Source organism: Desmodus rotundus, chromosome 8 (assembly GCF_022682495.2).
Source record: "Desmodus rotundus isolate HL8 chromosome 8, HLdesRot8A.1, whole genome shotgun sequence".
NCBI classification, from domain to species: domain Eukaryota; kingdom Metazoa; phylum Chordata; class Mammalia; order Chiroptera; family Phyllostomidae; genus Desmodus; species Desmodus rotundus.
The window spans coordinates 99,537,286-99,681,464 of NC_071394.1; the positions used below are offsets into that span (position 1 = coordinate 99,537,286).

The 144,179-nt window shown below is 46.1% G+C and overlaps 1 protein-coding gene across 1 annotated transcript; it reads right to left on the reverse strand.

Moving 5' to 3' along the window:
- Positions 1-1,237: 1,237 nt before the first annotated feature.
- SPSB4 (splA/ryanodine receptor domain and SOCS box containing 4) lies at positions 1,238-72,502 on the reverse strand. Its single transcript, XM_024556368.3, has 3 exons — positions 71,940-72,502; positions 57,716-58,564; positions 1,238-2,621 (listed from the first exon to the last, which is right to left on the reverse strand). The coding sequence occupies exons 2-3, from the start codon at positions 58,407-58,409 to the stop codon at positions 2,494-2,496; spliced, it is 822 nt and encodes a 273-aa protein (XP_024412136.2). The 5' UTR covers positions 58,410-58,564; positions 71,940-72,502; the 3' UTR covers positions 1,238-2,493.
- Between the last annotated feature and the right edge of the window lie 71,677 nt (positions 72,503-144,179).

Consider the following 144,179-nt stretch of genomic DNA (forward strand, 5'->3'; position numbering starts at 1 on the left):
GGGAGAGGGTCCTGGGTGCCAGGAGTAGCATCCTCAGGCTGCGAGGTGAGGAGCTTACTCTCGGAGCAGGCAGAAGTTGGTAGGTGGTTAAGGAAGGCTCCCTGGAGGAGGGTTGATGTAAGCCGATCTTGGAGAGGGTGAAGTGAGGGTGAGATGGGCATTGCCAGGGTGAAAGAAATTGTATTTGTGAGGCATGGAAGCCGAGCTGAGGATGTATCCAATGTGGAGAGCTGATAATGAACCTGGGACCCTATGAGCTGGGAGGGGAAGGGTCCTCAGTCACTGGCCTCCTGGTCAGTCCCCACAGTGTGCACAGGAGGAATTGACTTACCCAAAGTCACAGCGTGTAAGTGATAAAGCTGGGACTCAGACCCAGGGCTCTGCCCCCTAAGTCTGAGGCCATGCCTCTGCAGGAAGCTGCTTCCCACAACCTAAGTGAGGGAAACCTGCCAGAGGCTGAGCCCAGCCTCCTGCCCCAAGTCAGAGGGTGGAAGAACACTGCCCCTGGTGGCCCACAGCATGGCTGCTTCTATGGGTCTGCCCTCACCAAGGTGGTCTTCCCTAAAGCAGGTATGGAGAGAACCTCTTCCTCCAGGAAGCCTCCCCTTCAGGCCCTTGGTGAGCTGTACTGTGCCACCCCTGGGGATGGGCTATATCTGCATGAGCGCTGGGTCCTCGGAGGTTGGCACAGTACATGCTGGTGGCCCGTATGGCTGAGTGAATGTTGTGCCAGTCCTCACCTGTCCCCCAGCCCGATTGGCTCCTAGCCTGCTTCCAGCCCTGAGCATGGCCAAGCCACACACTAACCCTTCAGCAATTTGCACAGCTCCTTGGTGATGACGTGCACTTCCTAAGTCATGTCCAGCCCCACCATTTGGTCTACTTTGAAATGGCTGGCCTACAGGGTTCACCCTGCTTGACCCTGTGTCCCCTGCAGAATGGCCCTTTGGACATCAGAGCCCTGGCAACAGGAGTTTGACCTGTTCTTCCACCGTCCCAGACAGCTCGGCACGGGCCCAGGCCCCAGGCCCATTCGCCCTTCCACAGCAGGCCTTTGTAAAGTGGCTAGAATTTGGGCTCAGTGGGGACAAGGAGATGGAAGAGATGCGGAGTGTTTGAAGAGGGAATCACATTCCTGCCTTCTGAGAGTCTGGGGACACACCAGCCAGGCTGATGGAAAAAGGCCTCCTGGTCCCTCCCCAAAGAGCATTTAATAAGCAGCTGAAGGACTGAACGACAAACTTTATTAGAAACGCTCCTCATTCATCAGTCAAGTTCACATTAAAGTAGGGGGAGGCAGTGCTGTCTGGGGCTCTGGGATTCCACTGCTGTGACAATTTCCAGTTAAAAATGAGTCTGGGCAGAGAGCGTTGGAAACACACGGGAGATGCCCAGCGGTGGTGGCAGCGGCAGCAGCAGCATTCCCGGGAAAGGACCAGGCTCGGAGCAGAGAAGGTGCCTCCCACAACCACCCTCCGGTGACAAGGCTGCCCCCCCACCCCCGGGGCTCCCAAGCTGATAAATAAACAGCACATCACACACACATTTCAAACAGAAACAAACTAGTAGAAGTCTCCTAAAGTGAAAAAATAATTCGCTCAAATAAAGCTTTGTGGCAACCAGGCTGCACCCGGTATGAATGGATGCCTAGAGACCCTCAGCACCCAGGAAGGCTCCTCAGGCATCAGCCACTAGGGTGTCCCAAGGCCCCCAATCCCCCCATTAGCACCTTTGGACTAAGTACTGCCCTCACTCACCACACTCCTCTTTTAAAATGCAACTGCTACTTAAAATAATAATAAAAGAAACACTCTGTCCCTGGGATGAATTAGTGAGACTCAGCTTCCCTGAATAGAGGTGCCTGGGGCTAACAGTGGGTCAGGGTGGGGAAGGAGGACGTGTGACAAGGGTAAGTAAACGACTTTCAAAGAGGTAAGCTGGATGGCATCTAAACACTGCTCTGTCCACTTGCCAGTTCAAAGGGCACAGTCTTAAAGCATCACGACAATTGGGCTGCCCCGGCGAGGGCTGGGGTACCAGAGGGGATGCAGCAAGCTGCTTTCACCATTCATTATTCAGAAGCAGCTTTCTCCCCCCGCTGGCCCATGTCCCCCTGGCCCTGTCTGCAGCAGGCACACACCAGAAAGTCTCCTGCCCCAATGTTTTATTCATTCTCTTGAATATGGAAACAGGATCTCTGATCGATACCGGTGGCTGCTGAGTCTTGGTCGGCAGGCAGAGGCCCTGGGGTTCTTCGTGGCTTCCAAGGAGGTGTGGAGACTTGGGAGAGCTGCTGCTAAGGCAGCAAATACTGTTGGCAACAGACATTCATTTTTGAAGTCGGGAACACGTCCTGGCCTTTCAAAGAACTGAAAGTTCTGGGGAACCAGGTTGAGGAGGAAGACGCCTTCCTGAAAGTTCTCTGTGACTTTGAAATGACAGGCCGGGCCGGCGGCGTGCCCACTGCTGCCCATCGGCACCCCCCAACTCGGGTCACTGGTACTGCAGATAGTTTTTGAGAGACTGAGGCAGGGGCAGGGAGCCGATGTCCCGTAGTCGCTGGCGGCCCAGGGCCAAGCGGATGGATCTCCGACACAGGTCCATCAGCGGCAGGGGCTCGGCTGCAACAAAAGGGAAGTGGGTTAGAGTCTCGCCAGTGCCTTCCTCACACCTCCCCACCCCTCCACCCACAGAGCGCACGGCTGGCCCACCTGCTCCTCTGAGCTGACTTTCAGGGCCCAGGGCCCCTCCTCTGGGAAGCCTCCTTGGGTTATATTAGCTGAAGGCTTAGTTTTCTTTATTTTCAAACTGTGGGATGCAACTGATTAGATTTAAAAATGGTGAAATGAATGCAGTGGGTAACCAGCAATTGAAAGAAAGAAGAGAAGAGAAAAGAAAAAAGGAAAAGAAGAGAAGAGAAGAAGAAAGAGAAAATGGAGAACAATGCCCACAGCATGGGTAAATATTGTCCCATGAAAGTTCTATCTCTGGTATAGGGGTCTAGTGTGTCTCCATGTAAAAATACTGCTGTCTCACTATAGGTCTTGATAGAAATGAGTGGCTGACCCCTGCAGGGGGCTTCCTCTTAGGAACAGGTTAGGTTGGGGAGACTCTTTTAAATGTCTTAGAACCCTCTACAGCTTCCTTTGATAGTCAGCAGAGGGACGCATTTTCTTCCAATTGTCCTGGAAACATCCATAACTTAAAATTCATGGAACACCAACAACGACACTGCAGAAACAGAAATCAGGAAAAAAATCCCATTTGATATAGCAACAAGAAAAATAAAGTACCTAGGAATAAATCTAACTAAGGAGGTAAAAAACCTGTACTCAGAAAACTACACAACACTGAAGAAAGAAATTAAGGAAGACACAAACAAATGGAAGCATGTACCATGCTCATGGATTGGAAGAATTAACATCATCAAAATGGCCATATTACCCAAAGCAATTTATAGATTCAATGCAATCCCTATTAGAGTACCCATGACATATTTCACAGATATAGAACAAACATTTCAGAAATTCATATAGAACCATAAACGACCCCGAATAGCTGCAGCAATTTTGAGAAAGAAGAACAAAGCAGGAGGGATCACAATTCCTGATATCAAACTGTATTCCAAGGCCACTGTAATCAAAACAGCCTGGTACTGGCATAAAAACAGGCACATAGGCCAATGGAACAGAACAGAGAGCCCAGAAATAAACTCAAGTCTTTACGGTCAATTAATATTTGACAAAGGAGGCAGGAACATAAAATGGAGCAAAAATAGCCTCTTCAATAGATGGTGTTGGGAGATCTGGACAGCTACGTGCAAAAAAATGAAACTCGATCACCAACTTACGCCATACACAAAAATAAACTCAAGATGGATAAAAGACTTAAATATAAGTTGTAACACCATAAAAGTCCTCGAGGAAAACATTGGCAGGAAAATCTCAGACATTCCACGCAGCAACATCCTCACAGACATGTCCCCTAAAGCAAGGGACATAAAGGAAAGAATAAACAAATGGGACCTCATCAAAATAAAAAGCTTCTGCATGGCTAAGGAAAACAGCACCAAATTACAAAGAGAACCAACAGTATGGGAAAACATATTTGCTAATGATACCTCAGACAAGGGCCTGATCTCCAAAATATATAAAGAACTCACACGACTGCACTCCAGGAAGACAAACAACCCAATTAAAAAATGGGCAAAGGACTTGAACAGACACTTCTTCAAGGAAGACATACAGAGGTCCCAGAGACATATGAAAAGATGCTCAGCATCACTAGCCATCAGGGAGATGCAAATTAAAACCACAATGAGGTAACATCTCACACCAGTCAGAGTGGGCAACATAAACAAATCCACAAACAAATGTTGGAGAGGATGCGGAGAAAAGGGAACCCTAGTGCACTGTTGGTGGGAATGCAGACTGGTGAGGCCACTGTGGAAAACAGTATGGACTTTCCTCAGAAAACTAAAAATGGAACTGCCCTTTGACCCAGCAATTCCGCTGCTGGGATTATACCCTAAGAACCCTGAAACACCAATCCAAAAGAACCTGTGCAGCCCAATGTTCATAGCAGCACAATTTACAATAGCCAAGTACTGGAAGCAAGCTAAGTGCCCATCGGCAAATGAGTGGATCCAAAAACTATGGTACATTTACACAATGGAATTCTACGCAGCAGAGAGAAAGAAGGAGCTTCTACCCTTTGCAACAGCATGGATGGAACTGGAGAGCATTATGCTAAGTGAAATAAGCCAGACGGTGAGGGACAAATACCATATGATATCACCTTTAACTGGAACCTAATCAACAAAAGAAAAAAGCAAACAAAATATAACCAGAGACATTGAAATTAAGAACAATCTAACAATGACCAGAGGGGAGTGGGGAGGGGACAGTGGGGAGAGGGGATTACAGGAACTACTATAAAGGACACATGGACAAAATCAAGGGGGAGGGTGGAGGTGGGGGAGGGAGGTGGGTTCAGCTGGGGTGGGGTGGAGGGATGGGGAGAAAATGCATACAACTGTAATTGAATAACAATAAAAATTTTAAAAAAATTATTGAAACCACATTAAAAATAATAATAATAACAATAAAAAATACTATAAAAAGAGAAAAAAAATTCATGGAACCTACAGACGCAGGGCAAAGTTCACTGCAGACACAATTTTTAAGCTCTTATTCTCTTCCAGACCCTGACTGGACCCAGGGATACAGAGATAACTAAGCCAAGGCCAGAGGCATCCCTGGAAGTGGAGAAAGACAAATGATCTGGGATTTTAAATAGGTGAATAATTGGAATAGAGAATAATAGATGTATGCAATAAATACGTATGCAATAATTCTTAAAGCAGAGGGACAGATACCAGCAGTTCCTGTATGGAAGGGCCATTGAAAACTTCAAAGAGAGGGTACATGAATGGGGTTTTGAAGGGTGAATAGGAGTTTTATGTGATATGAGTTGGGAAAGTGTTCTAGGAACAGAGAGCAGGCATAGGCACAGAGGCATAAAACAGGACAGACTGCGAGGTCTGTAGGGAGAGGAGTGGCACCGGTCGGTGGGTTCGGGAGTGAAGATGCCAGGATCACATGTGGTCTCACACAGTGCCCACAGGCCTGGCTTCCTCAAGCCTGCGGGAACATTCTGGAGGCCTAAAACTGCATCTCAACACTTTGCTTGGTAACAGAACAAGTGATATTTTAAAAGCTGTCTATAATGTGCTAAGATACAATAAAACTGTAAGTGGTAAGTAAGTACTAACCCAGAGCTGTAATAGGAATAATATCACAAGGGATGGGAAGGTGGTCAAGAATGTGTTTTACAGGAACTTTCATTAACCAGAGCTGCGAAGGTAAATAAGAGACATTGAAGTGAAAGCGGGACTTGGCTGGTGCAAGGGAGGGTCTCCAGCTCTCCTTCACGTGAGGCCAGACCGCGTGGTGTTGTATCTGCACGGAGTGCTAGCGGTTTTAAACACTTTCACCTCTGTATCCGCTTTTGATCCTCATACAAACCCTTGCAGTTGGCCAGGGAATCCCAGGCAACCCCTCTTTTCAGGCCCAGAAGGCAGATCACTCACCTGCAGTCACACAGTCACATGGTCACTGTGCCTAAGCCAGTACTTGACACCCTCCTCAAGGCACTATCTGTGCCCTAGCAACCCTCCTGCACCCAGCTCCCCTGCTCCCTGTCCTCCATGTGCCTCTGATCTGACCTTTGCACTCCCTCCCCCACCCAACCCAAATCCTCCTATCTTTGACATCTTGCTGGACACTGGCCTCCTCACTGCAAGTTTCCATGACCTCCTCTTAGTTCCTATAGCACTGGTGCTTGCCACAGTACCACCGGATGTTGGGGAGAAAGAAAACCAATAGTACTTATTTAATGAACAAATGTTACTTACCTACCAGGCAACATGAAGGATAAAATGTAATTGCAGCTACTGTTTATTGAAAGTTTGTTATGTGGCCAGGCACTGGGTAAGCTCTTTATTTATATCAACTCATGTGAATGCATGTATCAGATTCATATCACAACAACCTCTTGGGTTAAGAACTATTATAATTATCTGCATTTTAAGGAGAAGGAAACTGAAACACAGAGAGGGTAAATCACTTGCCCAAGGACACACAGCTGGTAAGTGGCAAAGTCAGGAGTTGAACCCAGGCAGCTGTCTCATGTCTTAACCATGTTTACTGAGCATCTGTTCTGTCCCCTTTATTCTGTGAGGCTTACCTCATTTAGATGTGACTGTGGCTACTGTAGAGAAAAGGAAATTGAAACTCAGAGAAGTGAGATGCTTGTTCAGAATCACACAGCCTCAAAGCCTGTATTTGGAGCTGCGTGCTGCCTGCCTTGAACACCATGCAAGCATAGAAAGTTGCTTTAAGGTGAGAAATGAAGGAGAGGGTGACCTGTCTTCCAGGCTCACAGTGCACACACAGGCTCTTACTCTCTGGCTCCAACCACTTCCCAGCCCACCGCTGCCGCCTCTTCTGCCGTGAGGTCTGCACCCACCTAATGGGCTGCCCTGAGACCAAGAAGCCCACTCATCCCAAAGTGGATGCCTACCAGCCACAATCCCATCCTCATGTTCCTTGGGGCCGTGTCAGACCTCCCTCCTCGGGCCCAGATGGTTGGGATCTCCAGGACTTTGGAGCCCCTGATTTTCAGCTCCAGCTCTGCCACTTGTAAGTTTGTGCCCTTGTGAAGGTTACACTGAGCCTTCATTTCTCCATCTGTAAAGTGGAACAAAGATTTGCACGTTTGCAGAGAGGATTAAAGGAAATGACAGGTGCACAGTGCCTGGGGCCCAGCGTGCAGTGGGAGCTCGGGAAATGCTGGTCCCTGCTGATGGCAAGCTGGCGGACACCTGGGCACAATGCAGCCTGAGCACACAGCACGGGGCCCCACCCGACCCGGAGTGCCCTCTTTCTCCATTCAGACAGACACAGTGTGGATTTTCAGCTTCACTCATTTAGCAGTGAATTAGTTACAAGGAGACTGTGAACTTCCTAAAGGACAGGACCCTGACTCATTTGACTTAGGACCTATGGCCTCCAGCCAGAGCCTATTACTGGGGGGTGACCTAGTGATCCTCTGTTCAACGAGCTGACTTGCTGCTTTGGGGCATCTCTTTTACAGCTGTTGGAAGCTACTGTAGTGAATTGCTCTTATGGAGTAGCATTTCTGTCCTAGCTCCCCACTTTCCTCTCCTGTAAACTCCCTGAGAACAGGGCATGAGTTAGAAGGTGTGGAGTGCAGTGCCCGGGATAGTGTAGCTAGCTCGCTCCTTCATATCCAGGCGTTTGTTTGGTTGCCCCTGGTGAAGAAGAGCTTGGGAGGACTGTTAAAAAGATAGGCTGTGGCTGGGAGACAAGCAGGTCCTTCTCTGATGGGAGATGGGTTGCATTTTATATTAGGAAAATTTTGAGCTGTTAAAGTTTGATAACCATTGTCAAAGCTTAAGAGCTTTCTTAATCTCTTTGATGCCCTAGGCACATACCAGGTCCTCAGTGCCCCAAATGCAGAGCTTATCAGAAACCCAGCTGCCTGTGTGTTCCCTGCCTAACTAGGAGTGGAACACAAGGAAAGAGTGTCGTTTATCTTCATCCCTCTGCAGTCACTGAAATCAACCCAGAGCCCAAACTCCAAAGGAAGAGAGAAAGGAGGGGCTGGAGTTCAGAGCACGTCTTTACATCTCAATGAGAAATATCAATCATCTCTCCCAATTTCTGATGACTTCAGGGCAATCACGCAGGGCACAGAGAAAGCCTTTGGTGCAGCTGTGGAATCTTTAGAGCTCTGAGGCTGCCCAATGTTGGCTGGGGCCATCCCTCCAACTCCTCATTCTCACCTCCCTTGGCTTTGGAACATCTTAGAACTCTCAGATGTCAAGGTTTAGAAATGATCACCCAGGTGGGAAAAGAAACAATTTTCCAGCACGAAAACATTTCTCAGAAATGTTTTCTGATTAAAGATAAAATTAAAAAGGAATCATTGTTTGCCAAAGTGAACATACAAAAGGCCAATAAGAATATGAAAATGTGCTCAACTTCCTGAGTCATCAGGGATGTATGAATTAACACTATAATGTGACTCTATGAGATGCCAGCCAGTACGGCTAAAATGAAAATGAGACAATAGCAAGTGTTGGTGAGGATGTGGAACAACTGGAACTCTCATAATGCCGCACGTGGGTGGGTAAACTGGCACGCCCACTTGGGAAAACAGGAGGCACCTCCTAAAGCTGAACCTGTGGCCAGCAGTTTTACTCCTGGGTGCACACAACGTTCACCAAAATGCTCACACACGAAGGCGCGTGGAGGCACGCAGCTGCAAACAACAAGTTACTGCCCACCAACAGTGGGATGTCTAGTAAGTTGTGTACCTTCACCAAGTCAAATACTAATCTGCCATGAAAATGAAGGAACCGCAATTATATGCAAAAAACATGGGCAAATCATTCAGACACAATTTTGAATGAAAGAAAAGCACATTTTGTGTGGCTTCATCTGTATGGAGAAGAAACACACAGGGGGATGAAGCTGGGCAGTGGTGATGCTGGGGGAGCGGTGATTGGGAGGGGCATGGGGGGAGTTCTGGGGGACTGGCCTTGTCTCGCTCCCTGATTTGATTTCTGCCTATACCAGTGTGTTTGGTTTGTAAAACTCATCAGGCTTACTCACCTGAGATTTGTATACTTCCTGCATATACATCAAAAACAAATTTACATTAAAACAATTAGCCAGTGGGAGCAAAGTGTGTGTGGGGCTGGCATGGAGTCGCAGCTCCTGCGCCCACCACCTGTGGGCAGGAGAGCTGGCTCACCTTCCTGGAGCCGCTCTTCTTATCTGTGCAGTGGGAACAGCAACACCTCCACCATGCATCGTGGTGGTGGTATGACAGAACACACCCCTTTCCTTTCCTTAAAGGTGTTCTCTTATTTCAGGCCATCAGCCCAAGGGGCACCTTTAAAAATAGTAATAGTTTACTTATTGTCTTTCTAAAAAATGCCTCAGTGCCTCACTGCAGTTATCAGCAATGCCACGCTCTGGATGAAGATTTACTGGAGCCGGGGTGGGATGTCTGGTTCTGTGCTAAGAATATCACGAGGCAATCATTTCCAAAGTCCTCCAGTGATCTATATTTTCCATGGTTCTCCATTGCTGACCCCTCGCACGACCCTGGACAAGCCACAGAACTTCCCAGGACTCTGTTTTGCTGTCAGTAAAATGGGGGAGTTAGCTATCTGGTTGTGACGGTCCATGTCTGCGATGGAACAGGGCAGAGATCTTGGCACGGGGAGCGGGAGCTTCAGCCGCTTCCCGGGCCCCTTGGAGTCTCCTCTGCCTGCAGTGGGGAGATGCTAAGACATGAGTCACCACCCTACCTCCATCCCTGCATTTATATTTTGAAAAAAAGATCAACATTTTAAGGTCAGGAAGTGAAATTCTTCTGCAACAGTTTTAGACAATGGTCAAAACCATTGCCATAGAGGATGGCAGAAGGTTTGAGTGACACTCCTGAAATCTGAACTTAAGGAGACCTGGGCACCATTGGTTTGCATTGAGGAAAAGGGACGAGAAGACACACATATGGGCAAGGACACATGCTATGTGTGAGACACAGCGCTCATCACTTATCCACAGCCTGTGACTTTGGTGTCTGAAGACAGAACTGCCAGCCTGCCTCTGGGCCTCTCCTCATGTGTCTCCCTCAGCCAGAACCCCCTTCCTTGAACTGCCTGCCAGGAGCCTCCCTCCTCTTTCCGGGCCCAAATCAAGCGTTACCTCTGCCCTCTGGGTCTGCACCTGCATGCGTCAATCCATTTAGTTAATTATGCAAATGGATAAATGTATCTAAAATACAGCATCCCTATACCCGTTGGCCCTGTCATGGCCAACAGAGACCTTGGCTCACATCCAGAAAGAATTTGGAATCTGGAGTTTTCTCTCAGCAAGCTTCACCATTTCCCCAGCAAAAAGGGTGGTGACAACAGCTGGGACACAAGCAACACCTTCATATGAACCCTGTGCCAACAAGCGTCACTGGTGCAGATGGTCCCCACAGCCCAGCAGGGACCCTCATGTTTCCCTGGGATGGTGAGTGATCGAGTCCCTTCCCGTGCCCAGGAGAGCTGCACAGCAAGACGGCCCTGAATAATGCATGGGCTTCCCTAGCAACGCTGCGGGTGAGGGCAGGAGAGCTGGAGCATGCCGCCTGAACTGTGGGCTGTGCCCTCCCGCCTAGCGTCACCCCGAAACAACAGAAGACACATGCGTGTGCACATGTGTGCATGTGTGTTTGAAGGACCTGAGAACAGTGCTCTGCAAAGCAAGAAAAGCAGTCAACAGGCTAGACATGAGGGTAAATTCCAGACAGACTAAAAGCAGGTGGGATAGGAGGGTGGAGATATCAAAAACAGAGAAGAGGTAGCCCTATACACCAGGGGGGAACACAGCTCTCACCAAAGGGGCCCTGAAGAAGCCCCAGGCTCCAGCACCAGAGGGCAGACTGGGCATGGAGCAAACATCAGTGGAATCCCTGAGAGAACCGTGATGCCAACACCTGGGGCGATTGTGTTGCCCTCTGAATGAGATGGGCAGCCTTGGGAGGCCCCTGGTCAGTGCTGAGGTCCAATGGAGAAGCTGAATGCAGCATGAATGAGCCCTCCACCCCCACAGAGGTGGCCACAGAGGATACCAGGAAAGGGAAGACACTGAAGTGCCAGAGGGTCAGGCTGCCTGCCAACTCCTTGACCTAGAAAAGTGTGTCCAGCAAAATATTCTCACCCAGAGACTTCATGGTGCTCCCAGAAAAAGGGGAGTTACCCTGCTGCAGATCAAAGAGCAGCTACAGTTTCAGATGTGTGCAGTGGCTCTGAAAGAAGAGCTTCTACCCACGCCATCTGAAAGCTACTCAAGGAGGTACTGCAGCAAAATGAAAAGGGAATTCAGAAAAAGGGGAGAGTAAACGGAACTCAGTAGTGAAGAAGGCAGAATGAATGATAGGAAGATCCATTAGGTCTCAACGGCTGGAAGGGCCTCCTTGCGGTGCTTTGTTTCTCTAAAGTACCACCCCTCCCCCACAATGCTCTGTGCCTCTCCCTCCGACCCCAGCCCTCAGCTTCCCCACCACTAGTAGATCTCCCGTTGTGCCTGCTGGAATGGCTGCTCCACACACAGAAAACTGCACCTCAGCTTCTCTGAGAGCTCCCTCCACCTCCCGCCTCGACTGCACTGCACATTCTCTCCCAGGACACCACTGCCCTTTGACCTTCTCTGGGCTGTTCACTCTCCCAGGGCTGTGGCTCCCAAGCTTGTGGCACATGCCAGGCGGGCTTCATGGGGGAGCTGGGGCAGGACTCCTTGCTCCCTTCTGCCACATATAAAGCACCTCCATCTGCTTGTGAGAAATGCCAGCTCCTCCATGGCTCATGGCACTTGGCCTAGTCCTTGCCCTCTCCTGGCTGCTGTTGTCTACTGACCTCTGGCCCCTGGTTTGTCAGGGCTCTGGCCTGGCTTCCTAGGTCCCCTCTCCATCCACAACTGCCCCACCCTCATCCCCATGACAGAAACCTCCACAGGATGACAGAACCCTGTCATCACTCAGGCTCCTGGGTTTAGACTGCCTCATTGTCAGGGACACTCTCCTCCACCAGGGACCCATTCCCTGGGCCACACCATGGACACAAATAATATCACCTCCAAAACGCCTGTTCTAGTACCTTAGTCTCTGACCACTGCATTGGCTACCCCACTGTGGCCATATTTCCCCTTATAGAAACCTCCAGACTTCAGAGCCCTCTCTTTTTGCTCAATCCGTCAGCACTCCTTTTCTTTACCTTCCCTCTTTATCCAGCTGAACAATTCACTGTTTCCAGAGACAAAGGGTATGGGGGCAGGTAGATAGGCATGACTGAGCGGCAAGTGAGTGGGTGGGGACGCAGGGTTAGGGCCTGGGCAGTGAAGTGGAAACAGTAGCATCTTGAGCTCAGGTTACTTCTGTTCAGTTCCATTTCAGGGCCTCCTCTTCCTGAGCCTGCCACACAGCTGAGTGGAGCGTGGCTGAGAAGAGCCCTGGGTTCTGGCCAGCCTCATCACCAGCTGGAGAGGGGTCTGCCTTCCTTCTTAGGGCCTCAGAGTCTATAAGTGTGGCAAGTGGCTTGGCAAGAGGGCCCAGGGTCCTTTCCACCAGCTGATGCTTGGCAGGACACAAGTCACATTTAATCTTGGCAGGAGAAGGACATTGATTAGAGCCAATCAGATTGGGTTAAAATGCCCATGAAAAAGTAAATGGTAAGGCCAGTGATGCCTGTGAGATAAAGGTTAGGTGAGCCTTGGAGACCCAGGGCTATGGATTCTGAGTTTGTGGCACAGGCCCGATGGGCTTCCTGGGGGAGGTGATACTGAGTCAGGCCCAGGGGACTGGCTGGCTATAACCTGGCAGCTCAGAAGCCATACTCAACTTCACCAAGTGAGGCTAATTTTAGCCACAGGCTCACATTAGCCTTGTCAAGGAACAAGGGACCTGAATCCCTTATCAGAGGGACTTCTGTCCATGGGCATTCTCTGCCCCAGTGGCCAAGATCTCAACAGGGCAAGAGCTGCCTGTTGGCCCACTTTGTGGCTGCACCCTGGTGCTGCCAAAGCCAGGGGGCTGTTAGCAACTGCCCTCTCCCGGCTGTGAGGAAGAATGAATGGTTCCGGGCAGGCACTGGGGACTCGGGCCTTCCTGGAGATTTGTGGCCTCAGCCCCGGTGGGCCTTCTGGACCTCTAAGCAGATGCAGTGTGGTGAAACCTCCATGTGTTTGGGTTGGGGATGAGTGGAGAGATAGGAAGATCCTGTCACTTGCCAGCCCTGAGAGTCGGTGCTGGGATGTGCGGAGCTGTACTGGTGAAGAAACCTAGCTCAGCTTCCACCAAGGCCAAGGCCGGTCTCTTTCAGCAACAAGCTTGAGATCTCTTTCATTGGTCCATTGTGCAGATGAAGAAATCAAAGCGTGACGAACACCCCTATTTTAATTAAAGGCTTCTCAAGGAGGGTTTGGAGGCACACCAGAATCCAATATCATTTTGTAGACTTTGAGGATCATGTCTTGCTTCCCTGGTGCTCCTTACACATGGGTGTATTCATCAAACTTCTGCTTACAAACTTGGTTTGCAGGACCTGAACAGGGAGCTGGGGACACAGAGCCCCCTGCGGCTACAGACAAGACAGGGAGACTCAACTAAACGGGGGAGCTCTGAGGGATCTGCGCTTAGGAGGAGTTGTAAGGGGGTGTGCAGAGTGGAGTCCTGGAGGAGGCGGCAGCTAAGAGAAGTTTTAGAGGATGAATAAGACTTAGTTCTGCAGGATGAGAAGGATGTTTATTGGCCCCAAAGACAGATCGCTAAGATGTGTTCAAAGAAATCTCTTTTGTGTAACATTGGGGAAAGTTCATTGTTTTCTCTGACGACACTTTGAGGAAACAGTCATCAATTGTTGGGGAAACCTAGTCTGCTTAAAAAAAAGTCCACGTCCTCATCTCACTGGGAACCGAGGCTGTGCCAACGGTGTCTTAGCCGAATGCCGGTGGGTGCCCAGGAGTGTCTGGGCTGAGTCCATACCACTGGACACCCTGCTTTCCTTGACGTCATGGGCACACTCTTCAATGAAAACATTTCTAAAGAGGCACTTCTCCCTTTCCATGTGCATATCCCTGAATTCTGACCAGCATAATCAATATGGGTATTCCTAAAGCCTGAGACACTTTTATTCTGGAGGGGAAACTCAAATGACTCTACGAGGTCTGTCCAGAAAAGTCCAGCCATTGTTAATATAACGAGAATGGTTTGCACCACATCGATGTAACCTGGCAGCCAAGGAGAGTGGACCGGAATGCACATGTGTGAACAATGATGACTTCACTGTACTAGTCAGTGGGGGCAGTAGATGCCATTGAATGAGCATGTGGACTCTGTGGCTGTCACGTTCAAAATGACTGAGTGACTTAAGGCATCAAATTTTGCATTAAGCTTGAACATTCCTCTGCAGAAACTATTTGGATGATTCAGAAGCCTGCAGCTATGGGCAACTAGTGATTGGCAGATTCATCACAACAATGTGCCCACTCATGCATCACATCTTGTGCAGAGTTTTTTTGGCAAAACATCAAATCACCTGGTGACTCACCACCCCTATAGCCCAGATTTGGCACCCTGTGACTTCTGGTTTTCCCCAAAACTAAAATCACCTTTGAAAAGGAAGAGATTTCAGACCATTGATGAGATACTGGAAAATACGACAGGGCAGCTGATGGTGACTGGGGGAACTGTGAGGTCCCAAGGTGCCTACTTTGCAGGGGACTAAGGCGTCATTGTCCTATGTATAATGTTTCTTGTATCTTCTTCAATAAACATCTTTACTTTTCATAGTACGTGGCTGGATACTTTCTGGCCTGAATTCAGTGTGCACTTACTGTTACCCAAGTTAGGGATGCTGTCGCACCAGCCTACACTCTGGCTCCAGTCTGAGGCCCTGGTGAGCTAGTTACCAAAGTGAGGTCTGAGGACCAACAGGTTCGGCTTGGCCTGGGAGCCAGTTGGAGATGCAGGAGTTTGGGCCTCATCTGGACCTACTGCGTCAGAACCAGATATGAGATCCCCAGTGACTCCAATACACAGTCTGCAAACCTGTTCTATGGGGTTGCTCACACACCCCGACACTCTGCAGTGACACCAGGTACCTCCAGTTCCTCTTCAGCACTGAGCTTCTCCAATGGGGTCCCTGTTCTGGGGCCATGTCCCAGGTTTCTAAGCCCGGACCTTCTGATATACTCATCATACCCCTCCTGTGCCCCCCAAACTTGCCCCGCCCTCCAGTCCCTCCACGTCCACCTCCTAAACATCTGTTCTTCCTGGGCTGTGTATTTTCACGATCAGCTGTCTGATCACCTCCTGACTCCACCAGGAAAAGCAGCCTCATGCAAGTCTCCCTGCCTTCACCCCTCCCCTGTGCCCGCATCCTGCACAGCTCACACCCTCTGCCAGGGGAGAGTCCCCACCCTTGCCCTCTCGGGCCTCCCAGTGGTTCTCATCATGGTGATGGAGGAGGCTGTGGAACAACCCCAACTGGAAATATCCCCTTGTGTTGTGAGACATCATCGTGCAATTTTCCATTCAGGAAATGGGGTCTCCCTGCCCCGGACCTGCAACAAATTCCTGACTGCCGTGGGGTGCCATGCCATCCTTTCTAGTTGTTGGTGCCCTCGCCCCCGTAGACTTCAGGCTCCCACAGGCAGGGTCTGGCTTTTGTCCTTGCTGGCCAGCCCTCACGGCTCCACTTTGGACATCACGGACACTCGGTGGGTAGGGATGAGCAGGCCAGGGTCAGGGAGAGGGGCGGTGGCCTCGGTGTGCCTTCATCTCTACAGAGGGAACTGCAGCTAAGGAACCCTCCAGCACGGTCCTGGCAGCCGGACAGAATTAGAAACACACTGTGCCAGTTCCTTGGTCTGGTGGAAGGATGCTCCTGACTCAGCTGAAAAATATCCCAGAAAATCTGACTGTGTTCAGTTTGGAGCCCAGCCTGGTGAGATGCATGGGGGCTGAGTAGCCTGGCCTGGACGAGGGCCCCTGGTCACACGGGGAGAACCTCGGGGAGGGGGCCTCTGGCTGCCACACACCCTGCACCCCAGGCCTTTCCGATGTCCCTATTAGTGGACTTTGCCATGGTGGCCGTGGGAACAACCTGTATCTCTACCCATACAATACTGAAGGGAGCACATCAGATATGGGTAGACAGGGTTCGGGAGAGGCACAGTCCTTCAAAGACAGTGGATACTGGTCCCACCCAGGGCAGGGGCAGGGCCTCAGGGACGGGACCCCCATTCCTCATGATGTGCCCCTTTCTAAAGAAGAAGAAGAAGAAGAGGTGAGGGCAGACAGCAAGACCTACTTAAAACCGCAGCAATGAGCGCAGTGTGACGCTGGCGCAGGGACGGGCAATCCAGAAAATCCCAGAACCACTAGGATTAAACAAGGCATTGTTTAGACACACTTCTGTTGTGGAAAATCTATAAGGAAAAAGCAGAGGAAAAGTAAACATAACATTCAGAGGAGTGGTGGTCTTGAGGCAGAGGGGGCGGTTGGCAGGGGTGAACCAGGGAGGGGCCTGGAGGTGCCTGATTGTCTCTGTCTGGTCCTTGCGTTGGGTGGCGGGGTCGTGGTGGCATTAAATTGTAAAAAGGAAGTATACAAATAAGCAAATAGAATGAAAGGGGCTATGCATGGGGCCAACAGTGACAGTGTATTACAACTAAGGGTTACCTTTAATCCAATTCTGTATATCAGAGTTTCAGTTAAGAAAAAGAGAGATAGAGAGCAAAAGTGAAGAAGAGAAGCTATGAGTTGGTCTCAATCTGGCTTAAACAAGAGCTTGGTCAGAAGATGAATTAGAGTTAAATTCTCATTAATACGTAGTAATGAAGTCACTCTTGCCTGACAGCAGACTGCTGCTCAGGGCAAAGCATCTTGGGGCAGGAGAAGCAGCGAACCTGAAGTGAGGAGACCTGGAGTCGGGTTCTGGTCTTACCTGGCAGCTGCGTGAGTGGGACAATGCCTGTCTCACGGGGAATGAGTGAGGATGAGGTGAGGGGCAGTAAGTAGGCCAGGTGACCGGCTGGGGCCTGGGCACAGGCGGGCGGTCAATACATGACAAGTGTTACGTTTCAGAGCACTTAGTCCTTTAGAACAAAGTGAAGGCAGAGGCAGCTGATGTGGAGCCGAGGACAGGACGCCCCACGTCTGGTTATCTCTGTGTCGACAAGCACAGGTAACTCCGACCGGGGGTCTCAGCAGGGCAGAGCAGGTGGTGTGTAAGGAAGCCGGGGCCCGAATCCAGTTCTGTCCAGCCCTGTCCATCAGCCTCTGCTACTTTTCAGAATGTTCCCCCCCATCTTTTCTCAGAAGCAGGAGAATGAGGAAACCCGTATGTGTTGACATGTTTTCAAAGTCCACCGTGCTGTTCTCACTGGGCTCTCTGGCTGGCTTTGTGGCAACAGTAACAAGTTATAACATTAATAGTCACAGTGAGGACTTACGTGGCACATCCTATATCATGAGATGCTGCAAGCACTTCATAGGTCTTCCTGTACTTCTTACTACGACCCAGTGAGGTAGCTGCTAATATAAATGCCCATTTACAGACTGAGGAAACTGGGGCACAGAGAAGTAATTCAGTCACGGCCAAAGTGAAGAGGTAAAAATGAAACTGGAACTCGGGCAGTATGGTTTAGGACGCGCTCTCCGTTGCCAAACTTTCCTGGGCAGGTGAGGTGACAGTCACTGCCAAGGAAACCTTTTCTGGCCCTGCTGATCCTGCCACTCAGTCCCAGTGTCCCCATCCCTCGGTGCACTGCAGGTCCCTGAGCGGACTGGAGGTGGGCCCCTGACTTAACAAAGCCCAGCCTGGGCTCGAAGGACAGCTGTGAGGTGGCCCAGATGAAGGGCCCGGCCTGGTGGGGGACAGTTACCACCTGGTCCTGTTGGGGACTTGGCCTGAAGAATTTGGAGAGGAGGAGGCCACTGCAGACTGTGTGAGGGTTCTTCTCCCCTCCAGGCCCAACCAGCAGAACCACCAGCGTCAGGCCCCGCTGCTGAAGCAGCCCTGGGCGGTGCTCTTCGCACCCATCAGGGCTGACTGGCACGGCTGACTCCTGTTTTCTAGCAAATAGCCAAGGTCAAGCCCACTTCCTTCCACTTGGGAAACTTCGCCACTTTAGCTTCTTGCTAAACAGCGAAAGCTCCTGGGGTTTATTATGAAGGCTTTCTAATGGATTTATTGTGTTTATTTGACCTTTCCAAGTGTGAGCTCAGAAACAGGCCCAGAGGACGATGGTGGAAGCTTGTTTTTCTTCAGTTAAGCAAAACTGATGAGTAAACTGAATTCTTGGATGGAGTCTGCCTGGTTTTCTCACCAAAGTAGCTTTAGTCAAAAAGATCCACTTTTTTTAGTCAAAAAGTCGAAAGGCTCCAGAGGAGGCCCGTGTTTACGGAATAGCCCTGGAAGAGGAAAGCAAACCTGCTAACAAGTGGTACGTGATGAGGTCTGCAAATTCTTATTTTCAGTGTGGAAAGCGCCACGATACAGAAAAATAGCTAGCAAATTTGTAAACTACTGCTCTATTTCCACTTTTAGTTTCAAGGCAAATGATTTCTTACTTTAGGAAGCTTTTTAAAAAGTTAATGATCAGTGCATGAATGAAAATCACTTTTAGTAATCACAAGTCTGTGTGGATTTTAGACCAAAGGGTGCAAACTCCAATGCCCGGGGGCCCGGCAGGTAATCTCAGCGACTAGCGAGGCGCAGGTGTACGCAAGGGGCCCGGGGAGAGGGCGGGGCCTGTAGACGCACAGGACACGCAGAAGGGGCCGCCTGTCAGCTCCAGCCTCGGCTCCGAGCAGCGATGTGGGCCCAGTGCTACAGATTTCCTGCTCTTTCAAAAAAAAAAGACCAGGAATCAAGATGTTTATGTGATGTTTGTATTATCTTAATTTAGTATGGCCAAACAAAATATTTCTAGGTCTAGACACAGCCTCGGGCTAACCCTGTCTCTTCTATTGAGGAGTGAAGCTTACCCACCACCTTTATGGCAAATTGGCACCTGCCACCCAGTCCGGGGCCAGTCCATCCTCAGAAACTGCCAGCAGCTCGGATCCAACCTCAGAGACACAAGCGCGCTGGCTCCAGGCACCTGCTCACCATTCTTCCACGCCGTAGCCGACTCTACTGTAATACACGTAGCTATGTGTGCAAAACAGGACTTCACGGAAACCCACTTTGTGTCTCCGAGGTCTCTCAGTGTGGATTCTGAGCATTCAGATCGGGAAGACCTCACACTGTCTTGCTTTTAAACTTGATGTGAGAACAACAACTTATATTTACAAAGCCTGTTGTTTTTCTCGAGGACCTTCACGAACATCCCATTTGCAGTGAAAGAATCATTCCAAAAACACACTCGAGAAGGGAAGAGGCCCCAAAGGACCTCTAATACTAGGACAGAGTAGTCAGAAAGCACAGAGAGCCTTTCACTCTGGTGTGGCCTGGTGCACTCCACTTTTTCAGGCACCGGATTCAGCTCTTGTGGCAACTCTCACAAGCTCAGGCCTCTTTCCGGCCTCGTCAGTCCAATCTAGGGACCTCAAATGACCACTTACTGCATCCTGGGCCCTGTGCTCAGAATTTTTGACAGGTCATCTCCCTTAATCCTCATTACAACCCCATAAAAGAGGTGCTACTGGGCCACAGTCCCTGATCCAAAGCCCTGGGGCCAGACCGTTTTGGAATTCAGAGACTTCTGGAGCTTAGTAATTTGATTGCATGTGCCATATATATTGCATAACATCCCAGTGGTCCGGGGCTGCACCTGCAATCAAACACATGAATATTTCTACAGGGAAACCTATGAATATTCACACTGAGTGAAAGAAGGAATGACTATAAATAGCCTCCAACCTGTTCAGGTGGAGTCTGGCTGCCAGATGAGTTTGGTTCAAACTTAGGAATAAAGTTTTGGTTTTCAGAACACAGTCCTACCCTAGAGTCTTCATTTTATACCTCAGCAAGGCTCTGACAGGTAAGTGAATGCCTGGCGAGGGTAACACTGAAGACGGGATTCCAGCCAGAATTCTGTCGGAGCCCATGTGTATAACCACTTTGTTACATGGGGAAAGGGTACCAATTTCTGGGGGAAACAGCTGGATGTTCTAATCCCTGCTCTGCCACTTAGGTGCTGTGGGATCTAGGCAAATCCTCACGCCCTCCCCACAAGACCCTCAGCTCCTGTGGAGGTTGTTAGAACTCATCGAATATCCCAGGTGTCACCTCCCTGGCATAGGATCAGCGTACCCTTTCCCACTCATTTCAAGTTAGGTGAGGCCATGAGACTTGCTTTGACCAATAAAATGTCAGTGGAAGAGCCATGTGTCACTTCCACTGGGAGTTTCAGAAGCCAGCATGCGCCTTTTCTTTTCCATTAGAGACTGTTAGGGACTGCCCCTTCTGCCCTGGGCCTGAAATGAGGAGACAAACCTTGCACAATAGAGTCTTTAGCTGTTGGGCAATAGACATGCAGCAAGGACAAAACCAAATCTCGGCTCTTTTGAAGTTAGTGCCATTGGGGCTGTTACTGCAGCAAAACCTGGCCTATCCTAACTGGTGCAGGCTCTTTCTCTGTAAAAACAAGCCTCATGAAGACTGAATGAGATGGCACATGTAAAGCTCAAAGACAGTGCCTGGCAACAGACATTAGCTAATTCCCTCTCCCATTCTTAGCCAGAATTCCCTGGCTGTAAGGAATGGGGGTCAAAGTTGTTCTGTTTCAATGAATAAAACTGCTCGTTGACCCACGTAGTACCAGTGGAAAGGGCTTTCCAAACACCCACAACAACGTGGATGTTTACTCGTGTATTCAGTTATTCGTGTTTCTCCTCTTGCCCTGGTTTGATGGAGAGGCTGGGGGAGGGGGGAGGAGGTTGGGGACAGAATCCCAAACCTGAGGACTCCAGGTCCCTGGTGGAAGTGACAGTGTGGACCAAATGTCCCCACAGGCAGGAGTGCAGAGGGAAGGAAGAGATCAGGAGAGCCAGGCAGCCTGCCGACAGCCACTGAGCACAGAGGAGGCACCGTTTTCCCGGAGGGGCTGCCAGGCGGGGGCTGCTCAGGCGGGCGCTGCTCAGGCGGGCAGGTGGAGGGAGTGAGGCTTTGGGGAGGAGATTCTCTAAGATGAAAATGTTCAGTTGCCTCAGAACTTGCATTAAGACCCCATTTAGCAGCACAGATTAGGGAGCTATAAATAGCACCTGGGCTCTCACAGGCCATAAAACACACTTTCCTGCACTGCTGCTCCCAGCCTGTACCTTGCCCTGCTTAATTGGGGCTCCAAATAAAATACCTTGAAGGCCACTTTGTGACAGAAGGCCCTCGTTGTCATAGTGACCAGTTGCTGGGCTAGGGATGGGGCTGTGGCTGGACATGGGGCAAGGGTGGGTTGGAGGAAGCGGAGGAGGAGGAGAGAGGGGAAAAGGAGGGACCATTGATGAAGGTTACCATGGAAGTCTGGAACCACATCAAGAGGCTGGTGGACAGATTAGCAGACTGCGGCTTGTAATTGCTGCAAAAAACGGCAACCTCAAGAGGCAGAAGACTTGAGTTTGAGTCCTGGCTCACTGAACAGTTAGAAGACCTTGGCGGGCTCCCCACCTTCTCTGGGCCTGTGGTCTTTTCCACTGTAAAAAGAGGGCCGAGTGGGAAGGTCTCTCAGCTCTGGATGCACAACTGGGGCCCTGCAACTGAACTCCCCCACTGTCAAGAAGAAGGGAGAAGCCTCCACGTGCTGAGTCACCTCCAGGACACAGTAAGAGGGGAGAGCCAGGTGCACATCAGGGCATGAGGGGAATGCTGCTGGTGGTGTTTGTGGAAAATATCTTAGGAAATACAAGAATCTGACAGCATCTGTTGTCTCTGGGGAGGGTGGCTGGGAGCAGGGGTGGGCAGGAGGCTTGTCACTGTCCTGTTTTAATGAAGCCTTAAGAATGTATTTATTGTCCATGAAATCTAAATTTAAAAAATACTGTACTTCAAAAGGCCCAGGTTTTAATGCATGAATAAACGACCCGTTAGACCAGTGGGGTCACCCTCCATGAATTGGTCTCTTTGTTGGGACTCCCTGCCTGATGTGCTCCCTGAAATCCTCCAGTCTCCTGGGCTTGCCTATGCATTTGAAAGCCTCAGTGCCTTTGCACATGCTGCACCCACCCCTGAAATGCCATTCTCAGCCTTCCCCATCTAATGGCATCTTTAAATCTCAGCTCCAATATCTCTCCTGCTGGGATGAGGCTCTACAAGCACACTGGCTCCCGCTGGGTAGGGAGGGAAGGGGTAGCCCAGGTTCTTCATAGTCACTTTGGGACCTGAGAAAGAAGACCCCAGGGGTCCCCATGCAGAATGTGCGTGTCAGAGGGCCATATGTGTAACGCTCTGTGGGATGGGAGATCTAGGGATCGTTGTAGAATCAGTCTTTACTTGGATTTGTCACTTCATGTAGGTTCAGAGTATGGGAAGCTAAAGCCCAATAAGAGACCCCTTAGGCATACACAAAGGAAGAAAAAGCTGAGAAATCTAAAGAGAGAAACCAGATCCTGGCAATAGTACTTGGATATAGTACCAGATATAGGTGAAGCTGAAGCAAGATTTACCCCGTGACTAGTTAGTGATAAAAGCCCACACATTCTCTTTAATAACTTAGGCAGTTTGGGTAAGATTTCCTGTTTCTTACAAGAATACAACTAATAAAGCACCTCGCTGTTCTAGGACGTCTCTAGACCCTGAATTTGAGTGCTTAAAGTATGGTCAGAAACTATTCCTGATGGAGACACCCTAGTGTGCGGGAGTTCAATGCAGGGAGTGTTCAGGGTAGAAGGGATCTCCAGAAATACCGGTTTATGCAGGCACTGCACAGGGAAGCATGTGCCACTCAGAGAACTGAAATGCCTAACTCAATGGCAACATGGCCAGTCCAAGGCAGGGAATAGACTAGTGCCCCTGGATTCTCACTTCCAACGTGGAGTCCCTTCAAGGGGCCCACAGCTGTTGTCTGGTTAAGTGCGTTTCCCTTTTAGACTTCTCTCCCTTGCTAAGCAGAAGTTCTGCCACCAGGTGGCGATGTGGAGTCACCACGTGTGGCGTGAGATTGAGGTTAAGTGGCCATGGTGGATTTGCTTTTAAGAAAACGTATCCTATTCAAAGTCGTGAAAAGCAGGAATTTACAGCCAAGTTTGCTCTACCCAGCAAAGATGTCATTTAAAATTGAAGGGCAGATAAAGAGCTTCCCAGACAAGAAAAAAACTAAAAGAGTTCACTATTACTAAACCATTATTATATGAAATGTTAAAGGGACTTATTTAAGAAAAAGATCAAAATCATGAACAATAAAGGGGCAATAAATACATATCTATCAAAAATTGAATCTAAAAAACAAACTAAGCAAATAAGAAGAACAGAGACAGAACCATGGATACGGAGAGCGTTTTGATGGTTGCCAGATGGGAGTGGGGTGTGGGGGAATGGGTGAAGAGGTGAGGGGATTAAGAAGTACAAATAGGTAGTTACAGAATAGCCATGGGGATGTAAACCACAGTACAGGAAATGGAGTAGCCAAAGACTTATATACAAGACCCATGGACATGAACAATGGTGGGGGGATGGCCTGAGGGATTGGGGGTGCTGGGTGGAGGGAAGCAATGAGGGAAAAATTGGGACTGTAATAGCATAATCAATAAAATATAATTAAAAGAAAACCACAATGAGATACCACCTCACACCCATTAGAATAGCTACTATCAAAAAAGCAGTACATAAGGTCTCGGCAAGGATGTGAAGAGATTGGAACCCTTATGCATTGTCAGTGGGATGTCAAATAGTGCGCCTTCTCTGGAAATCGGCACAGAGACTCCTCAAAAATTTAACATTGGATTACCACGTGATCCAGTAATTCTACCTGTGAACACATGCCCGAAAGGATTGAAAGCAGGTTTGGGAGACATATTTGTACTCTTCATGTTCGTAGCGATATTATTTACAAAGCCAAAAGGTGGAAACAACCAAGTGTCCACTGACAGACGAGTAGATAAATAAACACTGGTACATACATATGTTGGAATATTATTCAACCTTAAAAAGAAAAAAAAATTGACAATTGCTACAACATATGTGAACCTTAAGGATATTACGTTAAATAAAATAAGGCAGTCACAAAAAGACAAATACTATATGATTCCATTATATGAAGACCCTAGAAGAGCCAAATCTATAGGCACAGAAAATAGAACAATGGTTCCCAGATGCTGCAGGGGTGAGGGGAGAATGGGGAGTTAATAGTTATGAAGTTTCAGTTTTGCAAGACACAGCGTTCTGGAGATGAATGTTGGTGATGGTTATACAACAATGTGAATGTACTTAACGCCACTTAACTGTACACTTATAAAGGTTAAGATGGCAAAGTTTACATTATGTGTATTTTCAATAGTTAATTTAAAATGAGTTAAAAATCTGTGTGTTCTTGTGTATTCTAAAAATGGAAAGATTGGTTTTATCTACTTTGGTCCCTGGAATAATATGTTATCAATAAATAGTTGTGAGTGTAAATGCAAAAAAAAAAGTATCTTTATTCATCTCAGAAGATAATTAACATATAAATCTATGACTAATTTAAATGTAACTTCAAAGATAAACCAAAGAATTATAACTGGGGTAATATACACTGTCTCCTAATTATTTGCTTCTTTCTAACCTTGCCTGTGAGGGAGTGGAGAGAAACCGGGCTTGAAAGTCAGCCCGGCTGGCCTGCCCTTGGAATGCGGCCCTGCCATGATTAGCCGTGTGTCTTTGGCAAGTCATGTCTCTATGAGCTCAACGTACCCACCTGTACCAATGAGTCACCGTTACTCTGCATGGGGCTGTTGTGAAGGAGAATGTCATGGGTGCATCCTCAGGTGGTCAGTGAATCTTAGAAGAAATGAATGTGGTACCTAATGAAACGCTTGGCATCGTACAGCAAGAACTCAATAAATGACACCTATTACTAGAGGCAAGAGGGGAGCAGGTCTGCCGCTGAAACGACAGGCCATGGGCGGTGAGGAAGGGGGTTTTGTGGGGATATGCGGACTCACTGGGAGGCAGAAATCACAGTGTGTGTGGCTGCCCACTTGCTGACTGCATAAGGTTGACGCTTTTCAACCTCAGTGTCCAACATCCCCCTCCCTCCCCCACCATGCACGTGGGCTCTGAAACCCTTCTAGAATCCTCTGCCTTGTGAGTCCTGCAGGAGAGGCCCTCTTCCCCTTTCTCTGTGAGCTCCCTGGCCCCCCCTGGGATCAGGGGGCTGAACAGCACCTGAAAGCACGGTGCTGAAGAAATCTCAGGGAACTAGGTCTCATGTCAGCTGTTTCATGGGCTGACTTTCCGGGCTCAGGGCCTCATTCTCTACAACTGTAAAACTTGCCCCTGGCTTGAATGGTGCCCGCATCCCCTCCAGAGGTGGGATCCTGGGAATACCCCTCCCCCTCAGGCTGACAGGCCTTCCCAGGGGCACAGAATTCCCTTAACTTCAAACCTCATCAACTCTAACGGAACAAATTATGTGACGCTTTATTTTCCCCAGCTTGAATGGGCAGAGCTAGCACCTCATAAAGTGACAGGGAAAATATTTGGCTGGTTTCATACACTGGGGCCACAAAGGCTCACTTGTGATGGGCGGCCCTGCCCAGATCTGGGCGGCGAGGTCTGCAGACACCAATGCCCGCCTGACACGGGCAGCTGTGCGCAGCTCACGAGGCCTGGAAGCCTCTCAGCCCCACCAGGCCATCTCCTCCCATGCACCTCCAGCACCCGAGCTGCCAAAAACAACCCTGATCATCGGCCCTGCAGAGGGGATCTCGAGGGCATGCCTGGGAGGCCCCCAAAGAAGCCTCTGTGGACTGGTCAGTGGCAGTGACCCAGGAGATGTTTGCAGCGTATCTGGGTCACAGTCTGGCCCCAGCAGGCTCCCCTCAAGGAATCCACCCACAAACTTCCTCCCTGCCAGACTCCAGAGCTTTCCAGCCTCTCTGCCTTTGCTCCTGCTGTTCCCCTGCCTGGAACACCGCTCCCCATCTTCTCCATCAAGCCCCTTCCTCCCCCTTCCCAGCCCTGCACAAGGTCCTCCTCAGCCCAATCCCTCCATAATTATGCACCCACAGGTACCACACCGTTCCAGGAGCTGATAGCACACACTGCCTGTGCCCCTCCTTAGAGAATTAATTACACCCTTCTTAGGGTGCCTTTTTAATTTAATGCTGGGATTATTTATTTCACTTGACACCTCATTTATTTGAAACTTCGGGAAAGAGTTTTTTCGACACCAGTGAATTTGTCTGATAAATTATCCTTTTAAGTATCAATTTACTTTTAGCTTGATCTCTTTGGGTAGGAATTTTTCTAAAATTCATTATGCCCTCATCTTTTTTTAAAATTTAATTTTTCCAGTTTTATTGATATATAATTGACATATAATGCAGTGTACGTTTAAGGTGTACCACAGTGATTGGATATACGCAGGTATTGTGAAATGAGGTGCCCTCATCTTAAACCAGTCAACCTAAACATAATGGAATCTACTTCTGAGGATCTGGAATTAGAAAAGAAAATGCCACTGGCCTCAAGCACCCCCCCCCCTCATTTGAAGTTTCTATTGGGGGGGGAAGCAGTAGGAGGAAGATGACCAAGTGCACTAAACTCAAGTAGGTGTCGATGAACAGCAAATAGTATCTGAGATCTTTTCTAAATTTCAAAACAGAATTTGGGGTCCTTTCAAGGCCCTAGGTGCATCTTCTCATTCGCTCTCGGGGATGAGGTTGTGAGCTGAGCCTGCCCTTCCGTGCGCGGCTCCTCTGTTGCTGTGCCTGCGGAGCGGTGAGCAGGCGCTGTTGTGCCCGCTCTGTGTCTGACCAAGCCTGGCTCGGTAATCAGATCCAGATGACTTGCTTTGGGCAACCGCATGACCGGGACGTGGCTCACCCTAGAGCACCGTTATCAGCTCTCGACTTAGAATTAATTGTGTCCTGAAAGAAGGGCCTCCTGGGCCTGCAAACCAAGCTGGCTCAGCCTCATCACCTCTGGGAGGGGCTGTGGCTCCAGGATGCCGGAGGCTGCCGTCTCCAGAGGACAGGCCTTCGAGAGGGGTGGGGATTTTTCTCAAGCCCCATTGCAGAGAGTTTGATCTCCGGTTCTTGGGAAGTAAGAGATGTTGAACAACTTTATGATGTTCAGGCCCGTCTACTTAGGCCTGGCTACTTAGGGCTCACTTTTTTTTCCTGTAAGTTACCATAGCTGGTCTGGGCTGCAGTAAGTCCTCTTTTAAAGCCTGGGGGTAGAGGAGCTGAACAAAGGCTGGCCTGGGCCTGGTGATTGCACAGCCAGACAGGATCTGGGAGCAATGGGAAGAGAGCTGGGACCCAGCTCAAGCTCAAGATGAAATGCTGCCATGGGAACAAGCTTCCAGCCTCTGGTCCTGTCAGGCCTACCCAGCCTCCCAGCCTGGGTGTCCACAGTGTCGAGGGAGGAAGGGAAGGGTGGGCTCTCAGGCCACTCAGGCCAGGCTTGTAGAGCAGGCAGCTTGCTGAGGGTATGGCCATCTCCCAGGGACAGCTGTTGGGACCTCCCCCACTGCCAGCTTTGGAAGGTCCGGATGGCGTGTTTTTGGGCCAGTGCCATTCACCTATGACAATTCACTCCTGCCCTTCTGCACTTGCAGAGTTGCAGGTGTCACGAGAAGACAGTCTCCTGCCTCCCTGAAGTGACATTTCCTGCGTGGTCACTATGGATCTCCACCACTAGAGGAGCAGATACCTGGGGTTGAGTGCTGGAAAGGAGGCCTCTGGCTGCTTCCCAGGTCTCCTTGATGGGTTCATGCAACAAGCTACCATGTGGTTAGCTCTCTAGGTACACAGGGTATCCTCGCCTTCTCTCTCAGGACTCCAGGCCCACACCCATGACTGCCAAGTCCGGGGACCCAGGCTGCCCACTCTACAGGCTCTGTTCCCCTTGTGCTCCTCCTCATGCTTGGCCTCACCTGTTCAAACCATCTTGATGCATTATTCTGAGCACATGGAGGTCTTTGCTTTCCGTTGTTTAGCAGATGAGCCTTTAGCCTCTGGAAGGGTCTGCTAGGGCTGCCATTTCAAAGTGCCACAGACTGCATGGCCTAAGCAACAGAAACGTGTTGTCTCACAGTTCTGGGGGCTGAAAGTTGAAGATTAAGGTGTCAGCTGGGTTGGTTCCTCCTGAGACTGTGACAGAGAATCTGTCCCACATTCTCCCTTAGCTCAGGTTGGTTTGCTGGCAATCGCTGGCAGTCCTTAGCCTGTACACACATCGCTCTAATCTCTCCCTCCACATGGCGCTCTCCCAGGCTCCGTGTCTCTGTGTCCAAACTGCCCCCCTTTTTAAAAGACACTAGTCATGTTAGATTAAAGTCCACGCTAATGACCTCACCTTAACTTGCTACATTTCACTGCATCTCATTTTCAAACAGTTATATTCTGCGGCACTGGGGGGTCAGGACTTCAACATACACATTTTAGGGGGACACAATTCAATGCCTGACACTTTTTACCCATATTTTGCATGTGTAATGCACACTCTTTTGTCCAAATTCTTGAGGGAAAAATAAAGATGCACATTATACATGGGCACAATGATTACATACCATGGGTATAATAATCCCATGTATAAGGCCCACAAAAACATGGGTGTGCATTATACATGGCAAAACATGGTACTTTAATGCAAGGAAAGATGAGAGCTACTAGGGAAGATGCAGCCCAGCAGATGACCACCGTGTAGCTGGGTTGACAGGACCCCAAAAGACACCTCAGCAGAGCCATGAAATAAAGGGGAAGACATGTGGGCAGAAGGCAGCAGAGAGAGGCAGAACCACGGCAGCCACAGGAGGAGACCACCTGGCTGCCGTGTGGCTGACATTCACCACTGCCGCAGACTTGTGGCTCTTTGCGCCTGGCCACGACTGGTCATGAAGATCCTAGGCACATGTCTGATGGTTGTGTAGTTGACAAAGGTCCCTAACAGAGGGATTCTCAGAAGATAAACAGAGGCTACGCAGAACTTCAGCTAAGGCAACCCCAAGGGGCCAGACTCAACCTCAGCACCAGCCCATTCGGATGCCACAGTCTCTTGTTCTTAACTAAATCTAGTCCACAGAAAAATGCCTTCCCAACAAGACTAACAACCAGCTCACTCAATAGAAATCCCCGCTAAGGACAGGTGCCCCAGTCCTGGGGCTCTGCAAGGCATTAGCCAAAGCTTTGTTCCCCCTTTCCTGGCCCCCAAACTTTAACATATTCATGTTACTTTAGTTAATTAGAGAAGCCATTTCTGGAAAATCGTTTGGCATTTGGTATGAGTACTCTCAAGAACAGTTCATATTTCCTGACCCATTGTTTTACTCCCCACAATCTACTATGCTGAGCCAGGAAAAGGACAGTAGGTATAAGCAAAAGCATTCACTGCAATGTTATTTATAAAAGCGAAAAACTAGAAACTGCCTAAATGTACAATACAGAGGATAGTTAATTAGATTTTGACACAACCAAATGGTCACATATTATTTACTTATTAAAAATTATATTACACCACCAACACCACCACTACTTACCGCTGTTCTGGAAGTACTGGCCAAACAATTAGATAAGAGAAAGAAGGCAAACTTGTCATTATCTGCAGGCCATATGAGTACATACCTAGGACACTCAAGAGAATCCAAAGAGAACCTCCCAGAGAAATAAAAATGCACTGAGACAGACACTTACTGGTAAACAAAAATCAGCAGCTTCCCCCCGGACATATAACAAGTTAGGAAATATAATGGAAGATAGAATCCCTCCCACGACAACAAAAAAGATGACATACCTAGGAATAAACATGACAAGATATGCATCCGTCTTGTAAGAGTAAGAAGTTAAATCATACAAAGGACTTAACAGGAAACTTGAATAAAGGGAAGACATATTTTGTGCTTGGATTGGAGTGCTCCATAACTCAAAAGTGCTGACTCTCCCCCGAAATAATCTAGAAATGTAGTATTATCTCGATTAAAGTACCAAGAGGATTTCAGGGCACCTTACTCAGATGATTAAGTAAAGTTTACCTGGAAAAGAAAACACAAAAGAAGAGATAGAACAACACTAAGAATAAAGAGTAATGAGGCAGGAAGAGTCCTACTGGCCATTGAAACAGATTTTAAATCATAGCGTGACAGCAATGAAAACCGTTCGGTGCTGCTGAGGGTCGGGACAGGTGGGTCCAAGGATGGCTGCGTTGCCCCGAGAACCAGCGCGTGCCCGCTCCCTGACGAGAAGAGGGTCTGGTGGAGAAGAAAGGCAGAGAGTTGAGAACCAGACAGACCTGGGCTGTCTTCCCAGCTTGTGTGGCCCTAGACGCCTGTGGTATCTGCTTTGAGCCTGTTTTTATTTCAGGTGACTCTTGTGAGAATTAAATAACGTGATGTATGTAAGTGCTCAGCATAGGATCCAAATGTAGTGGATACTCATTAGAAGGTCACTATTATTATCAATGATATTATTATTATTATTATCCTCACCTGAGGACATGCTTATTGATTTTAGAGAGAGGGGAAGGGAGGGAGGGAGAGAGGGAGAGAAACGTTGATGTGAAGAGAAACATTGATCAGTCGCCTCTCACAAATGCCCTGCCCGGGACCGAAGCTGAAACCCAGGCATGTGCCCGGACCCAGGATAAAACCTGTAACCCTTTGGTTCACAGGACGATGCTCCAAACAAATGAGCCACACTGGCTGGGGCAATGTTATTATTTTTTATTTTAAAATGACTTTAACTACTGATTATTACTACATTGCTACCCAATTGGAGCCCCGCTGGCCTTCTGTCCAGTGGCATCCCAGCTCTCCATCTGGTCCCTCCTCCAAAATATAATTACCTACGGATTTCTGAGCCCACCCACCCTCATTTAACAGAGGGGAGGCCAGTCTCTGTGGGAGACAAGCAGAAAGTCTAAGTGAAGAGGCCATAGGAGCTATTCCCGAGAAAGGATCAAAACGGGGGAAACGTATGTCTTGGAGAGAACCGTGGGCAGCCTCAGTACCATAGTCTCTGCTGTTGGAAAGCCCGGGAGAGAATCACGGAGGCCCTTCCCCTTCTCTGGATGGGTCAGATCAGGGACAATGGTGAAGACGGAGAAATAAGCATGGTGGGTCCAAGGGTCAACAGAAGCCTGGCCTGACTTCGAGGATAGCCTGTTAGGGCAGAGAGACATTAGGCCACATGGGGGTTGGCAGCTGGTGACAGAGAGACCCCGACCCGTGCAGGCCAAGTGGTCCGGCCTGGTTCCAGCCACTAACAAAGATGGCCAAGAAAGGGTGGAACAAAGAGAAGTGGTTTCAGACTCAGGGGGATGAGTCTGAAAGCAATGTACCAAAGACACCGGGTGGAGGACAGGGGGCCCAGGGACAGTGAGGTCGGCCTGACGCTGATGCAGCTGACCAGGAGAGAGGGACGATGACGGTGGGCCTGCTCCAACCGGGGGTGCTCCACGCACAAGGCTCTGCAAAACCAATTTTCCAAAAGCCTTAAAGAATGTTGGAGACCTAAGGTGAATTTATTGGTTCAAAAACTACTGGAAGAAAGTTGCCAAGTTAATACATATTTAATTAATTATCTACTAAAAATAAAAGAGCATTATATCACAAAGTCAACTGCAACTTAACACACATCAACCGACAGTTACACCTTCACTAAGTTTAATGTAGGAAGCTGTATATTTTAACATGTTCGTGTGAGCAGCGCAGACTGAAAAAGAGATAATATGAAGTACGGAAGTAGACACCCAAAGAGTCTCCGTACTCTAGCAAATGCGGCACGGTGCAAAACCATGGAACCCGTCAGGAATTCCTATGAGGTCCTCTTTTTAGAAAAAGTGTTTTAAATTCTCACCTGAGGGGATATTATTATTATTATTATTATTATTATTATTGACTTTAGAGAGAGGAAGGTGGGGGAGAGAGAAAGATCGACGTGAGAGAGAAGCATTGATTGGTCACCTGGCCTGTGCTCGGAGGGCCCGGCCTGCTACCTTTCTGGTGTACAGGACGACGTTCCAAGCAGCTGAGCTGCCCGGCCAGGGGTAAAGTCCTCTTTTAAGGTCTTGGAAATAAATCCAGCTGGCAGGACAGGGAGAGCAGGCTGGCAGTATATTCAGTGAAAGAGATTCACAAGCGCCCTGAGACAGGACTATGTGAGCTGGCTGCTCAGTTGGCTAAAGCTAATAGAGACTGCATCAAAAGAAGTGTGAGGGCCCGATAAAAGGGGGTGAGGTCCCACTATAACCTGTGTTAAGAGAGGCCCTGGCTGTCCATCATCCAATCCACCACCTCTTTTGGTCAGTAAAATCACTTGCTGTCCATTATTCCATTTAACTGTTCCTCCTGTGCCCTGGGTAGTCACACACCCCAGGTTTGGCTCCTCTTCCAGAGGGAAGCTTCTAAGAAGCTTCTGGCTCTGGCACAAGGTGCCCTTAGTTCTTCTATCTTGGGTGTTATTTCTGCTCCCTCTATGGTCTTCTTCTGGCTTCCTAAATCCAGGCCTGGACTCAGCCTGGTCACGCTGAAAGAGGTCTCTCAGCTGCCCTCCAGTTTGGAGCCAAGACCTCTAATAATGCCCCCCTGGTCCTGGTCCGTTTTGATGTGGGTGAAGTCCCTCTGCCCACAGTGCCAGCTCCACCCTGGTCAGCCCCCTTGTCCCCAATCCCATACATTTCTGTGTGGCCGCACTTTCAGTTTCAGAGAACAGGGGGATTTAGAGGAGGCCCATGCGCTTAAGCAAAAAGCACTGGGGCAGATGACCTAAACCGTTCCAGGGGACAAGGCATGGAGGGTCCGGTGCTGTGCCCGCATTCCAGGTCCCAGCTGCTTCCCAGAAAGTTTGGGTAGGCGCGGCCTTCCCTACCCATTCCTCTCACTCACAGAGAAAAGTGGAGATGTCTGGGGCCTCGCAGACAACAGAGGCAGATGACACTAGGACTCACATCAGTTTTGACAACATCAAGCCCCAGTAAAGTCCCGGGGGAGTGGGAAAGGAGCAGGTGGGGGAGCGAGCACTGAGTAAGTCTGTTCTGAGCCCCGGGCCAGCCTCTTCCATTATGCATTTGTATTCATCCCGTAGCCATGGCGCTCCAGGCAGAGGCCCAAACAATACAGAGGACACAGCTGTTGAGGAGCTTACAGTCTCAAATTTTCCGCCTCAGAGTAGCCCGGAAATCCCTTCCTGAACATGCCCTCCGCCGACTCCAAAGACTGCAGAAGCAATCCTGTCCAGGGGCGCTGTGGGGGCTGCGACATCGCCCTCGCACCTGGCACCACACGCATTTCTGTGCCAAGGCCCCGATGCCCCTCCGCCACTGCCTCCCTCCCCTCGCGTTGCTGGGGGCTAGAGGTGCAGGACCAACCAGGCTCCTGGGGAGGGAGGAGGGTTAGGCAATGCCGGTCAGCCTGATAGGGCTGCGGTGGGAACCAGAGGAGAGGAAGGACAGGAGCTGCGTCCATCCACAGAGGGTGACTACAGTGCTCCAAGTGGCCCCCAAAGCAAGGCTGCCGCAAATACCGTTCTAGAATGGAGTGAGCATGCCCAGCTACCACTAATGAAAGGGACCCAAGCCAGGCCAGGGTGGGCTGCATGCCAGGCATCTGGTGTTTTTTTTTTTATAGACACCATTACACTAGAGCCTCCTGGCCATCCCTGGGGGGGAGGTACTGATAGTACCCACCTCTCAGAAGAGGAAACTGAGGCCCCGAACATGGCAGAGACTTGCCCAAGGTCACACAGGAGGTTTCTGCGGTCTCAGGGGAGGGGGCTATTTGCTAAGAGTTTAGCAAGGCACGGCTTAGACTCCAGGAGGCCAAGGGAGGGGGCACACGGCTCTTCATACCTAGCTGGTAGGATGATCCTGGGCTTCCAGTCTGAGCCTCTTGCAGAGGTTGAGATGCTCATAAAAATATACATGTATGTGTGATAAATATACATGTGGGAGAAGAGGGCATGGGAGCACACAGCCAGGCCCTGCAGCTGGCACAGGGTCCCTCTCCAGCAGGGCACAGTGCTGAGGCGGCTCTGGAGATCCGGAAGTTTCCCCAGCTGTGATTAATCCACTGCCGGCCTTGAGCCCAGCTTACCCGCTCTGGACCTCCCCTTTGTCACCTAAGATCAAATGTTCTGATGAACTGAGTTACACCTCGGTTAGTACGGCACAAGGAGCATGTTTTTGGAATGAGACACACTCGGGTTTGGGTCCTGACTTGGCCCAGTATTGGCTGGGTGATCTTGGGCAAGTTCAGTGGTCTCTGCGCCCCGATACCTCATCCACAGAGTAGAAAAGAAAGTAACTTCTACTTAGCAGATTTGCCGGGAAGACTTACGAAATGTAAAGTGCTTACATGACATATGGCATCACTACGTATTTTATCATCGTTGTTGTCATCATTGTGTCCAGCCGGCATTTTTAGGCTCAAGTTCCCAAAAGCCTTGATTTCTCTCTACAGACTATTATGAAGGGGAAGAGCTTCGTCTCCCTGCATGACGCCTGCAAATGTTCCCACATCACCGGGCTGCCAAACTTTCTGCTTCCTCTTTCCCTCCCTGAGTGGGGATCCTGGCACGTTGCAACTCCAGGCAGGTCAGGCTCAGCCCCACCCCCGCCCCCGGTCCAGAGCCCATCATCGAAGCCTGCCTGCAGGATGGCAGCCGCACTGTCGCCCACAGCCCTCTCTGGGCAAGGCCGAGAGAGGGAGGCAGAGGAGAAAGCCCTAGGCCCAAGCATCCATCAGACTGGCCTGGAAACAGCTGTGGGATCTTGGGCACACTGTTTTACCTCTCTGAGCCTCCTAAAATGGGGAGGGCAGCCCCCCTCTGCAGTGGAGCTTGGCAAGGAGTCGATACAATAGAGGGTGTACACTGGCCAGCTGAAGGGGCTCCTTCCAGTGAAGGGAGGCCCTGCCTCCTCTCTCTGCCTGCTGTGAGATAGTGCCAGGTTGTGTAACCAGCCTCAGTTTCCCTCCTGCTCTTCCTGTTCCTGAGTGCTGAGAGCTGAAGGCTTCAGCTACTATCAGCAAGCTTGGGAGGCCCTTGGAGATGCTGCAACCTCCCCAGCAGGAGACTGAGTCCCCATGCCAGCTTTTCCTCCAGAGGGCCAGCTTGTGGGACAGGACCTGGGCAAGGCCCGGCTGCCCTGAGCTGCTTCGGCAGTCTAGCCTCATCCCAGCCTCAAGCCTCACTCCCCATGCACAGGGGCACCGGAGCTACAGGCCGTTATCAATGAGGAAGGGCTTAAATGTAGCAAGTTCTAATCAATACCTCACGACTGTTGAGGGTCGAGAATGGTATATGTGGTGAATGAAGGAGACAGGGCTTTGGTGGAAAGTAAGGTGATTTCACCCCGGGAGTAATCCTTTTGTTTGCTAATCATGCTAATAATATTATCTGTTTATCAAGTTCTGTTGTGTGCCACTCTCTATGTTATTTGGAGTCCATAAACAATGCTGTGAACCAAGAAAGGATTCCCCTCCCATCTTTCAGAAGAGAAAGCTGAAGCTCAAAGAGGGGAGGTAACTTGCACCAGGTGTCCCAGCTGCAGGTAAAGGAAACTGAGATTTGAGCCCAGCTCAGCTAGCCTCGAAGCCCACGCCTGTAACTCTAGGCTCACAACTTCTTGCAGGGCTTGTTTGCTGCTGTGTGGGATGCTACGCCGACTGCTAAGAAAAGCGGCAGCCAGGGCAGAGCCAGCTCCAGTTAAGGTAGGATTTGCTGGATGGAGCTGATTTGTGAAAGAGCTCTCCCTCCTCATCCGCTTTAAAAAAGGAAGTTGTCGGATAAAAGGAGGTCGCCCTGCCCTACCACCATCTCTGTAGATTTCTGCCAGAGTTTCTCGCCATTTAGCGTGAACCTGGGCCCCTGGTGCCACCTGCCGTGAGCAATGCCCCTGGGGCTTGTCCCCAGCGAAGCTGGCATCCACGGTCCTGCTCTGCTTAATTAAGTCATCTGTCACCAGCGAGAGGCTGTGGCAGGCAGATCAGCAAGGCGGGGGTCTGGGGTCTCCACTGGAGCCCCAGCGCTGTCGCTGGCATGTGGTGGAGAGCTGGCAGCCCCGTAACTCTCTGAACCCAGGTTCCTCGCTTAGCAGATGAGGATCATTATGCCCATCTCATTGCTCAGGACACTTTCATGGTCAGAAATAATAGAAAGTGGATTTAAGTGTTGAAAAGCACTTGTAAGAGGCATCATGCTTGTTGAGACGATAGTTTCTATGATTACTAACAACTCGTGTTCATGGTACCTTACTCTGCCGTTTATTACTCAAGGCTTTTTCCTTACTGTCTCACATAATCTCCACAACAGCCTTTCTGAGGTGGTTGGGGTTTTTATTTCCCATTTTGGAAGGAGAAACTGAGGCTTGGTTTCTAAGCATTACAGTGCCCACGGGCTTAGTCCTGGGACCACTTCTCTTCGGTAACTACATTCATTCCCCAGGGACTTCACGCTGTGTCATGGTTATAAAGACCCTCTGTGTGTGGGGCCGCTCCTCCGCACCCCCATCCAGCTGCCTAGTCAGCACCTCCCCTTGGATGCCCGATGGCTATGTCTGCCTCCACATTCCAAAGTCAAGTTCCCATCACCTCCCCTCTTTTCCCATCTCGGTTAACGGCACCTCCATCCTCCCAGTTGCTGGGCCCCAACCCAGGAGATCATCCTTGACTCACTGATCTCCTTTTACTCTCAGCCCCGACAGCAACTTCTGTTGACCCCACTCGTGGAATACATCCAGTATTTGGCTACTTCTCATCACCTTGACTGCTACCCATTAAGTAGCCTCCTAACTGGCCTGCCGGCCCCCCTACAATTTACTCCCAAGACCGCAGTTGAAGTGATCCTGCTAAAACCCAAGGCAAATCATGCCGCCCCTCTCCCCAGGAATCTGTAGCGACTCTCCATCTCACTCAGGGAGAAAGCCAAACATCATACCTGATCTGCCCACCCCCATACCCAGTTCCTCTGTGCCTTCATCCCCTGCTCCTCTTCCCTTCGCCCGCTGGTGCCAGCACAGGTGCCTCAGGGCCTTTGCACTTGCTGTAACTTGTGCCTGGATAGCCCTTTCCAGATACACCCACATGGCCCATCCCCTCTCCTCTTTCAAGTTCTTTGCTCAGATGTCACTTTCTCAGCAAGGCCTCCCTCAACCAACCTTATTTAAGACTGTGAATTCCAGCCTCCGCCAATGCACTCTAGCCCCTGCGGTGCCTTATTTTGCTGCATAGCACTTACCATTGGCTAACATTTTTCTACGTGTTTATTGATGGATTGTCTCCCTGCATCTACGAAAACATACGCTTTATAAGAACAGGGGTTTTTGTCTGTTTTGTCCCTGCTGTGTAACCCCACTGCGTGCAATAGGGCACGTACATAATAGATTGTCAATTAATGCGCAGAACAAATACATTTAGAAAAATTATTTGCCCAGGGTCATATGATGGTAGAGTTGGGGTTTAAATTCTGTGCTGACCCTAATTTCCAACCTGGGGGGCAGGGGAGGGAGGGAGATGGGAGGAAGGGAGAGGGGAGGAAAGGAGGACACGAATGAGAACCGTTCTGCTTAATATTTGCCTACATTTATTAGCAGTCCAGAAGAGGGTCAGGGACAGAAGAAAGGGGTAGGTTGCCAGCATCATCCAAGTCTATTCCCACTCCTCACAAGTAGACACACCTAGGTATGACCGGCTGCTTTAAGGAAGCAAAAAAAAATCCAAGGAAGGCTCTAAAGTGACTTTCCCAAGGCCACCCTTTTATTAGAGACAGAGCTGTCAACACCCACAAATTCTGGAAATATTTCTGTGAAATCCCTGAAAATTGGTTTTTCAAAGATAACTGGCTTCTGTTCAAATGTGTCCATCATCTTATCTGGTTGTTGACCCTGGGCTGCCGGCGGACACAAGTCTGTGAGAGTCTTTGATAAAAAAATTATTTGCGGTCGAGAAAAACGATAGGCTGAGTGGGCAGAAGCACAGTATCTGCTCAGGCCCTCCCCTCCCCGTGCCCTCTGTCACTCTGCCAGCCATGGCTCACGCTGTCCTCAGGGCCTGCCTTGCCCCTTCAGGCTCCGCCTACTTGGTAGAGGTCCGTTCCTCTGCAGAGCCCTCCTTCACCTGATACCTGTGTCCCCTGTGTGCTCTCTGTCCCCTTTCTGAGGTCCATGGGGCTCTAGGGCCCCTACTGGGTTAGTCTATTCCTGCTGGATGTATGAGCTGGACCATGTCAGCTCCTCTTTGCAGCCAAAAAGCCCCACCCAGGTCTGGCCTGCTGGGGGACATGGAGAAGGCTCAGGCAGTGTTTGGTCAGGTAAATGCTGACCGGCTGGGCGAGCACAAGGATTCCTCACACTCTCCCCTCCCTGAGGACTGGTACCTCCAGCTGGGGTTAGTGCCATCCTTGGGGGGTGTGGCAGGGTGGAGGCTGCCAGGAAGGGCTCCTAGGTGCACTGACTGGTACCCGAAATCCAGTCCTGGAGGATGCGAGTTTCAGAATGGTGGGTGTAGTGTGGTCCTGTTTGGGGATTGTTTTTACCTTAGTCGGTAAATGTACTGTGTGGATGGAATAAGATAAGCACAAAGGGAACAAGATATGAATCAAGAGTTCAGTCTTTAGATATGGATACAGATGTGCCTGTGGTACCTAGAACGTGTCTGAGGAGCTCTGCAAGAAGTTGGTGACGGTGGGCCTGTCTTCCTGGGGTTCTCCTGAGACAAGGTTTTGAGTGCAGGTAGTTCTGGGGAAAGGTGATCTCTGGGAATAAAAATGAGGCAGAGGGGAGAGTAACACAGGGAAGGGAGGGAGACAAGACAGGGTGCGTTGTGGAGCTGACACTCTGGGAGTGGCGGACCCCTTTGTGCAGGACCCTCTGAGCAGCTGTGTGGAATGCACATCAGAGGGGCCCCACTGGAGGCTGGGCAGCTGGGGGCATTTATCCACTGAGCCCTGTGCCCCGGGGGGCTAAGGGGCACCCCAGAGGGAATGCTCAGGTTGTACCTGCATCTGGCTGAGTGGCCGCCTGCAGCCTGGGAGAGAGCAGAGCGAGAGATGCCACCACAGTGCGAGAGCAACAGGGCAACTGCCCACGACAGTGGCTCTGAAACCGGGGGGCCGAGGAGGTGGAGTGTGGGCACCCACGAGTCTGCTAGGAGGTAGGGATGGCTGGGGAATCTTTGAGTTTCACAATGGTATCCTTCTGTGTGGGCCGTTTGGGAAGGTCATTAAGCACAAAGAAGCCTGAAATTCACCTCTCCTGCCACCTAGAATAACCTTCCATAACCTGCTTGGGGTGCGGCCTGCTAGCATTATTGTTGTGTTGTGTGAACATGTGTGGCAGACGTGACTCTGTGCCCTTTTTGTGTGTCCCCATGTAACACTGGTGACGCCTGCACTGGAAGCTGGCGCTCGCAGCCTCTGCAGTGCAGGGGAAGCGGGTGGGCAGCTGCTGGGACCATGTCCAAGTCAGACTTGGAAGGAGTCTCGGGTCCTGCTGGAATCCGAGAGCAGGGAGGCCCCAGTGGGCCGGCTCCCACCCCACGCATGCAGTGCATTTATCACCGATGCCAGGGACCCAGCTATTGTACACGGTGCTGCCTAAACGGCCACTAGGGCTTTAAATCCTCGCTCCGGGGTCACTTCCATTTTCCTGCTCACTGAACACAGCTGAATTTTGCTTCCTAAAGAAAAGTCTATCCTTTAAAGTTGTAAGCACAGAAGGCAGCAACTCCTCAGACACTCGCCATTCCCCCCCTCCCCACCTTTACCCCTTCTCCCAGGTCAGCCTTGGTGGGCAAGTGGGGAGTTTAGGGCTCTGAGGCTTGGAACTCGGCTCAGGACTCACCTCTGGAACCTCTGCTTCCTCATCCAAAAAATGGGTACATCACACTCCCTTCCAAGGACAATCTGAGGGTCAAACAAGGTAATGGATGTAAGGCAGTTGCCAGTGCCTGACGTTGTTGGGACCCCCAAACTGGGGGCTTCGCCAGCACACCCTGAACTTTTTGCCTCCTGCTTGGTCCCTCCTTCTGGGTTGCTGCCCTATGTAACTCGCTTGCCTCCCACTCTTCTCCAGTCTTGGCTGCACAAAGTCCAGGGTGCCTCCCACCCTCCACTAACTGGAATTCTCTCAAAGCACGGCTTTCATCACTCCCCTCCAGCCCCCGCCCACCTCTGGTGGCTTCCACAACCTACGGGCAGGCTGAAGTCTCCAATCCACAGCTGCGAGCCCCATGCCCGCCTGGTCCCTGCCCTGTCATCCTCTGAGTCTGCCGCCCTGCCAGTCACACTGCTGACCACACTGCCTGCCCCATGAGCCCCATGAGGGCAGTCCTCCTTTGGACAGGCCCAGAGAGCTCACCCTCTGAGTGAAGGCCAGGGTCCTGTGTGCAAATTCGACTAGAGGAGCATGGAAGTCCTGGTCCTCTGTGCTGCACGCCACTTCAGCTGCCCCGAAAGCTCGGGGCCACCTCCATCCCCAGTCCTTCCCCTCGTAAACCCAAGGTATGCTCAACTCTGGTCAGTCGGCCCAGAAGGACAACTCTCAGCTTTTTTTTTCACCGGCCATCTGACTTTAGGCAAGTACCTGTGCCTCAGTTTCCCCAATCCCTGTGCCTCAGTTTCCCCATAGTGTTCTGATGCGGTAAAGGATCTAATAATGGAGCCTGGTACACAGTATCATTATTATAATCTTCATCATAGTTCTGACGTGTGGAGTGTATCCTATGTGTCACTTTACAGTGACTGTCACTGATCCCCATTCTTCAAGGCAGCTCATATTATTCCTGTTTTACAAATGAGGTTCCAGAGGGTACCAGAGGGTACTGTACCCAGAGTCACAGCCCAGGTCTGCCTGATGCCAAAGACAGCGCTCTTCAGAGCCAGTCCCTCTTACGTGCACATACCAGATGCTGGGGCCTAAGCCCTTTGTGTATATTATCACGTGTGTGAGCCTAGCAATAGCCCTACAAGGTAGGTACTATTGTTATCATCCCATTTCTTTCCTTTTTTTAAAATAAGATTTTAAATTTATTTTTAGACAGAAGGGAAGGGAGGGAGAAAGACAGGGAGAGAAACATCAATGTGTGGTTGCCTCTCGTGCGCCCCCTACTGGGGACCTGGCTTAAAACCCAGGCATGTACCCTGACCGGGAATCGAACCAGTGACCTTTTGGTTGGCAGGCTGGTGCTCAATCCGCTGAGCCACACCAGCCAGAGCTATTATCATCCCATTTCACAGATAAGGAGACAACGGAACAGAGAGGTTCAGTAACATATGCAAGGTCACACAGCAATCAGTAGCACAACCAGGACTGGAACCAGGACTGGACAGGCAGTTGAGGCCAGAGCCTGTGCTCCTAATTGCTCCCCTCTGTGTCTCATCCCTGCTCTGGCCTCTCTTATTTCCTGTGATCCTCTCAACAACCCCTCAAGGCAGATAGTCCTACTCCTGTTTTACAGCTAAGGAAACTGGGGCTCTGACCCACAGCAGGTGTGAAATTAAACCAAGAGACAATGCATTTCCAGCTGTGAAAATAAAATGGCTCAGAACTTTCCTCAAATTCTTTCTGCATTATTACATTCTGGGAAACCTCTCACTGGGAGATGCAGCTGCAGCCACCTTAGTGACACCGTATTTCCTTCTTGTCTTCCTAGTCCATGCTCTAACCACACAGACTGTTCTGCAGACTTCAGGCTTGCGGAAGGGCAACAGACACATTAAGGAGGCCATAGATCAGAAACAAAACCAGACTGCAGAAAACCAAGAAATCCTTCCATTCTGAGCAGAACCTACCATTCTGCTCAGTGTCGGGGCTCTGGAAGGTGGCTGGCCATGTGCCTGACACTGTTCGCAGGAACCGTGTCAAACACCTTGAGAATCCCTGGAGAGAGGACCTTCTGGCTGTAGACCAGCACGACAAACACTGGAGCGCATGATGTTGGCTCCATGCCCACAAAGAAGGAAGGCATCATTAATTGAACACAGTGTTCTTTCCACGGATGCAAGGTGCAGCCTCAGGATCCTTTGCAGAACAGTATTCTTGGCAGCACCTATTGGTTAGAACTGTATTTCTCAGCTTCCTTACAGCTAAGAGTGGTATGTGGTAATTTTTTGGCCATTGAGCTATAAGCAGAAGCATAGTATGGTATTTCTGAGACATTTTTTTTAAAGGGAGATAGTGTGCCCTCAAGCTCTTCCTCCATCCTACTGTCTGGAATATGGGTGCAAAGGCTGGAGCTCTGGCAGCCATTCTGGATCAGGAGGTGCCTTTGGGAATGGAAATCACAAATAGGGAAGGTAGAGCTGCAGGCAGAAGAAGTCTGGGGCACTAATCACCTCATGGAGTCCCACAATATTTTTGAACTGCCTTCCTCCAGATTTGTCTTAAATGAGAAATGAATCTCTATTATTGTTTAAGCCTATATTATTAGGGATTTTGGGTTACAAAAAAGCAAACCAAATTCATACCAATATACCTCTAACCCCCATCCACTTTCCATGTGTATTTCCAGCATGCCTTTTAATTTGTAGGCCCCTGAATCTATCAAACTGCTTCACATCCTGAGCCTGTACCTGCTACATGCTATTCTTCTGTCTGAAATATACTTCCCCTCCTCTAGTTGGCAAACACCAATTCATCCTTTAAGATTCAGCTCAAGTGCTCCTCTCTGGGAAGTTGTCCTGGATTCCAAGGTTATAGTGCATCTACCTTCTGAGTTTTTGTGGTGCTCTGGGTTCCCTGCTCAGCTGTAGCCCCTATCACCCTCTCCTGTAATTATCTATAACCAAAGCTACCTTGGGAAGCTCCTGGTAGCAAGGTCAGTGCCCAAGCTTCCCCATGGACCCAGACAGAGGATGCACAGTGAATGTCTGTAGAAAGAATGAACAATATATAAATGAGTGTGTGGAGGGGTCAGAGATTCTAAGCCACAAAATCTCCAGCAGCTGTTGTAGCCAGGGAAGACTTTCTGGAGGAAGAGGGGGTAGACAGGAGTACAGAGCATACTAACTTGGGCTATTGGGCCAGGCTACTGCCTGTGGCACAGAAAGAAGACACCACAAACCCTCAAGAGATCTTGATATGGCCTAATGGAATGTCTCCAAGACAGTCCCTAAGCATCTCTGAGAGGTCATGGTCCCCAGCTGCTGCCAGTGCCTGGGTCGCCAATTGATAGTGATTGACAGGGCAGCTGCCTAAAGGAGCTCCAAGGCCCCGGGTCAAGCATTGTTGGAAACTGAGCTTACTCTGCTGGCATTGTACAGCCATCTGGTTTGGGTCAGAGGTCTCCAGGGACAGGCTTGATTTATAGGCCAGTGCAGCCGCCCAGGCGGCATGGGGGAGGGCACAGAGAGGCCAGGGCAGGGGTGTGGGGAGGAGAAGAGAGGGCCAGAGGGGCCCCCTCAGAAGCTGAGCAAGCACCATGCTCCTGCTCTCAGCCTCAAATGCCTCTGGCTGCTTTTAACAGAGAAACATCGCAAAAGAAAGTACCGAAAAAAACAGGGAATCTCCATGGTGCACGCACTTTCTACCTGGGGCTGCATCACAGGCCGTTATTGCCTGGAAGACGGCAGAGGCCCATGTGAGCTCCCTCCAGTGAGGCGCTGCCTTGGGCGTGTGCTGGGCTCTTCACCCGATGGGCTCACTGACCTCTCTCTGCCACCCTCCAGCACAGCCATCACGAGCCACATTTTACAGATGATGACCCCAAAGCGAAAGCCCAGAGAGTCCCACAGCCTTGAGTGGTAGAGCTAGGATTCAAACCCTGGCTTTCTGCCTAACTTCAGCGCCTTTCCCCTCTGCAGGACCTCCAGAAGGTTCTGGAGTGCAGAGGAGAAAGAGGTGAGCAGGGGCAGAGTTCACCGAGGAGGAGCCACAGAGAAAGATGTCCTTCTTAGGACCAGCCGGTCACTAAGAAGGTAGCTGTACCTTCCTCTTTGCTGGGTTATAAAGCCCCACAAGCCCCCTCCATCCACCTAAATGTGCTCCAGCAGCTCAAACTAGAGTTGTCAATATGGACCGAGAACATTAAAGAGGACTTTTTAAAACAAAGTTGGCATTTTTCTGAGCCTTGAGAAAGGACAGCTTCAGGCAGATGGAAGGGGCTCTGGCATCAGGCAGGGGGCACAGCACAGGCAGAGAGTGGCAGTGAGCTCTGCCTGCTGAGGTGCAGCTGCCGGTCTGGGGCGGGGGCCACACAGAGGGCACGTCTCCCTGGGTCTGCCGAGAGAAAGGAGTGCAGCTGAGACACTCCTCCCGGCCCAGGGGCAGAGGCAGCTGTGGCATTTCTCAGGGCAGAAGGCTGAGAACATGGGGCCCGGGTGGGGTTGATGCCTTTCTGGTGTCTTTCTGGACACAACCTGGGACCAAGAGAGACCCCATCAGGGCTCCACTGGGGGCGGTGAGGTGGGTGGCACAGGGCCTTCCAAAGAAGCTGAGGGACGCCACCGTGGGCCTGGAATCCCACTGAGCTCCTTGGGTATGTAAGGTGGCTTTACTGTCTAGCAAAGGCGCCTGGGTCTCAAGGCGGTTCTATGGCTGGCCCAGATCACACAGCTCAGCAAAACCTGGCCTTGAACTCATGTCTAGAGAAGTTCAGATCATCACACTGAGACTAAGCAAGGAAAGCAGGGACACCACATTGCATTTCGGGTACTTAAAACCTTGCTGCAGCTCATCACGATCAGAGGGAAGATACCAGGGCAAGAAAGGAGGTCTTTGGGGCATCCTGGAAGGGAGACTGAACCTGGGAATCAAACAGACTCAGGTCCCAATTCCAGTTTTGGCCCTGCAACCGTTTAGCCTCTCACAGACTCAGTTTCTTCATCCATGGAATGGGGGTGTTATCACGAACCACTCAAAAGGATGTAATGGAGTTGCACATACACATGAAGCACTTAGTTTGGGGCGGGGAGATGTTCATAAAGTGGTTAGTCTGACTTATCTTCACCAAGAGTCTTGGTGGGAAGCACACCGATTTTGTGGCGGGAAAGATGGCTTTGGAGGAATTCAAACTCCCCTCTCTGTGTTCTGTGTGTCTGTGGAGGGGGACTTCATGAAACCAGAGCCAGCCCTGAGCAATGAACCCATCCAAGCCCGGTGTGTAGCCGGCCATCCATCACCAAGTCAGCCAGAAGTGTCACCTAGGAATGCAGATGAAAGCTGATTTCAGCCTGGGGAGGGACCGGCATCATGAAACTGGACACCGGGCTTCTTCCTGCCAAGCGCACACCCGTGTGAGACGCTGGCAAAGCCCACCTCTGGCCTTTGACCTCTGCCCTTGATTTGTTTGCACACAGCGGGGCTGGGGTCAGAACCTGAGATGGGCCATGGGCTCGGAAAATGACAGCCAGACCCAGCCAGACGCATACATGTGTCAGGGACAAGGAGAGTGTTTAACAATCTGGGAGCATGGCGACCTTCTGGTGAAAGGCGGCCAGGTCGGGAGGAGAGAGAACAGAGCCAGCGTGGCCCCGCAGGCGGCCGCCAGCGCTGTTCTGTTCCTCTGCGGTTCGACAGCGTGGACAGAAAGCGACCTGGGTGTTCATGGCGAGAACATGCTTGTCCTCTTCTCCAAAGAGCCTACTGCCCAGTTGGAGAGAAGGAAGGGGACTCCAGTGCCTTCAGATCAGACAGAGGACAGCCTATGATGACAAGTCAAAATGAATGATCCACAGCGCTACGGTCCGGGTCGACCACGTACAAAGGGCTCCCAAGAGTCTGATTTCAATCCATCTCCATAACTGTCCTGTTTCTTGGTCCTCCTCTTTCACAGGAGGAGATGGAGGCCCAGTGGGCTCAGGGCCTCCCCTAGGGACCTAGCAAGGGTGTTGCTGCTCCTTGGCCTGAACCGGGGTGGTCTGGGCTGTTGTCTCCACCACTGAGGCTCTCCCCGAGCAGGGTTCCTGACCCCTGCTGTCCCCCAGGTCCTCCTCCTCCAACTTCCTGGCATACCTCTTCTCACCGCCCCCTCCGGGCTCTCCCCACCCAGGGACTCCAGCATTCTGTACGTTTCCTGGGCATCTGCACTGAACCTTCTTCCTGCACCCACCCCACTCAAGCTGGGGACCTGTGGCTGTGGAGCACTTGAATGTGGCTAGTGCAACTGAAGAACTGAATTTTTAACTTAATTTTAATTAATTTCAACTCAAATGTAAATAGCTACAAGTGGCTAGAGGCTATTGTATTGGACAGCATAGCAGACTAAAGTGTTTGTCATTCCAAAAAATCAGATGTGCAGTTTATCAATACTTGATACCAATGAATAATGAAGACCCTTTGCGGTCATCTTGCCCAGTTCCCTCCTTCCTTGGATGGAGAAACAGAGGCACAGAGACAGAGGGTGGCTTACCCAAGGCCATGTAGGTGGTGGCCAAGCTGGACTGACCTGGCTCCCAGTCCAGTGCTCTTTCTAGGACTTATCCCTTCTCCTCCCCTTTTCCCACCCCAAATCAGACTCTGGGTAAATCGAATTAGTTGATAGAGAATGCTTTTTCAACACTCACATATCTGAAAACTCATTTTGGCAAAACACTTTTAAAAGCCAAGGAAGGCTGCAGCGCTCAACCCACCATGTCCCTCCTGTGTGGCTTACCCAGCCTGGAGGTGACAAGCATCTAAGCCAGCAGAGGTCCGTCACAGTGTTAGGGCTCTGCCATGTCAGGGGACAGTGACAAGGCATGAAAACAAAAGATGAGGCTCAAATCAGCTCTCCCACTCACATTGTGACCTGGACAAGGCCCCCAAACTCTCTGGGCCTTGATCAATCCATCCGCAAACTGGAAATGGCAATATCCACCTCCGTTAAAGGCCACCCTCACCACAGTCCCAACAACACGTCACTTTGCAAAACCAGGAGACATGTCCCAGTGGAAAAGAAACTTCAAATATTGCTTCTTTAAAATAAAGTCATTTACAGCTTTTTCTAAAACAGGGCAGTGGCTGAGTGTGACGGGTAGAAGGCAGTGCCGTAGCCCCAGGGCCGTGTGCAGCCCCTGCTGACCCCCAAGCCCCACGGCCCTCACTGTCCCGGGCACCACCCCTGCCCTGCTGGCCACTTTGCTGGCCCCAGACTCCCAGGCTGGCCCTCACTGACTCACTCTGTGCCCAGGTCCTTCCATGGCTGCCTCGCCTTGTCACGGAGGTCTCACTCACATGTCCCCTCCCCAGAAAGGGGGCCAAGGCAACAGCTTGGAGACACCCCCCCCGCCATCATTTCCTCCAGTTTTGTTCTCTTAAATCACACTGAACTGTATCTAAATTGACCATAGCATTTGTTTGGGGTTTTTTCTGTTGCTGTCTGCCTCTGCCCTCGAGTGGTCATCACAGTATCCCCAGTGCCTGGCACATAGGAGATGTCATAAAAAACAGCCGCTGAGTGATTGGCTGACTGATGAAAAGCCGCCCCTACCGTGACTGTGGTTCCCCAGCTGCTGGTGGGCTGCAGGGAGGGAAACGGGCCCTGTCCGGCTCACCCCTGCGGCCCAGCTCCTGGCCTGGCCAGCACAGTGCAGGCCCCCCGCAAATGCCGAGTGAAGGATACATGGCCGACATTACTGTCCCTTCCAGCCCCAGTGGGCAGACTGGCCTACACAGGACCGTGTGTGGTTGCAGAAAAAGCAGTGGCTTCTTTACACGCAGATCAAATTTGTGGCTGTGGGCACAGCGCGACTAATGTCAAGGCACTACTCCTAGCTAACTGGAAACTCTCAGCAGTCCCTTCCCCGACGTTTGAACGAGAAGCTTAGAAACGCTTTGGGTTTGTGCCGAGGCGTGGGAAGAGGGTGCTGCTCCCCCCAACCGGGCCCTGCACCCAGGCCCCGCCCTCCACCCGAAGGTGCAGTGCTTTGTCATCGCGCTGTGCGGACTGCAGTTTTCCATCCATTCAGTCACGATCAACGCTGACCGAGAGCTCACCGCATGCCAGGTGCTGGGACACAAGGGCAAAGGGGACGGCCTAGCCCCGCTGAGGGGCAGAGAGGCAGCCACTGGGGAGGACTCCTGACTGCACCTACGCCACCTCAACGGAGGGAGCAGAAGTGGACACACGTGTGGGAACACACATCTCCCAGAGCCCTGGCTGAGGGACACGCTGTGGGCACTGCTTCCTCGACACTCACAAGTCAGTCCTGAGGCCCCTGGGGTTCCTCAGGAGGAAACGAGGGGTTAAGGCAGCCTTTCCAGACTCTGCGCCCAACCCTGACACTGGGGCCACGTAGACCAAACATCTGTCTCTTCAGCACTGGAGCTGCACGCTAGGTCTCCAGGTCCCCCAGGCCTGACCCTGACTTGGGGCTGCGCTTCTGCACAAGCCATTCCTGTGAATCAGGGGCTCTGCTGCTCACCCACCTATACCCCCTCTCCACATAACCCTGCACCCACCCAGCCCAGCAGCCTCCTTCAGGTGTGCCCAACAGCTGACTTCTGGCCAGGGCTGGACTGAAGATGCAGTCACCTGGCAGCATGTAACACACACACACACACACACACACACACACACACGCACGCACGCACGCCAGCGATTCAACAGGCGAGGCACAGCAAAAATCTGTGTTTTTCACACTCTCCCTGAGGGATGCTGATATGCAGACAGGTGTGCTGAGTGACCAGCCCCAGGTTTCCCTGCAGCTAAGGGAACCAGCATGTGGGACCCAACCCAGAGGCCTCCAATCAGAGGACCCGTGGGAACCTCTGCCCGCATGGAGAAGCACTGGGCCCATCAGCAACCCTCAGGTCTTTAAAACGAGGCCATGCCAGCTAACAGTGACACTGTTATGCAAATTCTTCCCGAGCTCCAAGGCTGCTCCCTGGACGCTGTCAGGGTGCAGGGGTGGGGTCGGGGCCTCAGTGAGCTAATGCGAAGGGGTGCCTAAATTATGAGGGAACAGAAAAAACATGGGCGGTATCAGGAACGGCTGGGCGGGGAGTCCCTGGGACGGACGTGCTGCTGAGGCAGCAGAGAGTTGCCTAAGCACCCTCCCGTTCCTGGGCCCACCCCGTCCTCATGCAAGCTTACACTCACCCCTTTCCTGGGGCGACTTGGGTCTTCCGGGTTCTGGACTTAGAGAGGAACCCCAGGTAATCATCCCAACCACATTCGTGACGCTTGGTCTCTAGGTGAATGCTGTGAGTGGCCCTCAGCTGTGACTCTGGCCCCTCACTCCAGAGGCAGCCACCCTTGGGGACAAGAGCAGGATCCCACATGTCCCTCCTAGTGAGGCCCAGACTTCAGGCAGAGAGCCGCCACCCACCTAACCGAACACCAGAAGCACACCGGCTCTCCCCGGGACTCCCGGGAAATGCATTGTGAGGAAGAAACATCCATAAGCAAGGCGGGGTCTGGAACGTGGCTGTGGCTCCAAGTGGATCAACTCAAATGCGTCCTCTGAAATAGTTGTAAGCCAGGATGGCAATGTCTTTGCTGGCAGCTCTGGTCCCTTGCTGCACTCCGACGCGGTCACTGACCTTGGGGGTGGGACAGATGAGGGGCAGCAGGTGCCCCATCAAGTGTGGTCCCAGAGGCCAATGAGGGGAAGCCTGTGCCCGCTGGAGCTCCCAGCAGTCCGGTCGCAAAGCGGGGCTGGCCGCTCTATTTATAGAAGCGGCCTCCAGCAAAGATAAAAAGTGGGAAGCCAGCACGGCAGTATTTTCCAAGCTCATGCTGTCTCGGCTTAATTTCATCCCAAGCAAATAAATCATTAAGGAGGCACCGAGTCCTGGAAGATCTGATGAAGAAAGGCTACTAAACGGCACAGCCTTAGCTTGAATTATGGCGGGCCGCAGACACGCAGCCTTATTAGTGTCTGGGCTAGGCCGTAACTCACGCTAACCGCCCCCTCGCCTCAACCAAGGGACGAGACTGGGGGGATCAGCCGGCTTCCTGGCTGTGGGCAAACAAATGCTGCTGCTGGCCTAGCAGGCCATTTGCTCTCCCAGCCATTTAAAACACGCTCCTGGAAAGCTGCTGACTCTAGTCATGGCTTCCCCAAGCAGCACCCTCTCAGCGTCGGCACCAGTTCCGATCGGCAGGGGTGAGGATGCATGCAGCTTGGCTGTACTGTATTTAAGGGTGTTTGAATCGGGTCTGCCAACACCAGCTTTGGTAAGCGCTCACTGTGCCCTGTGTGGTGTGGCAGTTAGAGACGTGGGCATTGGGGTTGGAGGTGGCTGCCTCCCAAGCATGTGCCGTGAGTGGCCTCTTTGTTCCCCTCGGCCTCAATCTCCTTGCCTGTGAAGTGGGAGGCCAGGACCTACTCCTCATCCGTGGGGGTTAAGTGAGCTACTGTGCAGAGGGAGCTCACGAGCATCTGCACCAGGCTGTGGAGGTTTAAGTAAGATGAGGCACGAGCAGGCTGCCCAGTGTCTGGCCTTTTATAAGCGCTCAATCAATGACTATTTAACAAAGAGCTATTTCTGTCTGTGGTAATCCCTTCCCAAACAAAGTGGCTCTCGTGGGAAATTCATGGATAATAGTGAGGATTTACTTGTGTTGACCTTGCTGGCAACTGTGAGAACTTGGATTCCAGGACACACAAACTGAGTCACGTGGTAGGCGGGGAGGACAGGAACAAGAGGTCAGTGGGCTGGACAGGAAAGGGAGGGGGTGCAGAAGGCACAGGAATCGCCCTCACTGCCCACCTGGAGAGGTGGTGGGCAGAGCCAGACCAGGCAACCCGGGGCCTCGCTGGGACGGGGGAGGCGGTCCGGTTGTAGTAAAGAGGTAGGCACAGACCACGGCACGGAGGAATAAGCACATTAATGTGGCTGCAGGATCAGAGTGGCATTAGGTGGGTGGACGGTGGGGCACACGGAGGCCTTGTCCTCTGCCCCACCTTCAGTGGGCGGCATCGTGACCACCAACCAGAAGCCTGTCAGAACTGCAGAATCTGGGGCCCCACCCAGCTCTACTAAGTCAGAATCTGCATTAGCAAGAACCTCTCACTTGACTTGAAGGCACCTTAAGGTGTGAGAAGCACTGGTGACAAGTCTATGGGGAAGGCCCACTTTGTAGGTGTGAGAAGTTAGGAAACTTAGGCCCAGGAAGTCCGGCCAGTAAGTGGAGAGACCAGCTGTCTCTGGTCTCTGAAATGCTGAACCCCGTTGCTCTACGGTCTGAGCCAGGGTAGCGCCAGGGTCTTGGCATGTGGGAGGAGGCACTGAGAAGCCGAGGAGGGTCATCTCATGTGGATGTGGGGCTGGGGCCACACCTATGTAAATTCTGCCCGAGCTCCAAGGCTGCTCCCTGGGAAGCCGTTCAGGCCCCTCCACCCACACGCAGAATTCTCCTCCTGAACACCTATGTCTGCCCTCATTGGCATCAGGGTTCTTCAAGGCAGACCCATAAACTGCATTGAATTCTCACTCTCATTCCTGGCAAGGTGCGTTTTCAAGGGGGATCGGAGGCCTGGGTTTTAATTAGCAGGTGACTTTGATAAGTCTTCCCAACTTCCTGGCCCATTCAGCTCCCACCTGTAAAATGGGGTCTGGCACCTCCTGCCGAATGGCATCTGTTCCAGCCCCAGTGCCGGGGGCCTGCCCTCACCCTCCTGTCAGATCCTGAAAAGTGGAGACTGGCTGCCTCTTCCCTCTTCCCTTTCTTCCAAAGGTAGCAGCTAACGCACAGCCAGGCCTAGGAACATCTGTTTGGAGGTGGATGCTGACCTCACGCCCACCGCCTCAGCAGCTCATCTCTGCTAACCCTACACGTGGGCACAGCTGGCGGGGACGCTGCCTGTTTGGACATCCTTGTTGACATGCTCACCAGGCAAGTTACCACTGAGAGCTACAAACCACTCGAACCAGACGATTAGTAGGAAACCTTTAAAACTGCTCCTGGTGACGGCTAAACATGATCAGCTCATTTGTAACAAATTCACAGTGGCCTTTGAACCTCAGGTGGCATTTCCATTGTGTATATTAAAGAGAGAAGAGTCAAAACCCTTCCAAACCAACATATTCCCTGGTGTGAAATCCTTTGGACCCAAATTTAGTAACAAAAACTATTTCCACATTTAATAACACTAAGTAATTGTACCATCTATGGGAGCTGTATGAGCTGTAACTGACAAATTTTAAACCCACCTGTTTCAGTATCTACTCTGTACCAGGCACTAGCCCACTCACTTTGTATATATTATCCATAAACCTGATGCCTGATGGCAAAGTAAATTTCTATCACTATTATGATACAGCCACGCCAAGGAAACCCGTGCGGCTGCTAATAAAGAACGAGGCAGCTCTATGTTAATCGTATTAAACAATCACCGAGACAGAGTAAGGGGGGAAAATGAGGTGCAGAGCAACGTTCGCAGTGTGGTCACATTTGTGTAAAGCGTCGGTGACAAGATTCTGCAAGGACACATGGAAGACTGCTGGGGGTGGCTGCCGTCAGGGAGAGGAGCTGGGGAGCGGCGGGCAGTGGCGTTTTACTGGACACCTTTTGGTAGTGTTTGAATTTGCTGCCCATATGCAGTTTACCTTTGAGAAGTAAATGCATCCTATTTTTAAATCCTTCTGTGTCCACTTCCCCAAGTGTGCCTCCTGAGTCACTCTCTGTGCCCCGAGAAACTTCATATCCATCTGGGGAAAGAAGGCAGACTCCCATGAAAGTGAGTGAATGGGGTTGGGGTGGGGGGGTAGAAATTAGTGCTGAATGTGGGGACAGAGCCCGGAGCTGAGGGCTGGCAGGGGACTGGAGTCAGGACAGAATGATAGGGCAGGAGCATGAAGGGGAGACCTGGTCAGGAGGGAAGAGGCACCGAGTCCAGATGTCAGCAAGGCTGTGGGGACCACAACACCCAGAAGACATGTGGAGTGGAGCAGGAAGGTCGTGAATTCAGCGCAGACTGGGAGACAGCTCTGGCAAGGGGATGGCGTCCTTGCAGTCATCCTGGTGGAAAACTCCCTCTGGCCTTCATCAATACCGGGAAACCTGGCTGGCTGCCAACCTCTTCTGCTGAGCCACTGAGCCAATAAATAGTTGTTGGCAGATCAATTAAACCATCTAGGAACTACATCAGGAAATACAGTTTCTCTGACTTGATTTGGACAGACAAGCCCACTCTGCCAGTTAGGCCTGAGAACCTATGGTTCCCACTCTCCACCCCGCAGAAAGCCAGCCCAGGACACCTGTCCTGTGGAATCAGGCCCTGCTGGGTGGGCAGCATGGAGGCAGAGCTGGCCCAGGCTGCGGGGGCAGGGCACAGGGGTGGTTATGACCTGGGTTTAGGTCCAGCTCTGCTACCTGCTGGCTGTGTGGCTTTTCGCAAATTCTTCACCTAAGAATCAGTTTCCCTTTTCATAAAATGGGGATAGTAATAGTCACATTGCCTCAAGGTTTATTATGTGAACAACAACAAAAAAGAATAAAATGAGTACAGCACTTGGCTCAAGGCACGAAATATGGGTGGTATCTTTAAAAATGTGTAATTATTTTGACCCCCAAATCAAAGCCGCTCGGGATGCCATGCCTGCTTTTCTCTGTCTGTGGCTCTTTTCCCCTTCCTGTGTCACTCACCACCCACGAACTCCAAGACAGGAGACAAAGCCAGTCTGTTAGCCCTCCTGGCAGCCAGCGTGGAGGAGGAGCCAGGAGCTTGAGCCTAGGAGCGATTCTTGAAAGCAGACCAGAACTGATTCTGAAGGCCAGGCCCACCCCAGGGGCTGCATCCTTACAGCAGTTGGGACATCTTCAGTGACATGATTCCGTTAGCAATCAAAGCATGGCTGATTCACAGCCACTGCTGGGATTGGCTTTATGCAACCAGCTCTTTGGAACACCCTGAGGAGTCCTGTGCCGAGCCAAGAGCTGTGAGGGCTGGAGATGAAACCGGTGGGAGGAGGAAAAACAGGGACAGCATCTCAGGGCCTCATACAAACTCATGGCTGAAGGAAAGGGTTCCCCCCTCTGCTGCACCTGGCCAGGGGAAGCAGCCTCTTCTGTCCCTTGTCCTCTTGCCTTGTCTGCAGACATCTCCACAGGGGGCCCCTTGGGCCAGTCTGCCAACTGTGAAACCTGGTTCCCCCAGTTGCTAGCTGTGTGACCATGAGCAACTTACTCAAACTCTCTGTGCCTCTATTCTTCATCGTAAAATGAAGATGATAATACAGGCATTAGCTCAAAGAGTTGTCACAAGGATTAAGTGAGTTAGAATTTGTAAAGTGCTTAGAATAGAGCCCAGCACAGACTAAGCCCTCTATTAGTTTTTGCTGTTGTGATGTTAGTTATTGCGGTTGTTATGATTTGGGCCCTGGAGCCTGTCATCGGGAGACAGCCTGCCCATTGGCCTGGCCTCGGTTCCAAGTTTCGAAGCTCACTCAGGAGGCAGAGCCCCTGGGCGCCTTGCAGCTCTTTACAGTGAACCCAAGATGCTGAGCCGTTTCACTTCATGGCAAAGCTAAAGAAACACATTTGCGAAGGAAAGAGCACTTCCAGGAGCTCTTGCCTTCAACACACATTCTTCAGAGTTAAATGTGGTTTGCACTTTCTAAGTCTTGCTTTTACAGTCATAAAAATTCAAAAATGGAGAAAATGGTATCCATTAACTTGCTTTAATCACATTAGAAGAGAAGCCTCTACGAAGGCCATTTTTGCTTTAATCCATAGGTGAACCCCAGGACCTGGCAGCCCAGCTCACCTAGTTAATCAAAGAAATGAGCACCAGTTTCTGCGTGTCTGCTCTGCGCCGGCGAGCTCCATCAGGCCCATTTTACGAGGGAGAACCAAGAGGTTCGGAGAGAGGAGGCGGTCATTGTCCATGGCCTCCTGCAGAGTGCTGGGGCCTGTGAGGGGCCCTGGGCAGAGGCCTGCCCCACAATCTTGTGGGGAGCAACCCCAGAGGCAGCTCCACCTTTCTGTTCCTAAGCCTGTCTCTAACTGAGGCCACATCCCAGTAGGGTCTGAGTTTGGGGACCTGCCGACTTTCCACAATGAGTGTGGCTCAGAGCTCTCCTCATGCACAGAACACCACCTTGGGTTACCTTCCCCGCCCAGCTGCTCCCTAGGGCCAACCCTTCCCAAAGCCCAGGCGCCCACTGGTGGACTTCAGCCCCGGTCAGCAGGTACGGGCATCACAGAGCGCCTTCCCAGCCGGCCCCTGTCAGACTCCCTGCAGCCTGTGCTCTGGCCCACCCTGTTGTCAGGGCTTGTCCCATGGATCATGGGCCTTTGGAAGCCCAGAAGCTGGGTTCCCCCTTTCTGAAGATATACCCTGCCCGAGATAGAGGACACTATTCCCATCTGGGAATAATGTGAGGCCAGTGCCACAGCAGACAAGTCAATCCTGTCACCGAAGGGAAGATGCTACAGGCTTGTATCACATGACATCCTGGACTCCCCTTGAGTCCTGGCTGGGTAATCCAGCTTCAGTCAACCTTCAGCCAACAAAAATCACCACCAGCGGGGAGGATGGAATACGCCAAATTTCAGTCTCATCAAGTCTTTGGCCATCTGAAGGACTGAGGAGCTCGAAATGCCCCAAACACAATTGTCCTTTCCCACCCAGACTCACACACTAAGCAGCGTACCACGGAGGACGCCATGGCTTGACTTCTCCCAATCCTATCATGCATGAAAGAGCCACTGGCTGCAACCTTATTAAAAGCTTAGCTTTGTACTGAAAACTAAGCAACAGATTAATACCCAAGGGAGGCCTTGGGGGCGCAACCATTCACTGGCTCAGGTAGCTCCAACAGAGTATCAACATCAGTCTTTAATCCCAGCTACCATGTCAATGGTAGCTGCCACTGCATGAGATCTCACAGTAGCTATGAAAGGGATCTGATACTGTCCCAATTGACAGATGAGTAAAATGAGAAGTAAGGCTTTAGAGTGATTGATTTACCAAAGACGCAAGACCGTATAAGGCACACCAGACTCAAGAGCTGCTCACCAAGTCCACCTGTCCAGTCCAGTGATCAATTCTGGCAAGTAACTTTGCCAGTTCTGTTTTAAGAGAGTGTTGATGGAGTTGCTTTTCCCAGCATGGAGGTTCGCCTGGTCACCATGTCTGTGAGGGATCCAGACATCCCCCACAAGGCACTGGGAGGACTAAACTAGCCTTCTCAGGACACACTCATCTGCTCCTGGATTTAACCAGTTAATTAGAGTAAACAGAACAGCATTGCGCCATTCAACAGCAATCTTAGTCCAACAGCCACGGAAATAAAACATGAACAGGAGTGTCTCCAATTACACCGGAGAGCTGAGCACACCGGCCACAGTCCGGTGGCCTGCCACTCTTGCAAAGCCAACCTGCCCTGGGCTGGGATAACTGTACACCTTACTCGAGTAAATCTTGTTCTTCACTCCTTTTTCTTGAGTGTTACTTTCGGTCCCTCAACTTGATGAGGAAGCATGAAGAAAGCGTGAGCCTCAGAGGCTGACAGACCTGGGGAGACCTGGTACTAGCTCTCTGCGGCCCCACTCTTCGGCCTTCTCATCTCTGAAATGGGGGCAATTATGTCTCTCCCTTAAAATGAAGAAAGTGAAATTCCAGCCTTCGGTGCTCACCTCTGTGCGCTTCGTCAGGGGTGTGGCAAGACGGCTGTTTGGACCAGGAGTGTGTGAGCCCACAAGTTCCCGCCATTGCTGTGAGACAGGCATCTGTGCCCCCAAGAGTGACCCCACCCTAAGACCAGTAACCACCCCTGTTATTGCTGCTTCACAGAACAGTTGTGCATATTTAATGAGACGAGACCTTAGAATTGCTAGGGGTCAAACCCAGCAGCCATTATGGGCTTGTCTACAGCCAGCAAGGGTGTTTTTTTGGCCTACATGGTGTTTTCCATGGTGGCCAAGTTTAAAATTGGGATAGTTCATATAAAATCTAGGTTTCTGGGTCCTCTTGGAAACACCAGAAGATTCCACAACTTGTAGCTCTCATTCCCCTAGAGAGACAGCTGCGCCTTTAATAGTTCACCAGGAAGAGCTGGAGTTTGGGTGTACAGTTCTGCATACAGTAGGTGGTCAATAAATGATAGCTGTTGTTATCATTATTTGTAATCCCTTTATCAGTAATTTGAGTGCATGGCATTCAAGGCAGAGACTGTGGCTTCTACTTCCCATTCTGCTTCTGCTGTGAGCAGGAGGCTGGGCACTCAGCAGACATCATTTTGCATAATTCCCGTACAGACTGAATGATTCAAAATTAGCGTCAATGCCCAGAGCCCTTACTAGGTGCCCATCACTGTTCCAATCACTTCACATACATTATCTTACACCATCTTCAACAAAACCTTGACCTAAATTACTAACATTGTGCTACACTTTCAGTAAGGAAACTGAGTCATGGCCCAAGATCACTAAGCCAGCAAAGGAGAGTTAAGAGTCAAACCCAAGAGCCTGGCCCCAGAGTCCACCTTCTGGTTACACTCTACACATGGCAGGGTTATCCCAAGTGCTGATGAAGGGCGGGGCCTCACGCGCCTCTGACCTCCCTTCCCAACAACCCTAGGGACAGGCAGACTCCGGAACCTCCCTACTCCCCACCCAGGCGGTGCACTTACGGTCAAGGCCGTTGATGTAGCGCATGGTGACTTCACAGTGGCCCCACACAGCACTCACCACTGGGTACAGCTTCTTGCCCTTGAGACCACGAAAGGCCACACCTAGGTATTGGCCGTCCACAACGAAGCTGAGCGTGCCCTCGTCCATGTCCAGCACCACAAGCAGCGAGTCCGGCAGTGCGAAGGCCTCATCGGGCCCCAGGAAGGCCGGGTAGGCCACTCCGGGCCTGTTCTTGCCATCATGGTAGAGGCGACTGCGGCCCAGGTCCCAGCCCCACGACTCAGCGTCACTGCCCACCAGCGCCGTGTAGCCTACGGAGTGCAGGGGTGCCCGAGCCGTGGCCACACCCACGACCGCGTGGGTGCCTCGCTGCCGAGCCGGCCAGTGGATCTGCCAGGCGTGCAGGCCGCGGGCGTGGCCCACCTTGCCGCGGATGCCGTCAGTGCTCTGGGCCACTGGGTGGCGGTGGAAGGTGAGCCGGTCATCATCCTTGACGAAGACATTGAGCGAACGGTCCTCAGGGTTCCACGCGTGCCGCAGCTGCACAGCCAGCCCTGCCGCAGGCATGTCCAGCAGCTGGTCCAGCCGCGCCGGCCGCCCGGGCTCTGCGCTCCGCAGGTCCCGCTTGGCTGGCCTTAGCGCTGGCTCTCGAACCTCTACTGACTTGAGGCTCCCCGAGAGCTTCTGGCCCATGGCTCACTGCCTGGGGGGGCTGCTGATGCAGGCCACCGCTACCTCGTGGGAAGCGCCACTCCCCGCAGTCGGGGATGGGCCAGGGGCCTGGGAACCAGGCTTCCGGACGGTGTGCCTCCACAGCCTCTACGGGGCTGGGGCAGGGACCCAAGCTCCTAGAAGGAAGCAGAGGGCACAGGTTATAGCAGCAGCATCCACGGCCATCTATGCCCATGCTTTGGCTGAGTGCTTTCCATGCATTAATAATAACTAATTAATATAATAATATCTGGCACTTACCTAGAACTTGCCATATGCCAGACACTGTTCTAAATTATTTACATTTATTAGCTCATTTCATCCTTAAACCTCCTTATAAGACATACTCACTATTCCCATTTTATAGAAGAGAAAACTAAAAGAGAGAAGGTAAGTAATTAACCAAAGTCCTACACCTAATAAGGGGCTGAGCCAAGATTCAAACCGAGCCCACCTGGCGTCAGAGTCCATGTTCTGGACTAGGAGCAATCGTAGGTCATTTCAATCTAGAAAAATGGACCGAACCCAGAGAAGTTAAGTGCCTTGTCCAAGATCACAGAGCCTGGAGAGGAACCCAGATGCATTGGATTCCAGAGGACAGCCCTGGGCCACGGCTGAGGGGAAAGGCTGAGGGGACACAGTTGCCTAAAACGTGTAGGATGCGGACCTGTTGTCTCCTTTCCTTGGCTGCCCTGGGAAGCCTAAATGCCATCTAAGGTGCAGCCAGGGTTGAGAAGGCAGACGCAGAGTGAGGATCCAGCACGATCACCCAGGGACATGGACGCCGACACACGGCAACCATCTAAGGATGGGGTGGGGCCTCCGTGAGAAGGTGAGCAGGAGGCAGGGGGATAAGCGGGGTAAGCGAGCTGGTGTCCGGGCTCTGGAACCAAACAGAACGGCATCCCAACCCCTCTCTCCATCTCTTAGCTGTGTGTCCACAGGAAGGTCTCTTGGTCTCAGCCTCTCCGAGACTCCAGTTTCCTCATCTGTGAAATGGAGATAAAGTGGCTCCCTCTAGGTGATGTGGGAATCTGAGACAATAACATAAAGGGCTGGCCTGAGACTCTGAGGGCAGGTTTTCCTCTCTGGCTCTGTCCTCCGGGCATCCCAAATAAAACCTTTCCCTTTGGAGGGGCAAGCTCTTCTATGGGCACATAAAACACCTTAATAGCATTAACTCCGGAAACCTCCTCTGAGGCAGGGTCCTAATTTTTCAGGGAGGAGGACTTGGCCACTCACACTAGGAGACCAGCCAGAGCCAGGGTGCTTGGATGGGCCCTGGTGCAGGATGAGATGGAGAGCTGAGTCCTGCAGCCTATCCAGAACAGAGGCCTGTGCCCTCCCCACCCTGCCTGAGTGTTGCTGGGCTCAGGACAACTTCCCGAGACAGACCAGGAGACAGGCGTTTTTCTTCCCCTGCTCAGCCTGGTCACGGCCTCCCACCCAAATGGTGGCACACTCCCAGCCAAAGTGCAGGTGGAGAGGGAAGGAACCCTGCTGCCACACAGCACAGGTGGGGATGCTGTGATTTTCTCTTTTTAACCCTCCTATTTTATTCTCAGTTCACATTTTCTTTCCTTTCTATGGTGAGACCCCAGCTTCAGCTCATGCCAACTCCATCCAGAAAGCTCTGGCTCATGTTTAACCTGGAGGAATACCAGAACACATAAAAAGGAAAATTCATAACACCAGACAGTTCTAAGATAGCAGAATAAAGTTATGCCTTTTCATATCCCAAATCACCCAAAATAAAGGAGAAATTCTATCTTCGGCAAAACTGGAACACATTTGTAACCTGAACCACAACTTATAAGGAGAGGCTGCCAAAAGCTATGAAGATCAAATGGGATGTGAGAAATCACCTACAGAAGACACCTGTGGCTGCAAAGCTTGGGTAAAGTGGGCAGATCTCTATTAGCTGGCACTTCCTGAGGGGAAAAAAAACCCCAATGATTCCTAATCAGGAACAATGGGAACAGGGTATGTGGTCTGGCAGTGGGAGCTGCCTATGACATCCAGGTCACCCTGAAACATGGACATGAACATAAGTTAACCATCTGAGGGATGGGGTACAGTCTCCATGGGAAGGTGAGTGGGAGACAGGGGGCAAAGGGAGGAAAGAGGAGGACAAGGCTAACAAAGAAAACCATAGGCCAGCCATCTTTGTAGGGAGCAGTGTGTTGGTGAGGCGGAGCAGGACAGGGACCTGAATTGGGAGAAAGAAGGCTGTAGCTGCAGGTCTCTGCTGTCTGGGTAGAAGCCAGAAGAAATCCCTGTCATGGTCCTGTGAGCAAAATTACCAGGAGCCTGGGAGCAATGCTACTCTCCTAGAATACTCCCATGAACCTCCCTACATACGGCCCGTGAAATGCTGACCTGAGAAGGTTTGCCTCTTTCAAAGAGCGACCCGCGTGCAATGTAGACAAAGATGCTAGAGGAGAAATAAAGAAGGAAGAGAACGGAAAAAAAGTATGACAAACCAAAAAACTCACCAGAAAAAAGCTGTCACAAAGCAGATAAAAGTATTGACCAAATTTGTAAGCTAATTTTATGATCACTTATTTCAGAAGGGAGACAATTAAGTATAGTCTTTAAAAAAAATTAATGCATTTTACATAGTTCTAAAGGCTACCTCCAACCAAAGACACAAATTTTCTAAAAATACAAACACAAATTTTCCTGTTGTCAGAGGGAACACAAGAAACACAAAACAGATTGTAGCATGAAAGATTTTGTTTCGAAAAGCAATAGAAGCAAAGACAAAGACATAAAATATGCTAGGAAAACTAAGACCAAATACCAGCTGTGTCAATGAATGGCCACAGGAAAAACTACTAAAAAGAGAGGAGTCTAAGATTAGAGAATAAAACCCCCAATAGTGTGCTTCCTACAAGAGACACCCCCCAAAGCAAAGTGATTCGACAGTTTTGAAAATAAAGGAAGGGCAAATATATACCAGGTAAGTGCTACATCAAATTAAACAGGCACTATTGCTTTAACATAGTCAAGTAAAGTTGAATTCAGGGTAAATGGTTTTAAATGAGACAAAGAAGAACACTTTACAATAATAAAGAATATGATCCGTAGTCGAAGATCTAACACCCCAAATAACAGCACCCACATTCAAAGCAGAAGCCACGAGAAGCACAAGGAAGGACAGGAAGATACACAGTAGAGGCAGGTGATTTTGATTCACTTCTTTTAGTTCCTGACAGATCCAGGGACCAACTTAGGTAAAGAGAGCGAAACCAAAGTTGCATAATTAAAAGATAATTTTAATTGACATATATTTCAAAAACTTGCCCATATATTAGGCCACAAATAAAACCCCAGCAACAAAGCTGAAATAGTACAGTAACTGATAACATAGAATCTAATCACTCTATCACTTGAACCTTTTTTGAAACTTTCTTTTGGTTACTCTACTCTATTTATATCCGCGTTACAAGTGATTGGCTTACCAAGCGTAATGGGAAATTCCCCTCAGGGACCAGCAGCGGTCTCAGGTGGCATCCGCGGGCCAACCTGCTGGAGCACCTCTGCTCCTACCCACTCGCACACCTTGGCACTGCTGTCGCATTGCTGCAGCCAGCCATCCTTGGGCTACTGCGGCACTTCTCAGGCTTTATGAAAACCTTCACTAATTTTTCTTTGCATGACAGGTCTCTGTCCTGTCTGTCCCGGAGCAGTTTTTCCAATTCGAATGTGACTATGGTATAAACAGTGAAGTGACTAAAAATAAATAAAAAATAAACTCTCTTTTAAACCTAGGTTTTTAAAAAAAATCTATGTAAAAAGTGAATAATACCCAGAAAACAAGAATAATCAGAAATATTCCATGTATTAGAATCCGTGGGATCCCACTAAAATAGTGCTCGGAGGAAGTCATAACTGTTTTACTTATACTAGTAAATCAGAAAGAATGGAAATACACGAATGAAGCGTAATAAATTAGAAAAACAACAGAACTGATCAAAAAAATCTGAGCACTGGTGTTTTTGGGGAAAAAATACCACAAAAAACAAACCAAGAAGACATATAAACCATCTAATCCAATCATTTAGTCCATATTATATTATTGTATTGTTATTATCTATTATATTAATCTATCATGCTGATAGTACATTCCCTTGATATGATACAATGAAATAGTACATTTCCTCTGTGCTCCTACTCCTCCAAACCCGTAGGTCTGATAAGAAGAAAAACGTAGGACAAATTCCCTCAGAATACCTGACCAGTCCTCCTCCAAACCGTCGTGGCCGTCACAGACCAGTCTGAGAAACTGTCACAGCTGAGAGGAGCCTAAGGAGACACAACTACCAAATGTACTGTGGTGTCCTGGGTAAGGGCCGGAACACAAGGAGGACAGTAGGTAAAAACTAAGGAAGTCTGAATGAAGTGTGGTCTTTAGTTAATAACAATAACCAATATTGGTTCATTAGTTGTGATAAATGAACCATAATAGGGGAAACTCGGTGTGAGTATATGGAACTCTGTGTGCCGTCTGCTTAGTTTTTCTATAAATTGAAAACCATTCTAAAAAATAAAGTCTATTCATTGAAAACATTAATTTCTAAATTTTAGATAATACAAAACATGTACAAAAACTTAAAATCACCTTCTATCTCATTAACCAGATATAAACATTGTTAGTATTTGGATATATTTCATTTTATTCCCTTTTTTGTCTACAAAACATTAGTGAATTTTCTTTTAAAAAATTGGCATCATGGGCCTTTATTCAGGTCATCTCACTTAAAAATTTAATAATTACCATTTTCATATATCACTAAATATACTTAATGCATGACTTCATGACTAAAAAATAATAAAACACATACACTACTTAATCTGGTCATTTAAGAGAGAGGGGCAGAAGACACAAATATGTTAAATATGAAATGAAAATGAGAAATAACCAAGCGGCATAGCAAAAAACACTCACCAAAGTAGTTAGACTTGTTTTAAAACGAGATATGTGTAACACAAATCATAAATATGACAAACTCCTACAAGTGAGTAAGAGCAACCCAAATACCAAATGGGAAAGAATACAACAAACAGCTCACACAAAACACCAAGCATCTCCTTTGAAAAGATGGTCTGTCTACCACATGCAAAATACTGGGCTGGCCAAAAGGTCCACTACACTTTTTGTGTAAAATAAAAGGCATCTTTTTCATTTCACCAATAACTTTACTGACTTGGATATTTTGAGTATGTTGGCTCTCTCCTGCTATTGGCTTCCAGTGGGTAGAGGCCAGGGGAGCTGCTAAACATCTTCCAGTGCATAGGACAGCCCCACAGCAAAGAATTATTTGGCCCAAACGTCAATAGTACAAGAAACTTTGCAAACCACTTTTGACATGTTTGATTAGTCACAGCACTTTTCCTACACACCGCACAAATCTTTTTTTTTGCATTTCAATTGCGTTTTTAGCTTTCTTGAAATGAGCATAATATGCCGAAAATGGTGCATATTTTCTTCCTTCTTCGATATTAAAATGGCTGCGCAAAAATTCACCAGTTTTGACAAGTTATTTTTTAAATGTACGCTGATGTGACGGCTGTCACAACACAGTCTAACAAAATTGTTTCAAATGAAGTTAAAGACAACTAAGCACTACCAGAGCCACTGTATGGAAAAAAACATAATGGAGTTTTTGCCAACCCAATAAAAGAGACTAGTTAGAACTACAGTGAAATGCCATTTTGGTGTGTCAGATTAGTGAAGATCAGAAAGTTGGATAACGTGTTCTCGGAGAAGCAGATAGGTTCCTACATTGCTAAACGGAAGGTTCAATGGTGCAACCTCAGCAAATGGCAAATTAGCATCATCTCTTGGAATTACAAATGCACATACCCTTTGACCTAGCAAGTCCACTTCCGGTATTTATTCAGATGTGCTCTCGAGTGGGTAAAACCACATATATACATATATGTAATATATCATGTATGTATTGCATAATATAGAACATGCAATACATGTATATATAAATTATCATACATGTTATATATATAAATATGCAGCATTGTTTGTAGTAGCAAAATATTGGGAGAAACCCCAAATGAACACGGGATAATTTTTTCTGCAAGAAGTTCTGCTTTTATTGCATTAAAGACTGCAAATGGTAAGACGAGAAATTATGATAAATCCGTATGATAGAAAACTATGCAGCTGGAGAAAAGAATGTACTGATATGGAAGATCCAACAGATGGATGAAGTCAAGCAAACGAGACGCGGTGTGCAGCATGCTCCCATTACTGTGGAGGGAGAGGGAGGCAGAAGGAAGGGAGGAGGAGGTGGGGTGTTTAACCCAAAGGGCTTCATCCAGCCCTTGAGCCTCAACCAGCTTATGAGAAATAAGCAAGATAACATGAAAGAGGCACAGGGCGCGTAGTGGGGATTCGATCAGTAGAACCAACATGTGCATCCAGGGTCCTCTCTGGACGTTTGCACAGACTGCCCCAGGGCACTGACTGGGAGGTTGGGGGGTTGGAATCTGCCACTTTGGTAATTCACTAAAAGGCTTCTCGGCTCTCATTCTAACAGGCCAGGAAACTGGGCTCCAAGAGGAAGCATGCAGACCAAAGTCACCTAGCTGAAAGCCAGCAGGGCCGATCCCACCCTCAGTAGTCTGAACCCAAAGTCCCCACTGCCTCCATTCTCCTGTGCTTTCTCCATCACTAACCTTAAATTACACTCTCACTCTGGGCCAGGCCGCATGATATCTGCTTCACAGGAACTAGGAAGTCTGAGTCCCTTTATTCAAAAGGAGAAAGAAGCTCCCACTGAGAGGTTCCCAGGAATCAGAAGGACGGGGAAGGACCCCAGGGCCTCAGTAGGACAAGCCTGTGCTTTACCATCTCCCTCCAAGCTTTTTAGAACAGAACCTTTTCATGACTCCCACCCAGGACACTTCTAAGGGAAATGTCCACAACCGTGCCACCTTTGTTGTTGTTGTTGAGGAGACAACTTGAACGTGTTTGAAAGCCACAGCCAAACAGCAGCTTCAGAGGAGACCCGTGCTGGGTCATTGAGGTCAAGGCACTCTCCCTCCTGGCTGCAGTCTCAGGGCCTCAAAGTCTCTGCCACCATCAGCAGCAGGCAGATCCTAAAGGCTGCCCACACCAGGGACGAGGCAAGGTGGACATGTAACAGGCAGCCCCTTTGTTGTTCCCCCCCACCCCCCAAGACAGAGCCTAGAACGGAGTGTTCATGAATAGCCATGCACTAAGGAAAACTAGTGACATCACAATATAAGGAAGGGCAAGGTTTGAATCCCTGCCTGTCCGTTGGGCTCCGGGCAAGGATTCAACCTCTCTGAGACTCATGCGAACAGTGCTGCTAACCATATGCTAACCTCGCCTGCCTTTGCAAGGACCAGGGTAGACATCTGTAAAGTCTGGGATGGTACAGGGCACCCACGAGGCACCTGGGGAGTGCTAAGGGCTGCTTTAAGTGGTGTATGTCCTCCAACATTGCCATTTGTACATCTGAATGCATCCTAAAGAAACAACCATGGGGGTGCACTAGGATTCAGCTACAGAAGAACCGTCAAGGGCAACAGGATCAGAATCCAGAAACAGAATGATCGGCTGAAGACACAGGGTCAAGGCTGGAGTTGGAAGACAGGAATCTACAAGTGCAGAGTCCCAACTCCTAAGCTGGAGTCACAGGTTAGTCTTCATATCTTTGTCTAGGTGTATGAGGCCCTGTGTCCATCCTTCCTCCCCTCCCCACTCCTGCCTGAGAGCCCCACCTTTTCCAGGAAGCCTGCCCATTCATTCCACTGGGCCTCCAGCTGCCTGCCCCACACCTCTGTCTACCCTGAGTCAGCCAGGACCTTCTGTTCCTGCTTATCTGCATTTTTCTACCCCAAGGGGTATTCCTCTGAGGACAAGAGGCTTTCACCTGGCTTCCTTGGTCCCCTCACTCACAGACACAGGCACAGAGCTTTAAAGGCAGGCACAGAACACGTATGGGTGTGGAGAGGAGACGCTGGGCTTTAGGGAAGTCTCATTTTTGCTCTCTTTAGCGGATGCGGCAGGAAAAGGGCCAGGTCTGGAGTCAGGAGGTGGTGACCCAGGGCCCAGTTCTGCCACGAACATGGTCACAGCCTCTGAGCAGCTGACTCTCAGCTGTGCCCAGGCTGCCCCTTTGTTATATGCTGCTGTGCACCCTTCCTGCTTCCAGTCCTCACTGGTTTGTTCAACAAACACTTAGTGAATGCCTGCACATGCCAGGCTCTGTGCTGCTGAGAGCTAGGGACACAGGAGTGGCCAAGTCAGGCTCAATCTCTGCCCACTCTCTCCAACCAAAGGCAGTAGACACTTGTCACATTTCTCTTTTTGTCTCCCCCACAGCATGTGGTACTGGGCCAGGCACACGGCAGATACAAGAGTTAACCTCCTGAAAGGAAGAACATTATCTCACAGCCCAGTAAGCACAGGGCATACTGAGCAATGCCTAAGGGAGCCTCCATCACATCCCCCGCAAACCAAACTCAATGTCTTAGGTCATACTTGGACTTCAATGAAGGCAGAGCAAGAAAACAAAAACTCAGATTGCCAATTGCCCTTCTCAGGACCCTGGCAAGTGTTGCAATTCAACAGGGAAATGAGCAGCCATGAAGCGCTGATGTGCCAGTTAAGGAGCCTCAGCGGTTTGCAAACTGTGACATTCGGTCTTCAGAGGCCCAGGACACAAAATTCTATTCTCAGAGGCCTGTCTGCTGGGCTCGCCCAGGCAGGGGGTTTGCCAGGCGACATGGCTGCCACAGGAACTGGTAAAGATGGGGTGAAATGCCCTCCCCTCGGTGCGGTCTTTGGCCTCAGACTTGCTGGGGTGGTGGATGGGTGTGGATTTCATTCTTTCTTTTGAGCAACAGAATGATGCGTCTCTGGGATCGGAGGCTACAGCAAAGTCTAAGACCCTATCACTTCCCTCTAGGGAGAGCTGGTACCAAAGGGGTCAGACCCACCTACAGGTCTGAATAATGACAAGGACTGTAAAAAGCAGTGCAGTTTGAAGCCGCTTGAATTCCTTTAATAGACTGCATACTGCTTTCAAATACAGACTAGCGCTTGTCAAACGCGAAGCCGGTCTAATCACACTCCCTGCCTAAGCTCCTCCACAGTCTTTCCACCGCTTTCAGGATCAAGTGCAGATTCCTAACCTTAAACCCTCTCAAAATGCCCCCCTATGCTCTCCGGCCCATCTTCCTCCCGAACCCCTTCACTGCCTCTCCACCAACCTGCCTGAATTTCCCAACAGACACACACAGGCCCCCACATCCATGTGCTGACAGGCTGCTGCTACGGTCCCTTCTCTCTCCCTGCAAACCCCACGAGCACACATCTGGGTAATGCATTCGCCTGGGGTATCAGCACCTCTGGGGACTCCCCACCCCTTCCTCCGCTCTCAGAGCCCCTGTACCTGTCTCCACCACAGACATCACAAGGGGCCATGATGTCTTCTTAGCTGTCTCCCTCCCATCAGCTGGGGGACAAGAGCAAGACTGGGTCTCTTCACCGAAGTCCCAGGACTCTGCAAGGCTCTGGTCCAGAGAAAGTGGTGGATGAATGTCTACCCACTGTACAAGCACGAACAAACGACCAGGAGCAAGCTGCTGCCTTAGAAAGCACTCCAGGAATCGGGAGCTGGGTCCTCCTTCCTCAATTTTCATCCCTGTACATTTATTTGTACAGACAATGAGACCTATGTGGACTGGTTCAACTGGGATATTTAAAGATTTTCTTAGTATGAATATTAAGTAGAGGGCTTGTTTTTTTTTTTAAAAGATGCTTATTCAGAATGCACCTGCTAATGATGAATGAACTAAAGAACCCCCCAGGTTTTGTTCATAGGCGTCCGTTAGCTTTCCCCCTTTATACACAGGCACAGAGCTCACACTGCAACTAGCTTGGCAAGACCTTTCTTCCCAAGAGCTTACAAAGAGAGCCATCTGTCCAGTTCCAGGTGAAACCATCGCCTGCCTGTCTTTCTGGAGCGTGAATCAGTGAGGCTTCCCCAGTCCCTCCTCCTTGTGGGGTTTCCATGGGAATCCTCCCACGCGTGACTGAGCCAGAAGCCCCCAAGGCGAAGCTCAGGCTGTCAGCCAACAAGAGCAGGGGATGGGATGAAGGTGGTTTGCTGGCCAGCATGCTCTGCAAGGTCATTTGAAAGAGACGCACCTTCCTGGCAGGCCTGGTCAACTCTGCAGCTGCCCCTGTGCCCAGAGGGCTGGCCCAGGCGTATGTACAGGACAGCTGGCCTCTGTGAGGCCCAGGACAGCTCAACCTGGAGCAAAGCTGGAGGTAAGGGGATGGCAGGGTGGGGGGCTGGGGTGTTGCATAATGGGATCCTCTTGGGAAGACCCTATGAAGAAAATAAATTTCTCTCCCAAGCTGAACTTGTCCAGTTGGTATAACTGGTTGTCTAAGAACCTGGGATACCTGAAAGAAAAGTGAACCTATTCAGCCCCAGACTTGATCTCGGATATCATAATGGGAACCTGCCGGGATTTCCAAAGGTTCCTCAGTTAATCCTGCAGGGTCTCTGGGATCATTTTTGAAACTCTAGGGGGGAAACTAGAGAGGAAGAGAGGGTGGTGAGGAAGTGGGGAGACAGGGAGACCTAGAGGGAGGCAGCGCCAGGTGGGAGAGGACACTTGGCTCCAGGAATCTGTGAGACTTGCAGATCTCAGTGTGTGGCTGACAGGTGAGCTGTCTTCGTGGCCCAGCTAATTGGATTAAGCCTCACTTTTTCTTGGAGAAAGCAGAGCCAGGTGCGTGACTTTGGAGCAGCTCTCTTCCTCTGGACATACCAGCACATGAAAATGTAGGGCTCACAGCAGCTTCCTGCTACCTTCTGGCTCCAGAGTCCACCTTGCCTGTCCCTTAAATGAGGTGACTTTTAGGTCACATCTTCAGTCTCTGCTCAGAGCTCTCTCTCCATGTGTCTTCTTTTAAGACTGGCATTTCCAGCCCTTGCAGATTCTCCCTAACTGGGTCTCTGGCCCTGCCTTCTCTCCTCAGCACCAATCCACCTACCTGGAAGCCTCTGGCCACCCCAGACTAGGGCTCCTTCAAATGACCTTGTAAAGCCAGCTGGCTTCTTTCTGCCGCAAGCCTCCCCCTGTAGGCACAGCCATCCTCTCCTGATGTCAGACATGGAGGCACCCACTGGCATCTCAGAATCCACGCACCCAGGGCTGACCCTCAGCCTCTTCCCTCTGTGGCATGCCAGGTTCCTCTCTGCACACCCTGTTTCTGCCAAGGATCCCCCATCTCTCAGTCTCTCTCACTCAATGTCTTCAACTTCCCTTGCCTGGATGACCACAATGGTCTCCTTACAAGGCTCCAGGACCCCAATCTACACCCCCCAAACCACCTTCCCCACCACCAAGGGATAAATCCGACCATCCTGCCCACCCATCTTCTCTTTCAACTCTTCAGGTGGCTTCTTCAAGGAGAAGTCGCACCCCTTAGCTTAGCACAGAAGAGTCCCAAAAACCTGCTCTGGCTTATTTCTCCCATGCCCAATCTCCCAGCGTGGCCCCCTGCAGACCAGTCACACCAGACTCCCCAGGCAACACATGCCTTGGTGTCCTGGGAGCCCTCCCACCTCCCCTTGCCTGGCTGACACTCATTGATCCCTATCCCAGACCCAAGCAGGCCAGGCAGCCTCCACAGCAGCCCTCCATCCTCCTGCATCCGACTTTGAAATAAAACAGAAACACAAACTGCAGAGATATTTGAGTGGAATGACTGACAAGTTGAATTTTGTTTGTTGTTTGGCAAGGGTAGCTTAAATGTCATTTATTACCACTTTTTAAGGAAGTTTAAAAAAAGGATCAATCAGAGGGCTATGCCCTTGTGTAAAGCATGTTTACACCATGCCACCGACACTTTGTCTAAGAACGCCATTAATCATCAGGACCTAAAATAAATGAAGGGTTTGGGATGAGGAGGGATTCCTCATCAGCCTGAGTGACAAGCTGCAGGATTTGGTTGGAGGGTAGAGGCGCCAAGGTGAGAGAATCTAGTGCCCGGATCTCCTCTTCCAAGGGTGCAGAGTGCAGTGACCAGCAGGGAAGAGGGTGGGCAGATACTGCATTCTCCTTTTAATAGCGTTTATTCCAGGTTCAGGCCTAACATTTCAAGTCTTCCTGATTTAGGCTCATCAGATTGAGGGGCAGGGCGGTGTGTGGGGAGGATGGGGGCAAAGATTCCTAGAGAGGAGAGAATTCCTACTTTCATCACCTCCCCCAGGAGGAGGATGGGAAAAAATGAGGAAAATGAGCTGGGAGAGATCAGAGTACTTGCCCAAGGTCACACCGCAGGCGGGTGGTGGAGGCAGAATTTGAACTCAAGCCTGACTCCAGAGCTGAGAGCCCTCCACTTCCTAGTGAAGGCCGCACAGAAGCGCCCTCCTCTCTCAGTCTGCAGCAGCCCTTGCTCCACGCTCCACAGCCTGGAGGTGGGAGCAGCCATCCCCCTCCCCGACGCCCCGCCCCGGCTTCTCCCTCTAGGGACAGGTTCTGGGCCCCGCGTTCTCTTCTGGCTTGGAGCCCATGGCGCGTTCTGTGCTACCCGGACCGACAGGTTTGCCGCGCTCCAGTCCTTGGCCTCCTCCCTCCTTCCCAGACCCCAACCCCCAACCCCCTGCCCTTGACTCCGGGAGCCCGCGATACCCTCCCTTCCTGAGCATAGCCAAGTTTGTCTCCAAGCAAGGCCAGGAACTGGCCAGGAACAGGGCACACTATCCCAATCACCCCAGCGTCAATAAAAAAAGGGGAGGGAGGATGACAGCTACCACTTCACCAGCGCCTACTGCGTGCGCACTGGCGCTTAACTTCCACCGCTCCGAATCCCCCAAACCCGATGAACAGGCCCCCACAACTTACGGTCCCCATTACAAAAATGAGGGAGATGCTGCAGCTCCGGAAAGTTGGACGGCACGCTTGGGCTCACACCGCTGATGATAATGCTAGTTAACATTTGATTGAGTGCTCCTACGTGCCAGGCACAGGTCTACACAAGCTACAAGCGTATATCCTGCCAATACCCCTAAAAGCCGGTACCAATATCATCCCCTCCTACAGTGAGGAAATCGAGGTTTGGCGACTTGCCCAAGGTCACCACCCACACAGTGAACGACGGATCTTGGACCCAAACTAAGGAAGGGTGACGGCAGGGGGTGGAGGGGTGGAGGAGAGAGCAATTTTTTTGTGTGTCGTCTCCACTACTACGAGAAGTAGCAGGCTTCGAACCTAAGGTTCCATGGGCCGGTCCCAAACGTCCCCAAAGCTGCGCGCAAACCACCGAGCTCCAAATGCTACAGCCGGCAGAGAGGACTGCCCGGGGACCCTCACGGGACCCAAGCCAGGAGCGCCAGCTGTGGGGAGTGCCGGCCCGCACGATATCCGCACAGCCAGATCTCGGCTACGCGCTCCCGCGCGCCTCAGGGCGCCCCTCACCAGATGCTAGAGAATACTCACCATAAAAGAAAGGGCGAGCGCCTGCCCAGGAGGAATCGCCAGCACTGGCAGGTCCTGGACTCTGGGGAGAGGCGTCTGCCTCCTCCGCCCACTCAGGGGCGCCCGATCTACCCTGAAGATGCAGGCTTGCTGCCCGGCGCCAGGGGGTTCGTCCTCAGGGCTCGTGCCCAGCAGTAGCGCCCCCTCTGCCCGGCAGGGTGGCCTGGAGTTGGAGCGTTCTTGGGGAAGTTGGCGCTCGGGAGCAGCGGGAAGGTGCGAGAGGTCGGGTTAGGAGTGGGGAAGCACCCTCCTGCGCGGATCCCTGGGACGCGCCGAGGACCTTGCTGTAGCCGCTCCGAGGGTCCGCGCCCGACACCGAGGGCAGCTAGTCCTGAGCTCAGGGCTCGTGGGCCGCGCCTCGGCCGCCGACCCCTGGCACGCCCTGCGTCTTCCCCCGCGCCATTAGCGCAGGCAGCGGTGGCTGGAGCTGGGGCCCGGGCCCGGGCTGCGGTGCGCTCATCGCCCTCCCCAGGGGTTGGGCGCCTTTGTGCACGGGGAGCTCCGGCCGCCGCGGCCAGCACTGGATGCTGCAGCCGCCACCACCTCCCCCTCCTCTGCCGCCGCCCGCTCCCCGCCTTCCCGGGCTGCCCGGAGGCTGCAGCTGAAAGCCGATCCGGCTGAGCTCATCCCTGAAGGCCACTAATCCAATAGCCGCGGAAGGCGCGGCCGCTGGGAACGCCCCTTCCCCCACCATCCCGCGCCCCGGCCGGGCCCGTCCCAGCAGCTCGGGCCGCTGCTGGCGCCACCACCTTCCCGAGGCCACCAGCTGGCGAGAGAGGGAAGTGGAGCCCGCGCCTGCTCCCCCGTGCAGAGTCGGTGGCGCCGTCGCCATTCACCCTCCCGCTTGCCTGCTCACTCCCTAACTCACGCACTCATTCATGAGCACGGGTCCTCCCCCATTCATTCAAGTGCGCCTGAAACACCAGGGTGGGTATCCCTGAGGGGGGAGGAGACACCCACGGTCGTTCCGAAGCGTTGGTGTCTTTACCCAAAGCACGCGCGAAATAGTAGCAGGGAAAAGAGGATCGTTTAATATCCTCTTACATAGACACAAATCCACACTTTATTTGTAAAGATCAAGCTCCAACTAATCTCTCGAAGTCCAATTTCATACTGCACTTGCTTCACAGGGCCTTCTGGCCCACCCGAAGTGAAGGGAAATGGGTCTCTTCCCTGCCGGGTACCAGCGTGGACGGTGGGCCGCTGCTTTTCGAGTTTGAGCTGAGAGATAAGGCAGAAGGTGAGGCCCTAGTGGAGGCCAAAAGGGTGCTTCTAGCGTCTGTGCTTCCTTGGGGAAATTGAAAGTTCCTATTCTGGAGGCCCTTGTCTGTGCTCGCATACTTGACTTCAGCTCCACTCCAGTCAGTTGGTCTGATTCCTCCCCTCCCCCACCTCTATCACTACCAGCCCTCTCTGGGCCAAGCACCAAAAAGCCTAGAGACAGAGCTCCCATTTCATCTGGGACACAAACAAGTAAAGACAGTGGAACTCGGTGAGGGAAATACTTTGATGGAGGCTGTGGGGCTCCTTTCCCAGACTGGGAAGGGCAATCTGGGAATGCTTCCTAGTGGAAGTGGCTACAGAAATCAGCTCCTGAGACAGGGGGACAGGATGGTCACAGCACAGAGCCTGTGGTATGACTGGAACAGAAGGTGATGGGATGAAGCTGGAGGGGTAAACAGTGGCTAGGGGCTTGGCGGCCATCCCAAGAGTTTAGCCTTTTTCCAAGATCATTTGGGGAAGCCTTTAACCAGGAGAGTGGCATTGTCAGATTTACATTCTAGAAAGATCTCTCAGCATCAGAGTGGATGGATGGAGGAAACCAGCCTGGAAGCTGCTGATAGCCCAAGCAAAGATGGCGATGTTTCATGAATCAGAACAGTTGTGGTGGGGTGACAAAAGGGCGTTTTGATCAAGTATCTGTTGCAATTATTCTACTGTTTTGTCGTTGCATTTGTACATCTGTCTCCCCCCTAATACTGTGAACCCCCAGGAGGGCAACTATCTGTACTTTACACATCTCTGGATCCCCTGTACCCAGCCGAGAACAGATGTTGAGCGGATGTAGTTGAACTGACCTGAGTGGCAGTCCAGACCTCCCTCACACTTACTTTCTTTCCAGGGATCTGCACAGCAGTCTTTCCTCACAGCTGTCACGAAGCTCCTGGAGCACCCACCCTGCAAGCTACTATGGGGTCAATGGATGTGGTTGGGGAGTAAGGAAAGAAAATCCGAGGGAAGAAGATCAGAAGCAAAGAGGAGTTTAAAGAAGACTGTCAAGCTAATAGTACACCAGCTCCTGGGTATCAGGGGAAAGAGCTTGCCATTTGGGGAGAAGCCAGGATATCCTGTGTAGGAAAACTCTGCAAATTAAGTTGAGTAGCCGCTAAAAGGGCTCCCAGTGATCCCCAACTCTTGGTTTCACACCCTGGTTTAACCCCTCTCCTTAGGTGTGGGCTGGACTTATTGACTTGCTTCTCACCAACAGAACACCTTGGAAGTGATAGGTTGTCCCTTCCAAGATTAGGTTATTGAAAAACTGTGGCTTCTGTTTGAGCATTCCTGAGTTTGGCTATCTGTTGTAGCGTTACCTAGTAGGTGTCACTAAGTGTTTCTCTTCTTGGGAAGATCTGCGGCACTCTTGGAATGCTTGAACTGAGGCAGAGTCATGCCTGGAGCGGGAGGTCCACTGCGGGCCATGCAGTGAGGGGTGGAGAACTGCTATTTATATTGCAAAGCTGTGCACCCCACCACTGCTTGCTTCTCCCAACAGGCATAGTTTATAATCTACTTACCAGGCTTTAGATATTGCAGTCTCAGTCTCCTTCTCTGTCTTCCACAAGGATCAACTGTGGTTTAACAGAAGTCAAGGAAAAAATCCTCAATTCTGAGAGAGTTTTGAGACTGAAGCTGCTTTGAGGATGTGCATGCCATGGAGGAGAACGGCAGTGTGTGAGGTCTGCGTGTCTCTGCCCTCCCTCCCTTTCTTCTTTTGAGCTCAACCTACAGTGTGCTGTTGCCCATAAGGTGCTCATCTCTCCGATCTTGTTCCTCTTAACAGCTCAGGCACCACCATGTCTTTCCCCAACAGCTGCAGCAGCCCCCTCCCCTCTGCCTTACTGCCAGAGCTGTCTTCATAAAGTAAAATCTCCCCTGCAACATCCTTCAGAGGCACCCCATGGCCCACGGGATGGTCTTCCCACTTCTTAGCTGAATCTGGCTCCTGTGTACTAGTCTCACTCCCCACATCTATTCTCTGGGTGAGGCCACATTGAAACCTTCTATGCAACTCCAGTGAGCCAAGCTCTTTCTCACTGACACGGGTGTTTGCACACACTGACCTTTCTGCGTGGTACAGACTCCCCAGGGAACTCTGATTCACCCTTCAGTGCTCTGCCTGTGTGCATGCGGTCTGCCCCAGGAAGCCTCCTGACACCCCAGGCTCAAGTGTGCTTCCCTCCCTCAGGGGTCCAGTCCCACTGTTGCTATTACCTCTTTTCCTGCCACCCCTTGCTCCCAAGATGTAAGCATTTCTAGGCAGAGCTGTCTTATTCACCAGTATAGCCTTTGCACTCCCACCTACATTGTCATTGTACTAATTTCTCAAAAGTACAAAGGTCTCCAGTCTTCCTAAGTAGCCCTGAGTGGGTAAGGGGCTCCCTCGCTGAGCTCTGCAGAACTTTTTTGACTTACCTCTGTCACCACGCTTTGCAGTGCCTTTGGGGATTGCCTGACTCCTGCAGCAGCCAGTGACTCGGTTAGAGCAGGCCTGTGACTGATTCATCCCAGTGCTCTGGATGGCACCTAACCTCGGGCCAAGTACACAGTAGACATCTAATAAATGTTTATGGAATAAATGATTGAAGATGGGCAGAAGGAAGGAAAGACAAAGGTTGGAAGGAAGAAAGGCTGGCTCCACTGGAATTTCCCTTGCTTCCTTCCTTTTTTCCTTCTAATTTAATACACTGAATGCTGATAACTGGATTAATCATAGTCCTGGGTTCATCACACACTGTCATCATTAACCCATGCATGGCCCTTATTTATTTTTATATTTATCATAATATAATAAACACCCATGAACTTACCATCCAACCCAAGGCCCCTACATCTCCATATGTGCTCCCTATCTAGCCCATCTTTTGCCTTCCCTTCACATAAAACCACCGTCCTGGTTGTTAAGGTTTATCACTTCCTTGGATTGTTAATACACACACACACATATATATATATGTTAGGCATATATATATGCCTAAACATTATTTTATTTAGTTGTAATTATTTTTTTTACTTTGCTAAAACATGCTACACTGCAATTGTTGTCTAGGACTTGCTTCTTTGGATTAACTAGACTCATCCCTGCTGATGTATGTAACTGTGGCACATTCAATGTCATGGCCTGTAACAACAGTTCATTAGGTGAACAAACAGAATGTTAAAAAATCATTTATGACACCATTAAAAACGATAAGGAAGGCTCTGTTCAAGGGGGGCTCCTACAATGGGGTGTTGTAGTTGGGGAGAGACCAGGCTCCACTCTGAACATAATAAGGACAAGCAGGAATTCATGGCCAAGGAGCAGGAGCAGGGTAGGGGTCAGTGGATAGAAAATTACTGAGAGCAAACATCAGGGTAAGGGAGGATTCTGGCTAAACTGACCTAACAGGGTTCTTGCTGAAGGCAGGACAGGGTCAGGGATGAGGAATTTGATCAGATATCCAGGGTGGTCTGATGCCAAAGGGTGGCAAATTTTCACTAAACTGACTTAGCAGGATTCTTGTTCAAACTGGATTGCACAAGGACAGAGGGAAGCCCAAAGTCGGGTCTGGTCAAACAGGAGCCCAATTAAAATTTGGTCAAAGGAGAGAGTCTTTATCAGCAATTTATCTTCCATGCTCCTCTCAAGGGGCATCTGGATTGGTTTTCAGCTTGGGGCTGTGTGGACAGCGCTGCGGTGAACAATCCTGAACAGGTCCCTGGGTGCCTCTGTGCTATTGTTTTCTTAAGTCTGTTCTTCAGAGTGGAATCGTTGATTCCACTAGCATGGGTCAGTCCATCCAAATGAAACGCTAAAAACTGTCCCACTTCTCCACATTATATGTCATCAGGGAAATACAAATTGAAACAATGAGAAATGACTGCATACCTATGAGGACAGCTGACATCCAGAACACAACAGCATCGAATGCTGGCAAAAATGTGAGGCAACAGAAACTCTCAGTCATTGCTGGTGGTTTTACAAAGTAGTCCAGATACTTGGGAAGACAGTTCGGCAGTTTCTTACAAAACTAAAATACTGTTACCGTATGGTTTGGCAATCACTCTCCTTGGTATTTACCCAGAGGACTTGAAAATTGGTGTCTACACAAAAACCTGCCATGGATGCTTACAGCAGCTTTCATGGTAATTGTTAAAACTTGGAAGCAACCAAAATGTCCTTCAATAGATGAGTGGAAAATAAACTGTGGTACATCCAGAGAATGGAATATCATTCAGCACTAAAAAGAAATGAGATAGCAAGTTATATAAAAACATGGAGGAACCTAAATGCCTATTACTAAGAGAAAAAGGCCAGTCTGAAAGGGCTACACACTGTATTAGTACAACTATATGACATTCTGGAAAAGGCAAAACTATGGAGACAATGAAAAGATCAGTGGTTTTCCCAGGGCTGGGGGCGGGGAAACAAGATTTTTAGGACAATGAAACCACTCTACGCATTCCCCATCCTACTGCCTTTTACTTCTTAGATTGTTAGAGCTAATGGGGCCCAGGGGTCTCTGAAGTACACCTAAGTTAGTCTGTAGTAGGAAAGAAGACAGGTGAGACTCAGTGACAAAGACTCAAATTCATCCAGTGAACACTGACCTTGGTGCAGGACAAGATATAAGGACACACACCTGCACGTGTTCGTGCACACCTGCACACGAACACACATACCTCCATCCGGAGGCCTGAAGCGTCCTGTTTTCATAAAATGCCTGGGTACGTGGTGATGGGGTGGTGAGATGAGAGGGCGGATCATGGTGGGGTCATGACACAGGAGTTTTAAATTTTAATTAATTTCTATAATCCTCATTTTTCTCTTATATCAAATGGGACAGTAATGTCTGCCACATAGAGTTGTGAGGGTTAAAGGAGGCGATTCTGTAAAGACTTGATCCTCCAGTTGTGAACTTGCACAAGTTATCAAATGTCTGGGAGCTGAGCTTCCAGTCTGTGAAATGGAAACAACAGACTGCCTTTCTCTAGTGGCACTTGTCACTTTCGGGCTTTGAGCAGCTGAACTGCCTTCCTACGTGTGAAGAACTCCCCACCACATGCATCTGGGTAGAAAGCAGAGTCACATCCCACTGATGGGCAAAAAGCCCAGCGCTTGGTTCGGGCTCTCAAATCTCTTGCAAACCATCCTCACATTTTGTTTTGAGTAAAATCAAACAAACTACTCCCCTTCATTTCCCAGCTTCCCTTGCCTCTGGATGTGGATGTGATCCAGATTCTGCCAAGGGAGCTCCGTGGGGAAATGCCCTGGGCCTAGGCAGTCCATTCTGGCTGGTACTTCTGGGGCAGTAGAGGCATCTCTTTTTCTGGAATAGGGGCACGAGTGGCAACTTCCTGATCTCAGTTGTGGTAGAATCTTCCTGACCAGGCCGGTTCTGCAGTATAGTTACAGACGTGTTTCTGAAAACTCAGTCCAGAGCCTAGTTTTCTATATTCCCAATGAGTCTGTGAGTTATTTAATGCTTTACTCTGTCCCCACCTGCATGAGGGAAGTGGAGAGGATCTGTTGTTGGCCAGTAGGCACGCTCTCTGTCCTGATCCCTTTTCTAGTCTTCCTGATGGCTTAGCCAATCAGAACCTCCCTCTTGGGTCTTCAAAGCTGCAAGCAAGCATTCAAAAAAGCAAGGACGGTGAATTTATTCTGATGGGGGCAGGGTTGGCCGCAGCAACCCCCAGAGCCCATGGACAGCATTAGCAGTGGTGCCCACCCCCATGTCCAATGATTGGCTGGGAGGGGCATTGGTGTCCTCAGTGATTGGGTTTGGGGCGTGACTCCAGCTGTGGTTCTGCTGCACTGAATTTGTGGTTGATTTTGTTGTTCCTGCCTCCTTATTTTCTGAGTCTGGTTCTCCAGCCTCCCCAGTCATTCTGTGATTTCCCCATTTCCTTTCTTTTTGTTCCTACTGTGAATTACATTGATTGAGTTTTCACTGTGGAGCTAGCTTTGCATTTCTGGAATAAGTTTCACTTGGTCTTGATTTATTATTCTTTTAATACCTTGTTGGACTCCATATGCATCTATGTTCATAAGGGATATTGTCTGTACTTTTCTTGTAATACCTTTGCCTGGGTTTGGCATCAAACTAACGCTGGTCTTCAAGAGTGAGTTAAGAAGTATATCTTTTTTTTTCCTATTTTCTGAAAGAGTTTGTGTAGAATTGGTATTATTTCCTTCTTAAATGTTTCACAGAGTTCTCCAGTGGAGTAATCTGGCCCTGGAATTTTCTTTGTGGGGAGGTTTTTAAATAGAAATTCAATTTCTTTAATAGATATGCTATTCTGGTCATCTGTTTCTTAGTGAGCTTTGGTTAATTTATTTCTTTTAAGATATTTATCCATTTCATCTAATTATTGGATATATTAGCATTAGGTTGTCCATAATGTTTTCTTGTTATCCTTTTACTATATGTGGAATCTGTAGTGATGTCTCCTCTCTGATTTCAGATACTGGTAATTTGGGTCTCTCTCTCTCTCTCTCTCTCTCTCTCTCTCTCTGCCTGTTCAGTCTGGTGAGCAGTTTATCAATTTTATTGATCTTCTCAAAGAATAAGCATTTGGGTTTCTTGTTTCTATTTTATTGATATTTGCTCTGATCTTTATTTTTTTTCCTGCTTACTTAGGCAGCTATTTGCTCTTCCTTTTCTAGTTTCTTAAGGTGAAAGCTGAGATCATTGATTTGAGATCATTTTTCTTGTCTAATATAGGCATTTAGTGCTATAAATTTCTTTCTAAGGACTGTTTCTACTGCTTCCCACAAATTTTGCTATGTTGTATTTCATTTTCATTCAGTTCAAAATACTTTGTAACTTAAAATTCTTCTTTGACTCGCAGGTTACTTAAAATTATGTTATTTTGTTTCTCAATAATTTTGGAGATTTTCCAGACTTCATTCTGGTATCAATGTCTAATTGAATTCTAGGGTGGTCCGAGAACATTCTTTGTGTGATGTGAAGTTTTAAATTCACTGAAATTTATGTTATGGCGCAGAACATAGTTGATCTTTGTAAATGTTTTGGATGCACTTAAAAAGAATGTGTAGTCTGCTGTTGTTGGTGGAATGTTCTGGAAATAGCAATGAGGTCAAATTGGTTGCATTAGTCAAGCTTTCCATAGTCTTATTGATTTTATTTTTACCTGTTCTGTCAATTATTAAGAGAAGGATGTTGAAATCTATGACAATTCTTGTGGATTTTCTTCATCTTCTTACAGTTCTATCAGTTTTTGTTTCACATGTTTTAGGTACATTCACCTTTGAGTTGCTACAGCCCTTTATGAAATGACCGTCTTTCTGCCTGCTAATACTCACCTCTCTGAAATCTCTTTTGCTTGATATTATTATATTCAATCTAGCTTTATTTTAAAAGCTAGATTTTAAAATCTAGCATTAGTGTTAGCATTATGTATCTTTCCCCATCATTTTATTTATAACCTATATGTGGCTTTGATTTAAAATAAGTTTTGTCTAGGTAGCATAGAGTTGTGTCTTTGTTCTATTCCTGATTGGGTATCTCTGCCTTTCGATTATGATATTTAAACTATTATATTTAATGTGATCATTTGTGTGGTTGGGTTTAAATCTACACATTTACTATTTGTTTAGTATTTGTTCCATTTGTTCATTTCCCCTCTTTTTCTATCTTCTTTTTGATTGTGTTTTATAAGTTCTTTTTGTTTCCTTTGTTGGTTTTTGGCTGTACATCACTGCTGTGTTATTTTAGAGGTTGCTTTGGGGTTCAGAGTAGACATCTTTAACTTGTCACAGTCCACCTTTAGGTAGTGTTATGCCATGTCACCTCCAGTGCAAGGGCTTGGCCACAGTATTTTTCATGTCTCCCTCTTGGTCTTTGTGTATAGCTACCATATATTCTACTCCTGTCATACATTTTACATAGATTATAACTCCCTTATTACTCTTTTATTTTGCTCTAAATAGTTGATTATCTTTTAAAGATATTTAAATAATAATTTGTCATTGTATTTACCCATAGAGTTACCATTTCAAATGCTTTTCATACCTTCTGCCTGAAGGATTTCCTTGAAACTTTTCTTATAGTGCAGATCTGATGATGATGAGTTATTCAGCTTTTGTATGTCTGAAAAAAATCTTACTTGCCTTCATTTTTGAAAGATTTTTCTCTTGGGCCCTGGCTGGTGTGGCTCAGTGGATTGAGCACCACTCTGCGGACAAAAGGGTTGCTGGTTTTATTCCTGGTCAGGGCACATGCCTGGGTTGCTGGCTGAGTTTCCAGTTGGGGGCATGTGAGAGGCAACATCAAAATGATTGATGTTTTCCTCTCACATTGATGTTTCCCTCTTTTCCTCTCTCTATCAAAATAAATAAATTCTTTTCAAAATTTTCTCTTGGTAAAGAATTCTAGGTTGATAGATTTTTTTTTCATTTCAGCACTTTAGAGATGTTGCTGCTTGTCTTAGCTTAAATTTTTTATTACAAAAAATCTATAGTCATCCTCTTCTTTGTTATTCTGTAGGTAATGTGTTCCCTCCTCCCTCCAAGCTATTTTGAACATTTTTCTTTATCAGTGGTTTCAATCAATTTGATTATGATGTGCCTTGCTATAGTTTTCTTTATGTTTCTTATGCTTGAGTTTTATTGAGCTTTTTGTTTTTATTTATTTTTAAAAATTATTTATTTATTTTTAGACAGAGGGGAAGGGAGGGAGAAAGCGGGGGGGGGGGGAGAGAAACATCAGTGTGTGGTTGTCTCTTGTACACCCCCTACTGGGGGCCTGGCCCACAACCTAGGCATGTGCCCTGACTAGGAATCGAACCAGTGATTCTTGGGTTTGTAGGCTGGTGCTCAATCCACTGAGCTGTACCAGCCAGGGCCTTGTTGAGCTTTTTAGATCTGTGGTTTACAATTTTCATCATATTGAGAAATTTTTTCAGCCATTACTTCTTCAAATATTTTTCCTGGCCCATCCATTTCCTTCAAAGACTCCAATTTCACATACATAGGCCACATGAAGTTGTCCTGCAACTCCTCATTACTCTGTTAATTTTTTTTCATCTGTTTTCTCTCTGTGCTTCATTTTCAACAGTTTCTATTTTTATGTCTTCAACTTCACTAATCCTTCCTTTGCTATATCTAATCTGCAATTAATCCCATACAGCGTATGTTCATCTCATATACTGTAGTTTTTGTCTCTGGAGATTCAACTTGGGCATTTTTTATATCTCCCATGTCTTTAACAGACGCTGTCTTTTCTCTAGTGTATGGAACACATGGAATACAGTCAGAGTACTTTTAAAATGTGCTTGTCTACTTATCCTATGATCTGTGTCATTTCCTGGTTAGTTTTAACGGGTTGATTTTTCTCCTCACTTTGAGTTGTGTGTACCTGCTTCTTTGCATGCCTGGTAATCTTTCCCCACTGTGGAGCAGGACCCGTTTGAGTATTCTGTTTGATGTTCAACTGGCTGGTGAGAACAGGCATGGCTTCTTGTTCTAGATGAGCTCCAGGGATTGTTCCCTCTAGCTTTTTTGGTAGTTATTTTCCATGCCTTGGATAGTTTCCTCTTATGCACACCCTGATCTTGACTCAGCTGAATCCTTCAGGGGGACCCTTTGCAAATCTCTGTGGTCCTCTTTCTGTGTAGCTTTCTTCCCAGTATTCTGCCCTGCAAATTTCCATCAACTTGGCTTCCTGCTCTTAGCTCCGTAGTCCTAAATCAAGGAGATCACTATGCTCTGTATGGCTTCCCCCTTTCTCTGTGCCACCTCCTGGAAACTCTCTCTAGGCTTAAGCTGGGTCAACTTTTGTTTCCCACCTCTTAGAGATCAGTGTCCTTCACTGCCTATTGTCTAATGTCTTGAGAATCATTGTTTTATATATTTTGTGTGGTGTTTCAGTTCTTTCAGGTGGGAAGAAACATCCAGATTTTGTTCTGTCTTGGTTGGAAGCAAAGCATTCCTTTTGCACTTCCTTTTGTACACGGTGTAATTTTCTGATGTTTACAATGGAAACACTTGGCTGAAACACTACCTTACATAACTAATGTGAGGATTAAATGGGGGAACATATGTAAATGCTCAGAACAGTACCAACACAGAGCAAGTGCTCAATTAATGTTGATGTATGAGTCAGCTTTTGCTGTGGCAACAAAAATCCTCCACATCTCAGTGACTTACGATAACAAACATTACTAGCTTATGGGTCTGCTGGACTATTTGGTCTGTTTAACTGTTTGTCATGACTCAACCGTGGTGAGCTTACCTTGAGCACCAGGCCTTCTCATTCTGAGACCTAGGTTGACAGTTGCACTATCTGAGAAGACAAGAGGATGAGGCCAAATAAACCACTGAAATTCACTTAATGTTTCTGCTCTGATGTGGTGCCTATGGCATCCTCTCTTATTGCATTGGCCAAAGCAGGTCAGATGGCCCTTCTGAGAATCAATGGGCTGCTGCTGTACTCTGTCCACAGAGAGTCCCAACAAAGAAGGGACATATGATTCTTTTACAGAAGAGGGAGCCAATAATTGGGAACAATAACATAATTTACTGAAGCTGGTGATAGTTTATTAACAGATTCTTCTACAAGTAAGTTTCCTTGCACATTTTTGTTTAAAGCAATGCTTTAGGAGTCCTGAGATGAATGCATCTCTGTCCATTAGCATTTTCTTTATCCTATGCATATACCTGTCCTCATTTGGTTTGTTATTGCCTGTGCACTCTGATTATTACAGGAGGAAGGACAATTAACTCATGGTGGGCTGGAAGGCCATTGAGACAGGTCTTTGGTGAGAACTGGCAGTTAGAGGGAAACAGTATCACTGATCCGGGGTTTGGGTGGATAACTGAATGACTTTGTTCTGTCTTCAATGCATCACTTCTATTTTAGTTGCCCACGTCTTCATTCTTTACCATTTGTGCAGGAGACAAGGCCTTGAGGACGAAGCTCCCATGATGCATTTGAGAAAATCAGCCCATCCTTGGAGTATCCTAGTCACTTCCCTACCCTACCTCCCTCAGCCTGGATGTTTCTGCCCTGCACTGAATCTAAAGAGCATTTATTTTAAGGTGTTTCACTTAGCTGACATGTAATAGATTTTCTGTTACATTAATGAACTACCATGTGGTTAGAGGATGAAAGAACTCACGTTTTCTAAGCATTTCTTCTGTGCCAGATTCCTTACATGCAGAGGCTATTCTAAATGTCACAATGCCCTGATGCTGTAGGCACTGGTGGCTCTGTTTTACAGGTGTGGAAATAGAGGTGCAGAGAGGTTAAGTGACTATACAAAGTCACATAGTAAGTGGCAGAGCTGGGATTTGAACCTAGGTCTATCTGCTTTGCGTTATGTTTAGATTGGGTCCTTAGTGGGATTTTGTATTCCTGGAGAACAGAGACTGCATCTTGTACTTCTTCATATCATCCACAAAATCTAATACAGAGAGTGGGCACTGGATGGGTGTTTTAAAACATGCATAAAATTTTCTTTATGAAGAGAGAAGTGGGTGACTTATTGTTCCTTGAGTCCTGAAAGAAATAAAGAAATACTGGGTGTGGTGTTGGAAGAAGCATTGCTCCTCTTGGCTCTCATTCCTCTGGTTGTCTAATCCTCAGAGCTGGCTGATGGTATATTAGGCTGAGGCCACTGCGGGGCTGAGAGGATGGATATACAGATAAACAGGGCTTTGTCAGGGCACAGAAGTAAATCTGTGGAAGTTGCAGAGGGAGAAGGAAACTTATACTTACTGTGTGTCCGTGTACTTGGCTTTCCTCATTCACGATCTCATGAAAGGCACATAATATCTTACAGTGTCAGGATTTCTTACCCCTGTTTAACAGGACAGTGTCCATCATACAGCAGTAAATAACAGAGCCGAGTTTGAATACAGGTCTGGGTGGCTCCAAAGCCCGGACTGCTGTCGCTACACCCCACTATGGAACGGAGATGGGAAGCACCTCTCTGAGGAGAGGCAGCTGGGTCAAGCCATCCCCGGGAATGGCAGGCCTCAGCACATGGGGAATTCATAACTCCGAATACATTCCATCCACACAAATGAAAGTTACCCACTTCCCACTACCTGATCTATTGCCACTTGGGACTTTTTTGTCCTCTATTACCTGTGTGGTAGTCAAGCATTTCATCTTTTTCATTGAATTATCTCATTATGTCCTTGACATAGTCTCTCATTCTTTAGGAAAATAAAGTGGTTTAAGATAAAAACTGCCATTATAATGCCATCTATTAAAAGAATCTGGGAGTCTGGGAGCATTAAAAGGAATTTGTAATTGCCAATTAAAGAAAAGCATGCTATTGGCTAAAACCATTGATTGGAAGTAAATTAGGAAAAATTCTCTGAGCAACATCAAAAACAGGCTCACATCCTTTCTGCTAGAGCCAAAGTGACCTGGTGAGGCTCAGAGAGGTTAATAACATTTCTAAGGTCACATAGCCAGTATTCTCCTGACACTGGAGAATGCGCATCTGAAATGTGTTATCCAGGGAGCTGGTGCAGACTAGAGCTCAGGATTCTAAAAGGGCTCAGCTGACTATGGGCAACACACCCTTCGCAGGCTTCCCTGGTTCAGGCCTTTATCATCTCTCCCCTGGACCTGGCTGTTCAGGCTCCTCTTCCTCACTTTATTCCCTTCCCACAGCGTTCTCCAGATAACCCCCAGACTGACTGTAGCAACCACTATCGGGTGCCCACCAAAAAGCCTTGATGGCTGCCTTGTCCCTTTTATGTTAATGGATTGATCACTTTAGGTCATTATCAATATACCCTGCCTTGGGGACAAATCCTGACAGGTTTCAGCCATTCCTGACAATTGAATGAATAAATGAGTAAGTCTTGTATTTGACTTAATTGATTTGATTTTCTATAGTAGTATGAACATAGGAATTCTAAAACCACTTTCTATGTTTTTAGATTTGAACGAGGAAGTGAATATAATATTGTTGCCAGGCCCTGGAGTTCTCACTGTGGAAGAAAGGAGATCCAGCTATAAAATGTGGTAAAGTAATCAAAACCCTGCAGGGCTGGATTGGAACAGAGATACTGGCATTTCTAGCTCGTCCAGCGAAAGGGCCTTGGAGCACTGACACTTTAGCACACGAGTCTGTGTTTCTAAAAAGCAGTCTTTGCTAAAAAGAACCAAGAATGCTTGAAGAAATGGCTGATGCAAGAGCTTGGACAGGGAAAGCACAAGATGAGTCTGGAATATCATCTGTGACAGAAGGTAAGGAATAATAGCAACACATCAAAAGTACATAGGAGACACCTGAAGACACTAAACATTCAAATACATGACAGTAATGAATCATAATCCACTGAATATAGTAAGTATCCATAAGTCCATATGAAGAAGTCCATACATCCATAAAGGACAGCTCTTCCCTACTGCACAATGCCAACTAGTGAATGCAGAAGAAATGGCGATATTATAAGATCACCATTTTGCTACCATCCTAGTAAGAGAGCCAGGCAAGAATCATCATCAAGGGGTACTGAAATATGTGGGTGAAAGTCTACTGAGGAACAGGCTGTTGACAGACTCCATAAATCTCTCCACAAAAATAATTATTAATTAGAAAAGGAAAAAACAGAAACTTGACAGGCACCGTTTTAACAAAATGATTGACGTTAATGTTACCAGACATGGGACAAATCAGCATCACGGGTTTCCTGATTTGTTGCACTGAGGAGAACACAACATCATTTCTGTGGTATTCTGGCCAAAGGGACATAACCTAAAGCTAACAATGAGAAAATATCAGACAGACCCAGGTTTGGGGAATTTCACAGAACAATTGGCATGACGATAATTCTTTAAAATGTCCAAGTTATGAAAGAAAAAGAAAAGGATGAGGACTCAGCTAAAGAGGCTGGGAACTAATATAACATATGACCCTTGATTGGATCCTGGGTCAGAAAAAGATTTGCTATAAATGATAGCATTTGGACAATTGGGATATGATAATAGTAGTTGTCAATGTTAAAATCCCTGCCATACGGTGGATATGTAAAAGAATTCTTTGTTTTTATGAAATATATAAAAAGCATTTAGGGGTAAAGAAGCATGATGCATGCAAGTTATTCTCAACTAGTTCAGAAGAATGATAAATGTGGCACAATGTTAACAATTGGTGAATTGTGGCACCATAGAGACAGCCACGAATATTTTTTTTACTCCTCTGACTGGGAGATGAAAATGATTTCTCATCTTCCAATCTGAGCTGGCCTTCCTGACTTGTTTGACCTCTAGGATGCAGGGAAAGTGATGCCCTGAGACTCCCAAGGCTACGTCACAAGAAGGTTTGCACCTCGGACCTGAGTAAGCCTTTAGAAAGCTTTCTCTTGGGTCTTCAACTGCTATAGGACATCAGCTCTCTGAGACTGCCACACTGCTGATCACACTGACAGGACAGGTGCTCCCATCGACACTTCCCGACATCCTCACCATGGTGCCAGATGTGTGGGATGCAGCTTTCCCAGGTTCTCCAGAGCAGTCCACCCACTAGCTGATGCCAGTCCGTGACCTCTGTCAACACCACGTGGAACAGAAACCACCTCGCCGAGCTCTGCCCAAATTCTCAACACAGAAAATTATGACTTATAATATAATGGTGGTAGTTTTAAGCCATTAAGTTTTGGGGTAGTTTTCATACAAAAATAAATAACCAGCAGTAGGTGATACAAAAAAAGGGCATTCTTTGTAACTTTCCTGTAAGTGTTCTTGCAACTTTCCTATAAGGTTGATATTATTGTTGTTGGTATTTTAATTTTTATTCTCACCCAAGTATATGCACATGGATTTTAGAGAAAGGTGGAGGGGGCATAGAGAGAGGGAGAGAAACATCAAAGTGAGAAAGAAACACTGATTGGTTGCCTCTCATATGTGCCCTCACTGGGGATTTAGCCCACAACCCAGGTATGTGCCCTGATGGGAATTGAACCCATGACCTCTGGTCTACAGGATGATGCTCCAATTAACTGAGCTACATTGGCCAGGACAGGTTGATATTATTTTAAATTAAAAGAAAAAATTTGGGGCCATACATTAATGGTTGAAACAGGAGGATGTTTCTGGTTAAATCAAAAGTTCTTTTTCTTAGCAGGAAAGTCACTTGGCAATTCCTTCAATCTGTGCCAACCTCTGGACACAAGTTGAGTGAAACACTGTGAGTCAAGACCATGAACGGGTTTTCTGAGCTTTAATCATCAATGTGGAAGCCAAGACACTTGAAGTGGGAACACGCCCCTCAGAACGACTAAACTCTGTGCTCCATTGCCATCCATCCAATTACTTCCTCTCCACAGATATCTCAGAGGTACTTCAACTCAACATGTCCTAACCCTAACTCCCTATCTCACCAACTTGAGCCCCAACCCTCACCAAAACAAGTGAACAACAAACAATAGATAAATAACCAGCACTCCTTTAGAGTTTCTATATCAGAGAGTGGCTCCTCCAATTCCATTCCCTTATCCAAGCCAGCAATCTGGGAGTCACTCTTGATACCTCCCTCTCTCTCCCCCTTATTCCCCATCACCAGTTCTACTGGTTTTGCCTGCTGACAGCTCTCCCATTTGTCCCCTTCAAGCTAAGCTACCATTGCCTCTCACATTCTAATCATTCTCTCTATACTTAATCTTGCCCCCAACCCCAAGGCTGTCTCCAGTTCTCTAGGTAGTGGTCCCATTTGAAACACAAATCAGACCATATCACTTCCATGCTTAAAGCCATAAAAGGCTTCCTTTCGTTTTTAGACTTCCTGTAAGAAGCCATAAAGAAAAAATTTCAGTTGAACTAGGAAAAATCAATAAAACTCTTGGAGGCAAAAAAATAATACATATAAATTATTATAAAACAAGCGAAATGACAAATTGGAAGGAAATATTGAGTTGGCCAAAAAGTTCACTCTTTTTTTTTGTACAATGGCTCTAGTAGTGCTTAGTTGTCTTTAACTTAATTCAAGACAATTTTGTTAGGTTGTATTGTGACAGCTGTCCTATCAGCATGCATTTAAAAAAAACCATATAAAAATTGGTGAATTTTTGCGTAGCCATTTTGATATCGAAGATGGGAGAAAATAAGCAACATTTTCAGCATATTGTGCTTTATTATTTTAAGAAAGGTAAAAATGCAAATGAAACACACAAAAATGATTTGTGCAGTGTATGGAGAAGGTGCTGTGACTGATTGAATGTGTCAAAAGTGGTTTGCAAAGTTTTGTGCTGGAGATTTCTCACTGGACAATGTTCCATGGTTGGGTAGACCAGTTGAAGTTGATAGGATCAAATCAAGACATTAACTGAGAACAATCAACATTCTACCAAGCGGAAGATAGCCAACATACTGAAAATATCCAAATCAAGTGTTGAAAATTATTTGCACGAGCTTGGTTATATTAATTGCTTTGATGTTTGGATTCCACATAAGTTAAGTGAAGAAAACCTTCTTCACCATATTTCTGCATGTGCTTCTTTACTTAAACGTAATGGAAATGTTCCATTTTTGGAACACATTGTGACAGGCGATGAAAAGTGGATATTGTACAATAATGTGGAATGAAAGAGATTGTGGGGCAAGTGAAATGAGCCACCACCAACCACACCAAAGGCCGGTCTTCATCAAAGAAGGGGATGTTGTGTATATGGTGGGATTGGAAGGGAGTCTTCTTCAAATCTCTTATGAGCTCCCTCCAGAAAACTGTACGATTAATTCAATGAATACTGCTCCCAATTAGACCAACTGAAAGCAGCAGTCAAAGAAAAGCATCCGGAATCAGTCAACAGAAAATGCAAAATCTTCCATCAGGATAACACAAGACCTCACGTTTCTTTGAAAACCAGGCAAAACTGTTATAGCTTGTCTGGGAAGTTCTGACTCATCTGTCATATTCATTAGACATTGCACCTTCAGATTTTCATTTATTTTGGTCTTTAAAAAATTCTCTTAGTGGAAAATATTTCAATTCCCTGGAAGACTACAAAAGGCACCTAGAACAGTTCTTTGCTCAAAAAGATAAGAAGCTTTGGGAAGGTGGAATGATGAAGTTCCCTGAAAGATGGCAGAAGGTCATGGAATGAAATGGTGACTACATTGCTCAATAAAGCTATTGGAGAAAATGAAAAAAAATCTTTTTACTTAAAACAGAATGAACTTTTTGGCCAACTCAATATTTATAGCACCACATGACTAACAAAGAGTTTTAGTCCTATTATATAAAAAGACCTAGCAAATCAACAAAAAATTGAATGACATCCAATAGCAAAATCACAAAAATTCAGTTCACAGTAAAAGAGAAAAATAACAAAATTCACACAAGAAACACGCTCATCTGCTCTCATAATTAAATAAATAAAACTAAGAAACCAGCAAAGGGTTGCTACCGTGTTGGCAGAGATTAAAAGTTCTGAAGTTACACAGTGTTGATGAAGGTGTAAGGAGACAGGCAACCTCCTGCATGGTTTGTACAATCAAGGCCTTTTAACGCCTTCGCAGCTCTCAGGCACTCTGACTTTCGGAAGCCATGCATCACATGAAATACATTAAAATACACATGCATCCTATATTAAGTATAATTTTTGATGATTTTGGAGTATTAAGAGAGTTTTTATAATTTTTGCCTTTGAAATTACTTGACTATAAGGAATTCTTATGATAGGCTATTTGATGTATGTGATAGGCTATTTCTCAACAGTCATTAGACATATTGTGAATTCTTGCAAAATGGGCAAAATACATAACCTAGTAATTATTATTCAAATATAATCAACATTTTTATGAATGAGAACATTGCAAGTAATACATTATACAGATATTTAATTAAATATTTATTGATCTCAGATGAGCAGTTTCCCTTTGTGTCAGGAAGTGAATAGACACAGTCCAGGGCCCCAACATTTCCTAGCTCCCTGAGGCTAAGCTACGCCTATAGAACATTCTCATGGTGAAAGGGCCTTGGGCAAACATCTCTGGAGGCCAACTGGGCCACGTCACTTAAAATGACACACGTGCACACTTTTTCACCAAGGAATTCCACTGATGTGAATTTATCCTACACATCTACATGCTCATGGGCCCAAGTGTGTCTTTATGAGTGTTCCTGGCCACAATGTTTGTAAATAAACAACAGAAGGAACCGAAAATATCTGCTACTATGGATTGAGTAACACAAACTGGCACATCCATGCACTGGAATGCTGGGAAGACATTGAAAAAAAAAAACAATGCTTAACCAATTTTGCCAATATGGAAAAGTCTCTTCGAGTTTCTTTTTATAGAAGAAAGCTGCATGTTCTTATGTGTGTGCATTTATGAAATAGTTCTGGAAGCATATATGGGAAACCTTGACAGTGGTTATCTCTATGGACTAGGGCAAAGATGGGGGAGGGCGCTGAGTTTTCTTTGAATGTGATCCATGAGTTATCTTTCATAACGATTTAACAAAGGGGTAAGAAGAGGGAGATACAGAAGAGAAGGAGCAGCTAAAGCACATTTCTAAGCTGAACTACAGAGTTGCATGATCAGGACCCCGCCCTCCCAGGCTTCATCCTGTGCTCCTTGCCTTCACTGTTAATGGTCTGGCTCACTCATCTGCTTTCAGCTCTTCAGATTTCCAGTTCTTCCTCCCATCCCTGGCTCTTTGCATCTGCTGTTCCTTCCACCTGGAACTGCCCCCATTAGCACACACACTTAGTTAACTTTTACTCCTCTTTCCAATGGTGTCTCGCTGCTGAGGAAAGCCTTCCCTGACCACCCAGGCTGGTCCAAGCTCCCTGTTGTGCACTCTCGTAGCACCCTAGGCTTTTTATACATGACACTAATCACAGTTTAAAATTTTACACCTGTACGTTGTTTTTTCACATCTGGCTCCTTTAACAAGTTGCTGATAATCACATCCTTGACATCCAGCACCTGGTCTAACATATGAGGTGCTCTGTAAATATTTAATGAGTAAATGAATCAACTAGAGAGGCAGTGGGGAACAGTCTCCCATCATGGAAGGGCAGGGCATTGTTTTTCCAACGTGGGTTAGGTTCTTCCCACCCAACAGCCTTATAATTTGAGCTAACAACTTTGCCTTCATCACAGAAGAGTAATCTGCAAAGAGCTTCCCTCAGCACTGTTAGAACACACAAGAACAAACACTTTCTTGTGGAGAAGTGGAAGGGGTGGCAATGGGCTTTGTTTAAGTAATTTTAGATTTTTGTGGATGTCATGGTTGTTAAAACTCGACAAAATAAATGTCTATTTCATATTGGCCAATATTTTGTCACACATGTCAAACAGGCTTTATATAAATTTAAAAGGAGCAACTATGTAGACACAACAAACGTAAAAGGAGATTTCTACTGCTAATATGGCCAACATATGCTAATTCTTTTTACACAGAAAACAGTATAAACTTTGGATAAACTTACCCCCATCCCCAAATGACCTGGTTACACTGAAGAATGAACAAAGGCAGATTCCCGACAGGAGTAGACATTTGAAAAAAATGAATCACACAGGTGAGTTACTCAAATTTATGGCTTTTAGCCTTAGACTCAACCTTAGTCAGTACCACAAAGGCTAGAAAACCTGCATGTTTTCACCTGAAAAAGTAGAGGACAGAGTTCAGGGCAACTGTGGCCACTGCAAAGTGAAGGAGAATCCTGTAAAGGAGAGAGCCAGAGAGAGAAAGTCCCAAATTTGTGCAAAATCTGCACTCCAACCTCTGTAACCCTTCATCTACACACGCACGGGGTAGGGCGTGAGCAGCCTAGAAACAAAGGAGTGAGCTGAGATTTGAGATGCTGCCCAAGAGAAAGAATTTGCAGTTGCACTCCAACAAAAGTAATTGCCTACTAAGAAAAGCAAACATCCATACAAAGCAGAATTTCAAATCTCCACAACATGTAATTGGCACAATGCTGGGGACATGACCCAAAATCATTTGACTTATGAAGCTTGGGAAAATTTGCCCCCTCATCAAGAAAAAAGAAGTCAACAAACCAACCTTGAGATAACTCAGATGTTCAAACGAGCATATAAGGATTTTGAAGTAGCTGTTGTAATTATACTTTTATACTATAATTCTACACAAGCTCTTTCAAAAAATAGAAGAGAAGGAAATACTTCCCAACTCATTCCATGAAGCTAGCATTACCCTGGCACCAAAGACACAGCAAGAAAAGGAAATCACAGACCAATGTGAACATGGGTGCAAATATTCCTTTAAAAATTTAGTAAATTTAATTTAACTGTATATTAAAGAAAGTGATCCATTATGACCAAGTGGGGTTTATCTCAGGAATGCAAGATTTGCTCAGCTTACACAAGTCAATCAATGTAATTCATGGTATCAACAGACGAACTCCATGGTCGTGTTAATAGACACACACACACAAAGCTTTTGACATAACTCAATTCTCATCTATGACTTTCAGCAAACTAGGAATAGAAGGGAATAAAGGGAAATTTCTCAGCCTGACAAATGGCACTTACTAAACACCTGCAGCTGAATGCATGCCCATTGGCGAAAGACTGAGGGCTTTCCTCCCAAATGGAAACAAGAACGCTCACTTTCATCATTTCTCTCCAGCATCACAAGGGGGATTCTCGCAAGAACAATGAGGTAAGAAACAGGAATGAAAGGCACTTAAATAGGGAAGAAAGAAATAAAACTGTCTTTATTCATCAACAATAGGATCATCCAGGCCACTAATTTCAAAGAATCAACAAAAAAAGCTATCGAGAACATTGAGTGTAGTGATATCAGAGGACAAAAAGTCAACATACAAAAATCAATTGTGTTTTTACATACTTTCAATGAGCAACTGTAAATTGAAATTTATAAAACAGTGTCATTTATAAGATCATAAAAACCAAAATACATAGTAATAGTTTTTTAAGTATGTGCAAGATCTGTATGAGAGAAATCAAACAGGACGTAAATATAAAAAAATGGACAGATATACCATGTTCATAAATCACAAGACCTGTTATTAAGATGTCAGGTCCCCCAAACTGATACATAGACTCAACATAATCCCAGTCAGTATTCTAGGAGGCTTTTTAACATTGACAAGCTGGTTCTAAAATTAATATGGAAAAACAAAAAAATCTATAGTAAGCAAACTGTTTGAAAAGGATTAAGTTAAAGGATTCAAATTACCTGGTTTAATAACTTTTAAAGCTATAACAATCAATAACCAATAGTGTGGCACTGGCATAAGATTAGGCATATACAGATCAATGGAAGAGAGTAGAGCCCAGAAATAGATCCACTTATGTTCTGTCAATTATTTTTCAACAAAGGTGCTTAGGTAGCTCAATGGAGAAAACAGTCTTTTCAAAAAAAGAAAAGACTTAAAACTTGATCTTCAACTTGTACCACATATTAAAAAACTAATTCAAAATGAATCATAGAGGTAATGTAAAATGTTTCTGACCTTAGGCTTAGGCAAAAATTTCTTAGAAAGAACACAAAAAACATGAACCTTACAAGAAAATTTGGTAAGTTGGACTTCCTCAAAATGAGAAGATTTTTGTCACGTGAAAGACTGTTAAAATTATAAAAAGACAAGTCACCATGGGGAGAAATAAGTGCAAAACACATATCTGGAAGGGGATTTGTACCCACAATTGATGAATAACTCTCACAGTTCAATAATAAGAAAACAAATAAGTCAGTTTAACACATGGATAATAAAATTTGTATATGCACAAAAATATAAAATGTTAATATAAGTATAAATTACTCTATTTTATGCTTAAGAAGGGTCTTGGCAGTTTTCCTTGCTGTTTGGGAGTATCCGCTGGGGACCAGAGGCCGAATGCAGACACCCAGTGATTTATGTGTCCATTTGCATGTAGACATTCAAAGTCACTGGAAGGTCAAGATGCTAAGATGGCTTCCTTTCTGTGGCTTGCTGTCTTTCACTTGTCTATGTATTTTCCTCTTCTGCCCTCAGGCCTCCTCCCTGGTTCTGCCTCTAGGATGCATATTACCCTTCCTGCCCTGGCCTGTGGCCAGTTCAGCCTCTTCCTCATCTTCATGCCTTCCTCTTTGGAACCATCACACCCAGCGTCTGCTCCCTGGCCAGATCTGCGGCCTTTCCCCACTTCTCTCTCTGGAGAGATTCCTGAGCATGCTGGACTGAAAATGTAGCCAATTAAAGGAAATGACAGGGTTCATGGGCTCTAGACAAAAAGCAGCACCTGTATAGGGAACAGCTGTTCTTTACACTTTAAAAAATTCCTCCCTGGTGTCTCATGTGAGCCTTAGGATGGCCTTGTGGGATGGAATGAGTTATCTCCTCACTTTACAGGAAGGAGAACTCAGGGCTTCCCTCGCCATCAGAACGAGTGAGCGAGCGAGGACAGCACCTTGCTCCCAGAAGGCTGGTGTCTCACAGGAGACTGGTGAGTGCTGAGCTGAACGCAGGCTTTGGAACCACAGAAACTCTGGTCTGGGTTGGCTTCCCACTTGCCGAGCTGTGTGACTTCAGGCAAGTCATTTACCTTCTCTGAGCTTTCATTCCCTGTGCTCTGCTGTGATAATAATACCTGCCTCTCAGTTATTAATGACGATCAAATGCACAAGAAGGTAAAATTCTTCTGTAAGGAGCTCATTTAATTTCTCAGTGAAGACAAATATGTTCATTTGTGATTTTCCTTTGTGAGTGTCTTTCCTTACTCATTTTATTTGGAAATATTAAAACCTAAATATCAGAAGTCTCATGTTATATATATAAATAAAAATGGAATGATTTCCCCTCAATTATTTGAATCTATTCTTTTCCTTCTCTCCATTTTCCTGCTTCCCTTCTTTTCTTCCTTCCCTCTTCCCCGCTAAACATAACCACATACCCTTAGTCCGTGAGTTCTCCCAGTGCTGGAGTTTTACTCAGAAAAAAAATCTATAGAAGAAAAGGTAATCTTCCTGCACTATTGGTGGAAAAGTAAATTGGTGCAGTCACTATGGAAAGCAGTTTGTTTTTCTGTTTTCCAGAAAACAGTAAGGGGTTTCCTTAAAAAATTAAAATAGAACTACCATAAGATCTGGCAGTTCCACCTCTAGAAATATACCTGAAAGATATGAAGTCACTATCTCAAAGAGCACAGCCATGTTCGTTATAGCATTATTTACAATGGCCAAGATATGGAAACAACCTAAATGTCCATCAATGAATGGATAAAGAAAATGTTGTACACACACACACACACACACACACGTGTGAATATTATTCAGCCATAAAAAAGAAGGCAATTTTGCCGTGTGTCAACATGGATGAACCTTGAGGATATAAGCTACGTGAATTAAGTCTGACAGAGAAATACAAATACTTTATGATATTCCTTATATGTGGAACATAAAAAAGCTAAACTCACAGAAATAGAGAGTAGAATTGTGGTTCCTGGGAGCTGTGTGGGGTCGGGGAATAGGAGCAATGGGGAGATGTTGGTCAGAGGGTACAAGTTCCCAGCTCTAAGATGAATCAATTCTAGGAAATCCAATGTATAGTGTGGTGACTAACTATACTTAATAATACTGTACTGATAGTTTTTAAGATACCACATAAAAATGGTAATTATGTGAGAGGATGGGGTGTTAACTAACCTAACTACGGCAAATATTTTGCAATATCTATGTGTATCAAATCATCATCACATCATATGCCTTAAACTTACATAAGTTATAGGTCAATATCTCAGTAAAGCCAGATAAGAAATAGAAAAAAATCCGATCGTTGCAAGAAAAATATATGAGAGAGAACTTGCTAATGAATGCCACCTAAACGCACTGTGTGGGTTGATATCCAAAAGGAAGGGGGGAGGAGAGTACTTCACAGGAGACAGAATTAACTTTGCATAAAGTTCTCATAAATTCAGACACACTCAGGCCTCTGGGCCTGATTAGTGCCCACACAGGCTCAGAACCAAGGCCTGAGGAATAGTGAGAGAGTCTGGGGGCCACCCCTGTCCTCTGTCCCCTACATTCCTGTCCACAAAGCCCCCATTTAACATCCTTCACAAGGGCCTCGGCCATGGGCCCATCTGGGCTTGGCTGTGAGGGAGAGAGGCGGCGAAGCAGACACAAAACAGAGGCCTGACCCCGGCCCCAGAAGGCGGTCCTGCATTGTTCTGAGGGAGGCCCTGGGCAGCCCCCATGTCGTGGGGGACGGGAGCAGGTGGGGCTCAGATGGCAGGCGGCATCCTCCAGCCAGACAGATGGTGAACAAAGGGGCACAAAAAGGAGGCAAAGTCACCAGAGCAGTCCCCGTGGAGGGCCCGACAGCTGTGTCAAACACGAGCCGCACCTCAGAGCATCGTGACACTGGGGAAAGCGAGCGCTGTGTGCGCCTGCCAGCGTGAGCGGGGACCCAACCCATTTCTTCATTAAATTTCACAGCCTAGTTCTAACTCACGTTTTGCAGACAAGGAAACTGGGGCTAAGAAATGCTTGTCCAAGGTCACCCGTCAAAATGCAAACCAAGCAATGTTTCCAAAGCCTGTAGTCTTGACCTGCTTCACCAGTTCTTTCTATATGGTGAATATTGAGCTCTTGGCCTCTCTCGCACATGACTTCTAGCCGAGGTCAGAAAGAAAAACCACGAAGTTCTTCAACCTGGGTTATCTGGAGCCAGGAAACTCTCAAAATGGGGACAAATGAATCAAGATGCCAAATAGCTTGACTAGAGATGTTCATATCACAATAAAATGTGTTTTCAGATGTTTGAAACAACAGTTTTTAAAAAGAGAGTTTTGGACTGCACGCAGCTGTGCTGAAGCACAGCCAGTCAGAGCGACTTCAGGCCCCAGCGAGCGCATTTGCAAATGTCTGGAGGTAGCCCCAGCACTTGCTGTGTCTCACTCCTCCCGGGGATTTTGCCAATTCTGGGGCTCCCAGGTATCTCTGAGGAGGAAGAATGGCGACATGAGGTGGCAGTCATGCAGAGCACAAGCTCTGTCTCCATGAAAAAGAATAGAAATTGAACCACTGGAGAGAGGGGAGGTAAGAACAGCTACATTTATCATTGCAGAGGGCCCGAATTTTAACAGATCCCATTGACCCCTCAGGGAGGCAGCGTCAGCTCTGTTTTAAAGATGAGGAAATGGAAGCTGGAGATGGTGAAGTGATAAAGGGGGTATCTGTGTGTCTTCCTTGCCAAGGGTTGAGACCCCCTTCTCTTGGTAAGAGCAGTGCATTTTCCCTTGCCCCACTCACAGTCTACTGTGGTCCAGGGAAGGCTGCCTGGGACCCAGACAGGCCCCCCACGTCTTCAATCCGTAGGACACAGTGACTGGGTCTGGAGTGTGCAGGGGGCTCAAGTCAGCCAGAGATTGAGTCCTGGGGCTTCTGCTGGCCTCCCGGGAGGGAGGAGCCCTCTGTGCACTGGAATGGCAGAAAAGACAGGTGGGTATTTCACCTCAGGAGGGTAGGGACATCGTGTGGAGTAAGAGCCTCCTTGAGACTGAACCATAAAGAGTAAGACTAGGAGAGGAGTGACACCCAGCCCGAGGGTCCTCTGAGTCCTGCATTGCTGGGAGCCTTTCAGGTATGTGAGCAAAGCAACACTCAATTTTGATTAAACCCATTGGTTTCCCTTTTCCACTGATTTCCCTTTACTTCCTGTACAGCTGGGGGGCAGGGTGTGCTAATCATCTTCCTCAGTCATATTCCATCCACTTTAGCCACTAGAAGGCCTCAGGGGTGGAGGCTGGGCATGAAGGAAGACTGTACTTCCCAGCCTCCTTTGCAGGTTGTGGGGCTGTGACAAGAGTTCTCATCCTTTTTCAACTATTCTATTTATTCTCCACTCGATTCTTTCTTCCCCCTGGATAATGCTGAAGTAAATTCTAGACACTATCATTTACCTTCAGGTAAGGACTTAAAAAAAGGTGCCACTATCCAATGTCACTATGCCACTAGCAGACAAAATTATGGTGATTTCTTAAAATTGTTTACTACCCAACCAATGTTTCCCCAACTGTCATTAAATGTCTTTATGTGATCAGGTGGTTCTGATCAGAATCCGATTATAGTCCTTTTGCATACGGCTTGTGCATCTTAATGTCTTTTATGTTTATTTTTCTCTGTAATAATACTCTTTCATTTTTTTTTTAAATTTATTTATTGTTATTTAATTACAGTTGTATGCCTTTTCCCCCATCCCTTCACCCCACCCCAGGTGAACCCACTTCCCTCCCCCCTCTCCACCCTCCCCCTTGGATTTGTTCATGTGTCCTTTATAATAGTTCCTGTACTCCCCTCTACCCACTGTCCCCGCCCCCACCCCCCACCCCCGCCCTTGCTATTGTTACATTGTTCTTAACTTCAATGTCTCTGGTTATATTTTGTTTGCTTTTTCCTTCTATTGCTTATGTTCCAGTTAAAGGTGAGATCATATGGTATTTGTCCCTCACTTCCTGGCTTATTTCACTTAGCATAATGCTCTCCAGTTTCATCCATGCTGTTGCAAAGGGTATAAGCTCCTTCTTTCTCTCTGCTGCGTAGAATTCCATTGTGTAAATATACCATAGTTTTTGGATCCACTCGTTTGCTGATGGGCACTTCAGTTGCTTCCAGTATTTGGCTATTGTAAATTGTGCTGCTATGAACATTGGGGTGCACAGATTCTTTTGGATTGGTGTTTCAGTGTTCTTAGGGTATAATCCCAGCAGCGGAATTACTGGGTCAAAGGGCAGTTCCATTTTTAGTTTTCTGAGGAAATTCCATATTGTTTTCCACAGTGGCCTCACCAGTCTGCATTCCCACCAACAGTGCACGAGGGTTCCCTTTTCTCCGCATCCTCTCCAACATTTGTTTGTGGATTTGTTTATGTTGGCCATTCTGACTGGTGTGAGATGATACCTCATTGTGGTTTTAATTTGCATCTCTCTGATGGCTAGTGATGCTGAGCATCTTTTCATATGTCTCTGGGCCTTCTGTATGTCTTCCTTGGAGAAGTGTCTGTTCAAGTCCTTTGCCCATTTTTTAATTGGGTTGTTTGTCTTCCTGGAGTGGAGTCGTGTGAGTTCTTTATATATTTTGGAGATCAGGCCCTTGTCTGAGGTATCATTGGCAAATATGCTTTCCCATATTGTTGGTTCTCTTTGTAATTTGGTGCTGTTTTCTTTAGCCATGCAGAAGCTTTTTATTTTGATGAGGTCCCATTTGTTTATTCTTTCCTTTATGTCCCTTGCTTTAGGGGATGTGTCTGTGAGGATGTTGCTGCGTGGAATGTCTGAGATTTTCCTGCCAATGTTTTCCTCAAGGACTTTTATGGTGTTACAGCTTATATTTAAGTCTTTTATCCATCTTGAGTTTATTTTCATGTATGGCGTAAGTTGGTGATCGAGTTTCATTTTTTTGCACGTAGCTGTCCAAATCTCCCAACACCATCTGTTGAAGAGACTGTTTTTGCTCCATTTTATGCTCCTGCCTCCTTTGTCAAATATTAATTGATCGTATAGATTTGAGTTTATTTCTGGGCTCTCTATTCTGTTCCATTGGTCTATGAGCCTGTTTTTATGCCAGTACCAGGCTGTTTTGATTACCGTGGCCTTGTAATACAGTTTGATATCAGGTATTGTGATACCTCCTGCTTTGTCCTTCTTTCTCAAAATTGCTGCTGCTATTCGAGGTCGTTTATGGTTCCATATGAATTTCTGCAATGTTTGTTCTATATCTGTGAAATATGTCATGGGTACTCTAATAGGGATTGCATTGAATCTATAAATTGCTTTGGGTAGTATGGCCATTTTGATGATGTTAATTCTTCCAATCCATGAACATGGTACATGCTTCCATTTGTTTGTATCTTCCTTAATTTCTTTCTTCAGTGTTGTGTAGTTTTCTGAGTACAGGTCTTTTACCTCCTTGGTTAGGTTTATTCCTAGGTACTTTATTTTTCTTGTTGCTATATCGAATGGGATTTTTTTCCTGATTTGTGTTTCTGCAGTTTCGTTGTTGGTGTACAGGAATGCCTTTGATTTCTGGGTATTGACTCTGTATCCAGCTATTTTGCCAAATTCATTTATTAGGTCGAGTAGTTTTTGAGTGGAGTCTATAGGGTTTTCCATGTACACTATCATGTCGTCTGCAAACAGTGACAGTTTCATTTCCTCCTTTCCAATTTGGATGCCTTTTATTGCTTTTTCTTGTCTGATTGCTGTGGCTAGGACTTCCAATACTATGTTGAATAGGAGTGGTGAGAGAGGGCATCCTTGTCTTGTTCCTGATCTTAGTGGGAAAGCTCTAAGTTTTTGTCCATTGAATGTGATGTTGGCTGTAGGTCTCTCATATATGGCCTTAATTATGTTGAGGACTGCTCCCTTTATTCCCACTTTGCTGAGTGTTTTTATCAGAAATGGGTGCTGTATCTTATCGAATGCTTTTTCCGCATCTATTGATATGATCATGTGATTTTTGTCTTTGCTGTTGTTGATGTGATGTATTATGTTTATTGATTTGCGAATATTGTACCATCCTTGCATCCCTGGGATGAATCCCACTTGGTCATGGTGGATGATCTTTTTAATATATTGCTGGATGCGGTTTGCTAATATTTTGTTGAGAATTTTAGCGTCTATGTTCATCAGCGATATTGGCCTGAAGTTTTCTTTCTTCGTTGTGTCTTTATCTGGTTTTGGGATTAGGATGATGTTGGCTTCATAAAAAGAGTTTGGGAGTCTTCCATCAGTTTGGATTTTTTCGAATAGTCTGTGAAGGATAGGGGTTAGTTCTTCCTTAAATGCTTTGTAGAAATCTCCTGTGAAACCATCTGGTCCAGGGCTTTTGTGTGATGGGAGTTTCTTGATGACTGCTTCAATTTCCTTTGCTGATATTGGTCTGTTCAGGTTTTCTGCTTCTTCTTCAGTCAGTTTTGGAAGATTATATTTTTCTAGATATGTGTCCATTTCATCTAGGTTTTCAAATTTCTTAGCATATAGATCTTCATAGTAATTTCTTACGATCCTTTGTATTTCTGTGGTATCAGTTGTAATCTCTCCACTTTCATTTCTAATTCTGTTTATTTGGATCCTCTCTCTTTTCTTCTTGATAAGCCTACTTAAAGGCTTGTCGATTTTGTTTATCTTTTCAAAGAACCAGCTTCTGGATTCATTGATCCTTACAATTGTGCTTTTAGTCTCTATGTCATTTAGTTCTGCTCTGATCTTGGTTATTTCCTTCCTTCTGCTTGCTCTGGGCTGTCTTTGTTGTTGTTCCTCCAGTTCTTGTAGGCGTAGGGTTAGGTTGTTTGTGTGAACTGTTTCTAACTTCTTAAGGTAGGCCTGTATTGCTATGAACTTCCCTCTCAGGACTGCCTTTGCTGTGTCCCATAGGTTTTGGGTTGTTGTGAGTTCGTTTTCATTTGTTTCCAGGAAGTTTTTGATTTCTTCCCTAATCTCGTTCTTGACCCATTCATTGTTTAATAGCATGCTATTCAGTCTCCATGATTTTGAGTGTTTTGGGTTTTTACCCTTGGGGTTGGTTTCTAGTTTCAGACCCTTGTGGTCAGAGAAGATGCTTGATATGATTTCAATTTTCTTGAATTTGTTGAGGGTTGCTTTGTGTCCTATCATGTGGTCTATCTTTGAAAAAGTTCCGTGGACACTTGAAAAGAATGTGTATTTTGCTTCTTTGGGATGAAAAGCTCTGTATATATCAGTTAAGTCCATTTCCTCTAGGGTATTGTTAAGTGACACAATATCTTTGTTAATCTTTTGTTTGGAAGACCTGTCCATTTTTGATAGTGGGGTGTTAAAATCCCCTACTATAATTGTGTTGCTGTCAATATCTTTCTTGAAATCCTCCAAGATTTTCTTTATGTATTTGGGTGCTCCTATGTTGGGTGCATATATATTTATAATGTTTATGTCTTCTTGGTGGATTCTTCCTTTGAGTATTATGAAGTGACCTTCTGGGTCTCTCTTTATGGCCCTTCTTTGGAAGTCTATTTTGTCTGATATGAGTATTGCTACCCCTGCTTTTTTTTCCTGTCCGTTTGCTTGGAAAATTTGTTTCCAGCCCTTCACTTTCAGTCTGTGTAAGACTTTTGTCCTGAGATGGGTTTCTTGTAGGCAGCATATGTGTGGGTCATGTTTTCTTATCCATTCAGCTGTTCTATGTCTTTTGATTGGAGCATTTAATCCATTTACATTTAAGGTTATTATCGATAGGTAGTTATTCATTGCCATTATTTCCTACCTGTGTTCCTCTGTCTTTCTCTTTTCCTTCCTTTCCTTAAAGCAGTCCCTTTAGCATCTCTTGCAGAGCTGGTTTGGTGGAGCTGTATTCTTTTAGACTTCTTTTGTCTGGGAAGCTCTTTATTTGGTCTTCTATCTTGATTGAGAGCCTTGCTGGGTAAAGTAGTCTTGGTTGGAGGCCTCTGGTTCTCATTACTTGGAATATTTTTTGCCATTCTCTTCTGGCTTGGAGCGTTTCCATTGAGAAGTCAGTTGCTAACCTTATTGGGGCTCCCTTGTATGTTACTTCCTTTTTCTCCCTTGCTGCCTTTAAGATCCTCTCTTTGTCTTGGAAATTTGCCATTTTAATTATGATGTGTCTTGCAGTGGGTCTCTTTGGGTTCCTCTTGTTTGGGACTCTCTGTGATTCCTGGATTTGGGTGACTTTTTCTCTCCTCAGATTAGGGAAATTTTCCATCATTACTTTTTCAAACAGGTTTTCTATCCCTTGCTCTTCTTCTTCTCCTTCTGGTATTCCTATTATACGGATATTGTTACGTTTCATGTTGTCCTGCATTTCCCTTATTGCCTCTTCATTCTTTCTGAGCCTCTTTTCCTTTTCTTGCTCCTTCTGGGTGTTTTTTTCTACTTTATCCTCCAGCTCGCTGATCCGATCCTCTGCTTCATCAAGTCTGCTTTTAATTCCTTCTACTGTGTTCTTCAATTCAGAAATTGTATTCTTCATTTCCTCTTGGCTCTTGTTGATATTTTCTATTTCCTTTTTCATGTTGATATAGTTTGCAGTGAGTTCATTGTAGTTTCCTTGTAGTTTCTGGTAGTTCTCTTTGAGCTCAGAGAGCTCAGTGAGCTTCCTGATGACCATTGCTTTGAACTCAGTATCTGATAGTTGACTTGCCTCTTTTTCGGTTAGTATTCTTTCTGAGACTTCCTCCTTTCCTTTCATTTGGGAATTGTTTCTTTGTCTTCCCATTGTTTGTGAGGCTCTTCTTGTTGGCCTCTGCTTCTTAAATTGCTTTGTTCTGAATCCCTGGGTTTATGATATGAACTTCTATGGTAGAATGCCAATGGGATTCGGTGGTGCTGTCTCCTTACTCTCCTGTGCTCACTGGTCTTGAGCTGACGTTTATGTGTTTAACACGGTCTAACTCTAGTCTTTTCAGCACTCCAGGTTTTGTTGTCGCACTGTCAGATCTTTCAATGTCCTCTATCTTTGGTCTCTAATCTTCGTATATGCTGGAGTACTGTTGGCTGTTCGCTCTGCTCCTCAGATCAGCTAGGTATTTCCCTGGCGCTGAGGGGAAGTGGATTCCGCTCCCACCTATGTTACCGCCATCTTCCCCCAATACTGGGCAGGGTGTTTTCCTACTCTTTCATTCTTAAGCCCATATTATTTATTTCTTTTAGAAACAGTCATTTATTTAGTAGAATTTCTAGCCTTTTGGCCTTGAAGGATTATATCCTCACTGTGTCTCCTAATATGTTTCTCTATCCCTTGTATTTTCTATAGAGGGTAGGAAGGTCTAGAGGTGTGGTTTGATTCCTTTTTCTTCAGCAATAGTACTTCATCGTGGTGCTGTATGTTTTCTGCGGCGTCACACCTGGGGGCACATCACATGCGGGTGCTGCATTTTTGGCGACGTTAAAATTGATCAGGGTTCAGGTCACAACCTGATTTATCCACCATAAAGCACCTTCAACTTTCACCTCACGGTTCAGTAGCATTGACGATTGTAGCTTAAATCCATTATTTCAATAGGGACTGAGTGGTGGTTTTCCAATCGCTATGTTTCTTGCTTTTATTAACCATATTTTTTTTTATAAAGCCACACTTCTCCCCATCAACTATTTGATAACTCTGAAATATAGTCCAGCCAGTAAAGACAGAATGATGCTTATTTATTTCCTTTTATTTACTTGTTTTCAGGATAATAACTCATTTCCTACAAAACTTCAACCTAAAACCCACAATAAGTCTTATGTGTTATTTAATCATTATTCTTGTTGATGCTCAAAGTGTCTCGTCTTTGGCCCCTGAGAGCCCCTGCAGCTGGGCTCTGTATCCTCTCCACAGGGCCCCGTCATCCTGAGAGCATCCTTGCTTGCTGGCACAAGGTGTACCAGGCGTATCTTGTCCATATCCGGACCCAGCCCCGGAGTCAGTCATTTCTCCAAGGAGCCCTGGTTCCTTTGGGTGGTAAATGATGCTTAAAAGAACACGATCATTTTACAGGCCCTTCCCCTGTGGAAGTGAAGCAGACAAGCGGTGCCCACAATCACCGGTCAGATCTTTTCTGTGCAGCCAGGGGAGACAGACACTGCAAAGCAGCCTCACCGTATTCAAGATTTTGGCCTCTGGCTGGCCCTGCCGGAAAGGACCATGGAGAAAAGCCCAGAAAAACCAAGCCCAGCTGTCTTCGCATCCTTCCCGAAGAGCAAATGGCCAAGAGCTGACAGGTGTGAGGTGGTGGTTTCCTGGAGACCCGTTTCCTCTGCTCACCGAGCTGATATCTGGAACAAAGTGTGCCAGGCTTCCTCCCTGTGGACCTGGACCCAGCCCCAGCTAGTGTGTGTGTGTGTGTGTGTGTGTGTGTGTGTGTGTGTGTGTGTAGGAGGAAGAGAGGTAATGTCCCTAAGAGCTTTTGGAGAACTTTTGGTAGGGACTTTAAAAACAATTTAAACCTCACAACCAACCTAGAAGCTAACTACCATTCCTATCCCCATTGTACAGATGAGGAAAATGAGGCTTAAAGAGATTAAGCCACTTGGCTAAGGTCATCATATAAGTAAGAGGATGGGCTACAGCGTGACCTGAGTCTCCTGGACTTCACAATAGTGTAACTCGCTAAGCCTGGGGAGGGACGTACTTCTACAATATCAAAACTGCTAGCAGCAGCAGCAGCAGCAGCAACTGAAAGTGCTAAGTGCTACCCCAACATCCATTCTCCCCCTTTTCTTATTATCAGAATTCTGACTTTATTCTGGATGACAGTGAGTATGGCTGAAAAACTTCATTTCCCAGCCTCCTTTGCAGTTAGGGGCAGCCAATGAGATGTAAGCAGAAGCTGCTGGATGGGACTCCTTGGTAAGCAGGTGATAAGGGGAAAGACAGGGTACCCCACTGTCCTCCTCTCATTCCTAACTTCCTGCTTATATTGTGGCCAAGGTGATTGGAGCTCCACTGTCATCTTGAATTGTAAAAACAGCTTTGGATGTAGAAGGCACTAAGGATAAAGGAACAGAGAGGAAGAGCCTGGGTCCCTGATGGTGGAAAAATGGCTGTGCCAGGCTGGACTGCCTATGACCAAGATTCTCTCCTTGATCAAATCTAACCAGGTTCCCCTGAACTCTCTCTTCAGCTAGACCCTGACTTTTGAGTTTCCAAGTTTACCTCTGCACTGTCCAATTGTAGCAAGAATTCTGCTGAGTGAAATTAGCCAGAACCCCACCTCCCCATCCTCAATATCTGATCACCCAGGTTGTAGGATCGGCTGCCTCAGGCTCCACCATTCTCCCAGTGATGTCAGATGCCCCTGGCCTGCCTTCAGCAAGAACCCTGTTAGGTCAGTTTAGCCAGAATCTTCTCTTAACCCTGATGTTTGCTCTCAGTAATTTTCTATCCACTACCTGCCTCCCCATCCCTCCCCAGCTCCTCTGCTATAAATTCCCACTTGTCCTTGTTTGAGGTGGAGTCTGGTCTCTCTCCCCAACTACAAAACTCCACTGTAGCAGCCTCCCCCCTACACCAAATAGAGCCTTTCTTACCACCAGCTTTAACATGTCATAAATAATTTTTTCTTTGTCACCTGTCTTTGGACTTTATTTATGGGAGAGAGGAACTTGTTTAAGTCATTTATTTGGGTATCTGTTCAGGGCAGATGAGTCTAATCCAAACAGATACAAACAGAAATCTCGAAAGCAGAAGCAGGACAGAACTCTGCCTGTTCAGGAGTGCCGTAGCCTGGAGGCTGTTGGCCTCCCTGATAAACTTCCTTTTTGATGCTGCAAGGCCCTCTTTCTCATCTTGAGACAAATTCACATGTAATATATCCGAATCAATGTACCACCCTAAGGCTAATATAAAGGAAAAATGGAAATAAAGAAATTTGTAAAAATACGTATTTCGATATATAAATGCTTGGGCACAGTTATACCAGCAGACACAATGAAGTACTCAGATGCCAACCTCTAGAGGCAAAATCACTGTGTGTGTGACAGCTTCCAGTGCAGGCCAGCAGGGGTGTTTTACTGGGGACTCCGACACAGGAGTGGCATTGTCACCGGCACACAGACAACTCTCAGTAAAGTGTCAGTCATAAGGAAACAAAACATAACCTTACCTTTATTTACACAGTAGATGTATTTCTGGAACACTTGACGTAAAAACCGCACAAAAATACTTGGTGTTTAGATATAAAATAGAAAGTTATAGGAGGAGCTGATTATGAACAGGTTTTTCATCTACATGCATTTTTGGTCAGGCACCGAGAATTCACGTGGGGTGCAGTTCAGCCTTGTTGTATGAGATTGTCCCACCATGGACCCCACACCTGCCAGTACTCCTCTCCGGTCACTCTGAGCACCAAGAGCACTGGTGAAACTTCCCACGCGCCCCCTAGTGGGCAGTACTGTACTCAGTGGAAATTGCTGGCCGCCTGCAGCTCTCTGAAATGTTTTGACTTACGGAAGGCAGTAGGTATAGGGCTGGGAGGAGGTAGGGAAAGGGGGGGGGGGGGAAAGCAGGAACAACTGTAATAGCATAAATAATAAAAATAATAAATTTTACAAATGAGATGCAGAAATTAACTGTACAGTTCCAGAATGAGAGCAAAGTCGCCAAAATGAGAGTAATGCTTCTACTTCATGCTCCTTCTGGATACCAAGGGCTACTCTGTGGTGAGGTGTCCTTGTCCCCATTTGCCAGAAAAAGCAGAAGACACTGGGAGATCACTGAGGCTAAAGCAGTCTTGCCTTGAGCCCATCAATGACTTCAATTCCAAATCTATACCAGATGTAACAAAGAATGAGGGAGAATAACCATGGACACAACTCTCTCTGGTTTATATGCAAACACCGAGCCAACACTGCACAGTTTTCTCAGAAGACATGGCGCTACCTTGGGTTGGCTAACTGATCCTTGAATAATAAGAAATTATAATCTAATGATGCTTGTAGGAATATAGACGAAACACCTTTGTGGCACATTTCAGCTAATACCCACTCAGTCCGAATAGGACAGGGGTGAGCAGCAACTCTCTTCAGACTCACGGCCCGCCAGCCAGCCCTTCGGCTGCAAGAGGAAACTTATTATAGGAGTTCCCAAGGACGGTGACACAAGAGGAATCAATATGAAATACACAAAAATTCGTATTTCTTCTACAAAAAAACCCCACAAGAAAACCCTGGCCAACATTTTCATCTACAGACACCAGCCTGGCTTTGCAGAACTTTGGGCACGGTGAATTACATGGTGATTTCTCTCCTTCCCTCTGGAGGCACGGCGTGAACCCTCAACTCACTGACACGTCCTTCTCATTGTTTTCATAAGCATTTGTCATTTTTTTAAAAAAAATGCTTTCTTTACCCACTCCTTCCCTTTCCAGCACAAGTTTTGGTTTTTTTTTGAAACAGCAAAGACTGAGGCTGGCAGAAGTTTCACGAAGCATAGGTCAGACAGACCAAGGTCACAGTGAAAGCGCAGTCAGCTGCTGCCCTCCGTCTGGGCAAAGGGAGGGCCCCGAAGGGAACTGCACTCACTGGCATCCTCACAAGTGTTTATCAAATTTAATGCTCGGAGTAGTCATGCTGGGGTAGGTGTCACACTTCCCATTTTATGGGAAAAACAATAGAAGATGACTTGCTCGAGTTCCCAGAGCAGGTGCCAGCGTTAGGCTTTGAACCCAGAGCTGTCTGAACTAGGAAACCACGGAGATTCTATCACATCCTTTGCTAATTACCTGTTTGAGCAACTTTGCCCTCCTCACCACCACACACGGGACCAGGTGTCCACTGCCCGTCAGACCTCTTTCTTTGTGTGGTACAATGAGCTGGATGGACCTCCTGCCCTTGGAATCTGTTTCAGTTGCCAAATCTGGAACTCCAGGGCCATGATTGTAAATGCAGACTCTACCTTCAAAGTCATTTGGAAAGTAGCTCTCACTCCTCTGAGTTCTGTCTCTCTTACAAATACAGCTGTGCACAATTCTATAGGTCTTTCACCATAAACAATGAAGAACTATTGAAGGAAGTTCTCAATTCCAGCGAGCTCAGGATTCCTCTATAACTCAGCAAACTCTTGCTGAATATTAATAAATGAATAAACAAGAAAACTGATGAATGTATTCTGTGCTTGCATGGACTGAGAATACATTCCCAGGGAGGGGGACGGAGGGAGCGGCGGGTACAGGCCTGCTGCAGTCATTGGTTCTGCTCCTCATCCCAACTGCTTTAAAGTGAAAGCCTTCAGGAACAAAGAGGAAATTGCACCAATAAACACAATATTACCTTAAATCCCCGATTTCCTGTGTGACATAGCAAAGCATTTACTTTAATGCCTACTCAAGTGAGCATGAAATCTCATCTCCCGATAGGAGAGGGGCAAGAGGGAGATAAAAAGAGGGCATTTATCACAACTGCAATTAGAACCAGAATCAAATTGTTTTAAAGCTACAATGCCAACATTTTGCAGACTACTCCCCTGTGGGCTAGAAAATCTGGGAGCACCCAGCTGCTGTTTTCAACTTCCTAATCTCACTGTGGTTAAATTACACCATTAAATCATAGAGTGACTAATATGCAGCCCCCATTCACACATACACAATAGTACCAAACAGTATCCTAGAGGACAAATATCTGATGGTGAATATATTTATTCAAATTATATTTAATTGGCCCTGTGTCATCACAGAAGACTATAAAACCATTCTTTATTTCTCTCCATGTTTTATTGTCTGCAATTTATTGGGGACTTAGACACCTCCCAGATTTCCCTAAAATGTTAATGTGATGAACTTTCTGGGGTGCTGCTCTGCGCATCAAGGTTTCTGCAGGACTGTGTTCCTTTCCTGAGGATCTGGGGGAGAATGTGGTTTTTTGCCTTTTCCAGCTCCTGGAAGTGCCCACATTCCTTGGCTCGTGGCGCCTTTGCCTCTTCAAAGCCCACAATGGCACGTTGGGTCTTTGTCATGATGCCATATGTTTGGTTATGACTCTTTTGGCTCCCTTTTTCTCATTTATATTCTGTCTCTTATAATTACATGCGACCCACTTGGATAATCCAGGATAATCTCTTTACTTTAAAGTCAGCTGATTTGCAAACCTAATTTTGTCTGCAACGTTGATCTCCCCTTGCCACATAACAAACTATATTTATAGGCACCAGGGCTTGGGGTGTGGGCATCTCTGGGCCATTATTCTTCCTAACACACACATATACACACACAATGAGAGAAAGAAAAAGAAAAAAAATGTGTTAAGATGTTAAGAAATTAACAACATATGAAGACTATATAGAAGTTAATTGTAATATTCTTATAACATTATATGGGTTAGAAAAATTTTCAAAATAGAAAGTTTAGTTTTGGACTTCCAGCCAAGATGGAGGCATAGGTAGATATGCTTTGCTTCCTCAGGCAACCAAAAGAAGGACAACAACAAATTAAAAAAAAAACAAAACCAGAATTGCCAGAAAATTGAACTGTGTGGAAGTCTGACAACCAAGGAGTCAAAGAAGAAACATTCATCCAGACTGGTAGGGGGGACAGAGTTGGGCAGCTGGGGCAGAGAGGATGAGTGACAAGGTGACAGACAAGGAGGTCCCACATTCATGTGTAGATAAACCAGGAGGAACAACTGGGGAGCGAGAAAGACTGGGTAACCCAGGGTTCCAGCACAAGAAAAGAAAGCCTCAAACCTCTGGCTGTAAAAACCTGTGGTGGTTGTGGCAGTGGTGGGAGAAACTCCCAGCCTCACAGTGGAGTTTGATGGAGAAGCCCACAGGGCACTAGAACATACACAAACCTACCCACCTTGGAATCAGCACCCGGAGGGCCCAATTTGCTTGTGGGTAACGGGGGAAGTGACTGAAAGTGGGTTGAGAGCGGAGCAAGCAGCATTGTTCCCTCTCTGACCCCTCCACCACAGACAGTACCACAACATAGTGAAGTGGGTTGCCCCTCCCTGGGGAATACCTAAGGCTCTGCCCCTTACAACATAATAGGTGCACCAAGACAAAGAAATATGGCCCAAATGAAAGAACAGGTCAAAACTCCACAAAAAGAACTAAGCAATGAGGAGATAGCCAACCTGTCAGATGCAGAGTTCAAAACACTGGTAATCAGGATGCTCACAAAAATGATTGAGTACAGATGAAAAATAAAGGAAGAAGTGAAAGCTGTGCAAAGTGAAATAAAGAAAAAATACACAGGGAACCAACAGTGAAGGGAAGGAAACTGGGACTCAGATTAATGACTTGGTACAGAAGGAAGAAATAAACATTCATATGGTATTTGTCCCTCACTGCCTGAATGTTTATTTCTTCCTTCTGTTCCAAGTCATTAATCTGAGTCCCAGTTTCCTTCCCTTCACTGTTGGTTCCCTGTATATTTTTTCTTTATTTCACTTTGCATAGCCTTCACTTCTCCCTTTATTTTTCATCTTTACCATATGATCTCACCTTTAACTGGAACATAATCAACAAGAGAAAAAAGCAAATAAAATATAACCAGAGACATTGAAGTTAAGAACAATCTAACAATAGCTAGAGGGGCGTGGGGAGGGGACAGTGGGGAGAGGGGATTACAGGAACTACTATAAAGGACACAAGGACAAAATCAAGGGGGAGGGTGGAGGCGGGGAAGGGAGGTGGGTTTGACTGTGGTGGGGTGGAGGGATGGGGAGAAAAGGCAGACAACTGTAACTGAATACCAATAAAATTTTTTTAAAAAAGAAATAAACATTCAACCAGAACAGAGTGGAGAAACAATAATTCAAAAAAAAATTAGGAGAGGCTGAGGAACCTCTGGGACAACTTTAAACATTCCAACACCTGAATCATAGGGGTGCCAGAAGGATAATAGGAAGAGCAAAAGATTGAAAACTCATTTGAACAAATAATGAAGGAGAACTTCCCTAATCTGGAAAAGGAAATAGACTTCCAGGAAGTCCAGGAAGCTCAGAGAGTCTCAAAGAAATTGGACCCAAGGAGGCACACACCAAGGCACATCATAATTACATTACCCAAGATTAAAGATAAAGAGAGAATTTGAAAAGCAGCAAGAGAAAAGGAAACAGTTACTTACAAAGGAGTTCCCATAAGACTTCCAGCTGATTTCTCAAAAGAAACCTTGCAGGCAAGAAGGGGCTGGAAAGAAGTATTCAAAGTCATGAAAGGCAGGGACCTACATCCAAGATTACTCTATCCAGCAAAGCTTTCATTTAGAATGGAAGGGCAGATAAACTGCTTCCCAGACAAGGTAAAGCTAAAGGAGTTCATCATCACCAAGCCCTTATTATATGAAATGTTAAAGGGACTTAACTAAGGAAAAGAAGAAGATCAAAACTATGAAAAGTAAAATGACAACAAACTCACAACTATCAACAACTGAACCTAAAAACAAAAAACAAAAACAAAAACAAGCTAAGAAAACAGCTAGAATAGGAACAGAACCACAGAAATAGAGAAATGAGAGGATTATCAGCAGGGAGGGGGAGGTGGGAAATTGGGGAAAAGGTACAGGGAATAAGAAACATAAATGGTAGGAACAAGATAGAGAGGGGGAGGTTAAGAATAGTATAGGAAACAGAGAAGCCAAAGAACTTATATGTACGACCCATGGACATGAACTATGGCGGGGGGAATGCTGGTGGAAGGGCCATTGTACAGTGGAGGGGGTTAAAGGGAAGAAAAAAAGTGGGACAACTGTAATAGCATAATCAATAAAACATACTTAAAAAACAAGATAAAAAATAAACATACCACAATTAAGGTAATAAACACACTCCATCACCACAAAGAAAAAATCCGTTGACTGCCTACCATAATTGGCCATATATAATGCACAATTTTTGCCCAGATTTTTGAGGGAAAAAATAAGGGTGTGCATTATACATGGGTAGTAGTAATTCCATATCTATAAATAATTTTAATTATTTTATTTATCTTTATGCATTAAAAGTGTAACTCTAGAAAGCAACAATGATATCCACATGCAAGATAATACCCTGGAATATAATAATCGGTTTTGTTTGTAAATATAAATAAATAAATAATTGAATTAAAAAATCAAAATGAAAGATTTTTTTCTTGAAAGTTGGGCCAAAAACGTGGCTGCGCATTATACATGGCAAAATACGGTCGTGAACTTGAACAGCAATGGAGAAACTAGGCCTAACATCAAAAGTAGAGCATTGTGTTGGAAAATAGAATATATCTAGTGTCAGCCAGGGAGAAAAATATTTAAGTGCTACCCACAAAGATATTCCTATTAGCTACTGATGAGAAAGGATTACATTTTTTAAATAGTTTGAGATCTAAATCCCAACCCCTAAACAAAAGCTTATTCGTCAGTCTTTACCTTTGTGTTTTTCTATTTCCCTATGAAACTTCAAATCTTTATATAGAATGGAGTTGGCCGTATTTGAGTTAAAAACCTGCTGAGAGGGAGTTTCTGTTTCTCAGTCTGTGTGTAACTGGATTTCCTTTCTCCATGGACTGGTCAAATGGAGTAAAGCTTCTCTACAGGCCAGGCAGCGAGAACACTCCTCTCCAGATTTGTGACCAGACAGGCTTTAACAAGAGTGTTTATCATTAGATTTGGGGGCAGGGCAAATGTTTGTGCAGAAGGTATGTCTTGAGAATGTCCACAGACCACTTAGTTTCCACTAGTGTGCTGCTAACTCACTCTGTATCTTTTTCTTTTAACTTTTTATTCCTCTAGTCACATCCTCACATTTGGAGCCTGTGAAAGTGGCCTTAAGACCGTTCTATATCGACACTTTACAATAACTTGTTTCTCTTCTGATACAAACTGCCTTGGCAACTGATTCACACAAACGGAGAATGTGTGTTTGTGTATGTGTGTGTGCATTTCTCTCCGTCTCATCCTATCCAGAGAAACGACAGGAGGTCACATAATATGTGTAGCCAATCTCATCTTTCATATCAGATCTCAAGAAAAACAACTTCCGTTAGACCGAGGACACATCTATTCAGAAGGGATGTTCTGCTTACCAAAACAATGCACCACCTTTGTAGTTCATGAATTGGCTGGAAAAGAATTTTTAGAAAAGGCTCCTGTGTAAGAAAGAAATATGATATGGCTAAGGGTTAAACATTCTACCTTCTGCTTTCTGTGGAGCTTCAACATCCCCTACCTGTTCCTTTCTTGAACAAGTTCTTGTATTTGAAAGTTGATACAATTCAGCTCCATATCCTGGTATCTTTCTCCAAATAACCTTAGAAAGAATTCTGATCTATTACACATTTAAATTATGCAACTTGATGGTTTGATATACGCATACATTGTGAAATCACCACATTGTGAAATTAGCACAGCCGAGCTAATTAACATACCCGTCACTTCTGTCCTCCCTCCCTCCTTCCCTTCCTTTTCTTCTGCGATGAGAACACTCAAGATGTACCTCTCAGCAAATCGCAAGCACACCACTCAGGGTTATTAACCATCGCCCTGTGCTGTGGATCACGTCACCCGAACGTGCTTACCTGGCATAGCTGCAACTTTGAGCCCTTTGACCACCACCTTCTGCGTTTCCCCTTCCCCCAGCCCCTGGGAGCCACCATTCTACTCTTTGTTTTTGTGAGTTTAATTTTTTAGATCCCCCTATGAGTGAGATCATGCTGCATTTGTCTTTCTGTGTCTAGTTTATTTCACTTGATATAATGTCATCCAGGTTTATACATATTGCTGCAAATGGCTGGATTTCCTTCTGTTTAAAAAGGCTGAACATTTCATTGTATATGTTTATATCCTATATTTTCCTGTGTATTTGTCTGGGATGTGGGGATGGGCTTTTCCTTGGGACGACTGAGTGTAAAATAGTTGAATATGAGCTGTCCTGTCTGCTAGGAGTCATTGTCACGTGCGCAGGACTGTCAACACTGATTCAAAATGGACTTGCTCCTGGTGATTGACCCGCCAGGTAACAGAAACCCCACTACCAGGCTGCAACATTATAGCGTGTGTCTGCAGATAACCCAGCACTTCACAGGTGCTCACTGTTTCAGAAAACTCTGAGGGGCACAAATACATTGATTTTGTTCGTATATATGAATATGTATGAAGGCATTCTGCAATGACTACTGTGGTGATAACAACAATGCCAATGCCCAGAGAAGAGTTTCTAAAACTGGAATGTGTGTGCACATTACCTGGGGGATCTTGTTGCAAAAGAACCTGATTCAGTATGTTTCAGGTGGGGCCTGAGGTTCTGCATTTTTAGCAAGTTCCCAGGTGATGCTAATGCTGCTGTCCTAGCACCACACTTTGAGTAGCAATGGGATAGAGCTTCAGGCATTTATGTTGAATTCTAAATAGCAGCATGTAGGTATTAACCCCTTGCATCGATGAGGAAATAGAGGTTAAGAGAATTTATCTGATACAGCCATGTAGCCATAAGTCCTTTGCTGGAGCTTTTCTTTTTTTTACTATTCTTCAACTGCATTTCTCTTATAAATAGTCATCTTATTTATCTCTTGAACTACTAATTTTTAATAATTGGTTTTCACGTAGCAGCAACTCTTGCCCTTTCCTTGAACATTTTTTATCCTCTTAGTAAATTCTTTTCAAAATGGCAATGTTGAAATGAACCGTACACAAGTCAACACCAGGTTTCTAAAACCTTCGGAGCGTGTAATCTGTCCCTCCCCTCAGATACGACAGCCCGCTGTTTTCTGCGTACCCGACCGCTGTTTTCTGTGTACCCGACCGGCAGTGCCCTGTTGCGGACAGACCCACAGAGCACAGCAGGTTCTGTCAACACGGGCCGAGGGCCGCTCGTCTGCTGAAGGTGAGGCTGGGGCCTCTTCAGTTCTGTAGAAGAAATTCTTTCGGAGGTTTTGAACCTGGGCTGCCAGTGAGAAACCCTGTGAGCTTTTACACACTACTGTCATTGGGTGTCACCCAGAGTTGGACCAGTTGTTGTGGGTCGGGCGTGGCTTTACATGGTTAGATGAACCAAGTGATTTTAAAATATAGTATTGTAAAATAGATAATGAAATATATTTTCTAATATGTAACATTGTGAAATAATATGTAATATTAAATGGGGGCTGACAACTATTATTTCAAAAGAACTGATACTTAAGCATTTACCCAGAATAATTAAATCACAATTTCTGAGTAGAACTCAAACCTGGATGTTTTTTAAAAGTTCCTAGATGATTTTAATGTGGAACATTTTAGAAAATCACTGCCCCAATTCATTTTCTGAGGTGGTGAAAAAAGGAGCTATTTTTCTGCTCTCAAGAAGATCAATGAGAATTATCACAAGAGCATTGGGGTTAGCCTTGGTTAAAACGGTAACAGTTCTGAAAATGAAAACAAGAAGGAAAGGACCCTAGTGAAATGAGGTCAGTTTGTATATGTTTTAAATCAGTGGTTTCTAAACAAGAATGTAGCAATAATTAGTCAAATAACTGTCAGATAATCCCATTTGTACTAATCCTAATGCATGATTGTGTCATGTATCTTTCCCACTAGGAGTGATAAAATAAGAATAAGTTTAGGACGTAAAGGTAAAGAAATGTTGAGATCTTATATTAGATACATTGTTCAAGTTAATATCTGACAAAGTCTAGCTTCAACATTTTCTCCTGTGGCGATTTTTTCTGTAGGTAAAGTCACACTGCTTTATCATGTGAGCTATTTTAGCTTCATAGACCTTGGGTTCTTATCAGGTTTAATGTCATGCCCCTTAATATAAAAACAGCAATGATAACAACCTCATGATATGGTTTTTCTGGATAAAAATGGACTATGACAAAATTCATTGCTCCAATATCTCTAGGTTGAGTTACAGAACAAGTAGGTGGTTATTTTTTTTTTTATGGGGCAATGAAATATTTTCACATTTCCATATGGAAAGCAGCCTCAAATAGAGGAGCCTGTTTACCACTTCTTTTTAGAGAGGTGTTGAGCTTTAAGTTTGTCTCTTCACAAGTGTTTTAGGGAGAAACCCTGTGCCTGTCCAAGATGAAGGCAAATTCAAACTATTCAGGTGAGACTTCACAAAATCCAGGTAGTTTAAATCAGCATTTTGCAGGATGTCAAGTCCAACTGCTCATTTCTCGATGTTACACAGCCTCCTCTCATGAGGTTAGCTAGTTGATTATTGATAAGAAGGCAGCAGATATCTCTGCCTTATTCAATCTCTTGCCCTTTACCAAGACCCTCTGTTTGGAAGGAATTGTAACTCTGGTGTGTTTTCAGAGAGTTAAGGCTGGGAGAGGGGAATGGAGTTCTTTTAAACGATTTATTGTTATTATATTACCACTAAATGCAGATCTTGTCATGACATTGCCTCGTAACCAATGGGAGCTGACAAAAGAAAGAAATCGAAGGACAATTAAAGCAGGTGATGGGCCTTCGTGGTGAGTCATGAGATGCTAAGTCCCTGATAAGTTTGTGTCAGATTGACAGAGCTTTTCTTCAATTCTTATCAAGCTCTCCCACTTTGTCTCTTACAGCTTCTCTCCTCCTGCTCTGTGGATAAACTGGACTGAATTTCCCCCAGCTCCTGCTGTGATGCGATATCCTTTTGGCCTCCGAACTTTTGCCCACGTTGCTCCCTTTGCCTAGATCAGCAGTTCTCAGGGTCCCTTCACACGCAAAGATTATAGAGGACACCGAAGGGCTTTTGTTGACCTGAGTTATGTCATTGTGTCTGTCACACTAGAAATTGCAGCTGAGAACATTTTAATTTATTAATTTCCTAATGTAATGACATAAACCCATTGTGTTATATAAATAGCATTTTTATGAGAAGCAGACAATATCTTTCACAATGAAAAATTAGTGAAAGAAGTAGCATTGTTTTATGATTTTTCAAATTTTTTTAATGTCCACCTTAATTGAAGACAGGTGGATTCTTTCTTTTTAAATTTTATGTTTTAATTACCATTGACATTCAATATTATTTTATGTTACTTGAAGGTATACAGCATAGTAGTTAGAAAATCATGCAATTTTCAAAATCTTCCCTTCAATATGTCAAGTAACCATCTGGCACCATCCATACTTATTATATTATTATTGACTATATCCTCTCTGTTGTACTTGATACACATCCCTGTGACTATTGTGTAACTACCAATCTGTCCTTCTTAATCCCTTCACCTTCCTCACCCAGTCCCCCCCGACCCCCTCTGATAACCATCAGTCTGTTCTATGAGTCTGTTCAATTTTTTCCCATTTATTTCGATCTTTAGATTCCGCATATGAGTGAAATCATATGGTATTTGTCTTTCTCTGACTGACTTCTTTACTTAGCCTAATGCCCTCTAAGTCCTTGCATGCTGTGGTAAATGATAAGATTTCATTCTTTTTTGTGGCCAAGTAATATCCACTGTATATATGTAGCACAGTTTCTTTTTTTAAACCACTTACCTATTGATGGGTACTCGGTTTGCTTCCAAATCTTGGCTATTATAAATAATACTGCAAAGAACAGGGGTGCATGCGTTCTTTTGAATCAGTGTTTTGTGTTTCTTCAGATATATATCTGCAAATGGAATTGCTGGGTTATAAGGCAGTTCCATTTTTAATTTTTTGAGGTAACTCCATACTGTTTTCCACAGCGGCTGCACCAATCTGCATTCCCTCCAACAGAGCATGAGAGTTCTTTTTCTCCACATGCTCACCAGCATTTGTTGTTTGTTGATTTATCAATGACAGTCATTCTGACAGGTGTGGTGTGATATCATTGGGGTTTTAACTTGCATTTCTCTGGTGGTCAGTGATGTTCAGCATCTATTTATGTGTCTATTGATGTGTCTACATATGTACGCCTTCTTTGGAGTAGTGTATGTTTAGGTCCTTTGCCCATTTTTTAATTGGATTGTTTGTTTGTATTTGGTGTTGAATTATATGGTTTCTTTATAAATTTTGTATATGAATCCCTTATTAAATTTATCATTGATGGATATGTTCTCACATTCGGTGGGGTGCCTTTTCATTTTGTTGATGGTTTCCTTTTCTATGCAAAACTTTTCATTTTGGTATAGTGCCTTTTTTCTTTTGTTTCTCTTGTCTAAGAGGAGGGAATAGGGTCAGAAAGAGCCTTTGCTTGGGTCAGTGGGTCATACGATGCAGCTCCCAGGTGATGTTTTGTTGGGTTGTACTTGATACCAGTATGGTTGTGCGAACCAATGCCACCCCAATAAGTTCAATAAAAAAAGATTCAGACTTACACATAAGTATTCAGACTTACACACTTAACAAGCATAGTGTTCCTAAACATTTCAATACTACTTCTAAGTAAATTTTGTCTAAGCTAATAAATTTAATAAATCAGATTTAAAATGCTGCCTACAAAATATTAAAAATACTGCCTACAAATGGATTATTCTGTCTTTTATAACTTTCAAAGTAAAATCACATTTCTGATATCTATTTTAATATTTTAAGTAAAATCATATGCCTAATAAATCAATAGAGGGCTCACATAGCATAGTAGATAATAGCATAAACTTGGAAATTTAACGGTCTTAGATTTAAATCCTGGCTTTGCCATTCACTACCTATGTAACCTCAAGTAAATAGTTTAACTTTTCTGCACCTCATCTTCCTAATCTGTAAAATGTCTGATAAGGTGGTAAAGTGTCTGATGAGTATTAAGTAGGTTAATATCTCTAAAGCACTCGAAAGAATGTTGATAGACTCGTGTCTTTTGGAATAGCCTCAGATGGCCGAACAAGGAAGGGTTAGGGGTGAATGAGGACTGGAAGTCCAGGCAGTCTATGGTTTCATCCTGTAGAATGTCCAGCTTTTTGTCCCTAGCTTTACTGCTGTGAGGAGGAGTCCACACAGCTCATCACATCACAGCTCCCTTTTAACTTGACAGAGCATCTATTGTACCAGGCAGATAAAATCTGAGAGAGATTTGTTTGGATTTAAGCTTCAGGTGGGAACTGGGTTAAATTGTGTTCCAGCTCATGATGTACTACTCATCACATTCTTAGGGCGAGTGAAAAACACCCATACCTTCAAGGCTGACATACAACTGGGTTTTACGTCACATGGTGAGACTGGATTTTTGAACAAGGACCATCTCCCTGAGGGCCAGTTATGGCTGGACTTTCACTCACCTCAGGTTGTAGAAGAAATCTCAGCAGCATAAAAATGTTTAGTGAGACTGTCAGCACTTTTATCAGAATGCAGGTCCTACTTGAGATTTTTTGTAGGATGGGTACTGGTTCCTTAGCATTTTTCTCCTGGAGGTTATAAAATCAAATGGTGTTCTTCCCTCCTTAAGCAAGGTGGATTCAGTGTTATTTACCTAACTCTCACTAGCATCAGATGTTGACACTAATTCAGTTTACTTATAGCATTATCCATCTTATAAAAAAAAAAGAAATTTCTCTGAGATTTTCACATGATACAGAATATTCCTACTTGGCATATAAATTTTTATATAATTCTCAAATTTGATATAAGTATTTATATTTATATTTTATTATATTTATTATTACTTTTCTATATACTAATTAACTTATTTGAGGACAAGTAGATTTGCAACTTGGTGTGACCTCTCTTTTTGAACAGTTTCGTATCACTAAGAGTTCCACATAAGGTAGAAATTAGTTCTGTGGCATCATTCAATACAAGATTGAAAACAACGTTGGTTCATCTTTCACTTGTTAATATATTTTACCATCATTTCAACACCCAATATGCTGTCGTTCTCATATTCATGCATTCTTCCTGTCCTGAAGGACAGGCACAGAAAATACAGTGAGCATTTTTTTTTCACTTATAAGTGTGTGTCTAGTACTGACATGTTTTCTTTCTGGAAATGATGAAGTTAGTTTTGGGATCTGGACAAGTTAACTGAGAATTGTGGGGACCTAAATTCTAAAAGCAGCTGTATCAGTTCAGAGGTCCGGCGGTTCAGCCACTGAGGGGGCAATGTCGGGGCTCATTATGCTGTCACAGAATTGTTTCTCGGAGTTCTGCCGTGTGGAAAGGGGCTTCTTTCCAAACACCCAGCTCCATTGTGACTCCTCAACAAATATCTGTGGCAGGGGCCTATAGCCCCTGTTTGGGCCAAGGTTTGATTGAAAATTGGTAAGACTGGTTTCTTATTTCTCTTGGCTGCCAGCAGGACTAGCTATGTTGGGAAGTTGATTTTAATTTTTTTCTCAAGGGGTGAAGGTCCCCCATCAAATGCCGGTTCTTGAGTTGAGCTGATGGTAATTAGTAATAATTATGCTGGTGGACAGGTGTAAAGTAAGACTGTTCTGGCAAACTAGGATGAGAGTTCACCCTAGCTGTAAGGAAAAAAGATGGCTTCATCCAGTACATTGACCAGGGGAGGAATGTGCTCCACCATAAGGAGCACCAGTGATAAAGCACCTGTGCAAGGTCCTTGTACACCAGTGGCCACCAAGAGCAACTCAGGAAAGCAGATCATTGCTTATCGTTCACCCAAACTTGGTTTAGGATGTGCTCCTTCTTGTGTCACAGATATTTTTTGAAATACGCTGAAACCTAACAAAAATGCTCTCCAGAAGGATACACATACATGTCCAATTTTGCATGCAATTCCACAAAAGTCTCCATGCCCATGAAGACACCTATGAAAATATGAACCCTAGATTTATCAGCCCTACAAGACATGACCTACACAATATATATCTATTATTTTCATCAATGGTGTTAACATAAGTTGAGGAATACCCTGGCTCAATTGGTTGGAGCATTGTCCCATGCACGAGGAGGTTACAGGTTTGATTGAGGTTTCTCTCTCGGGATTAAAGCGATACATTTAGGAACATGTAAGTTATCAAATTTATTGAAATAGAGATGATTGAAAACCATTGTGTATCACGTAGTAAATAATATGTATATGAATATAATTCATGAGTGGTTACCTCAAATTCACTTCTGTGCATATGCATCACTGACCGACTTTGTACCAATCGGGGCACCATTAAAGCAATTCATAGACTCAGAACTCAGTATGCCTCACCTCAGGCTTTCTCCACTAAACAACAATCATAACTTGGTAACGTTCTTTTTTAATAATCCAAGTAGATTTTTTAATATCAAAAAGCTTGTTAACAAAGAAACTACATAGTTGACAGAAAAAGTAGTTAAAACTAGAAGTTAAAGTCACATTGAGGGTGAGTGTTCTTTTTCTCACGAAAATCCAATTTTCGTTCTCTTTCTCTTCTAATTTGGGTCTGAGGGAGAAGTACTGCATGTCCCTTAATCCAGCTTAAAGGAATTTTATGTATCAATAAAACACAATTCAATAAAATTATTTTAAATAAATCAATGGTTAACCATCAATACATCATTAAAAAATGCTACCCTAAATGGCTATACTATTCCCAGTTCCATTCAAACATGCATAAATATATGGCACATATGAGAAAATGGAATAGGACACCTAAAATATAGTAAACTACTTACTACATTTGACATTTAGGAATCTTATCTTAGAATTTAGGATGTTGCTAGGGAAATAAATGACATGAGAATCTTTAAAAAATCATCCTTGAGACATTTCAAAACTTTTCATACACTTTCTGAAAAAAGCAGAGGCATTCAGCCACCTCAACTAATTCTAGAGGTATTTTTTCACATTTTCAATAGTTGATCCTTCCCCTTACTCAAATGAGCTAGTGAAAGAAAAACCTAATTAAGGGTTACACAAATACCTAGCACTTCAGCTGGTAAAAAGGACCTAATCCTTCACACTAACATCATGTTGGCTATTTTACAGAAGCAATAAGATCCAAGAGCCTTCCTAACCAGGTTTACGAGGGGTTCCCTAAAAAGCAGAATTTATAAGACATTGCGTATCTATTCTCACATGTTTAAACTTCAGTTACCTTCAAAGTAGGTGCATTTCATGCAATACACCTGTCAAGACTTTTTTCCCCACTACTCAGAACAGTTTTTGAACTCATTGGTTTTGATGTCTTTTAGTGCTGCTGCTGTTTTTTTGCTTTACCTCTTCTCCATCAACATACATTTCCCTTTGAGGACTTTTTTTCGTCCCGGGAAACAAACAAACAAACAAAAACTTTGCACTGGGCAAGAACAAGTGAGTAGAGTGTAGGGACCAGGGTCATGATGTTTTGGTCAAAAACTGCTGAACACTCTGAGAAGTTTTTGCCCATTTCATGATGATAAATCACCCAGCACGAAATGGGCAAATGTATGGAGACAGTCTTTAAAAAAAACTCACTGAAGCTGAACGCAGCCTCTCACAACAGTGCCATCTGGAACACAGATACAGGTGGGATCCTAGTTCACACAGTGAGGGAAGCCTGTGCTATGAGGGGCCTGCCCTCCAGAACACAATTCCATTTTTTTAAAAAATTATATTTTATTGATTATGCTACTATAGTGGTTCCATTTTTACCCCTTTGCCCCTTGCACTCCCTCAGGCAATCTCCATACCATTGTTCATGTCCATGGGTCATACGTGTAAGTTCTTTGGCTTCTCCATCTCCTATAGTCTGCTTTACACCCCCATGGCTATTCTGCAACTACCTATTTGTACAGCACACAGAGTACAAAACGCTCTCTGTATCGAGGGTCCTGTTTCTGTTTTACTTGTTTGCTTAGTTTGTTTGTTTTTCAGATTCAATTGTTGATAGGTCTGTATTTATTGCCATTTATTGTTCATAGTTTTGATCTTCTTTTTCTTAAATCCCTTTAACATTTCATATAATAAGAGTTTTGTACCCAGAATATGGAGAATTATCTTCCTGGCACAGGAACCCTGGAATGTGGGGCCTGGTGTGGGGCTGGGATTCCTCATTCCTGAGATATTCCTCCAAAATTTTTATCCACCAAACATGGATGTGGGAACAGCCCAATCCATGCCTCTGACTCTCCTACTGGTCTGGATGGATGTGGTTTCTTAAATTCTGTAGCTGTCAGACTTCCACTCAACTTGATATCTGATGGTTCTCAATGATGGTTGTTCTATGTTTCACTTGTAATTTTGATGAGGTTGTGCAAGGAGGAGAGCCGTGTATACCTATGCTGCCTTCTGGATGGGAAGTCCACCAATTCTGGGTCTAATAGTTTAGAAACTACTGTGGAATAATCTTTGATTTGGTCCCACGGAAGTGGGTTTTGGGGTCTTTGGAGGGCGGGGCTGTAGCACTGGCTCCCTTGGGAGTACAAACACTGGGTTCCCCTTTTCCTTCTTCTGCTGTGGCTTCAGATTTGGTAAGTTATTTGGAAAGCTGCTTCGGGTGGCCCACAAGTCCACATGGAATCTCTGGTTGTCTGGCTTCTGGTCGATGTATGGCTCAGAATCCTGCCTCTGTGTGGCCGCTGCCCAGGCCTGGGCTCTCCTTGCCACTGTCTGTCTTCTCAAGTTTTCTACCATGGCCTGGCTCTCCTCTGTTAAGATGCTGTCCTCATTGCCTCCAACAGCTCCTTCAGCTCACATACCATCGCGTCCTTCTCCAGGAGCTGACTTGGTCTCCTGTATTTGGGAGCTAGTTGTCTTCCCTTCAGTAGGATCTCACTATAGTTGTTCTGCAGATTTTCACCTTTGATGGCTGGGTTTGCCAGATTGACTCTAGATTCATCTGGAACAGGTAAATCATCCTTGAAAACTACCAGCCTGGGTGTATCTCCTTTCCTCGGCTCCATTGCTTTCCCTGTCTTTTCTGCCACCTCCATTGCAGCCTTTGATGGTTTCTCTGCATCCAAAACATTTACTGCAGGCAGGTATGATGTTGTATGAATCCAGTGTCCTCTGCAAACTGGCTGCTGGAGTCTAAGTCTTCATTTCCCAGGTTACTGGGAGCAGCAGGTGACAAAGAGGTGGTGTCAGGGGCCCTCTAGTTGCTCATCCGACGAACCCTTCTGGCCTGTGTTCCAGATGTTGGTGGTCTGGTCACAAGCTGACCCCTCCTCATGCTCCAGAGTGCCTGCTCCTGTTGGTCACTCAGCAGGGAGATCCTGTTGGGGGTGGGCTTGAGAGGCCCCATACTGTGGGTTGGGTCCCTGAGAGGCACCTGGGTCATGGATAGCATGCTGGTCTCCAGTGGCACTGTTCTTGGTGGTGCTGGTGTAGATGGTGGTGTTTGGTGTTCTTGGTGGTGTCAGAGTAAATGGTGCTGGTCTGGGGGGTGCTGGTCTAAGTGGTATCAGTCTAAATGCTTTTGATCTGGCTAGTATCAGTCTAAATGCTGTCAGTGCCAGTCTAAACGGTGTTGGTCTGGGTGTTGCCAGTGTAGATGGTGTTGGTCTGGGTGTTGCCAGTGTAGATGGTGGTGGTCTTGGTGGTGGTAGTGTAGATGGTGTTGGTCTGGGTGTTGCCTGTGTAGATGGTGTTGGTCTGGGTGTTGCCAGTGTAGATGGTGGTGGTCTTGGTGGTGGTAGTGTAGATGGTGTTGGTCTGGGTGTTGCCTGTGTAGATGGTGTTGGTCTGGGTGTTGCCAGTGTAGATGGTGGTGGTCTTGGTGGTGGCAGTGTAGGTAGTGTTGGTCTGTGTGGTGCTGGTGTAGATGGTGGTGTTCTTGGTGGTGTCGGAGTAAATGGTGCTGGTCTGGGGGGTGCTGGTCTAAGTGGTATCAGTCTAAATGCTTTTGATCTGGCTAGTATCAGTCTAAATGCTGTCAGTGCCAGTCTAAACGGTGTTGGTCTGGGTGTTGCCAGTGTAGATGGTGTTGGTCTGGGTGTTGCCAGTGTAGATGGTGGTGGTCTTGGTGGTGGTAGTGTAGATGGTGTTGGTCTGGGTGTTGCCTGTGTAGATGGTGTTGGTCTGGGTGTTGCCAGTGTAGATGGTGTTGGTCTGGGTGTTGCCAGTGTAGATGGTGTTGGTCTGGGTGTTGCCAGTGTAGATGGTGTTGGTCTGGGCGGTTGCCAGTGTAGATGGTGTTGGTCTGGGCGGTGGCAGTGTAGATGGTGTTGGTCTGGGTGTTGCCAGTGTAGATGGTGTTGGTCTGGGTGTTGCCAGTGTAGATGGTGTTGGTCTGGGCGGTGGCAGTGTAGATGGTGTTGGTCTAGGTGGTGGCAGTGTAGGTAGTGTTGGTCTGGGTGTTGCCAGTGTAGATGGTGTTGGTCTGGGTGGCGGCAGTGTAGATGGTGTTGGTCTGGGTGGTGGCAGTGTAGATGGTGTTGGTCTGGGCAGTGGAGCCCTGGCACACTGCTCTCTGGGAGTCCTGATACCTGCTCCGGTGATGCTCACAGGTGTCCTCAGGAGGCTCCTACCTACTACGAGGAGCTCTGGACCCTTGTGGCACTGCTGCCCTTGTTGCCTGCTCTCCACCATTGTCCTGGGTGGGCTCCTAGGAATGGTGGACACTGAAGGGTATTGCCACATCTCTTCACTCTCTCCTCTCTTATCACTTTCCCAGCTGGGAATGAGAAACCTTGTATGTTGCCCGCCCCCCCCCCCCTTTTACAGCCAGGGCTTCATTGTGACCTGGCTCCATTTTGACCCAGGCAGAGGGAGCAGAGCCAGCTGAGCTCACAAGTCAGCCTTGGCCCAGGGTGTGTGTTAGTGTTGGGGATATTTTTCTTGAAACAAAACATATTCTGAAGTTCCTATGCTGGGTTTGGCACTGTTATAGTCAGCTTCCGTAGCTGGGCCTTGAGTTCCACATTCACATTCAGCTCTAGGGGGTGCTGGACTCCAACTCGCCATTGGACTTTACCATCTTTTCACTGGATCTTAGCTTTCTCATGCTTGGTCTCATTTTTGCTTTCTTCTCCCCATCTATAATGACATATTCAATGGTTTTCCACACCACCCAGATGTTCTCTTCACTGTATACTGTACGTTTATTTATTTTGTTAGTGTTTCTTTTTTCTTTTTTAAAATATATTTTATTGATTATGCTATTATAGTTGCCCCAATTTCCCCCCCCCCCTTAATGCCCTCCACACTCTAATCCCCATTCCTTTGGGCAATCCCCCTCTTAGTTCATATCCATGGGTCATGCATATAAGTTCTTAGGCTCCTCCATTATCTGTACTATTCTTAACATCCTCCTGTCTATTCTGTACCTGCCAATTGGTACTTCTTAATCCCTGTTCCTTTTCTCCCATTATTCCCCTTCCCGCTCCCAGTTGATAACCCTCCACATGAACTCCATACCTATGATTCTGGGTTTTTCTACTTATTGCTTTGTTTGTTTTTTAGGTTCAATTGTTGATTGTAAATTTATTGTAAATTTAATGTTCATAGTTTTGATCTTTTTCTTAAATAAGTCCCTTTATCATTTCGTATAATAATGGCTTGGTGAGTATGGCCTCCTTTAGCTTTACCTTGAAATCAGCTGACAGTCTTGTGGGAACTACATTATAGATAACTATGTGCTTTTTTCTTGCAGCTTTTAAGATTCCCTCTTTACTGTTAAGCTGTGGCATTTTAATTATGATGTGTCTTGGTCCTCTTTGTGTCCATCTTGATTAAGATTCTCTGTTCTTCCTGGACTTGTATGTCTATTTCTTTCCCCAAGTTAGGGAAGTTTTCTTTGATTATTTTCTCAATTATGTTTCATTTTCCTGCTCTTTCTCTTCCCCTTCCTGCACCCCTATGATTTGAATGTTTGTATGTTTGACGTTTTCCTAGAGGCTACTTCCCTATCCTTATTTTTGGGGGATTCCTTTTTCTTCTTGCTGCTCTGATTGAACGTTTTTTTCTTCCTTATGTTCCAAATCACTGATTTGATTCTCAGCTACATCCACTCCACTGTTGACTCCCTGTAAATTCTTCATTTCACTTAGAGTAACCTTCATTTCTGCCTTGGTGTTTTTTATGCTGCTGAAGTACCCAGTGAGTTCCTTGAGCATTCTTATCACCAGTATTTTGAACTCTGCATCTGATAGACTGCTTATCTCCATTTTATTTAGTTCTTTTTCTGGAGTTTTGTTCTGTTCTTTTATTTGGGCCATGTTTCTTTGTCTCCTCATTTTGGCAATCTCCTGTGTTTGCTTTTATGTATCAGGTAGAGCTGTTTTGACTCCTTTTCTTAGTAGTGCGGCTATGTAGAAAAATGCATCTGTAAGTTGGATGGCATAGAGCCTTAGGTAATGGCCAGGGCAGGGCTACCCATATGAACCAAGTTGATGGTTTCTCAGATGTGGTATCCTGGTCTGTTGATATATGTGTGGAGGGCTCAGAGAAGGGATAATGGCTGCTACTTGGACTCTGGAGTTTCTTCTGGGAGGAAGCTGTCCCCTGGCACTCACCCTGATGCCAGGCACTTCAGTTTCTTTCCGTATGCCACTGGTGCCCTTCCAGATGCTGCCCTGGTGCTGAGCTCAGAGGGAGTGAGTCTATGTAAGTCCTATGTCCGTTATGGTCCTTTTAAGAAGAGATGCCTGAGAATCTCACACTTTCTTCTGCCCAACTCCCACAGGTTTTACAGCCAGAAGTTATAGTGACTTATCTCCTGGCACTGGAACCCTGGGCTGGGTAGTCTGGTATGGGGCTTGGATTCCTCGCTTCTGAGGTATCCCTCCCAATTTTTACCCACCACATGTGGTTGTGAGACTGCAAGTTCTGTGTCACTGCATCTCCACCCTTCCTGTCCATTTGGATGGTTGTGATTTGTTCAATTTCTTTGTTGTCAGCCTTCCGTGGAGCTCGATATTCTGATGATTCTGGGTGATAGTTGTTTTGTAGTTTAGTTGTAAATTTTTGCTATGGTTGTATGAGGAGGTGAGCAAAGAGGGAGTTGTGTTGACCTACGACTCCATCTTGTGATATTCTGGGTTAGGCTCCTGGTTGGGGGCAGGGTTTGGGGGGCTGCTGCATCTGGCTTTGGCGACTTGTCCCTTTTCTCAGCCTGAAACCCAGGCTGACGCTGTCAGTGTCTGCACACGTGTAGGTTGCTGGGAAGCTCCAGGGTTGCACTGGCTGGAGTGGGAGTCCGTGTGCGCAGATGCATGGAGGCACACACATGTGGACTTGTTTGTTGAGGGGAAGGGGCAGCGGCTGTGAGAGCTCTTTCCTCCATATTTAAGTAAATTATTGTTTGGGCATCTCTGAATCCTGTAAGCATTTCTTTAGAAAAACGAAAACTCTTCAAATGCAAGGACTCTACAGGACAATGGGTAAACTTAGTTTATTTTTTATCCACCACATGTGGTTGTGAGTAACATTTTTCTCCTTTATTATTCAGTAGAATCCATCTTTAATTTATAGTCTTGGCATTTTAGGATTACCTGGGTAGATTGTCAACTACTAATATAATTTCTTTAATGGTTTAAGGACTATTTGTGTTTTCCATTTCTTCTTGAGGGAGCTACACTAAATACATATTTGTCCATTTTATTTAAGATATTAAATAGATTGGCATAATATTAACAAGATATGATTATTATTATATAATATCCTACCCTGAGCTTAGGGCCTCATAGTTGTTCCTAATAAAATTTTTGTCCCTTTTCTGTTTCCTTCTCAGTATATTCTAGGGAAATATGTGAATTAATTTCTTCTCATGTTAAGGACTATAAGTGTATTCATATTCAAATACTAGATCCAGTGAAAACACAGGAATTTGACTTGTGCTCTTCAACAAAACCCAAAGTGATTCTACTACAGTGGAGTTTGCAGAAGGGCCAAATCCGCAACAGGATGGAAACGCTGTCTCAGAACAGTTGGTAGAAGCTAGAACACTGGGCTTTCTCTGTGCCTCCCTTCAACCCATGTCCTTGTGACAGGCATGTGTTTAGGCTTGTTTCTCTCCTGGTGCTATTGTTTATGTCGGATTAATGTCACCCAGTGAGAGAATCATTAGCTTCATACCCTTTAAATTGCTGGTGGAATTTGAGTGGCATACATATTTCCTTAACTAAGTTATTTTTTTTTATTTCACCACTGTCATTTCTAATTTATTCTGAGAGAGATTTGGTTACATACTTAAATATGCTCACATAAGGCAAAACATTTTGGTTTTGAGCATACATAGTCTACAATTGTATTGCCAAAATCTAGAATTGGATAGTTAGATGACAGAGTTAAAATTTTCAGTTTTAACCTGTGGCAAAGTACTTTTCCAGTGAACAATATTTGGTGATAACAGATATTAATTCACATTCTCCATTATCAATATAAATAAAATCATCTAAATATAGTTTGAAGACAGTTCCTATTTCAGTGCCTGTTGAGGTTTACCTTTAATACTTTTTTATGGGACTTCAGAAGAGAACTTTGGGCATTTTGGAATTGAGTGATTTTCAATCAATGTCCATTCCAACACAAATGAGTAAGGCAAACGCTTTCATCAGGAAGTGAGATTCCTCATCAGCGACTGGTTTGGGGGTGATATGATGTTTATAAAACTTCTCAAAGCAGTTTATTCACAAAGACTGAGTATTATAAATATTTGTTGAGTGTCTGCCGTGCATTAAACACAAGATACTGAAGATACAGGATTGAGTAGGTTAGTTATTGCCCTCTTGAGATTACATTGTGTTGGTGGACTTTTATCAGGCAATTTCACTGCACAGCAATAAGAGTTTTGATAGGTGTACTATGAATGCTTTAGAGCATGGAGGAGACGAACAGAACCCAGACTTGGGGATTAGAGAAGGCTTCCTGGAATAAATTGTCTCTGTGCCAAGACCTGGGTAACAACACTTAGTCAGGTGAAGAAGAGTTGTACAGGCTGTAGACTGGGGGTTGGGAGACCTAAACAGCAGCAAAACAAACAAACCAATGAAAAACCCATGTGGAATAGGCTGGGGTTATATGGAGCTGGGCAAGTTTGAGGAACTCAGTCTTCACGAGTAGCATTGTAGTAGGCACTGGCTGAACTGAAGCAGTTTTAGGGCATGGGGTCTGTCCTCTTTGTACCATTTTTTTCTTATGTATTGTAACACTTTCAATGCATGCATAAAATTCTAATGCCACACTTTACAGCTCTCGCCTACTTAAGACCAACAATTAAATTCATAAAAATGTCAAAAGGGTATGTTTGCAGAACAGTGATGATTATAAGTGGTCTGTCTAGTGAAAAGAACACCACATTTAGTTGTATACAAAACCTCCACTTTAGACTCTTTTGGATCCAAGTTATAAAAGTTTTATACAGTAGCTCCAGCCAAAGCAGAACTTATTATAAAGATACTGGCCTACCCTGTCCAACCCAAAGGCAGGAATGTGGAGAACTTATATCTCATGAATAAATGGACAGGAGTGTCCATCTCTTACTGTATTTCATCTTTACTTCTATTTTTTTTGTAATTTTACTTCTTTTTTTTTTCTGGCTTAGAATAACCATTCCCACTTTATAGAAGTCATAGATGCCAATAGCTCCAAAGTTAGACATATTTTAAAGCTCTGTTATCAGAGAGAAACTTTCTTGGCTTAAGTCAGAGAGTCTTGAGAAGGGATCCATTGGCTTAGATTGAGCACATGTGCACTATTGAGCCAATCAGTTGTGATCACTGTGAATGTGGGTTGCTGTTATTGGCTCCAGATGAGTCTTATTCCCACTCTTGGACCAATCCACTGTAGTGAGGAGTATGGATTTATGTTAGACTTGGAAGTTCTCACAGGACCTTATCAATGAATTGGAGGAAAAGACATTTGCTGTGATAAAGGAAAATCCTCGGCTGTCAAAATATATCTAGTACACTAAAAATTATTAAAAAGTCTCTTAATTTCTCTGAGTCTCAGATGTCTCTACTTTGAAAGGGTATGAATTAGCTATTGCTATGAATTTGTATCAAATGAGATATTTATGATGTGGTTTAAATGATAAAGCTCTATGCAATTGTAGAGTGTTGCTCTGGTTATTACAAGGACTTTGCTGAAGTAGGTGCTAGAATCTAGCTCTCAAGACCGTTAATTTGTGAAACTAGAATGCTTTCCCTCTATTTCTGATGGTTATGGGCCAAAAAAACAAAGGGTATCTTCCAATTTTTGATGCTTTTTATGTACCAAGAGTTATGGTAGGAGCTTTGCACCTTCACTGCAGTCAGATAAAGCAGATATTCTTACCAAGTGCACTGTGTATGAAGGAGGGCAAGTAGATTAAATTCCTGCAATGAATAAACACCACAGAGAAGATATAAATCCAGGTCCCAGTGATCACAAAGATAAGCAATGCATGGCAAGGATTTTAAGGGGTCATTTTAACTTACTATATAAGTATTACAATTGTTCATCTTAATTTAATTATTATAGTTGTGTTACTTAAGTAGTATTCTGAAAATTTTTGAAATACTATTTTGCTATTCCATTTCTGTTTGTGGATCAGGTTATTATATTAAATTCCCATGTTTTATGAAGACACAGGATTTTATACAGTAGATGTGCCAAGAGTTGTCCTACTACTTGTTTTAAGAGATTAATCATTTAATTTTGAATAGAAAGCTTAATGTTTGTAAACAACTGTAATAATAGAGGGATAAACAACCACAATTTATCCAGAAACTGTATGCTAACTTCCAGGATGTTTTACAGATAGTTCTCAATAGTGGGTCAATATTTTTCGTCTCAAGAGTGAAAAGTACAATTGATGAGAAATTATGAAAACATACATCTCAGCATGTATGATTAGCTTACTGGAATTGTGTTCCTAGTGTGAATATTAGAGTCTTCTAATCATCTTTGCAAGGCAAAGCTTTTCAATCAGATTGCAAATACAATTTAACATCTTCTACTTCTATGTGTTTTTAACATAATGAAGTCTTATAAGTCCCAAATTCAATCCAAAAGGATGTGTCATCTTTCTCATCAATGGGATCCTGTATGATGTTTCAGGTATTTCTGAAAACACGTGGGAGGAAGACCACTCTTTGTGAAGTAACACGCAGCAGTCCTCTTTGGTGGCTCCGTGTTGTTACCGCTCACCTCCGACTTCCAGAGAGCTCCTGCGCAAGGCGTTTCTTTTTTGGCTTGACAATAGGTCTCCCCTCTGTTAGTCTTCTGCATATATACATAATGGCTCTATTTCAAACAGTATACTTCTTTTAAAGTTTAAGTTCCTTGGAAGTTAAGCCAAACTTGTGGCTTTACATAGACATCTAGAAATAGTATTATTTCTATATCTGGGAGAACAGTTCCATCCATAATACATTATCACATCATTTTCCCAGAAAGTATTTAGATTTCTATGTACATAACTTCTTGAGAGTTTTCTTATTTGAAAATACTTTCAAAGATGGTATCTTGTGAAGTTTGAAGGGAATGTTATATTATTTCTACTTTGCAGATGGGAGAACTAAAGTTTTGAGGAATTAAAGTAGCTTATTATACAACGTCACATTGTAGATGGAAAAGTAACAGCTCTTCTGGCTCCTCGTCCTGAATACCTTCTGTGATCTCTTTACACATCACTTTCATCTCTATTATATCATTTGGTTCTTAAAATTACATGGCATGCAGGCAGGAACAGATTTGATTCTCCACTAGTTTACAGATGAAAATATTGAGCCTTGGAAAGATTTTTGCCTGAGGCTACACCGTGAGAAACCTTTTGCTTCCAAGTCCAAGTTCATTGTTGTTATAATTTGCTGGCTTTCCAACTTCAGTAAGTCCTATATGGGCTATTGAAAAATTCTGCAATGTCTTGGTTTAAAAAAATTCCTGTATATTTTTCTTGATTTCTTATAATATTTTAAAATATATAACTTATAAACTAATAAAGCAATACTTTATGTTGAGTTCCAGCCTGCACTCTCTAGGGAACCTGACCTGCTGCTCTTAAAATTCTACCAAATGCAGCAGATAGCCTTTTAAAAACATACTGTAGTTGACATGCAATATTTTATTAGTTTCAAGTATACAGCATAGTGATTCAATATTTCTATACCTTACAAAGTTATCACCTCAGTAAAACCAGTAACCATTTTTCTCACTGTACATGGTAACTATGGTATTAATGGCTATTTCCTTTTGCTGTATGTTACATCCCCAAGACTTATTTTATAATTAGTGCTACAATTGTACTCCTTAATCCCCTTTCCCTTTCCTAGTAACCATCAGTTTACTCTCTGTATCGATAAGTTTGTTTCTGTTTTGTTTGCTTGTTTTGATTTTTAGATTCTCATGTAAATGAACATGATATTTGTCTTTCTCTGATGTAATTCACTTAGCATAATATTCTCTAGGTTCATCCATATTGTTGCAAATGGCAAGATTTCATTCTTTTTATGGCTGAGTAATATTCCATTGTATATATACACACTGCATCTTCTTTATTCATCCATCTATCAATGGACCTAGGTTGCTTCCATATCTTGGCGATTGTAAACAATTCTGCAGTGAATATAGGGGTGCATATATCTTTTCAAATTGTTGTTTTCATTTCTTTGAATAAATACCCAAAGTGGAATCTCTAGGTCATATGGTAGTTCTATTTTTAATTTTTGAGGAATCTCCATATTGTGTCTAATTTAGAAATCCACTAAGAGTGCATCAGGGTTCCCTTTTCTCCACATTATTGCTGATACTTATTTGTTGTCTCTCTGATAATACCTGTTATGACAGGTGTGAAGTGATAGTTCACTGTGGTTTTGATTTGTATTTGCCTAGTCAACATCTGTCTGTGGCCAATAGAATGAACATGTCTTAAGTGATATGTGTGAGACAAGATGGGGAAATTCTCTTCATCCCTCTAAGCCAAAATAAAAAAAGTTCTTATTCTTTTCCTTGAAAACTAATTGGCATTAATATAATAACACCATTATTATTGGTATCTTTCAGAACATCTGCTAATTTGCTAAATGTCCATTAGGAAGCAGTTCAGTATTTATTACCAGGAAAATATAGGTGTATTCCAATTTCACTAAGAGTAAATCAATAGCAAATGGAATTGGTGTTCCAGTCCCAGTGGGATCCCTAAAAGTTGTGTGACTTTGACAAAGTTGCTTCGCTATCCTAAGGTCTTGTACTAATTTTCCTATTGCTGTCATTACAAATGGCCCCAAATTTAGTGGTTCACACACACATTACCTTTTATTTCTGTAGGTCATAAGTCTATCCCAGGTCTCACTGGGTTAAAATTAAACTCTCTGTAGGCTGTGTTCCTTTATAAAGGCTCTAGACAAGAATCTTGTTTCCTTGCTCATTCAGTTTGTTTAGAGAACTCATTTCCTTACAGCTGCAGAACTGAGATCCCCATTTGCTTGCTGTCTGGCTGTCCACTGGTGGTGGTTCTCAGCTTCTAGAGCTCACCCGCATTCTTGGTTTGTAGGCCCTTTTGTCCTTAAAGACGGCAATGGCTCGCTTTGTCCTGCCTTCTCTCTCCGGCCTCTCTATCTGCACATTTCTCTGGCCTCAGTTGGGAAAGGTCGTCTAATTTTAAGAGTTTATGTGATTAGAATAGGCTCACTTTGATAATCCCAAATAATCTTTTCATCTCAAAATCCATAACCTTAATCACATCTGCAAAGACCCTTTTACAAAGCTCCTTTAATTCAAGTTTATATCTGCAAATGACTGCTTTTGACTTCAGAGAAATAAGAAATATCAGGAATATTGTGGATCTGTTTTTGGGGGGATAAAATCTTTCAGTTTCCATTTAACTGTATTAAAAATAACTTTCTGGAAAAATAGACTCTGTCCCCATTTATGTCAAATATGTAAAATAGAATGTGATTTCTATTCAATCAGTTAATTCAATCAGTTAATGTGATGAAAATAATACTCTTTGTTTAGTATCAAAATGATTGATGGTCTCACTTTCAAGATGTAAAGCAGTGCCATGCATAATCTCATCATCACAAGTATGAATGAACTAAAATCATCCCTCGAAAGACAATATCAGGCTAAAAAGAAATGTTAAATTAAAAAAAATAAATTGTTGGTCTTTGTCCCTGGTTTCTGGCACACAGCTCCCTTACAGTCTCCACACTGACGGGCGTGTCTTTGTACCCTAATGCGATGTCCCGGCTCCGGCCCCTAGAGAGCTTCAGGATGGAGGCTCGTGCCAGAAAGACAAAAGTATGATTAAAGGGTTGGAACCTTCAGCCCCATTCCCTGACCTCTGTGTTTTCTTTCTATCGTTTATTTATTGACATTTTTTGAGCCTTCAAATTTCAGTGTATGTAATACCAATTATTTTTTTATTTCTATAAATTATTATTTTTTCAAGTCTAGCTGCTTATTTCTCATAGTTTTACTATATACTTATTGAATTGCACTTTTGTAAATTTCACATAGCAATTTTCTAGTAGGTCAAACAGTTTCAGTATCTGGAATTCTTTCATTTTAAATCTTTTTTTCTTGTCTGCTGATTCTCACATTGTACCTCTTTTTTTTTTTCCTATTAGGTGATCTTTATTAGTAAGCTCATGCTTACTTTCAGTCTATGGAAGACCTGTGAGCCTACCTGAGGGAAACTTTCCTCCGAGGAGAGTTTGCTTCAGCCTGGACTTGTTGGTGAGTGGGTGGGCTTTCCCAGGTACTTCAGACCCTCTGGTCCCAGTTACATGTCAGAAGACAGAGGTATCTCAGACTCAGCCTTCCCTCCATGTGCTATTCCCATAACACCATGGCCTTGGGGCTGTGCCTCTCATGGCCGCTATTGATCTAGCCCAGCTCCCTGTCCCTCTGGATGCCCAGCTCCCACTCTCTCCTGTAGCCTAGACTCTCTTCCTCTGTGGGCCTGGCTCCTGAATGTTTTCATCTAATTTGTCAGGGATTCCTTATTTGTCTTCTGTCTCACCTGTCCTGTGGAAGTCCTGGGATCAGCTGTCCTTTGTTAGTTTGTCTGTTTTGTTTTGGGGGGTTAGGAGGAGGAAAAGGACATCAGAAAATTTTGTGACACCAGTGATGTCTCCAAGAAGACACTGTCTATGGTTCTAATTGTAAATAAAATGATTACGTGTACCTCTTAGATACTAGTGACCCTGAAAGTAAAAAACAGCTGTGGCTTCTTGGCTCTGGGATGTACAGCACAAGCAGGCATCCCAGAAGGCAACTATATAAGATCATATACCTGGTAGTAAAGGAAGGAACTATATTTGGTATTTTTGAGAAGAAAATGTTGGCAATGACTATTTCACTTATATCTGTAACTTCATATTTAATATCTGATAAACATAAGCAGCCAGAAATTGGAGCAAATTGCAAGGGCAAGAAGTATGGTCAAATTTATGTTTCTTCCGTGGAGAGAAAGGGATAAGAGTTTACATGCTGTTAAGAATGTTCTAATTATTAAGGTATTAATTGCTTTAAATATGAACTATTTTCTGTTCTTTCTAGAAAGCGTACCAAGCTGGGTGATCTATCGATGATCTAGATGAGGAGAATTCACTTTCTGTATGACTGTGATGTGTATATGTGTAACTTTGGAGGAGTTAATGTCACATTGTCCAACACATGTAGGTAACATGTGAAGAGCTTTTGAGAATCATAGAATTTTTAAATTATAAAGAACCATCTTTATTCAGCCCTTGAAGAAACTAAGTCTAAATAAAAGGAAGGCCCTTTTTTGAAGATGTATTTATTTTTAGAGAGAGGGGAAGGGAGGAGGAAAGAGAGAGAGAGAAACATCAGTCGGTTGCCTCTCACTTGCCCCCAAACCGGCAACTTTTCCTTTTCCATCTGCAGGCCGGAGCTCAGTCCACTGAGCCACACTAGCCAGGGTGGGAAGACCCTGTTTAAATCTAAAGAACCAGAGAAAGACACAAACAGTTCAGGACAAATGTTTGATTTCTAGACCAGTGCTTCTCTCACTGTGACCTGTTGCCAGCCTAGGGGTAGGTGATATGGCCTTTGGGGACAAACCGAATGGGGGGCAAAGGTCTTTGAATTTAAAAAAACCCACAGAAACTAAAACTGCAGTTGGTTTTATTTAAGCCTTAAGCAAAGCACTAATTGTGAAGAAACATTAGCAATAACACTTCTTTCTTAAATAATTACTGATTGAAATGTCATGGTGTCTGTTGATTAAAACAGTATATGCCAGGAAAACTTGTAGCTTCATTTCTTCCTAATGTGGTAGAATTTGGCATTCATCTAAAACATTAAAAGTATGGCTATAGCATAACAGGTGTACTGAAACAAAGAAATATGGCTCAAATGAAAGAATAGACCAAAACTCCACAAAAGGAACTAAGCGATGAGGAGATAGACAACCTATCAGATGCAGAGTTCAAAATACTGGTAATCGGGATGTTCACAGAAATGATTGAGTACAGATGAAAAATAAAGGAAGAAGTGAAGGCTATGTAAAGTGAAATTAAAAAAATATACAGGGGACTAACAGTGAAGTGAAGGAAACTGGGACTCTAACAATTTGGAGCAGAAGGAAGAACTAAACCTTCAACTAGAACAGAATGAAGAAACAAGAATTCAAAAAAAAATGAGGAAAGGCTGAGGATCTTCTGGGACAAGTTGAAATGTTCCCACATTTGAATCATAGGGGTGCCAGAAGGAGAAGAGGAAAAACAAGAAATTGAAAACTCATTGGAAAAAATAATGAAGGAAAACTTCCCCAATATGGAAAAGGAAATGGACTTCCAGGAAGTCCAAGAAGCTCAGAGAGTACCAAAGAAGTTGGACCCAAGGAGGCATACACCAAGGCACAACATAATTCCATTACCCAAGATTAAAGATAAAGAGAGAATTTAAAAAGCAGCAAGAGAAAAGAAGACAGTTACCTACAAAGGAGTTCCTGTAAGACTACCAGCAGATTTCTCAAAATAAACTTGGCAGGCAAGAAGGGGCTGGAAAGAACTATTCAAAGTCATAAAAGGCAAGGACCTACATCCAAGATTACTCTATCCAGCAAAGCTATCATTTAGAATGGGAGGGCAGATAGAAGTACTTCCCAGATAAGGTCAGTTAAAGGAGTTCATCATCACCAAGCCCTTATTATATGAAATGTTAAAGGGACTTATCTAAGAAGATCAAAATGTGAAAAGTAAAATGACAACAAACTCACAACTATCGACAACTGAACCTAAAAACAAAAACAAAACAAACTACTCAAACAACTAGAACAGAAACAGAATCACAGAAATAGAGATCACATGGAGGGTTATCAGTAGGAAAGGGGTAGGGGGAAAATGGAGGAAAAGGTATAGGCAATAAGAAACACAATTGGTAGGTACAAAATAGACAGGCAGAGGTTAGGAATAGTATAGGAAATGGAGAAGCCAAAGAAATTACATAAATGACTCATGGACATGAACTAAGTAAGGGGGGAATGTGGGTGGGAGGGGTTGTGCAGGGAGGAGGGGAATAAAGGGGGGAAAATGGGACAACTGTAATAGCATAATCAATAAAATATATTTTAAAAAAGAAAAAAGAAACACTAAAAAATAAATAAATGTACAGTATACAGTGAAGAGAACATCTGGGTGGTGTGGAAAGCCATTGAATATGCCTCTATAGATGGAGAGAAGAAAGCAAAAATGAGACCAAGCATGAGAAAGCTAAGATCCAGTGAAAAGATGGTAAAGTCCAATGGCGAGTTGGAGTCCAGCACCCCCTAGAGCTGAATGTGAATGTGGAACTCAAGGCCCAGCTACGGGAGCTGACTATAACAGCGCCAAACCCACCATAGGAACTTCAGAATATGTTTTGTTTCAAGAAAAAAATCCCCAACACTAACACACACCCTGGGCCAAGGCTGACTTGTGAGCTCAGCTGGCTCTGCTCCCTCTGCCTGAGTCAAAATGGAGCCGGGTCACAATGAAGCCCTGGCTGTAAAAGGGGGGGGGGAGGGGAACATACAAGGTTTCTCATTCCCAGCTGGGAAAGTGATAAGAGAGGAGAGAGTGAAGAGATGTAGCAATACCCTTCAGTGTCCACCATTCCTAGGAGCCCACCCAGGACAATGGTGGAGAGCAGGCAACAAGGGCAGCAGTGCCACAAGGGGCCAGAGCTCCTCGTAGTAGGTAGGAGCCTCCTGAGGACACCTGTGAGCATCACCGGAGCAGGTATCAGGACTCCCAGAGAGCAGTGTGCCAGGGCTCCACTGCGCAGACCAACACCATCTACACTGCCACCACCCAGACCAACACCATCTACACTGCCACCGCCCAGACCAACACCATCTACACTGGCAACACCCAGACCAACACCATCTACACTGGCAACACCCAGACCAACACCGTTTAGACTGGCACTGACAGCATTTAGACTGATACTAGCCAGATCAAAAGCATTTAGACTGATACCACTTAGACCAGCACCCCCCAGACCAGCACCATTTACTCCGACACCACCGAGAACACCACCATCTACACCAGCACCACACAGACCAACACTATTTACTCCAACACCACCAAGAACACCAAACACCACCATCTACACCAGCACCACCAAGAACAGTGCCACTGGAGACCAGCATGCCATCCATGACCCAGGTGCCTCTCAGGGACCCAACCCACAGTATGGGGCCTCTCAAGCCCACCCCCAACAGGATCTCCCTGCTGAGTGACCAACAGGAGCAGGCACTCTGGAGCATGAGGAGGGGTCAGCTTGTGACCAGACCACCAACATCTGGAACACAGGCCAGAAGGGTTCGTCGGATGAGCAACTAGAGGGCCCCTGACAGCACCTCTTTGTCACCTGTTGCTCCCAGTAACCTGGGAAATGAAGACTCAGACTCCAGCAGCCAGTTTGCAGAGGACACTGGATTCATACAACATCATACCTGCCTTCAGTAAATGTTTTAGATGCAGAGAAACCATCAAAGGCTGCAATGGAGGTGGCAGAAAAGACAGGGAAAGCAATGGAGCTGAGGAAAGGGGGAGACACACCCAGGCTGGTAGTTTTCAAGGATGATTTACCTGTTCCAGATGAATCTAGAGTCAATCTGGCAAACCCAGCCATCAAAGGTGAAAATCTGCAGAACAACTATAGTGAGATCCTACTGAAAGGAAGACAACTAGCTCCCAAATACGGGAGACCAAGTCAGCTCCTGGAGAAGGACGCGATGGTATGTGAGCTGAAGGAGCTGTTGGAGGCAATGAGGGCAGCATCTTAACAGAGGAGAGCCAGGCCATGGTAGAAAACTTGAGAAGACAGACAGTGGAAAGGAGAGCCCAGGCCTGGGCAGCGGCCACACAGAGGCAGGATTCTGAGCAGTACATCGACCAGAAGCCAGACAACCAGAGATTCCATGTGGACTTGTGGGCCACCCGAAGCAGCTTTCCAAATATCTTACCAAATCTGAAGCCACAGCAGAAGAAGGAAAAGGGGAACCCAGTGTTTGTACTCCCAAGGGAGCCAGTGCTACAGCCCCACCCTCCAAAGACCCCAAAACCCACTTCCATGGGACCAAATCAAAGATTATTCCACAGTAGTCCCTAAACTATCAGACTGCCCAAACCCAGAATTGGTGGACTTACCATCCAGAAGGCATCATAGGTATACACAGCTCACCTCCTTGCACAACCTCATCAAAATTACAAGTGAAACATAGAACAACCATCATTGAGATTCATCACTGTTGAATGGAAGTCTGACAGCTACTGAACTAAAGAAACCACATTCATCCACACTGGTAGGAGAGTCATGAATTGGAGAGGCATGAATTGGGCTGGCCCCACATCCACATTTGGTGGATAAAAATTTGAAGAGATATCTTGGGAATGAGGAGTCCCAGCCCCACACCAGGCCCCACAATCCTGGTGATCCACAGACATGAGCTAAGGGGTGGGGGGGGGCTGTGGAATGCTGGTGGCAGGTGGGGTGCAGGGTGGAGGAGGATAAATGTGAGAAAAAATGGGACAAGTCTAATAGCATAATCAATAAAATATACTTTAAAATAAAAAAAGTTTAGTTTCAAAAATATCTCTCCTTAAAATAGTGCTGGATATTTTAAGCAACACAAGTGCACAATCCCTGATCTGAAATTTGGAAGCTCTTAAAACTGACCATTGACTTCCGGCCAAGATGGAGGCATAGGTAGACACACTGTGCCTCCTTGCACAACCAAAAGAAGGACAACAATTTAAAAACAAAAAACAACCAGAACTGACAAAATATCCAACTGTATGGAAGTCCGACAACCAAGGACATAAAGAAGAAACATTCATCCAGACAGTAAGAAGGGGCGGAGATGGGCAGCTGGGTGGAGAGGACACGGCAAGGCAGCAGCAGGCAGACCCAGTGAGGCAGTGGATTGTGGAGCTGGGTGGGCAAAGCTGCAGCTGGCCGGTGAGGCTGCAGGTGGTGGACCAGGTGACAGACTGCACAACCCAGAGTTCCAGCACGGGGAAATAAAGTCTCAAACCACTGATTGAAAACACCTGTGGGGGTTGAGGCAGCAACAGGAGGAACTCCCAGCTCCACGGGAGAGTTCGTTGGAGAGACCCACAGGGGCCTAGAACGTACACAAACCCACCCACTTGGGAATCAGCACCAGAAGGGCCCAATTTGATTGTGGGTAGCGGAGGGAGTGACTGAAAACTGGTAGAGAGTGAAGCAAGCGTCATTGCTCCCTATTGGACCCTCCCCCACATACAGCGTCACAGCGCAGCGACCAGCATTACCCCGCCCTGGTGAATACCTAAGGCTCCGCCCTTTATGTAACAGGTGTGCCAAGACAAAAAAAATGGCCCACATGAAAGAACAGATCAAAGCTCCAGAAAAAATACAACTAAGCAAGGAAGAGATAGCCAACCTATCAGATGCACAGTTCAAAACACTGGTAATCAGGAAGCTCACAAATTGGTTGAATTTGGTTGCAAATTAGATGATAAAATGAAGGCTATGCTAAGAGAAACAAAGGAAAATGTACAGGGAACCAATACTGATGGGAAGAAAACTGGAACTCAAACCAATGGTGTGGACCAGAAGGAAGAAAGAAACATCCAACCAGAAAAGAATGAAGAAACAAGAATTTGGAAAAATGAGGAGAGGCTTAGGAACATCTAGGACATCTTTAAATGTTCCAACATCTGAATTATAGGGGTACCAGAAGGAGAAGAGGAAGAGCAAAAAATTGAAAACTTATTTGAACAAATAATGAAGGAGAACTTCCCCAATCTGGCAAAGGAAATAGACTTCCAGGAAGTCCAGGAAGCTCAGAGAGTCCCAAAGAAGCTGGACCCAAGGAGGAATATACTAAGGCACATCATAATTACATTACCCAAGATTAAAGATAAGGAGAGAATCTTAGAAACAGCAAGAGAAAAAGACACAGTTACCTATTAAGGAGTTCCCATAAGACCGTTAGCTGATTTCTCAAAAGAAACCTTGCAGGCAAGAAGGGACTGGAAAGAAGTATTCCAAGTCATGAAAGGCAAGGACCTACATCTAAGATTGCTCTATCCAGCAAAGCTATCATTTAGAATGGGAGGGCAGATAAAGTGCTTCTCAGATAAGGTAAAGCTAAAGGAGTTCATCATCACCAAGCCCTTATTATATGAACTGTTATAGGGGTTTATCTAAGAAAAAGAAGATAAAAAATATGAACAGTAAAAATGACAGCAAACTCACAGTTCTTAACAACCACATCTAAAACAAAAACAAAAGCAACCTAAGCAAACAACTGGAACAGGAACAGACCCACAGAAATGGAAATCACATGGAGGGTTTTCAACAAGGGAGTGGGAGGGGGAGAGAAGGGGGAAAGGTACAGAGAATAAGTAGCATAAATGGTAGG

Bases quoted from the DNA above. Each gene is read 5' to 3' on its own strand.
- SPSB4 (XM_024556368.3), bottom strand. From the start codon at position 58,409: ATGGGCCAGAAGCTCTCGGGGAGCCTCAAGTCAGTAGAGGTTCGAGAG. The intron at 2,622-57,715 runs GTAAGTGCACCG...CTTTTGTTGCAG, and splicing joins CTACATCAACGGCCTTGACC to CCGAGCCCCTGCCGCTGATG.